Here is a 143851-nt window from a genome sequence, read left to right as displayed (position 1 = left end):
ATGTTTGAGTGATTTTTGTTGGAATTTATGAACTGATTGATCGATTGATTGAAGGTTATGTTTGATTAATTGATTTTGTGAATAAATAATTAGGCTGAAATTGATTAAAATCGAGTAATTTTGATATTGTGTGTGTTATAGTGGGCATTATACATTGAACTTTCATGTCGTAGGAAATGTGGAGAATCTAGTGGTTGATTTTTACTTTTCTGTACTATTGATATGGTGGAGATCTTTCTAGGACTTACCTAATCAATTGTATTTTTGTTTATGCATTGTTTATTGATTGACATTTGCAAAATAGTTTGCTTCTCAAATTTTACAGGTTACTTTCTTTCTTTGGTGATGATTCAAGAACTCTTTTGTGTATCATCGCCGGGCAAAATAAGTTCGGATAAGTTCAAATAAGTTTCGATTAAGTCGCTTAAGTTTAAAATGGGTCAATTTTAGAGAAGGTCACACACAAATGAGACAAGTTCGAACAAAATAAGTTTTACCAAATAGAGTCTTACCTAATGAAACTACTCCCAATTTTATTTTATTTTTCATTTTTTTAAGGATTTATTTCCTCTCTTTCCCTCCCCTCCTTTTCCCTCCATGTTCGCTAACCAAACTCTGTGTAGATATCATTTGGATTCATGTGTGATCTAGTTGCGGGATATTGTTTAATTTAAGGTTTGCAACACGAAAAGAATGCTTAAAAAGGCATTTTTATTAAATTCTTTCACCAAGGGTGTTGTGACTCTATTCAAATAAGTTAATGTCACATTTGCAACTTTAATTTTTAAAAAAATCAAATGTAAGGGAGTGTTTAACTGTTCATTGACTTCATTCCCTAATGATGTAAAACTTTATGCATTGGTGTTATGCAAGTGTGGTTTCTATATCAGATGTGAATCTGTTATGGATTGTGTCAGTTAATTTCCTTAGTACTTAGCTATCTGAGCCTGATTCCTGCACGTGTCAGTGGCTAATATGACTCATATGTATTTGATCTGGGTTGATGAAAGACTGATACCATATCTATTAACCGATGTGGAACTCATGGTATGTCAAATGCACAATAAGTACAATTATGTATTTCTTATAATCTTAAACACAAATCATGATTTAAAACCATGTATAATAATTTGACCAGTCTGTTCAGTCAGATTATGCAATTTATTTATTTCTGATTTGATTTAAACAATTGTATTTTTACATCTAGCAATTGCTAGGGAATTTTTTACTTTTTTTTAATTGTCAATTTTATCTGGGTTTTAGAATTGATAAACTCATAATTAGGATATTAAGGGAAGAGAGAGAGAGAGAGAAGGGATTCAATCCTAGGTCACGGGTATCACCACCTAAGCTAGTTAGCATCCATGCGTATTCTCATGTAGCAAAAAAGCAATCTATTGTTTGCCTTATCCATCCCATATGCAATATATTTTAAATATTTAAGGAGTTTCACTCAAAATCTTCAAGAGTCTCACAAAGAATAATGGTTCTTATAAATTTGAGTTGTGATCATCATTTCTTTTAAGAAATATGTAATATTTTAAAAGGATACAATTACTTGTTTATGTGTGGATCTAATGTTGCTTTTTAAATAAAGGTTAATAAAATTACAAATTTATAAATATGACCGCCTTACCATCATAAACCCAAATTGTAGGTGGGTTGGGCCAAGGGGAGAGAGAACTGGGATAGGGTCACATCCTTGCAATGATTCACAAAAGTGGTCTTATGATGGTAAGACGGTCTTACTCAAATGTTTCTTTATTAATATTCAGCAACTAATTCTTCTATTTTTTGAGTCAAATTTTCCCTTGTTGCATGGATATTCCACTTACATTACCTATTTATTTTTTGTGTATGTCAGTTCTCAACCTAAAAAGCGACAAGTAAAGAAAACCTCTCCTAAGAAACTCCGTATAGATGCAAATCTGGAACCAGATAGCGAAGCAGATGTTGAATTTGGGAATGCTTTAATCAACGGTGTCTCAAGCTCTAAACAAGAGAGCATACATCAGGATGACTTAAACAATGAAGTCAACAAGGAGGTCAATGGGGATAATTTGGACAACTTTCCCATGTTAGATAACAAAACTCTGATGTTGCCATCACCACGTCACAACAGTGCTATTGTAACTCAACTAGGCAGCTCCAGGATGTCTCACACCGATGATATCGGTGTCAATCCTAATTCTTTGGTAAGCTTAATAGCTTGCTAAAAAATTATCATTTTAATATGTCTTTGCTGAACCTTTTTACTTCATATGTTGAAAATTGAGAGAGGTTTAATAAATTCTTCATTGTTGAACTCCAGTGGGGTGTAAATGTAATTGTATGAATATATGTTAGTAAACCTAGTGTCATTGAGTTTAGTAAGGGTTTGTTTGGACTTGACAACTGATAAGGAGAGGCAGTCTTGTTATTAGGGATTTATCATTTTATATTCCAGCAACACACACCCTCCCCTATTTTTTTACCTCTCTTTACAACCTCTACCTCAATTATCCATGTCATTTAATTGGGATAGTTTTTGCCAATCTGCCAGACTATCTACCACAATAAATTATTTTGATAAATGTGATAGCCCTGTGCAGTCAAAAAACATCACTTGTGCTCTTTTATAGGATACTCTTACAAATTAGGTAGGCATGCCTGTAACAATGTTTCAAAGAAAATATCTGATGCATCTTGCGTTGTATAATGGTCAGATTTACTGGTTTTTGTAATACATTATGATTCTAGTATCATGCTCCAATCTCCAAGCTCAGGGTTACAAGCCTAGCTTACCATTTTGTATGCCCAATCTTGATAAGGCTCTGAATTACGGATGTTACTAGAAAGTTGCCTTTTCTAGGGATATAGACACTTGTCAAGGAGATGGAGATTTGACATTGAATTAGCAGGTATCTGTTGAAATCTATCTCTGTTCTTAGTTTTAGACTTTTATCCATCTTTAAAATAGTTTGTCTCAATCAGAAGAGAAAAATGTTGGTAGAGAAAGGTGCACAAGCATTTTATCATGCGGTTACTTTTGTTGACAGTCCAACATGTCGGAAGAAATGTCAAGTCTCCGTGATGGCTTAGCTACTAGCTAGAGTAAGTAGTGTTTAGAAAAGCTCAAGCTTGGAAAGAGTAGTGAAATATAGAGTGGAATGCTTTACAGAGTGCTTGTATTACTTGTAAAATGCTTATAATGACTGTAAAATGTACAATTGTCAGGTGACAGCCGTGACACTCATATGTAAAATACCCGTTAGACTTTTACACAAGTTCAAATACAAGATATTTGCAAAAGTTATCTAGAAAGTTATACTAAGAAGGTTATCTCCTTGGTGTCTTTAACTCTGTATGACTGTGTGATGCTGCGTGAAGCCTCTATGTTTTACTTATGCTATGGGCCCATTCGGACAACCCAATTTATTTCTGTAACCTATTATTCCTTCTGTAGTCCAGGTTTTCCTATTATTATTTTTATTATCCAAGTGTTAACTGGAAATTATGAAAAGTGGAAATATGCCTATATAGGGGAGTTGTAGGGGCTGTGTGAAGACAGCACATGTGCATGCTTATGAGCATCATGTCCACACACCAATGATGCTTGGTGGGATAGGAGAGGAGTCTTGGCAAATTGACAATAAATTTCATAGCTACAATGCGACTCATTGTAGTTGCATATGTATTCCATTTAGGGCACCATTTGTAGTGCTGTTCTACTGTCATGCAGGAGAGACCGAGAGATCTTGCATCCCTTTTGTCTTTGTCAAGTTGACCACGAATTGTAGATGATTGGAATTGGGATCATTCTCGCTTCCAATTTACTTTTTTTTATTTTTTATTTAGTAGAGGAAAGGTTGTGTAGCAATAATATCTGGTATTTGGGTAGTTGATTTTGTTTTATCCATATTTCAGTATTGTGGAATGTTTGCACTTGATATTTTTAGCCTTCTCTGCTAAGTGCAAATGTGCTTTTCCCGCTGTTAAAGGGCCTTGTGGGCTGTGCTCTCTTGTTCACAAACAGCTGGCCCCATGCTTAAAAAAGTGTGTGCACAATCTTTAGTTTAGTCTAGAGAAATTTTGCACTCTCAAGATATTCTAATAAATAATGAGTGCAATGTTGATGAACATATGGTCAGAAGTGGTTTCAGTGGAGAGGTAGACTTAGAGTGGATTTTAACAGAATAGGGTCAAAAATGAAGTTTGGAAAGAAACCAAATATTTAGCATTGTGACCCTTTTTGTTGCTTAATTTTGCTGGATATCAATAGGACTAGTTATGTTTGCAAGTTTATTTCTGGATACATACCTTTGCTATTGTTTGGTACAAAAGTTGCTTGTGATGCTCAGTTTTTAGTACTTTTGCTGTGTTTTTTTATCCCTTGATTAGAAATGTTCTGAAAGTTACAGTTATACTTAATTGTTCCTTCCTGCGTCATCTGTGAATTATTAAATGTGATTATTCTTTTCTAATTTCAGTCCTTGAACTTAATTGGTGGTGAGCAGCTTTCATCTCTACAATTTGAGGATTTGATCAAAATGATAAGGAGTGCTGAGAAAAGTACTCTCTCTCTCTTTCAAATTATTTATTTAATTTTAAATTTAAAATTGGAAGTAGGCAAACTCTCTGTGTATCTTTTAACAACACTCAAATCACGCTACATATGAAAATACTCTCACTAATGCTGGTTTTTGGTCATATATTAGATGTCCTCCTCCTCAATCAAGCTAGGATTCGAGCACTTGAAGATTTGGAGAAGATTCTACAAGAGAAGGAAGCAATGCAAAGAGAAATAAATGCCTTGGAGTTGAAAGTAGCAGAAACTGATGCTAAAATCAAAGTTGCTGCCGAGGAGAAGATACAGGTTGAGCTTCTTCAAGATCAGTTGGAGAAGTTGAGGAAGGAATCTTCGAAGAATGATGCCAAAGAAGTACATGAAACTTCTGGCGATGAAGAACCTCAGTTATTAAATAGTGATTTATATAGTCTAAGCAAGGATCTTGACTCTCTTAAGGCAGAGAATGTTTCTTTGAAAGATAATATAATTGCCCTCAGAGCTGAACTTAGTAATGTCAGCATAACAGATGAACGAGTGACTTCACTGGAAAAGGAGCGTTCGTATTTGCTTTCCACTGTGAAAGATTTGGAGTGTAAACTTGCAACGTCTCAGGAAAATGTAACTAAACTTTCTACCCTGCAATATGAATATGATAATTTGAGTGAGAAAGTACAGAAATTGCAAGCATTGCTTGATAATGCAACAAAGCAAGCTGAACATGCCATATTAGTACTGCAGCAAAATCAGGAGCTTCGTAAGAAGGTGGAGAAGCTAGAAGAATCTCTTTCTGAGGCAAATAATTATAGGATGTCAACTGAGAAGATGCAGCAATACAATGAATTAATGCAGCAAAAAGTAAAGCTGTTGGAGGAGCGCCTTGAAAGGTCAGATGAGGAGATAAACTCATATATTCACATATATCAAGAATCGATGAAGGAATTTCAAGATACACTTAATCATTTGAAGCAAGAGAATGAGGAGAGAGCTATTGAGGGACCTGTTAATGATATGCCCTGGGAGTTTTGGAGTCAAATGCTTTTAATGATTGATGGATGGTTGCTTGAGAAAAAACTGTCTTCAAATGATGCAGATATGTTGAGGGAAATGGTGTGGAAGAGAGATCGTAGTGTTTGTGATGCATACTTGGAATGTAAGGAAATGACTGAACATGAAATGTTGGCTAAATTTTTGAGTCTGACATCTGCTTCTTCACGGTACGTTTCTCAGTGTAATGGCCAAGCTCTTTAAATCAATAATATCTCCTTTTCCGTTTATTACTTATGCTCAGGAGCACCTATCCTCAGGTCTGCATTACATGTCATTCACATTGCAGCAGAGATGGCACCAGTTGCAAAGGTACATCCAAATGCCATAATTGGTAAAGCAAAATGCTCTTATAATGTATATAACAGTGTGTATGTGTCCACGGCCCCACGCATGTGTGACTCTAAGTGGTGTATGTAGATGTGTAGAACCATCTGGTGCAAGTCCATCAGAAAACAACATGAAGAGTATAGTCCCTCTGTCTTTTTTTTTTTTTTTTTTTTTTTTAAAAATTGCTACACTCAATTTTAACATGATAATCTAGGAAATAAAAGTGAATTGATAAGTGTGGGGTCAAATATACGAGAAAATATAGAAGGAAGAATTGCCATAAGAGGAGAAACTAAAGGAATATTCAGCAAATAAAAAGACATAGGGACTATTATAGTAGTACTTTGAAAATCGTGGTCATTTCTAAATTCAAGTTATAGGTACCCAAGAATAACAAGTGTTCCAGAAGTTTATTATGTTGCCACTTACTCCATAGACTACACATTTGACTAGACAATACAAAAAAGTTACATATTAATCTGCTGTCCAACTCTACATGTCAGTCGACGTTTAGACAGTACCCTGTGACGCAAGTAGTATGATTTGGTGTCTAAATGTATAATCTTTTTTGGTCACCTGATTTGTGTTACGACAATCATGCATGAAAATCTCTTTTAGGAAGCCACTTTTGAAATGACCATTCCCGAGGGATTAATGGGAGAGTGTGTTGTCAACAAAAGATTTTCAAAGCAAGAAGAGTTATCAATGTAAATAAGTTTTGTAAGCAGTTTTTATTCTAGAAAAAGTGAAAATTTGATTTTATAAAATAAAAACATTGAATTAATGCACATTTTGGAGTTATTTTTGAGAAAAGTCTAACCATTGGAGTATTGGACTATAGAGTCTCACCATTGAACTATAGAGTTTCTGAAAAAATAAAAGAATGACTTTGAGCTTCATCATTGGAGCTTAATAAGTGGACATGAAATGTTTTGAGACCCAACTTGAGTCTCTCGCTCTCACCACTTAACATGGTCTAAGGTATTCAGCTTTAATAGTATATCATCATTCTATCCAAAAGCTCACTTGTTTTGTATTTTATATAATTTGTTATTTTTAATGTGAATGTTCAATAAAAAGTATTGTCGAGTGCTACAATTTGGAGATAATAAGGTTTTGTATTGTTTGGCGATTTTCATGTTTCAATTATGCTAATTTGAACATTGTTCTATTATTTTCCCAACTTAGGATCTACTTCTTTCACCCGAATTGAAGATAAGTTGTTTGGAAACTTGAACTTCATCTAGATTGATTTCACATATAAAAATGCATATGGTTTCTTCTGTAGATTTTGCTTTGCTGACTGTTATACACGTGTTTCAAAATTCTTATGATTCCTCCAGAGCTATGGTGTAATAGTCCTCATATTACTTTAAAATACCTCAATATTGATCGTACAAATATATTATGCTACAGTGGACTTATATATGAAAAACAAAAGTATCTTAAAGGCATTATTTTTCTTATTTCTTTATTTTTTCTGTCACAAACTCAAATGATCCACCATTTTTTAAGAAACTTCATCAAATTAATCTAAACTGTACATTCATATTTAGGTTTAATTGATTAAGGAAAATTATCAGAAAAATTACTACGTATGAATAGAAGGGATAAGAGAGGGTTATGGCAAGAAATTGAGAAACTATGATGATCGATGTAATCTCTTTAGTCCATAGCACGTTCTTATTTCCCAATTGTACTCGTTGGAACAGAGGTATTGAAATTGCAGACTCTTGCACTTTATTTCTTATCATTATCAAGATCCTAGGCAAATGAAGATCAAATGATCCTAAATTGATTGTGGACCTTGAGAGTCAAGTCATGGTTGAGGACATGGAAAGCTCTCCAGTTTCTGCAGGTGGAGGAGAGTTCTAGGAGGGTAATAAGGAGGCTGAAATAACTCAATCGTTTGCAACACACCCACTCCCACCTCCCGTGACTATCACCTACAGCAGACGCCAGAGCAGGACAGCAGCAGCAGGAGAAGAGCACCACCAACAACAACAACCCTTGGCAGCAACAAGAGGAGCAGGGGACCGTTGAGCAACAGAGCAGACCAGCTACTTTTTGATATTTGTTTGTAATGCACTAAACTAGAAAGAAGACAAGGAGAGTACTTGTAACAATTAAGGCATTATTGCCACTTTTAGTTTACTAGTAGTAGTATAAATAGTTTCTGTCTAGAAAGAGAGAGGGCATCCAGAAATTATTTGTATTAGACCCTTGGAGAGTCATGGCCTAAAGCCATGTTTATCTTTTGAAGCTTTCAAGCTAATCAAATTACAATCCGTCCTTCTAAATTATTGTTGAGCACACGCATTCCGTTGCAGTTGGTATCAGAGCAAGCATGCCGCCGACACCGCTGACTGTAACTCCGGAGAGGGTGGCGGCACTAGAGGAAAGGGTGGAGGAGATCTGCGAGAAGCTCGGGACAGGGGAAAATTCACTCCAACACGCGTTACTCCAAAAACAAGACGAAGGCATAGACAAAGTGAGGCAATCCATGGAGGGAAAAATGGATAGATTCCGGCATGACATTACCCAGCAGATGGGTATGACGACCAGCCGTCAAGAGAAGGCGTTGGACGAGATTCGCAATGCACTGAAGGCGTTGGGAAAACAACCTGACGGAGGGAACGAAGAGGTGGAGCAACCACTTAACATGAGTGGTTTTGAGGGAACACCTCCTCTGAACGGTGGCAACAACGAACAACAGTTCGGCGCGGGAATGTTCAATGGAATTCGAATCGGAAGTTGGGAAGCAGGAGGCGGAGGAGAGTACCGGGTTCGCCACCACGACCAGCAGGAGAACCGTGGGAATTGGAAGTTTCGAAAGTTGGATATGCCGGTGTTCGGCGGGTCTGACCCGGATGGATGGATACTCCGAGGCGAGCAATATTTCCAATTTTATCATTTGACGGAGGTGGAGAGGATTCAAGCCGCGGTTGTCTCCATGGACGGCGACGCGCTGAGGTGGTACCAGTGGGAGCACCGCCGGCGACCGGTCATCAATTGGGAAGACTTAAAACTACGCATCCTGACCCAGTTCCGGCCGATCAACACGGGTACCCTACACGAGCAATGGTTGGCTGTTACCCAGGTGACGACGGTGGTGGAGTACCGGCGAACCTTCATAGAGAGAGCGGCGCCGCTGGCTGATGTGCCTGAGAGTATAATGAAGGCTCAATTTGTGTATGGGCTCAGAGAAGACATAAAAGCCGAGATCCGAATGCTCAACCCATTAACCCTCGAAGACGCCATGGATCTTGCGATCCGGGTCGAGGAAAGAAACCGGGTTAATGGATTAAGGAAAACGGGTGGAGCCTACCCGGAGCCCAGTCAATACTCCTATTTTAATCGAAGTCCTGCAGCTACTCTAGGAGTTGGACCGACCCACAACTTAACCCAAAACTTCCAGCCCAGCCCATACTCCCTTAACCAAACCACAAATTCCAACCCACAGCCCACAAACTCATACCGATCCAACCCAACCCCACAAAGTTCAGCAGCTTCTGTTTCAAACCCAAACTCCAATTACACCAACCGTAGCAACACCAACTCGTATCAGAACCGAAACAACTCCGGCACGACCCAGTTCAGTGGTCAGGTACGAAGGTTAACTGATCGGGAAATTCAAGATAAGAAAGCTAGGGGCCTTTGTTTTAGGTGTGACGGAAGGTGGACGGGTCCCACTCATGTATGTGCGGCGAAAGGGCTTAGTGTCTTATTGGTGGAGGATGACGAGGAGAGTGAAGAGGGGGAGTTAGCGGCGTTGGAAAATTCAGGCGAGGAGGAGGAACCGTTGACGACCACTGCTGTGTCGATGAATTCGATCATGGGATTGACAAATCCTAAGACAATGAGACTCAAAGGGGAGATAAAAGGGGAAAGTGTGATAGTCATGATCGATCCCGGTGCGACGCATAATTTTATTTCGTTGCAGGCGGTGCGAATGTTGGGGTTGGAGGTGACCGGAAGTGCGTCGTTCGGGGTTTTTTCTGGGGAACGGAGAAAATATTAAGGGGAAGGGACAATGTTTGGGAGTGAGACTAAAGCTCAGTGGAGATTGAGGAAGAATTTTTGCCTCTTCAATTCGGCAACTCTGATGTTATATTGGGCATCCAATGGTTGGAAAAGTTGGGCCCAATATTGACTAATTGGAAAATACAGGAGATGAGTTTCTCCATGGGGGGTAAAATGGTGACCGTAAAGGGCGACCCGAGTTTGGCTAAAACGGGCATTACCCTCAAGGCCATGTTCAAGACAATTAAGAAGGAAAAAGGAGGGATGTTAGTGGAGTTAAATAGAGTGGAAGGGGAGCAGCCATTAAGGCAGGAAGTGTGCCAGAATTTTTGAAAGGGGTGATTGCCGAATTCGAAGGGGTTTTTAGTGAACCGAGAGGGTTGCCTCCGAGCCGGGGACATGAACATGCAATCATCCTCAAGGAGGGGAGCAATCCCGTGAGCGTACGACCCTATAGATACCCCCAATTTCAAAAGGATGAGATTGAGAAGTTGATCCGTGAGATGTTAATGGCCGGCATCATACGGCCTTCAACAAGCCCATTCTCGAGCCCGGTGTTGTTAGTGAAGAAAAAGGATGGCTCTTGGAGGTTTTGTGTGGATTACCGAGCACTCAACAAGGAGACCGTTCCCGACAAATACCCCATTCCGATGATAGATGAGTTGCTAGATGAGTTGCACGGGGCACATGTGTTCACCAAGTTAGACCTTAAGGCGGGGTATCATCAAATTCTTGTGAAGCCGGAAGACACTCCTAAGACGGCATTCCGAACACACGAGGGACATTACGAATTTCTAGTAATGCCATTCGGGTTAACGAATGCTCCAGCGACATTTCAATCATTGATGAACGAGGTATTTCGGCCGTATTTACGCAAGTTTGTACTCGTGTTTTTTGATGATATACTCGTATATAGTCCAAGTGTGAGTGCTCATGTGGATCATGTTAAGCTAGTGCTGGAGGTTCTTAAGGCCCATTCGTTGTTTGCTAATATCAACAAATGTGAGTTTGGAAAAAATGTGGTGGCATACTTGGGCCACGTAATTTCAAGTGAGGGAGTTTCAGTGGACCAAGATAAAATTCAAGCCATGTTAAAATGGCCCACTCCCAAATCCTTGAGAGATCTAAGAGGATTTCTTGGGCTCACTGGGTATTATAGGAAATTCATTTTCCACTATGCCCAAATTGCACAGCCCTTAACTTCCCAACTCAAACGTGATAGCTTTGGGTGGAGCGACGCTGCTCAACAAGCATTCATGAAATTGAAGCTCGCCATGACCACCGCCCCTGTTTTGGTGATGCCGGACTTCGAGAAGGCTTTTGTGGTGGAATCCGATGCATCAGGATTCGGATTAGGGGCCGTGCTCGTGCAAGACGGAAGACCCGTGGCATTCTATAGCAAGATGTTAGGGCCGAGTGGCCGGAGCAAATCGATCTACGAGAAAGAACTCATGGCGGTGTGTTTGGCGGTTCAAAAATGGAAACACTATCTTCTGGGAAGGAGGTTCATAATTAGGAGTGATCAACAAAGTTTAAGATTTATTACTCAACAAAGAGAAGTGGGCATGGAGTATCAACGGTGGATTCGCAAATTAATCGGGTTTGAATTTGAAATTCAATATAAGCCGGGGGTAGCAAATCGAGTCGCCGATGCATTGTCTAGGAGGGGAGACGATGAGCAGGAGGTTGAATTTGGAGCTCTCGTGACAGTTCAAGGGGTGGATTGGAGCACCCTTGAGCGGGAAATTGCTGGTGACCCTTGGATACAGAAGGTGCGGGGCGAAATTGAGAGGGGAGAAGGGCAGCCCGGATTTACGGTAGAAGGCCGACACTTATTGTACAAGGGGCGGCTGATTATACCCCAAAGGTCAGCAGTGAAGACGGAATTATTTCGAGTTTACCACGATTCCCCAGAAGGAGGCCACGAGGGTGAGACTAAGACTTACCTCAGGCTGGCCCACGAGTGGTATTGGGTGGGAATGAGACGTGAAGTGGCGGCATGGGTCCGAGAGTGTGTAATCTGTCAACGGAATAAGCATTCACAAAAGTCTCCGGCGGGCCTCTTACAACCATTACCCATTCCGGAGCGGGTGTGGGAAGATATAACGATGGATTTCGTTGAGGGATTGCCAAAATCAAAGGGTGTTGATACGATTTTGGTGGTGGTGGATCGTTTGTCCAAATATGCTCATTTTTTGGGACTCAAACACCCCTTCACGGCGGTAAGTGTGGCGGATTTATTTGCTAGGGAGATAGTGAGACTACATGGGATACCGAGTAGTATTGTTTCGGATCGAGATAGGGTGTTTGTGAGCTCGTTTTGGAGGGAGTTGTTCCGCTTGCAAGGCACGGACCTTAAGCGTAGCACCTCATACCACCCCCAAACGGATGGGCAATCGGAGGTGGTCAACAAAAGGTTGGAAACCTACTTGCGGTGCTTCGCGGGTGAGCAACCAATATCATGGGCTAAATGGCTTCATTGGGCTGAGTATTCGTATAATACGGCCGTGCACTCGTCCACTCACACCTCCCCTTTTAAGGTCCTCTATGGGAGAGATCCACCTCGTCTCTTAAGGGTAGGCTTAGGCCAAACTGTGGTGGGTACGGTTGAGGAGCATTTACAGGAGAGAGATGCTATGTTGGATGAACTTAAAATTAATTTGATAAAAGCCCAACAAGTCATGAAGGATAATGCTGACAAGAAGAGAAGGGAGGTGGAATTTCAGATCGGGGACCGTGTTTTTCTCAAGCTTCAACCATATCGGCAGCGCTCATTGGCTAAAAGACCCTTTGAAAAATTAGCCGCTCGGTTCTATGGACCATTCGAAGTGATTCAACGAATTGGCAAGGTGGCGTACAAGTTACTTTTACCGGCTGACTGTAAAATACACCCGGTGTTTCACGTCTCTCGGCTAAAACTTGCAGTAGGGGCTGTTCCGAGCTCCCCAAGCATTCCTACCCAACTCACACCCGAGTTGGAACTCGTGGTGGAACCGGAGCATGTGCTAAGCGTGAGACCGAAGCTTGGGAGGGCAGATGGGATGGAGGTATTGATACAATGGCAAGGGCTGCCTGTTTTCGAGGCGACATGGGAGGATGCGGAGTCCATCAAAGCACAATTTCCTACATTCCACCTTGAGGACAAGGTGGCTGTCTTGGGGGGGAGTATTGCAACACACCCACTCCCACCTCCTGTGACTATCACCTACAGCAGACGCCAGAGCAGGACAGCAGCAGCAGGAGAAGAGCACCACCAACAACAACAACCCTTGGCAGCAACAAGAGGAGCAGGGGACCGTTGAGCAACAGAGCAGACCAGCTACTTTTTGATATTTGTTTGTAATGCACTAAACTAGAAAGAAGACAAGGAGAGTACTTGTAACAATTAAGGCATTATTGCCACTTTTAGTTTACTAGTAGTAGTATAAATAGTTGCTGTCTAGAAAGAGAGAGGGCATCCAGAAATTATTTGTATTAGACCCTTGGAGAGTCATGGCCTAAAGCCATGTTTATCTTTTGAAGCTTTCAAGCTAATCAAATTACAATCCGTCCTTCTAAATTATTGTTGAGCACACGCATTCCGTTGCATCGTTTAGTACCTTGCATTTGATTTCAACTTTTCAAGGGACTAGTGAGTGAATGGCTATTTTCTTGTGATTTTGTATCTGAAAGGGGACATCGTAATGTTTTGTACTTAAATGGGGATTTTGGAGTAAATTTGAGGCATGGTGTAAGTTTGAGTTCCGGTTATGGTGCTCAAGTCTCCTAGTTTAATATTATATTGCATACTGTTTTTAAAAATAATTTCTTGAAATTGCAATGTTTTCTTTCCTACTCTTTGAAGGTTGGAGGTCTTGGAGATGTGGTGACTGGTCTTGGTAAAGCACTTCAGAAGAAAGGACATCTCGTGGAAATTATTCTTCCCAAATATGATTGTATGCAGTATGATCTCATTCATAACTTGCGGGTACACTAACCATTGTTGCATTATGTTGAATACCACCATCCTTAAGTATGTGACCTCATATATTATTGTTTATTAATTCAGGCTTTGGACGTGGAAGTAGAGTCATATTTTGATGGACAGTTACACAAAAACAAGATTTGGATTGGCACAGTTGAAGGTGAAGTATCTTATGCACTTGTAGCCCGTATACATGTCTTGTACTGATTAATTCTAGGAATTCGCTTGTCAGCCTGTTTATATTAAATTAATACGGGATGAAAGTTAAATTTGAAAGCTTATCTTGTAACCTTTTCTATTCTTTCCTTCAATTATGCAACATATTTACTTTGTGATAAAATCAGGGCACTGCCCCTGTTTTTGTGATATGGATTCACCTGCAATTGCTCCTGATTTCTTGAAATTATTTGCAGGTCTTCCTGTCTACTTCATTGAGCCATATCATCCAGATAAATTTTTCTGGAGGGGAGAATTTTATGGGGAGAACGATGACTTCAAGCGGTTCTCATTTTTCAGTCGTGCCGCACTTGAATTACTTCTTCAAGCTGGGAAGAAGCCAGACATAATACATTGCCATGATTGGCAGACAGCTTTTGTTGTACGTGCAAGACAACTTCAAGCTCCTCACTCTTTTGTACATGGTTTAAATTCTAATTTAGTTAATGATATTGTATAGGCACCACTGTACTGGGATCTCTATGCATCAAAGGGACTAAATTCAGCTAGGATTTGTTTCACATGCCACAACTTCGAGTATCAAGGCACTGCTCCAGCTGCAGAACTGGCTTCCTGTGGTCTTGATGTTTATCAGCTCAACAGGCCAGATAGGATGCAGGACAATTCTGCTCATGATAGGATTAATGCTGTCAAGGTAGAAGAATTTCTCATCTATTATCAGTCAGGATTTACCTACTTATGATTTTTTTGACATATTATAATATTGCAGGGTGCAGTGGTGTTCTCAAACATTGTAACAACTGTGTCACCCACCTACGCGCAGGAGGTTCGGAGCCCTGAGGTATGAATGAGATGATCTAGGAAGATAAAACCAAATCACATCATATTTTCAGCTCCACTTATCGGGAATATCTTATTGTTTATGTGTTCCTTTAATCTACAACTAAGCAAGAGTGCAAGGAACCCTTTGTTAGATTCATGATTCACTATTTTTTTTTTAATCAAAGATCAACTATCCAATTACAAGTAATAAGTGCACAGCTGCAGTGAATTGTGATCTCTTACAAGTTATATGATTAACCTTATAGACAAAAAAAAGGAAATATCAAATGTTAGATGCAAGCACTTTATCATTTCTGTAATAGATTGGACCTGTGATGATCTGAGCTACCAATGACTGATGAAAACCAAGTAATGATACTTGTGAACTTGGACTTCTGTATTCTCCTCTTCTATAAAGTAATGGTCTTTGTTCAAAATTCATTGTTCTACATGTCATACCGATTCTACCAATTGAACTGGAATTGGTCAGCTTTAATTTACAATCAACACATGAAAGATAGAACTTCCAGATCTAGTATGTCCCATATAAAAAGAATATAAAATGTTAAGATTACTATGAATTCAATCTCCAGTCCAGTGTGTATCTATTTATTTATTTATTTTCAATCCTCAAGTCCTGGAGCACATATTCATATTGAATTGTTTAGTCCTAGATTGTGATTTAGACTTCAGATTGTGAAGCTTTGTTCACGGCATTTTTAATTTTACAGGGTGGAAGAGGCCTTCACTCAACACTTAATTCTCACTCTAAAAAGTTCATAGGAATCCTTAATGGCATTGATACTGATACATGGAATCCTGCTACTGACTCACGGATTGAAGTGCAATACAATTCAAGTGATCTTCAGGGAAAAGCAGCGAATAAGCAAGCTCTAAGAAGGCGTCTTGGACTTCTTCTTTCAGATTCTACACGACCTTTGGTTGGTACTTTTACTGAAGTACTCTGTGGCCATTAGATGCTAACCTCTTTTTTTTTTTTTTCTCTTATAATAATGTGCATCCACTATGCTTCAAGAATTTGGCATTTTGTTCCTTTTAATTTCCCCCATATATACATAGTTCTCATGTGATTTATTTTTCAATATTGTGTCGTATGATGGTATTTTTACACTCTTATTGGGTGAAGCTGTCATGTTGAACTTTATAGTGTTTATTGTGTTTGCTTTAATTTTGCAGTTTAAACTATAATGTTATAACATTTAATTTGTTCATTGAATGAAGTACTGACCTTTATGACTTCTACCTTAATCATCATTATTGTGCAGCACTTAATTGCACCACTAAGCTTGGAATTACGTAGTTCTTTCATGAATTTATTGGTTAATATAAATGTCAACTGGGGAGTATTATAGGAATTGGATCAAACTGTAATTTGTTATTTGGTTACTCTCTTAGGCTACCTTCTCCTCTTACTGTAAACTTTTTCTTGGTTGATTTATATACTACGTTATAAATTTCTTTATTATCAAACTAAGTATTTCTTTCTTGAATTTCTGAAACTTTTAACCATAAATAAATTAAAAATTAATGTATAATCTTGTTAGCCTTCTCATACAAATCTATTTACGAACATTGTGAATAGGGTCAAAATTCAATAGGGAACAAATACAAAATCCGAAGAAGTGGCTAATAGGTACAATAAAGTTTAAAATAGTTGTTTTTCATTATGCTGACATAATTTATTGGCTGTAAAAATAGGGTGAACTAAGTGGTTTAAGAATAGATTCTTGAACAATTATGCTGACATAATACTTTCCACGTCGATCATTGTAATTTTGTTGGATGTCGTCCAGCCTGTCAACAGTTCTTGATTGCAGCAATTTCTTCATTTTTGGTTGAGCAGGTTGGTTGCATTACGAGGTTGGTTCCGCAAAAGGGGGTGCACCTGATAAGACATGCTATATATCGGACAAAAGAGCTTGGAGGGCAATTTGTTCTTCTTGGCTCCAGTCCTGTGCATCATATTCAGGTAGGTTTCAGCGACAGTGATTTGCTAATAGTTACATGTTCTTTACTCTTTTCTATGTGAAATGCTATTCTTGCTGATGCAAATGATTTTAAGGTTATCAAAGCAGCATGGTCTATATGTGGCAAAAGTGTAATATGTGGCCAACTGGTCAATGAGTCATTGACTGGCAAAGAAGCCTTCCTTATATTTCAAGTCTTTCATTTCAGTCTGAATCTTAATGCCTGATTACTCAAGGGGTAATTTTTAATGTACAATATCACTCTTATGCAGTTATGCATTTAGCAGGCTGCTGCCATACTCTTTCGATGCCTCAAAAAGACACTTGCATAGGGTGTGATGATGCTGGGCATATCTATGCAGCCTTACTCTTATTATTACGGATAGGGTGTTACCCTTAAACCTTTGATCTTAAAATGTAATAATTGTCTGCTACTTCTGAATATATAGTGACGTAGATGGTTGATTAGTGATTGGGAATTTGGGACTTTATGACCAAAGAAAATTCATTTTTTCGGCTCCGTCAGGGTTGGAGAGTAGGGTTTTGATAGTATACACAATTCGTGAAAAGCTATGGTCAAAACTAGAAGTAGACTGTTAAAAGGGAATAAATAGAATGTTCGAGTTATGAAAAGGATAAGTAGGAACAAAAACTTGTGTAGATCGGGTGTAAAGTAATATTAGTGTATATCGAACAATTTTAGGGTAACTTCTAACCATTTTGGGGGAACTTTTAACCTGCTTTGAGGCAAATTTACTCATGAGATGATTTTAATGTAAATAGACCTTGGGATAAGATTTATAAGGATATTATATTCATACACTGGTATTTGATAGTTACTCCTTTAAAGAGAGCAAATTTTTTCAATAAATTATAGGTCGCTTTTACATATATCGGGGTAACTTTAGAACCGATGTACAATGTTGACTGTACACCCGATTTATTTCAAAGATTGTCGAGTAGCAAAGACTGTATAAGATACTGCCAATTGCTTGAAATCATGATGTCCAAAGACTCAGAACAATATTGCATGCAAGTATATATATACTTGCTCAACTGCAGTTGTTAATTATTTCATGCAATAACCTGCTTAATAATGCTCAATTATGTTGCCTTAGTAAATGTACCCTTAGATCATGCTTGGATTGGGGGTGATTCATTTAAAAGGTAATTAATCAACCTAAACAAATTAGTGTAAGTACAGATAATTGTAATTGTAATTGTAAGGGGGGTGAAGTAGTGGTTGTGTGATGAGGTGGGAAGGTGGGACTATTATCCTTATTTGGTAACCCAAGGGGGTGGGGGTGTTGAGTATGATAATGAGAATAATCCCCCCCCCCCCCCAACCATCACTTCTTCCTTAAACTGGCACAACTTTATTTCGTGTACCACCACCTCCTATGTTACTTGGACTCGGGTACCCATGTCCAACATGGGTACGTGTCCAAGCATCCGACTCGGCTATTTTGTTAAAAATTCCATGATTTTGAACTAAAAGTGAAGTGTCCGGGTGTCATACCCATGTCCGAGTGTCGAGAGTCCGACACCGGTACATGAGGTGAAATGAAGAGTCCTAGTAATATAGACCACCTCATCCCCTTCATCACCACCTCTACTTGCCTTTACTTTCCGTAGTTTGACTTTTATCACCCCTTAATGCATTGACTTACCCTAATTTTATCATGCCCTATATGTGCCTCAGTCAGAAAAACTTTCAGAGTGGTCTTTTCATGGATACCCTACAGAAATTTCTGGAGCCACATTAGGAATTTCTAAACTATTTAACAGTTTTTTTTTTGTTTTTTTTATGTTTTGTGTAAAAAAGCTCCATCCTTAAACCTAACACTTGATCTAAATTTCTTTTGAATATTGTACATATTACAGGCCATTTAGAAGAGTCATAGCTGGCTAATTTGTGAGATTTAATAAGAAATTTCTTTATATGGTGTGTGTTGTGTAAGTTGATTAATTGATATTGCATTTTGATAAAGAATGAAGAGAGGATCAGACCAAAATTTCAGTCGACACTTTCAGCAGAACCAAGGGAGGAACTGATTACTAATTCATTTGAAGTATTTTCTGAGGATCTCATGTAGAGAGCTAGTAACATAGTTTGTAGACCCCTGTACTTCCAATTTGATGTTTACTTTAATATCTTTTCTGTGGGGATCTGCATTGATCGAGAAAAGAATGGAGGCTCCCAGTTGCTTTATGGAATAATTTATCTTTACATTCAGTGAGCTGCAGCATCACTTTGTCTATCTAGCAAATACTTTTGGCAGATCAGTGGGATTAAATGATAAATACTTTGCCTTGTATGACAACTTCAAGACTATCTAGAGGACCTACTATAGTAACATTGCTTGACTGTTTGCAGACCTTCATGTTTCCACCTTGAAGTGTATATTCTTGTTGTCGCATTAAATTCCAGGAATGCGAAGCACCCAGTTATTGACAGATTTAAATCTTGCAAATATTTTTGAGCTGTAGCATCACAATGTCTTTCTGATATCACCCAGATATTTGGCTTTCTATGCATATCAAATTTGCACTAACATAAAATATTTAATTGCCTTCTATGCAGAGAGAATTTGAGGGCATTGCGAGCCAGTTTCAGAATGATGATAATGTGCGGCTGATACTGAAATATGACGAATTACTTTCTCGTTCAATATATGCTGCATCTGATATATTCATCATCCCATCTATCTTTGAGCCATGTGGGCTGACACAGGTAAGCTTTAATTTTTGTGTTGCATCCAATTCAGTAACTGCTATCCAGAGTTGCTTTCTGTATTTGTCTAATATCTCCCTGTTAAATTCTAAAATATGCGGTCACTAGGGAGAGTGCATAGGAAAAAAATTAGTAACTCATGTTATGAATCGTATGATATTGACCAAAATTAAGGTTGCCTAGTTTTGGAATTAATTTTAATGTACCAAAACACTAGACACAGTTGATATATGTGATTTGTTGTTTTAGTGATATGAGAGCATTTGGGTCATGGATAGGAAATTTTTACAAAATAATATCTGAATGTTTATTTTCTAAGTTCTCAAAAGTTCAAATTTTATTGCTACATCTTTTTTTCTCCATACAATGTTACAAGAACTAAGTGCTAGTAGTTTTTTTTCTTTTTCTTTTCTTGAATACATTTATGCTTTCAATTCTTATATCTCTTTACAACTAAATGCTTGCAATGTTTTCAATACAGTACCAAATTGGGGGTTTATCTTAAAATAATATTGAGTACACAATTGAACGTTTTTGATTTAATTACTCCCTCCGTTTCATAATTGGGATTTTTTTTTTTTTTTTTTTTAAAAAAAAAAAAAAAAAAAAAAAATTTGCATAATTCTCCTTAACCACCATTTTATTTTTTTTCATATAAAATATCTAACAATTCCCTAATTTTTTGTGTCCTTTGTTTAATTGTTTATAGTTTCCACCTGCTTGTCTGTTCATTTATGCAATTTGGATTTATCATCTCAATGGGAGGATTTCAAACTGATAGTAAATACTTATATTGTAGATGATAGCAATGAGATATGGTGCGATACCTATTGCAAGAAAGACTGGTGGCTTAAATGACAGGTACATATTCTTGTTTACACTTGGAATTGATGAGCTGGTCACTTGGTCGTACGATGATAAAAAAATCTGAAGTTTTGGATAATTGTCTGTGAATCTTGCCAATGGCTTTAACTCTTTAGCCCATCAACCAAAACATGCTCTTGATACGTGTAAGATTATCAAAAGTACTAGAATTTTAGTATTATTATATATGAGGGGAGAGGTGATAAGTCCGCCTAAAAACCTAATTCTCCTTTTTTTTTTTTTTTTTTTTTTTTGACACACCCTTATTGTTATTTAAACAGCACTATCAAATCAAATTAATTGTTTTTCCCATAATAACTAAGGTGTTTCATGCATTTGTAACAAATTCTAAGTAAACAAAATACATTTTAAAGCAAGAAAACAATAATTGAGCAGCACTAAAATCTACGCAGGATAAATTATCTATTCTATGTTTTATATGACTTGAAAGATAATAAACAAATGTTATGTGAAGATCATCAAATAGTTAATTTTTTTGCAAATTATAATGGCTTACGTGATTTGTTATTAATTTTGTTCCACTTCTAAAAAAAAATTCGGTAATGATAATTGATAACCATGTTACACATTTACTTTAGAGTAATGAATATTGAAATTAAGTGAAATGCACGGTATTTTGTTTACATACTCTTTTCAGTACTTCAGTAGGTTCTTACTCGATTACGCTACCCTTTCTAATGTTAATCTGCAGTGTTTTCGACGTTGATGATGAAACAATACCACCTGAGTTCCGGAATGGATTTACGTTCTTGTCACCTGATGAACAGGTAAGCAGAACTGCAACATTAGTTTTATCCTCTCATGGATGCTGGTCTCTTCTAATTTTTTGGATGACAGTGACTCAATAGTATTTATATGGAACCCTAAAGGATTTGTTAGGTCTGAAGACAAGAGATGCTCTTTTGAGTTTTTGCAGGGTTTTAATGGGGCTTTGGACCGTGCCATACAATACTACAAAAATGATAGAGAGAGTTGGGAACACCTTGTCCAGAAGGTTATGAATATGGATTTTAGCTGGGAATCTTCAGCTGAGCAGTATGAGGAGCTTTACATGAAGTCAGTGACTAGAGCAAGGGCTGCAAAACGTGCTTAATTTCTGTAATTACAGTTGTAGAACAGAAGCAAAGGGAGCAATGTTACCCTGCAAGTCCGCAATGATAACTACGTCACTTGCGACTATACAAGGTTCAGATATGCTGACTTCTTGTGTGTGGTCTCATCATTTTCGGTTATATTTGAGAGCGGTCTATTACTTAACAATTCAACAATACCTGGAGAACTCCATATCATTATTTCAAGAAGCTTATCTTCTTGTTGCACACTACTTTTTGCCTAACAGAGGAGGAATGTTTGGTATTGTATCTGTACAGAATACTATCACCTACATGTGTAGATTGAAAGTTCCCTTTTCTTGGGGGGGAAGAAGTTGAGTTTACCACACTGTATATAATAAGCAGATGTAAGAAGAACAAACAAAAAGTTTTTATTCGATATATTTAATGTTGAGATTTGGTGTTCACCTATGATTGTTGTTTAGATTGATTGATCACCTATGAAAATCAAAACAGTAATTACTACCTGTTTCATATTATTTGCAACGATTAAACATTTTTCCTCTATACTTTATAACAAATCGTTGCAAATAATATGAAACGGAGGTAGTAAATTATATTGTTGTTGGAGTTGATACAGAGGTACCGTCAGCTATAATTCTTTTTCTTTACATATCACAAGATTTTTTGGTTTGATTTCCACAGGAACTAACGATTGCACCCAAGGTTGTATAACAGGTGACAAGAACAGGTAGATCTTTTCATTGTCTTTGTGTGACGTTAGCTGAGTAACCAAAACAAAGGATTAGAGAAACAGTTCAGTAAGCAGTAGAGGTTGCTGCTACGAGCCTCCTCCACTTGTGCGTAATCAACCTTGAGAACTACTCTGTATGCACCACTGGAAACATTTTATAAGCAGTTTATTCTCCTCGATGGTCCATTTAAGAAGATAATCTTTTCATCTCCATCCTACAAAAGTCTAGTCAGATAGTACGATGCAGAGGAAATGCTACTCGAGTAATACTCATCAGCAAAGCCCTATCCCAGTTCTAAGCAAGCCTGCCTGTATAGCCGAGTTAGTTAGGCCAAAAGCTCAGCCTCCATATAACCCTATCTGAATTTCACCAACATAATTGCCCAGTTATCAACATCTTTCAGAACGCAGGAAACCTGCATGTAACTTCAATTTCATCCTTTTTATCAATACCAAATACCCCAGGTACATCCTCCGGTACATTAGTTTTTTAGCTGATTTTCTATTTACTTTGGCTGAGCTACACAAGCTTTTCCAGGGCCAGACTTCTCGTCTCATGGTCACATTTCTATCTGTAACGTTTGAGAGTGGCATTAGTAATGTCATTTCTTAGCAATTCTGGGAATTACTCAGCCGAGTAGAGCTCCATTTATGTCATTACTTTGTTTTTTATATATAGCATGTCTTCTTCTTATTGATGTCTGCTATTATCTGATAAATGGCTTATATGTCTAATAGAGGAAGAATGCCACAATATTAAGAGACTATGCAGTTAGTTTCAAGCAATGTCACAATATTTCAAAAATGTGTCACATTATAGCACACAAAATTCGCAATTTTGAACATTCATTCAACAATCAAACACATGTACATTGAAGCATACAAAGTTCAAATTGTTACACCTTTGATTCATGTTGCACTAAATTCATACTAAAATACTTCACTTGCCGGGAACAAAGTTGGTGGCATAGGACCAAGCATTGTTGTTAACCGGGTCAGCAAGGTGGTCAGCAAGGTTCTCCAATGGGCCCTTTCCGGTAACAATAGCTTGAACAAAGAATCCGAACATAGAGAACATAGCCAACCTACCATTCTTAATCTCCTTAACCTTCAACTCGGCGAAGGCCTCTGGGTCATCAGCCAAGCCCAATGGGTCAAAGCTACCCCCAGGGTAAAGTGGATCGACTACTTCACCAAGTGGACCACCGGCTACACGGTACCCCTCAACGGCACCCATCAAGATAACTTGACAAGCCCAAATAGCCAAAATACTTTGAGCATGGATCAAACTTGGGTTACCCAAGTAGTCAAGCCCACCCTCACTAAAGATTTGTGACCCAGCCTTGAACCAAACGGCCTCGCCGAACTTAACACCGTTACGGGCCAATAGCTCGGGGAAAACACAGCCCAATGCACCCAACATGGCCCATCTGCAGTGGATCACCTCAAGCTCACGGTTCTTAGCAAAGGTCTCTGGGTCAGCCGATAGGCCCGCGGTGTCCCAACCATAGTCTCCTGGAAATTCACCAGTGAGGTATGATGGGGCCTCACCAGAGAATGGGCCCAAATACTTAACACGGTCTGGGCCGTACCATGGGCTTCCTGATGAGACATTCTTGGGCTTTGCAGCTGCTTTCCTCATGGTGATCCTTCCCCCACCTAGGATGTTTAAGTCAGAGGCGGAGCTAAGTTTAACGGCCTGTCCGGCCAACGAAGGGGAAGAAAGAGCCATTGTTGAGGAGGCCATTGTTAAGAGGGCGAGCTGAGCTAAGAACTTTTACAAAAAAAAAATAATGTAACAAGAATATTTTTTTTTATGTTTGTTGAAGTGATGAAGGAAAATGTAATAATATGGATTGTTTTATATAGGGAAAATTGTTGTATCTTCTTATCTAAGGGGATATCATTATCTGATTTCTTATTAGCTTGAGAGGATTTTTGGTAGTGTCTTAGGTGGCAAGGTATTAGCCATGCAGTTGAAGATTTTTGACCGTTTAGTTGCTGGCCAATGAGGGGAGGACATGTGGAGATATTGGGATTGCATTAATCTAGTTCATGTTGGATTTTCATGAGTGTTACAACAAAATAGTCACAATCTTGCCAACGCTACTATCATAACCCATGACTCTATGAGAAGTGTTTTGAGTACTTACAAGATTTGACAGATAATCAATGTATGAAAAATAAATAAATAAATTAAGATTTTATACTAGGAAAATTATTAATGCAAGATGTTAATTATTACACCGTTTTATATCGGCAAGGGTACATAGAAAGTTAAAATTGAAAAATGAAAGTTGAGAATAAATAAATCTTAATCACACCGATTTATACCAGTTTAGATTTTAATTAGAAGATGTATTTAATGTGCATTACCCTATTGTCCTTGATTTTCTTCGTATCATAAAATCATTTTCGTAAATTATTACGTGTTCACCTAAAGTACATTCATATTACAACATTACATATATACTAATGTTCTGTTGTACACTTGTACCATAATGGATTTTGTTATAGTTAATAGACGAATGTGTCCATACAAACAAACTTTGAACATATATTACGGAGTACCGAGTACAGTAGAACTTATTCATACTCTCTCCGTGTTTTTTTTAAGTGATACATTTTTCATTTCCGGTCGTGTTTTTTTAAGTGATACATTTCCTTTCTTGGCAAAACAATTCATTAAAATATTATATCACTCTCCTCTCATGGTCCCCACCCAAATCTACTACTACTTTTCTATTATATCTTTTTTCTCACATTCATTACTTTTCAATAAACTATTAACCCCACTATCTTTCTTTAACAATTTTTTAATACTCCACTACCCTACTTACCTCTTATTTTATTTAAGTCAATTAAATTGCCTAAAACTATGTGCCGGTCAATATGTATCACTTAAAAAAACACGGAGGGAGTATTTCATTTTATTGCTACATTTTACTAATGATAAACAAACTTTGAACATCATCATAATAGAGAGTGTGGGTGTCAAAGTGAATGAAATTGATTAAATCATTTTTTAGAACCCCTAGAGAAAGATAAACTCGAGTTTGGTGTCTTTGAACCACTAGATACTCACATGATTTTTTTAATAATGAAGAATGGCTATGTACTTATGTAGGGAGTTAAATGAAGTCATGAATGTACTTAACATTAATTTCTTAAATAACTTTTCATCTGCATTATTTTACGTGACTTGTATTGGTTAATTAATAACATTAATTAATAACAATTAATCCGTATAAGGGAGCTCGGCTGATGCGACTATGTTGGCTAACTGTGACAGGCTATCGACTGAAATTGATGAACTACGAAGGCTAGAGGAATCATACTGGTATGCTCGAGCTCGGGCAAATGAGATGCGGGATGGTGATAAGAACACATCATATTTTCATAGAAAAGCAAGTTAACGTCGCAAAAAGAACAGTATTGAAGGTTTGACTGATTTACAGGGCAATTGGGTTGCAGATGAGAAGCGTGTAAATAGTATGGTGGGCTGGTGGCTGAATATTTTTCACAGCTTTTCTGTTCGAATAATCCTTCGGGTTTGGACAAGGCTTTAGAGGGAGTGGATTATGCGGTTACGTAGGATATGAATGCAGCTCTGAGTCGTTATGAACCGAGTGCTGAAGAAATTAAGGACGCTCTCTTTCAAATGCACCCAAACAAAGCACCTGGCACCGATGGTATGCATGCTCTTTTTTCAGAAATTCTTGCATATTGTTGGTTCTGAAACTATTAATCTTGTTAAAAATTGGTGGCGTGGTTCGGTTGATATTGTTGAGATTAATCGGACTTGTATTGTTCTTATCCCAAAATGCAATGACCGAAATTTTCGACAGACTACAAGCCTATTAGTTGTTGCAGTGTGATTTACAAAATAATATCAAACTATTATAAACTCTGGCAAATAAGTAACCTATCTTGAATGATAGGGTTGGTTGATTACAGATAATGCTCTAATTGCTTTTGAAATCTTCCACTACATGAAAAGAAAAGGGAAAGGTAGACATTGCTCGATTGCTTTGAAGCTCGACATGAGTAAGGCATATGACAAGGTTGAATGGAGTTTCTTAGAAAGAGTTATGGGAAAGATGGGGTTTTGTGAAGATTTGATTGATAGGGTTAGTTATGAAATGCATTTCTAGTGTTTCGTTCTCTTTCAAGGTGTATGGTGATATTTCGAGGAAGGTGATTCCTACACGAGGTTTACGACAGGGTGACCCTATTTCCCCGTTTCTTTTTTTGTTATGTGCCGATGTTTTTTCAGGGTTAATTACGAAGGCCGTTAGGGAGAAGAGGATAAGTGGGGTCAAAGTCTGCCGGTCTGCTCCGAGTGTCTCTTACTTATTTTTCGCTGATGATAGTATTTTGTTTGCTAAAGCTACTCTGTAGAAATGCTCAAAAATTACTGAAATAATCAGTACATATGAAAGAGCGCCTGGTTAGAAAGTCAATCTAGATAAGACGGAGGTTGCTTTTAGCAAATGTGTGTCAGAGAGACAGTTGATCATTGAGACTCTTGGTGTTAGAGAGGTTGAGAAACATGAGAAATATTTAGGTTTTCCGACAATTATTGGTAAATCTAAAAAAGTGATTTTTGCCTGATGGAGAGGATTTGGAAGAAGGTGAATGGGTGGAAGGGGAGGTTGATGTCGAGACCGGGGAAGGAAGTTCTTATAAAAGCTGTGGCACAAGCTATTCCCACATATATGATGAGTATTTTCAGGGTGCCGGATAGTCTTATTGATGAAATCCACTCTCTATTATGTAAGTTTTGGTGGGGATCAAGGGAAAATGAGAGAAAATTACATTGGCAAAATTGGCAAAAATTGTGTTTACTAAAGGCTAGGGGGTTATGATTTTTTCGAGATATATTACACACGAATCTTTGCTCCACAAAATTTTGAAGGCAAAATACTTCAAAAATTCATCAGTGATCGAGGCTAATAGGGGTTTTGATCCGAGTTTTCCATGGAGAAGTATGTGGGGTGTGAAGGGCATTTTGCGGGATGGTTTGGTGTGGAGAGTTGGCAATGGGACGGAGATTGATATTTGGGCGGATACATGGCTGCTAGTTGGTGGTAAACCTAGCAAAATTCCCATGATTTTTGATGGTAGGGGAAGTATGAAGCTAAGGTTTGTGAGCTGTTATGTGAAGATAGGAGTGGCTAGGATGCTTCAAAAATCACCAATATTGTTGGAGCTGACTGGTGTGCCCCGATTCTTCCTTCTTCTTTTCCTTCTCTATCTCAAGCTGACTCAAGGTACTGGGGGTGGACGAAAAATGGACTTTAAACAGTAAAGTCTGGCTCTTGGCTTGCAAATTTGGGTGGTTTGGAGGGTCTCAACGAAAGCATAAATGAAGAGGTGTGGAAGTCGGTGTAGAAGCTGCGTGGTCCTCCAAAATTGCAGCACTTTAACTTGGCTGTGAAGGATAGGTTGCGATATCGCCACATTGCGAGTGAAAGCTCTTGCCAAATTTGTGGTGCCTTGAATAAAACCGTCAATCATGCTCTATTTGAGAGCGAAGCGGTTAAGGAAATATGGGATAAGAGTAAGCTACAACTGAATTTGATAGGTGCCCCTGATGACTCCTTTCACTACTAGAAAAAGACCGTTTTTCGACGGAAATTTTTCCTTGGAAACAACCTGTTTTCCGTCGGAAAAGGTGTTTCCGACGGAATTTCGTCGGAAACTGTCGTCGGAAAAGGCCTGGTAGGAACAATGACATTTTCCGTCGGAAACAATTTTCCGACGGAATTTTTCGTCTGAAGACAATTTTAGGCACTTGGAAAATCCGTCAGAAATTTCCGACGAATTTAAAATTCGTCGAAAATTTCCGACGGGAATTCCGTCGGAAACTGTTTTTGGGAAATTAAAAAAATACGCCGTGCCACTACTAACCACATCACCACCACCACCACTAAACCTTAACCCACTGCCACTACTAACCACCACTAAACCTAAACATCAGACCACTACCGCCGCCGCCCACTGCCACCACCACTCAAACCCTAACCCAGACCTAACCAAACCTTGACCCAGATCCGACCAAACCTTACCCAAACCCGACCTAAAACAACCCATTTCCCTAACCTAGACCCGACCGAACCCACCCTTAAAATGACCCAGATCCCATACCGAACTCTAACCCTGACCGAACTCTAACCAAAACACCCATACCCCACCCTCACCCATACCCAGATCTACCCACCTAAACACCCAAACCCTAACCCGGACCCGACCGAACCCGACCCCACCTAAGCCCAGATCTCACAGCCACCACAAACCACTGCAAATGTTAAACGCACGCACATCAGCCACACCCACCACCACCACCGAAATCCATATTTAAAAAAAAAATAATCGGAAACAAAAATCGAAAAATTAAAACATAAAACATACCTGAAATTGAAATATGCTTCGAATTTCAACACGGAAACGGTTTAACAAGGCCAAATTCGGCCATGAAAAGTGTAGATCTAAACTTTTCATGGCCAAATTTGGCCTAAAAAACCTTTCAAGTAGCTGGTTGATGTCGTTTGTGTGTTGGTCGTTGATGACGGTGGTGTTTGATGACGGTGGTTGTGTTGTTGTTGATGTCGTGGTGTTTGATGACGGTGGTTGTGTTGTTGTTGATGCCGTGGTGTGGTGGTCGAAAGAGGGGAAAGAGAGGAGAGAGAAGAGGAAAGACCAAAAGGAGGAGAGGAGATCGAGAGAAGAAGATAAGAGGGAGAAGCAGAGAGGAGAACGAGAGGAGAGAGAAGCAGAGGAACGGAGAAGAGAGAGAGTGGAGAGGAGAAGAGAAAAGAGGCGCTTCTCAAGTTTGTTTAGGGTTTTGTAGCGGAAATGGTTTTTTTTTTTAAAAAAAAAATATGTTCCGACGGAATATTCCGTCAGAAACTTACGACGGACTATAAATCTGTCGGAAAAGGTAATTTCCGACGGAAAATTCCGTCGGAAAATACAAAAATTCCGACGGATATTTATTCTGTCGGAAATTTCCGACGGAATCGATGAATTCGTCGGAAATTTCCGACGAAATAAAAATCCGTCGTAAATTTCCCTTTTTCCGACGGAATATTGGGTCCGTCGGAATTAAGCTATTTTATAGTAGTGTTTGCTTCACGGTGGGAGTGGCTGACTAACAAGTATAGTGTTGAGGTGGTGTGTTCAATGGCCGTGCTTATGTGGGCAGCGTGGAGATGTAGAAACTTGGTGGTGTTTGACAATGAGAGGGCGAACTTTGTAATGCTTGCGGCATGTTTCTATAAATTGGTTCAAGATTATAATGCTTATGCCTTTAAGTGTAATTTGTGGTTGGTGCACCATGCGCATGGTGCACCCAAAAGAACATTTAGTATATTTAAAAGAACATGGGTAAAAAATGAACATGTTTTTATTTTCTTACAACTGCAAATCCATCACTCTATTCTCCTACAATTTCTCACTCCTTTTTCCCTTCCTATCACTCTCCTTCTTGCTGCCAATTTTTACTCTCCTTTACACCATAGTTTTCATTTAAGAATTTCAATGAATTTGGGTAAAAATCATTTCCAAAGTACTCATTTTCTCTCTCCATAACTTTTCTCTCTATCTTTTTCTATTTTTCAAAAAAATTTCAAAATAGCAAAATTGTTCATCTTCAAAGTGAAACCCAAGAAAAAAATTGAACTTATTTCAACAATTCAACCTTCAAACTTAAACAAATGGTGGATTCAAGTAAAATGTAAGTATAAATTTTGTACATGCAAATTGTTTTTCGTCAATAATTTAAAAGTCAAAGTGTTTAATTTTGTGAATTTGGGGTTTTTTTTTAAAAAAAAATAATAATTAAAGCTATAAAGTATAAGTTGTTCAAAAAAGAACAATTAGAGGAGAAAGAAGAATAGTAATGAATTGAAGCCAACTGGAAGATAACCAAGCAAGGTTAATTTTTCAAACACTAACTTGTTCTTTTTCAAACACTAACATGTTCTTTTCATTCCATGTTCTTTAAAATATGCCTAATGTTCTTTTCGGAAGTCATGTTCTTTGTCAAACACAAATATGTTCTTTTGTTGAACACTATTATATGCATGTTCTTTTTCAAATACTAGCATGTTTTTTTTCAAACACTGGCTTGTTCTTTATCAAACTCTAACATGTTATTTTTATTCCATGTTCTTTAAAATATGTCTAATGTTCTTTTCGGAGGCCATGTTCTTTGTCAAACACAAACATGTTATTGTGTTGAACACTATTATGCATGTTCTTTTTCAAATACTAGCATGTTCTTTTTCAAACACTGGCTTGTTCTTTTTCAAACGCTAACATGTTCTTTTTATTCCATATTCTTTAAAAAATGTCTAATGTTCTTTTCGGAGGCCATGTTCTTTGTCAAACACAAACATGTTCTTGTGTTGAACACTATTATGCATGTTCTTTTTCAAATACTAGCATGTTCTTTTTCAAATACTAGCATGTTCTTTTTCAAACGCTCGTATGTTCTTTTTTTTCTCATGTTCTTTAAAATAAGCCTAATGTTCTTTTCGGGTGCACCATGCGCATGGTGCACCCGGGTGCACTATATTATTTTCACTCTAAGTGTTGCTGGTCATACAGGTCTTACTAGCATGGATGTTTGGCACCCTCCCCCCTCTGGCTGCGTGAAGTTTAACTTCAGATGCCCATGTGCCTAATGCTGGAGCTGCTAGCGTTTGTGTGGTGGGGCGTGTTGCGAGTGGTACTCTGATTTGCGCGGCAACAAAGAAGGTTTAGGGATCTTAGCAGGAATATATTGAAGCCATGGCGGTTTTGTATGCTTTGAGACTTGCGCGAAGGTTGGGCAATAAGAATATTTGGGTGGAATGTGATGCAATGAATCTTAACAAGCAGGTGAATTCAAGCGTTGGAGGTCTTTCCTCTTTATTTGTTATTTATGATTAGATTAGTATCGATAGAGCTTGTTCGATAGTTGTATTATTACCCATGTTAAGCAATCTTGTAACACGGCTACCCATCTACTCCCTCCGTCCCAAAAAGAACGACTCATTTGGGTTAATTACGCGGGTATTAAGGAAGTTAAGTAAAAAGAAGTAAAAGTATATTGGAAAGATAAATTTACATGGGGTTTGTAAAAAAAATAGAGAGAGAAAGTAATAAAATAACATGGAAAATCAAATTTTTATATGGGGAAGCTACTTTTCCACAAATATTGTAGCAAATTGGTGGGTGTTTTAATACAAATGTGTCAATTTTTTTGGGACAAAGTTTTGGCCAAATGGGTCGTTCTTTTTGGGACGGAGGGAGTAGTAGCTAGGTGGGATACTAGTGATTTTCCGGAGTATGTACGACTTGACTCTCTCCCCCAAAGTGTCTTGACTTTAGTGGGATTAGATTATGCTTAATAAAATTGCTCTATCATTTTCCTCAAAAAATAAAAAATAAAATTTGATTAAATATTTTATTGCTAAAATCGTGCATAGCACGGGATTACTTAGTTACCTCTATAACGGTTTGAAGTCTCAAACCGGTCATCAATACTCAATAACCTATTTTATCAAATTACGTAACACGTGTCAAGCTGTCATTGGTTCAAAATTAAAAAAAAAAATCCAAAAAAACCAACACCAGCTCCCAACCATCCACCCCACCGAGAAACACCCAACCCCATACCATACCCCTGCCGGGAAATCGCAGCCAATCCTCATTTTCCTCCTTTCTAATTCAGGTTCTTATTTCTCTCTTTTCTTTGTAATTTCGTTCAACCTCATAATTGACTGGTTTTAAGTTCAATTGGTGATTGATAATCGACGAAAGGATTGATCATTTTGAGAATTCCGAATTGTATGCTTATTGAAGTGATTTGACTATTTTCAAGCTGAATTATTGTGTTTAATTTCTGACTTGTATTCTATTTGGATTGTTTTCGGTAATCGGGTATGAGGTGTGCTGGAGTTCTAATTACATGATCAGCAATGTTGCCTTTGTCTTTGCTGCACTATCTTCATACAGAATCTCTTCTTTTATACTTCGTATAAATGATGATAGTCTTAGCTTAATAAGTTATAATAGTCTTAGTCTAGTATTATGATGTAAATTGTAATGGAAATTGTAATTGGCATTGACCTTCTTCAAGAGCATTTTGGCTTATGATGGGGTTGGGTTTCCGGTGGGGGGAAGGGGAGGGTGGGAAGCTGCTTGGGTTTGACTGTTATTTTTATTTATTTATTTTAAATTAAAATTAAAATTTTTTAAACAAAAACAAAATTAATCTTCTCATCATGTAACTGGTCATCGGGACTGTTAGAAGAAAACATACCCAATTGGAATGTGATAATGCATGGTGTATATGTAACATGTATGTTTAGAAAGAAAAATAATAGGAGAAGTGAAAGTTATCACCAAAAAAAAAAAAAAAAAAAAACACCTAAATTCATGAGAATTGAGGATTGAGGTTTTGGAGAAATCTTATTAATTGACTCTGTAATTATATTATAGATTCCATAATAATCAAAAGTTGGGTGTATTTAAAGTAAGGGCCTATACTGATTCACTGAGCTGAGCTAAACTAAACTAAACTGAATTGAATATTTAATGGGATTAGGGAATTAGGAACAGAACTAAACTGAATTGAACTGAAAATAAGCTCAAGAGAACAGGCCCTAAATTGGTCTAATTTGAGATTATTTAAACCAATTTTTCCAAAAATAAATTTGAGTTTGGTTTATGTATAATCCCATTAGGATCTATGCTTCCTGTGCTATATTAATTGAAGAGCCAAAGGGCCTGTTCTGATTGACTGAAGTGAACTGAATATTTTATGAGAGAAGGAAATTAAGATAAGATAAGAACTGAACTGAAAATAATCTAAAGGCTCAAAGTCTTTGAACTACTATTATTAGATGTCTTTGAACTACTAGATTTTTTGATGAATTTTCACTAGGCATGATCTTTAAAAAAACGGTTATGTAGGGATTTAAATGAAAGAAAATTTCCGCTTTGGATGCCCTGAGGTTTAGCGTAGTTATGTTTTCGTGCCCTTTTTTCTGTAATTCTGTTTTTGTGCCCTTGAGTATGAAGGGAGACTGGTAATTTTGTTAAGTTATACTTTCTTTTTGATTGTCAATTTATAATTTTCTAAGAAAACTCGAATATGCTTGAACATAAGATGCACACTCTCTTTAATCAAGCAAAAGCATACATTATAATTAATTTGAATAACATTAATAGAAAGAAGATACAATAATCTGTACATATTTTATCATATGACATAAACTGTTGGTAAAGGAAAAGCATGGTTGAGCTTTATTTTTCATCTATGTAGTAACTTGTGGCATGTTCTTTAATCCAAGAAAACAAAGAAATAACGGCATAATTTCATACCCCAATCTAGTTGGGCAATATTGTCATTCTTGAAGATTTTGCTGTACCTTAAGCTTTTTCAGTGAAGTTAGCAGAGATTTTATATCTGGTCGTTGTTCAGGAGCAGACGAGGTGCAGAAAAGGGCTAGTTTCAGAAGCTCTTCTGCTACCTTTTCTTGATTTTCAGTAATGTTTGATACTAGAGCTGGGTCAATAACCTGAAGTAGTTTGTTTTCAGCAATGGCCCTTTCTACAATCTGGTTCAAGGTGACTGGTAATCCGTCCTCTTCTGCAAGACCTGTTGGGCTTTCTGCTGTAAGGTACTCCATGATTATTACTCCGAAGCTGAATATATCAACTTTGGTGGTAACACTCCTCATATATGCAAATTCTGTAGATGAGGTAACATGTATGGCAGAATAAGACTCATTTCAAAATAAATTGACAATGCAACATGTATGGACTGAAATTACTCGATGTAATAACAGTACAACGAAAGATAAAACTCAGAAATTTGATTAAACAAATTAATGGTTTTACAACGATAGTAGTAGGTTTAGCCTACAAAGCTCCAATAGTGACTTTAGGTCACAACTCTCCAAAATTTTCCTGCCTTCCTTCTACCCTCTCTACCTATTTATACTACGGATTATTAACCTAGCAAACTAATATTACTAAAATACCCATACTACCCCCCATAGGTTAGTCTTTTACACAACATGTTTTCAGTAGGAAGCGAAGGACTCTATCACATCAGATATCGCTTGAGCAATGCAAATTGGCTTTGACCATAACTTCATCAAAGTTTATGCTGCTTGGATGTGTTGCACTGGGTGATGGAAACTCAAGTATGTGTAGCTTAAGTGCTATGCTGAACATATTTATGCAACGAATAACTTTTGAAAATTATAAAACTATAGTAGGTTGTTCTGATTCTGTATTTTATTTGCAATATGTTCCCTCAGACTTGATGAATAAATTATTATTACATTTTGTAGTTGTTAGATGTAGTGATTGATGATTTCTGAGAAATGGAACGACAACCCATCATTGAACCACACAAGCTTTTGTGCTTTCTGACATTAATATCAGTGACATTCTTCCTAGTTAGTTATGAGATGATATTGTTATCATGTTTTTGTTCTGTTCGTAAATTTTATTTCAATGGGCGGAGTGCCTAGACTGAATTATGAATAAATTTATTGACTAATTTGTATATGAAAATAGGAAAAACACAAATATTTGTTGCTAGCTTACTAATGAATATTTAATGTTGGCAAAGACCATATAGTGTAAAGACAACTACAGAAAAGACGATGTAGAGGCAGAATTACCTGGTGCCATGTAGCCTATCGTGCCTTCAAATGCTGATGCAATGGAAGCACTGTCACCATTGTTGAGGTGAACACCTAGCATTCGTGCCATTCCAAAGTCACCAACATGAGCTTGCCAGTCTCCGTCCAAGAGAATATTTGAAGGCTTCAAGTCACAGTGAATAATGGGGAAGCCATAATCTAAATGCAAATAAGCCATGGCCTCAGCAATTGAGATACAAACATCAATTCTCTTTGATAGGGTCCACGTTGAGCGATCTACTGAAGGATCATGGATGATCTTTTCTAAATTTCCTTGCTCCATGTATTCAAGAACTAATGCCTTTAATTTTCTGCTTTCCCATGCATAACCAATAACTTTTACCAAGTTTCTGTGCCTCAGCTGACTTAAAATCTTCGCTTCTCTATTAAAATACTTGTCAGATTTTGCTGCAAATTGCTGCAAGTTCAACTTCTTTACAGCTACGATCTGTCCATCTTCCAATCTGCCCTTGTACACAGTGCTTATATTGCTGCTGCCGATGATGTTGTGTTCGCTAAAGAATTCAGTTGCTGTTTCTATATCTTTTGTTTCAAACCTTTGAAGGACTAAAGCTGCAGTGTAATCTACATTACAAGGCTCACGTTCTTTTGATTTCCTTTTCTTCTGGTAATGTTTATAAGACATGATTGCTATCAGAAAAAGCACCAATGCTGAAATACAAACTAGAGGTATCATAATCAGCCGTGTTTTTCTTGACAGAATGTGCTGAGATTGGCCATGGCTTCTTTTAGTACACAGACCAAGAGATTTGGTTCCACATAGACCTTTGTTTCCTGCTAAACTGGACTCTGGCATGTTCTTAAATACACCGGATTGTGGAACAGGGCCTTCAAGTTGATTGTAAGATAAGTTCAGATGTTTTAAGCTGGAGAGAGCACTGAGTTTCTCAGGGATTTCACCTTCCAAGTGGTTCCATGAAAGTTTAATTGTGCTTAGATTTTTTAGATTTGCCAAACTATCGGGAATCTTACCATTGATTTGGTTCTGTGACAGGTTCAAGTTTCTGAGGTACTCCATACCAGAAAATATTTCACCAAGGGGGCCAGATAGCTTATTATTTGACATATCAATGAAGAGCAAGTTCCTGCAATTCTTAATTGTTTCAGGAATAGTTCCTGACAAATCATTATTTGAGATGTCGATGACTTCTGCCATCTCCAGTTTGCCAATATCTTCAGGAATTGTTTCTGACAGGGAATTGTGTGATAGGTTCAGGTACATTAGTGAGCTTTTCATGCCTGCTATTATTGGCCCGGTTAAATTGTTGTGGGAGATATCAAGTACTAACAGAGGGCTTAGTTCAAATATGTGTCTTGGAATGGACCCTTGGAAATTGTTTCCGTTTAGCATTAAAGATGAAAGAAACTTCAATTCAGAGTAAGACTCTGAGATTGGACCTCTAAACTGATTATTTTGCAACTCGAGAATGTTGAGTTGTTTTAGTCGAAAAAACTCTTGTGGAATTTGACCTTCCAGTTCATTATCACTCAATGAAAGGGCTTGAAGGAGCGAGAGTCTGGAGAGTTCGGGAGGAATTTGGCCTGTGAACCTATTTGTGTGGAGTATTAGGCTGATCAGCATGGTTAAGTTACCTATCTCTGGTGGAATATTCCCAGTAAATGAATTCTGAAGAAGGTGCAACTTTCTTAACTTGCTTAGTTCCCCCACCCTTCCATTCAGGGGCCCACTTAGATTATTTTTGCCTAAATCTAAGGTTTCAAGATTGGAGCAATCAAAGAGGTCATCTGGAATGTCTCCAGACAAGAAATTCTTTCCAACAGAAAAAAATGTGATGTTGGACAACCGCCCTAAACCTTGTGGTATCTTCCCAGTTAACATGTTATAAGATAAGCTGACAGAGAGTAGGTTCGAACAATTGGTAATGCTACTAGGGACTGAGCCACTTAAAAGATTGTCATTCAAACTAATGTTCTTTAAGTTAGACAGTTTTCCAATGACAGATGGTATTGTTCCTGTGAGGAAATTCACACTTGCTGAAAATAGTTGTAAGTTTGTTAGGTTGGTCAAAGAAGACGGAATTGAGCCTGTCAGATTGTTCACCTGCAGATTCAACACTTCCAAGGATGGTAGAGATCCAACCTCAGGAGGTATACTTCCGCTTAGTTGATTTTCTGAAATATCTAAGGTTGTCAATAGTTTGCAGTTTGCTAAGGACTTGGGGATCACAGAAGTTAATTTGTTTTTGTACAAACTCAGTATAGTTAGGTTTCTGCAGCGGCCTATTTCAGGTGGTATATTTCCAGTGAGTTTATTCTCCATGAGCTGTAGGGTTTCTATGTTTTTCAAGTTCCCTATGCTGTGAGGAATTATTCCAGATAACTGATTCCCAGTAAGGTCTAATATAGTCAATGCTGTTAACTTCCCTATAGATTCAGGTATCGAACCTTCTAGTATGTTGACATAAGCAACAAAAATTTGGAGGGAAGCTAAATTTCCTATCTTAAATGGAATTTTTCCTGTAAGATTATTATAACTGAATGAAAGTTGTTCCAAGGATGTGCAGTTGCAGACATTTTCAGGGATACTTCCAGTTAAGAAATTGCTTCCTAACTCTAGGTATGTCAAATTACGCAGGTTGCCTAATGTTGCTGGTATTACCCCAGATAGTTTGTTTAGAAAGAGATCTAAAGTCCTTAATGATGTCAACTTCCCTATTGATTCAGGTATGGAACCTTCTAAATTATTTGCATGAGCACCAAGGACTTGAAGACTAGCTAAATTTCCAATGCTGTGTGGAATTTTACCTGTAAGATTGTTAGAACTCAACCCGATTTGCTCCAAGGATGTGCAGTTTGCAATACTGTCTGGGATGCTTCCGGTGAAGAAATTGTTTCCCAAGTCGAGGTATGTCAATAGTTGGAGCTTTCCCAATACTGACGGTATTGGTCCAGAGAAGGCATTCTCATAAAGGGTCAACTCCTTGAGCTGGGAACAGTTTCCCAGCTCTGAAGGAATCGGACCATAGAATGAATTAGAGGATAGATTAAGTACCTGAAGGTGGGATAGAATTCCCAAGGAACCAGATAGTCTTCCTCTGAGCTTCTTCTCTACAAGAGATATTGCAATAACATTGTTTGTATGTGTATCACAAGAAATGCCGGTCCAATTACAATGGTGTTTTGTTGTAGTCCAGTTGGACAGTGAATCGAGAGGATCTTTAGTGATGGATTTCTTGAAGGTCTGTAAGGCTTCTAGTTCAACCTGAAAGCTAGTTTTTACTGATATAACAGTTGTTGGTATGCTATATAGAATAATAATTAAAGTGAGGATGTAAACAGAACTTTGGAATGCCATTTTTAAACTTTCTTGAGGTGAATGCTTTAATGTGATGATGTGATTCTTATTATACTGCTGTTTTGCTGCTTGATGCATGAGTTTATACTGATATTAGCAGCAAGGTATCTCAGCAAATTGCTATATAAGAAAAAAAAATACTAGAAGCCTGTTTGCTAGCCGACGTTTATGACTTTTTAAGTCAATATAAAGTAGAATTTCTACACTGTCATGGTTCTTTAATGCATGAGGCAAGAATCAATCCCATATCTTAAGTACTTTTAAGACTTTAACCAATTAAGCTAGTTGAATGCATGACATCAGAAGAAAGTGGAATATTATGCAAGTATTACTAAACACAGAAGCAATAAAGTGTTAGAATGAGGCATGTTGATGTACTAATTTGACTTCGTATTGTACAAAAATGCAAGCTAAAGTAACGAACATGACAGTGAATAATAAGATTTGGAGTCATAGCTCTTAGAAATGAGAAATTGTACCTGTAATATAATAACTTTGGAGAGCTTTTGTATTAATTAGTCATAATTGGTTCTGACTTATATTTGAGTGAACAATGTCAAGTATTAGTTTACCTTGAACACATTCTAGATTAATCTGATCTCTACATAACATTTATTACAAAGTGTGATCATCATAAGCTCAAACGAGTATGATGGCTTGAACAATGCCCTTCTACAGTATACATACAGGGTTCATCCTCGGATCCTACACCAGCACCCCATTTTCTAATTAACAATATCGTCTCTTGCAGGTTTGATATAATGAACAAGCTAAGGATTAATATGCGTCTTTTCAACTTGTTCCCGTACATATGTGAGTGGTAAGTTGTACAACCAATTTCGAGTTTAAATTTCCTTGAATGTACTTTTCTTGACAAGTTGCATTTTTTTTTTTTTTTTTTCCCGAAGTATGCTTCACTGGTATAAACAATGAACATGTGAAATTCCTGAAGTCGAGGTTAGTCCAATACTGCATGTTGCTTGATTTTCTTTGTGTAAGTTCCTGGAATGAATTCACAATGAATACTTCTAGAATAATTTAAGTATTATTTTCTGAAGCCGGAACAGCTTTCCAGGTGCAAGGAATTGACCAAAGAACTTCTAGAATAATTCGAGTACGTAGAGACATGAAATATCTATGAGATAATCATCCTCGTGCCACAATCTACTTTGATGAATGAATGTCATGGTTTTGACAGCAAAATGGGTGTTAGAATGTGGCAAGTTGATAAACTTATTTAACATCATAATTTACAAAATGTAAAATATATCAGGAGTAACGAATATGGGCTAGCTAATAATTCTTAGAAATGAGAAATTCTTGTAATAAAATAACTAACCTTGAGGTTGGGGATCTTTTGTATGATAAGTCATTATTTATTGTATTTTGGAGTCAAAATTGGTTTTGACTTTTATTTTAGTGAAAAGTGTTAGCTTATTACAAACACATTTAAGATTAATCTCTATATAAGATTTATTTTACAAAGGTGATCATTATACAATAATTCTCCCGGCTAAAGGTGTATACTAAGGATATCTTCATCTACCCAGCGGGTAATCTATCCACATGAGGTTGATTGGCATGATTGCCATTAAGCTAAGGGCTACAGGATAACAGGAACTCAACTCAGGAACATACATTTATCGTCTATTTCATGATGCTAGAGATCCAATCTCAGGATGTATATAACTCTTGCAGGTTTGATATATTAGCAAGCTCAGGATTAATGCGCCTTTTTAACTTGTTCCCGTACAAAAAGAATTTGCTTGTTGCTACAACCAGTTTCAAGTTTAATATTCGTGGAAAGTTCTGCATTAAAGTATATTCTACAAGTAGTATATATAAACAATGCACATGTTAAAATTCCTGAAGTATAGGTAAGTCAAATACTGCAGATTGCTTAATTTTCTTGTTTATGTTCCTGGAGTATATTTATAATCAATATAACTTTCTGACACTGGAACGAAATTGACCAAAGAACTTCTAGAAAGTTTAAGTACATACAGACATTGGAGTGTGTTTTTACAATATGCATCTTGGGGTTATGCTATAAATATCGCATACTCATGAATTAAATTAGGATGTTTGGAAATAGGGGAAGGACTTATATATATCCTTAATCATGAGAAATTAGGGCTATATGCACAACTAATCATTTATGACAATTTGATACTTAAGCCTTAAAAACTATGTAGTAATGTACGGACGTACAGTTAAAAATGACTCTGATCTACGTAGTATGTAGTAAAATCATTGTATGTATTACACCAGAGGCCCAGAGGTATCTGTTATAGAAGAAACTAAGATTTTTGCTTTTAACTTATGGTTGCTGTAGCTTCTAGGTAGGATTGCCTCTTTATGTTCCTCCTTTGATGACTAGATTTTTCTGTTTGAAATTAGTCAGTAACTGTTTGAGTTTGAAACTGAAAGAGGTGATTTAAGCCTGATTTTTTTTAATCTGCATTTTCTAGCTTTGGCTTCTGTTCTAAGACTTATAACTGATTGACAGTTGTACCTGTAGTAACTACATGAACTATTTCTTTGTTATTGAATCACAAATTTATATATTGACTACTAATTATTTATTAGACTTTTTTTGTTCAATGATTTGGAGTTAAATGGATCAATGTGGTTTTGTGCTATGCATAGAAGTTGTAACATGAACACCTCTCGTTGAAAAATAGAAATGATAAAAGTTTGAAAATTACAAGAAAATCACCATACACAAAAATGTCATTATGTCAGTACTCAGTAAACCGAAACATTTTAAAATGGAAAATTACCATTCATAACAGGACTTCTTATTAAAGAGAAGTTTCTTACTCATACCACAATCTACTTTGAAGAATGGATGTCATGATTTTGACAGGTTATGGGACTATCTAGCTTAAAAAGACACGACAACACAAAGTTTATGTCAGGTCGATTTTCAGGATTAAGGGAGGTACAGGACAATGCTAGTTTAAGTATTTCTCTGACAATCACATCTTTTCTTGTGATACTTGAGGATAGATCAGGGTCAATAACACTAAGTGGCCTGTCTTCGGCCATTGCCTTTTCCACCAGATGGCGCAAGGTGAGTGGTGATCCTCCTTCTGTAAGACCTGTTGGCCTTTGTTTCATGAGGAACTCCATGATTACAACTCCAAAGCTGAATATATCTACTTTGGTCGTAAGTGTCCTCATATATGCAAACTCTGCAGTAAGAAACATAGCATAGTTTCAACATCTGAGTCAATCTAGAGACATTGGCAAAACAGTACTTCAAGAAATGAATAACTACAATGTTTATGTTTATGTAAATGATGAGTTTCTTAATAGACAGAGAACTGGTGCAGAAGAACTACCTGGTGCCATGTAGCCAATAGTGCCTTTGAATGCTGACACTGTGGTACTGCTAAGACCACTGGGAAGATGAACACCCAGCATTCGAGCAGTTCCAAAATCACTGACATGAGCTTCCCAATCTTTGTCCAGGAGAATATTTGAAGGCTTCAAGTCATAGTGAATTATAGGGATATCGTAACCTGAATGCAAGTAAGCCAATCCTTCAGCTATAGAGATACACACATCAATTCTCTTTGATAAAGTCCAATTTTAGCAGTCTGCTGAAGGATAATGAATGATCTGCTCTAAATTTCCGTTTTCCATGTACTCTAAAACTAATGCCTTCAATTTTCTGCTCTCCCATGCATAGCCAATCACCTTGACTAAGTTTTGGTGTTTTAGCTGACTCAAGATTTTGGCTTCTCTGTAGAAACACTTGTTAGATTCTGCTGTGAATTGTTCCAAATTCAGCTTCTTTATAGCTACTACTTTTCCATCTTGCAATGTTCCCTTGTAGACAGTGCTTAGATTACTGCTACCAAGAACACGGCTTTCACTGAAGTTATCAGTAGCAACTTCTATATCCCTCGAGCTGAATCTCTTCAATGTTAAAGCTCCTGCATTATCTATCTCAGGTGTCTCAAGTCCCTCAACTTCCCTGATACTTCTCTTTTGATTATGTTGTCGCTGCTTATAAATCAGGATGACAATTATAAGAAGTAAAATTACTGATACACACAAAAGGGGTATCAAGATCAATATTTTTTTCTTGCGCATAGAATTGGAGATGCTCTTGGTGCAAGAATGAAGAAGTTTGGTCCCACACAACCCTTTGTTTCCGGAAAAACTTGATACAGGGAAGTTTCGGAGGACACCATTTTGTGGAATAGCACCTTCAAGATGATTGTAGGAGAGACTAAGAAATTTTAAACTTGAAAGGTCATTGAGTTTGTCAGGGATCGGCCCATCTAATTGGTTTTGTGAAAGGTCTAGTGAATTCAGTTGCCTCAGCTTTGCCAAACTTGCAGGAATCTGACTATTGAGCTGGTTTCTTGACAGATTCATGCTTGTAAGAGGATTTGTCTCATCAAACATACCTTCATGAAGAGGACCAGATAAATCATTCGCTGACAAATCAAGGTTCAGCAGGTTTCTGCAGCCTTTGAGCGTTGCTGGAACAGGTCCTGAGAAATTATTGTGTGACATGTCGATGGACTGTACCATCTCCAACATGCCAATTTCTTCAGGAATTTTTTCTGACAGAATATTGTGTGGTAAGTTGAGGTAAGTTTGCAATCCCTTCATGTTGGCGACAACTAGTCCGCAACTGAGCCATTGAAATTGTTTTGAGAAAGATCCCACATTGTAAGACGACTAAGTTTAGCCATGCCTGATGGAATGTGCCCATGGAAATTGTTTCCTCCCAGGTTCAAGGTTGAAAGAAGCTCGAGTTTTGAAAAAGAATTTGAAACTTGACCACTTAACTGACTGTTCTGCAACTCTAGTATAGTAATCTGTTTGAGTTGGAATAACTCCTCTGGAATTTCACCTTCTAGTCTGTTGTCATGCAAGGCAAGATCTTGGAGGAGAGTGAGCTTTGAGATTTCACTTGGAATTCGGCCTGACAATCTGTTTCTGTCTATCTGTAGTGTAAATAACCTGCTAAGATTACCAATTTCTGCTGGAATCTTCCCTGTAAAAGAATTTGAATGAAGTTGCAGCCTCCTCAGATTACTCATTTTCCCAATACTTGGTTTCAGCGGTCCACTAAAGTTGTTTACAGCTAAATCAAGAATTTCAAGACTAGCGCAGTCAAAGATATCATCTGGTATGCTACCTGACATAGAATATCTTCCTACCGAGAAGAATGTCATGTTAGCTAACAGCCCTAAACCATGTGGGAGCTCACCAGTTAACCTGTTATAGAGGCTTACGGCAAGGAGTTGTGTACAATTGGTTATACTAGAAGGAATTGGGCCACTTAGTAGGTTTTGGTTCAAGGTAAGGTTCTTTATGTTATAAAGCTTCCCAATAACGGATGGTATTTCTCCTGTTAGGAAATTGAAACTTGCTGAGAAATATGTCAGGTTTTTCAGGTTAGTTATAGAAGACGGAATTGAACCATTAAAATTGTTAGAGTGCAACATCAACATCTCTAACGATGGTAAAAACCCAATTTCAGAAGGTATTTTCCCACTTAACTCATTAAAACACCCACCAATTTGCTACAATATTTGTGGAAAAGTAGTTTCCCCATATAAAAATTTGATTTTCCATGTTATTTTATTACTTTCTCTCTCTATTTTTTTACAAACCCCATGTAAATTTATCTTTTTAATATACTTTTACTTCTTTTTACTTAACTTCCTTAATACCCGCGTAATCAACCCAAATGGGTCGTTCTTTTTGGGACTCAGGGAGTAATAAATAATTTAAATAATAGACAAAGTATATTGTACGGGGTATTAATAATAGTATAATTATATTTATTTATGTTAATTTAATTGTTATGGTTCAACTTCCTCTATATAAACCCTTCATTTAATCAATAGTATTACGGTAACATTTTGAAAATGTTAACCTAGAAATCAAAACGCTGGTATTAGGGTTCCGTCAACTTGGATGAAAAACTAGACGGGCAAGTAACGGCGCGTCTAAATAGACGGCCATGTGAGCGAAATCAAAAGATTCCATCCCAAAGACTTAGCGTCCGGACCTTCCTTCAAAAACCCAGGTGGAAAGTTTCGTCCGTCTAATTTTCGGATCTTATCAGTCCAGAAAGTGCCCATGCGGACAGGACATGACATTTGGTCCAGGGCGTTCGCCCCTTCAATGAGCGGACATGACCTGTCCGCCCCATATACAAGCTCAAAATCTCTGTATACTCGGACGCATTAAGACGAGTAGAAGATCAGAGGAGGCGGCCAGTAAGCGTACGAGCCACCCCCTCTGAGGGGCAAATGTTTAGGCTAAAAATTACCCCATATACGTGGTCCAATCCCATAGTGACACGTGACCCAGTCAGAGGGCGACATGTGTCCCTATGGGAAAATGACGCTTGTCATATGCCCTAAAGGGCACCTGAAATCAGCAAGAGAAAAGGCCCTTATTACATCAGGGCCCAAATCCCGAGAAACGCCAGTGAAAGCCGCAAAGCGGCACCCCTAGGAAACACGTGGCACTCTCTGATTGCGCAGCCAATCATGTCACGAAGTTTTAGGGTACAAACCCTAAAGGGACACACACTTCCACCCCTATAAATACCCCAATCATTTATGATGGGAGGGGTGGATTGTGACATAACCTTGAAAAGAGCACTAAAGAGCTCCAACTTCTCTCTACTTTCTCTCTCTAGATTTTCCGTTTTTCGATTTCTAACTTGATCGTTGGAGGCGAATATTCCGGCAAAGGAATATTCGTTCATTTTGCAGGTGTCCGTGTCTCATTGCCTGAAGAGCGCGACCAGTATTCGAGGAGATCACAAAATACCCCGAAACAATTACCTTTCAATAAATTACGATAAAAGTACGACGATCAACGTAACAATACGCAACCTTCCTTACACAAACATATGGTGGGCATCACTATAAAATGACTAGAAGATAATGGACATTGGAGATGAAATAGAAAAGTTTTACAAGAAATCAGTCTTTGGGTTTGGTTAATGAATAACACGACAAATTGAAAACGACAATGGCTGCTTTATATATATATATATATTATATTATATATATATATATATATATATATATATATATATATATATATATATATATATATATATATATATATATATATATATATATATATATATATATATATATATATAATATTAGAATAACTAAAAAAGATTATTAGGGTTTAACATAGTTTATATAAAACAAATAAGTAGAGTCCATATAAAATATGTTATCAAATACATACTACCTCCGTCCCCTTTTGATAGTCCCTTATGGGCAAATTTTAGTCCCAAAATGTTCACCCCATTTGCTTTTTTCAACAACCATTAATATTAAATTTTTACCAAAATTCCCTCCAATTTGCAACAATACTTGTGCAAATTTAGATTTCCTATGAAAATTTTGTTTTCCCATGCACTTTTATTACTTTCTCTCTCCACTTTTTTGGATACTCAATGTCAATTTACTTTTTCAATATCATTTTACTATTCTTATTTATGTTTATTAATTCCCGTGAAAAATGCCCATAAGGGACTATCAAAAGGGGACGGAGGGAGTATCTTATAATATAAAATAAAAGATATGATATAAAATCTGATTTTAATACAAGATACAAAATATACGGGTATTACAAGCGGTCACTTCAGAGTTGAAGTGGTTAAAGGCATCGCTTGGTAGCTTGGGGGTAGCACATCCATGTGCGATGAGCTTATTTTGTGATAGTCAATCGACAATATTGCTCAAAACCCGTTTTTTCACGAGCAAACTAAACACATTGAGATCGATTTTCATTATGTTTGTGATGCAATTCAAGATGGTATCATTAGTTCTTGTCATGTGAAAACAACGGAGCAATTGAAGGATATATTCACAATTAGGGCTGGCAAAAGCTGACTCAACCCGACACCCAACCCGAACCCAATCCGAAATAAATGGGTTTTAATTAAAATTTTCAACCCATTTATGTAATTGGGTCACCCGAGTCGGGTTCGGGTTGGAAATCCCAACTCGAAAATAACCCGCCTAACCCGTTTAACTAATTTTGGTCAGAATATCATAACCCGTTTAATCCATAAGAATTTTTTTTTTTTTGGTTCAAGCCCAATGCAATAGATAGTCATATAAATATAAACTAAACCCTAAATGAAATTGATTCTTCTTTTCTACCGCCTCTCCTCTCTCGTCACTCTCTCTCCTAATCTCCACTATGGTGGCGTACCACTTTCTTCTAACTTTCTTCCATTTCACTAACTCACTAATTGAGGTAGTAGATTAGCCGATTAGGTGAGGATTCATTCTTAACTTCTCTTCTTCAATATCTAGCTCTTGAATTTTGATATTTCATTACCATGAAATTACCCATTGAAAAGAAGAATCAATTCAACCAAGACAAGCTGGAGAATATTGATTATTGATTTCTGCAAAAGTTTTTTTTTTGTTGAAAAATGTAATATAAAATGTATACAAATTAAGTAGTACAAGTATTTGTGAATGTAAATATATATTAAATGATTCAATTTTTTTAAGAATATTATATTAACGGCTACTGTGTGTGTTAATTCGAGTGGGTAAATAACGATTTTGTTTGGTTTTAACTTTAAACACTCATAAACACACTTTTAAAAAATCAGGTTAAATGGGTCGGGTTCAGGTCAACCAGTCTATAAACAGGTTGGGTCGGGTCAGAATTTCTGACTTGTTTATGTAAACAGGTCGGGTTCAGGTTTGGGGGTGTTGACCCGTTTATCTAAACAGGTCGACCAGAACCTGACTCGACCCGCCCTGATTGCCAGCCCTATTCACAAAGGCCTTAGGCAAGTGCTAATTTTTATACTTACTTGACAAGTTAGGCATTTGTGATTTTCATGCTCCAACTTGAGGGGGATGTTAAGTCTAATATCTATTGTATTTAGTTGATTAATGAGCCAAGGTTTAGGCCCTTGTTTAGGTTGTATATAAACACCTTACACAGTAATACAAACTAGGGAGTCACATTCTTGACAGTGTTCATTTTTTTATTAGTGAATGTTCAGTTATTTTTACGTGTTCATATTTTTTACTTAAAGTTCATTATTTTTTACGTGGTCATATTTATTTAATAAATGTTCATTTTATAGTGTTGGTGCATCTATTTTAGCTGTATACACGGTCGTTTCAGAAATTTCGGTGGCCCGGGACGAAGACGTAAATTGGGCCCTAATTTACAAATATAAATTTGCACTCCAAACAAATGTCAATTCAAGTAATCAAATCTGAAAAAATACAAAACAATTGAAACAAAAAGTTTTAGTAAAATTAACCAAATAATAATAAAATTACATAATTACATTATGATTTAGGAATGAAAAAGTATAAAATTAAAAAGTTCGATAAGAATTTACCTTAGCATACTAGCATTTTGATGAAATGATGAACCCGTAGCTCTCGCCGAATGAGTCGAAGCAATCAGAACAATCAAATGAACCAATTCAACAACCAATCTATGAATTAGATATTTTTTTCCCCTAATTTTATATTTCTTGATTGAAGAAAATTGTACAGGATATAAAAACTTAAAAGAAAGAAATGCTTTAGACGAATAAAGTAGAATTTATAAAGAGAATTATATATAATTAGATAAATTTTTGTTGAAAATTGAAGGATAAAATTACCGTTTATCATAATCATGAAGGAGAACGGATTAATCTGACCGAAAATTGAATTGAGATACATTTTGAAAAATAAAATTACCGAAAAAAGGGGATATAATTGAACTTATGATTTTTTTTTTTTTTTTTTTGCTATGGCCCTGGCTGTATAAGAGTGCAGCTAAGACTTATTGGGTTTGAGAAGATGCGGTTTTATGTTTTTTAGTTGGTTTTTTTTTTGGCCCGGCCTAAAAAGCTTATACGACCCGAAGCTTGACCCAATTAGTCTAAGGTGCACCCTTAGATAGGTGCAACAACGTAAAAAAAATCAACACTACGCTCTACAAAATGAACATTTAATTAACAAATATGAACATTTAGTAAAAAAAATATTAACATGAAAAAAATGAACATTTAATAATAAAAAATGAACACGTAAAAAAAATGAACATTTAATACTTATAATGCATATGTTTCATAATCATATTATTTTTTATTTCTTTAAATTTTTATGTTCATAATTAAATGCATTATATTCATAATAATATTTTATATGTTCATATATAATTTCAAATATTCATAATGTAAATATGCAGTGTTGTTCATGAAATATTAATTTAATCTGTTTATGCATATGTTGTCTTTCTTAAATGTTTATGTTCATATTTTTTTTACGTATATGTTCACCTTTTGAATGCTTATATCCATTTTAAAAAAACCAATGCTTACGTTCATATTTTGAAATGTTATGTTCATTTTCTGAAATGCATAAGTTCATATTTTTTATGCCTATATTCACTTTCTGAAAAGCTAATGTTCACATTTAAGGGAACCTATGCATATGTTCATATTTTGCATGATTATGTTCATTGATAAAAAAAAATGCAAAAAACAAGATAGAATTCAGTTCGTTAGAATTAAGAAAATCATATACTACCTCCATTAACATTTAGTTGCAACTTTGGAATATTTTATGTCTCTCAAATGATACCCCAAAGTTGCAACTAATCGTTGACGAAGGTAGTATAATCTAATCAATCGAAGTTAATCACAAAGTCACCACATAAGAAATCGAAAATCACACATTTTTATGCCTATGTTCACTTTCTGAAAAGCTAATGTTCATATTTTTTATACCTATGTTCACTTTCTGAAAAGCTAATGTTATTGCGCTGTTAGTGTTACACCTATTTCTAGGTGCATGAGTGTGCACCTAAGAATATGCGAGCTTGACCCGACTCGGCCCAGTTCGAGAAGTAGGTTGAGTTTTTTGGTTTTAGCTTGGCCCGAACCCAGCTTGGCCCGCCCAATAATCTATGACTACAACTAAAGTAAAATCCGCTTACATCACCACGGCTTATGTGTTAGCTTTTTATTAGAAAATTTCCCGCCAAAACTATAAGTGACATCATCCTTTTTTTTTTCCCTTTCAAGATAAAGCTAATGTTTAGCAAAGTTAAATTAATTACACATTTTCTTAAAAACTTAATTGTTTTTACTACATTAACTTAACTCGAGACAAAAAAAATTACTACGTAATTGGTGGTAGACTCTTTTATGCTTCTTTTTTCCTCCTTTAGTCCTATACTAAATGAAAGCCCGTGCGATGCATGGATTTTTTTTTTTATCTATAAAGCTCATGTAAGGATTTATTTTTTTTGGTTGTAATTACACCATACAATAATATGTTGATTAAATTATTGTGCTGATTAGGAAAAGGATAATTTTTATTATTTTACATAATTTAAAAAGAGATCTTATTTGTTGGTGCTAATTATGTGAAAATTGAATCTATAATTAATAAAAAAAATTTATAAATGTAATATCTTATTTGTCGGATAATAGATGAAAAAAAAAAATTAAAATATAAGTTTTTTTTTTAAAAAAAGTAAAAAATAATCCTAAATCGCTAATTAAGCTGGACCCTCCCCTAAGCTAATCCTTACAAAATTCATTATCACTAATTAAGTGTTTACCAAATATGCCGGATAAAACTTTTAACATTAAAAGTTATATTTTTTTAAAAATAATTTTAATCCTAAATCAATATTGGTATTTTTCTTATACGTAAATGACACATCAAATTAAACACTCATATCTCATTTGTGAAGTTTTCTTATGGGGTATTATTTATTTTTAATAAATAAATTGTGAAATTTCTTTTCATTGGTTGACTCTCAAATCTCATTCGTTAATTTATCTCAGGTGGCTATTGATTTTTTAATTTTAAAATTAAAATAAATTGTAATATGTTTTTTTTCATCGTTTGTCATACCTTTTTATATGTTATATAACCTAACGAATATTAGAATAAGATATTAGTGTTAAATAAATATAATTTAAATTATACGATGTTCGTATCTCTCTAAAGATAATTAAATAAAAAGAAAATTTTTAGTTTTAAAAATAATTTAAATCCAAATTAGTTACTATTTGTTTGATTTAAAAATAAAATTTGAATTTAATTTTTAATTTGTCAAGATATTATTTGTTTTTTTAAATAATTTAAATCATAAATCCTCTTTTTTTTTAAACTATGATTCATTTGTTGTAATCCCCCGTATGTTTAAGTATTATATAAATGAAATTTTATTTCATTTATAATATTTATTTGTATTTTTTCGTAATTTAATTTTAAAAGTTTCAAATTATTAATTTGGGTTAAAAAAAATTATTTTAGCACAGATTATTTTATGAGCCTATATCCTACAATCCATGATCATAAAAAACAAAGTCTAACCCATTTGTTTATTTAATTGGCCCATTATTTTCATGAGGCCTAATTCTACCCTACAATTCTCTCCAATAAATACCCCATGAATCCCCAAAAATTTCCTACAAAAAAGGTTAGTCTTATTTTCTTTCTCCTTTGTTTTATTAATATGTGTAATTATATTTATTGATTTATGGGTTTTTATTTTATTGTTTGAAATTAATTTAATTAGTATCAAATTGTATTTTGATGATTAAACTTTATAATTTCAGATTTTATACATGTCATAATTTTCAGATTTTGTAAATTTAATAACCTAGGGTTTTTAATCATTAAAAATCATGATTTTAGGGTTTTTATGAACAATTGATATAGGGCTTTTATAGTAATGATGTTTTGAAATTTTGGTGATTATAATTACTGATTAGTTTAACTTAATTTTTGATTATTTTGAACACGTAAATTCGTATTTTCATTTTTAGATTTCCGTTTATTAATATTAATCCCGATCAGGTTCTGAACTCATCCGATTTTGATAAAAAAAAAGTAGTGTTTTCCATGTGGAAGCAACGTTTTAAACCACCCTCTCGTGGCCAAATTCAGCCTCTAAATATGATTTTCGGCAGTTTTTGATTTTTAACGAAATTTTTTTTATGCTTCAAATTTTATCCTTGAGTTTGACTGATAAAATTAATTATGTTTAAAGTTAATAAAGCATAAATATATGTTTTATTAAAGGTTTAAGAGGTTTTTCATCATATTATATTCTTGGAAATTACTTGGGTTAGTAATATTAATTGTTGGTTGTTTTTTAGGAAGTGATTATTTCCTAGGAGACTTTTAATTGAGTATAAAAGTGATGTGTTGATAAAGTTTTGAAGGGTTTTTAATTAATCTAAAGTGTTGGAAATAGTTTCTAAGTACTACTTTTGTTGTTTTATAAAGAGGGTTTAATCACCCATTTAAAATGGAGATTATTAGGGGTTTTAAAATAATTTCCAGATTTTTATTAAACTTTAAACTTGCTGTGATTTCATGTATAAGAGTGTTTTTTAAGGTTTTTATGAAGAAAATTTAAAGAACTATATATAATCCTTTAATTTTAACTAAATGGAAGGTTTAAAGTGTTGTTTAATTGGATTTTGAAGGTTTTAAAGTAAGTTAGTATTGCTGTAAATTTGATTGCTTGGGTATTGATTGAATTATTGTTGTTTGGTTTAGGAGAGGATTTTATCAAAGGTGATTTTTAGTTAGTAAAGTGGCATACCAATTCGTTTACTCGAGGTACGTATTAGTTACGAAACCTTGCCTTTAGAAGCATGTTTAGGGATGTATCGAGAACCTAGTATCATGTATAGAGAAGACTAGGCATAATTGTTTGGTTGCACATTGTGATTTCTGTGTGTTGTGCACTATGTTGCTTTGCAAGTATTATTTATGCATTAATTTTGCAAGATGCGCTTAAAGGCAAAGGTATGTGAATATGTGGAATGATTTATTTATTACTCATTCATGATTATTGAAAAAGAATGAGTGAAGGAAGAATTCAAGTCTTAAAAGACGAGGTTAAGGTTTTGGGGTGCCTTATACACTTAAGGTGTGTATACACCGAGGTAGTTAATGGAATAAATAATAAATGTTGCTTGTCACTAATAAATCAAGAAATGGAATTGGAAACTTGTTTTACTTGATTGAATTGATATTGGATTGATTGTATTGTTTGCATATGAGTCATCATCAAGTCTAAACTTGTAAATCACATAAAGTGCAAGATGGATGGGCAATAAAACTTTGGATTGCTGTACATCTAGAGTAATTACAATCAAGGGTTGGGGGTACACGGGGTCTTAGCCGTGCACTTTTCTCGAGGTCGTCTGATCTACGAGTGTCTTATTTCAAATACTTTTCAAAACTAGGAGTAGATGAGATCTCATACTAACTACGGTCACGGAGTCGCGCCTGAAGTCGTTGGATATTTATTGATGTTTCCGAAAGAAGGTATGGGATTTTTTTTTATTGATGTTCCAAATGGAGCATGGGTTGGACAACCTTGTCTATCTTAATCCAATGAATAAAATGAAATGATTTACCTATTATTAATTAGTGGAGTCTTAGTAATGTAAACTGTTGAGTCATGTGTTTGAGTTTATAATTAAATTGTATTCGATGATTGATTTTTAATAGCATGCTAGGAATTTCTTATTATTTTTCGTAGCTTGTATGTACTCAGCTTTGCTGATTGCGTGCTTTTGTGTCTTTCTTTGGTCATGGCCTTCGCCTTTCAATGACCCTGTAATGATCCAATCTTTACACTTGTAATATTGGGGAGCAGACTTATCACAGGTGTTTGCATAGTTTGGACTTGCATCAAGGTGGTGGGATTTTGAGGAGAGAGTTGGTTATTGTTCGCAGTTTATGTCTTTCGCAAGTATAAATTTATTTAACCCGGTTTTATTTTTTATACTACTTCTTCTAGTTTGGATTTTGAAAATGGGCCTTAATGGTTCTAACTTTTAACACTTAATTTTGGTTTTATTTGTTGGTTTTGAAATTTAATGTTAACTGATTTAGTTTTTCTGCTGCTAATTTCTGATTTAGCCTTAATGTTTGAACATGTGGCGGTAGCACGTCAGTATTTCTCTTGGATTTTGTTCAGGGTACTTACAGGTTTGAAGAGAGAATTATTGGGGTGTTACATTTGTATAACGAAAGTACGTTGTTCTTCTATACATATATAGTTATAAAATCACTATATTCTTTCAAAAACAATAACTTAGACCACCATTATTCAATTACTCCATATCAACTTTATATAATGGAAAATTAATAAAGTCAAAAATAAAGATGGTGAGAATAACAGTAAAAAAGATATGACTTTATAAATTTTTAAATAGTTAAATAAAAAATATATACCAAGAATGTTGCATAACTGAAATTAATCTAATTGAATAACATTAAATCTTTATAATGAAATTTCATAATCACACTACTATAATATTTTTAAAATAATAATACATATATCCTACTAGAAGCTATAATACACAAATTAAAATAATTAGAGACGTCTCTTACAATTTTTAATTTTTTTTCCCTTTTTGTAGACTTACTTTTCTAATCTACACATTCCTCTTTTGGATTTATTTATTTAATTTTTTTTTGACAAAGGGTACAAACAGATTACATAGAAATACTAAAGCAGATAAAATTATCCGCCGCTTCCCCCGCAACTTGATGAGCTCGATGAACGCGCTGACGATCCGCCTAATGAATATAACAATACTGAAAGGTTGAGCCAAGTTGTTGAATCTTGCGGATAAGCCAAAGGTAAGCCACGTTACCTCGCCCATCCCCCCGAAGAAGGGTGACAAGATTATATGAGTCAGTAAAACCGTGACAGAATGATACACTCGGTCGAAAGCCCACTGTAGCCCGTACAAGCAAGACAAAGCACCAACCCATCCCAGCATGTATTGTTGAGACTCTTGGAACAAAGCGCCATCAGTTTGTAGTGAAACTAACGATCCCCCATAGGTACTCCGACTGAGCTGAGCTGTGTAAAACCCAGGAGGAATAGAGGCTCCTGCGTCACCTCCCGCAACATTAGGGGAAGAAGCAGCGTCAGTGGAGGATACAAAGACTGAATGAGTATCCATGACCTCCGCAAACTGTGAAGCAAAGGGCCTGGAAGCAGAAGACTCCCTAAAGATCCTAGAATTCTGGCATAACCACAAACTCCAAAGCGTACCGAAAAAGGTACCTAAGCGAGCACTGGAAGACCCATCCTGACTAATAAAGAGTTGGATATAATTGATGAGTGACATTTATGGCACTCATTTGATCTTTTTTTGGATGAATTTCATTTCATTTTATTACTCTTTTCTTTAGTTTTCCTTAGTTTTATTCTTAATTTCTTCATTTTATGCTTTTCATAGTTAGTTTCTCTATTTTGTGCATTTTCTAGTTTACTTGTCGTTTTTCCCTTTTATTTGCTTTTTCTCTTTTGTTTGTAGGTTGTGATTGATTGTCCAAGAATTCCCGAGCTTCCTTTCCATGGTTTTTCATTGCTTTTCATGCCTTCTTTCCATGGTTTTTCATTGCTTTTCATGCCTTATGCTTTTGCAAAGAGTTTCAAGTCAAGGGGGATCCGAGGAGCAAGCTTCAAGACCTTGGTTGTGCACTTTTCATGGCTTATGTTCTTCAAGAATACTAAGGAAAGTTGCTTCCTACCTTGTCCTCCATCACCATCATCAAGGGTGTGTGCACCCCATGAGCTAGGACGAAGAGAAGAGAAGAAGTCTACCCAGTTTGGTGCGGGCGCACACGGGGGGTGTGCGGCCGCACATGTGTCGAGTGCGGCCGCACATCTGGTGCGTGCGGGCGCACCCAGCTGGGTGTGTTTCCCGTGCGCGCCACTCTCTCTCATACGTGCGACTGCACCGGCGTAGGTCTATTTTTGGGCGTCAAAACCGACCTCCTCTTTGTATATATAGTTATTTTCTTCTATTTTTGGCTAAGTTTTTCATTAAGAATTCATTAAGCAAATTAGATCTTAGTTTTTGATTAGAATTTTAGAGAGAGAAACTCATGGTTTTTGGTTGATTGTTCAAGAATTCTCCATTGTAATTGATCTTTTGATCAAAGTTTGTAAGGATCTTTCATCTTTGATTTCAATATAAGTTTGTTTTTAGTTGATTTCATTTGTTTTTCATATTATTGTTGATTGATTGAAGTTTGTTTGAGTTTGATTGAAGTTTGATTGATTGTTGATTTGATCTTTGATTTCTAATATGTTGATGATGAAATTGATGATTAGTGTATTTTGATCTTAATTTTTATGGCTAGTGAGTAGTTTAATAGCTAGGGTAATGGTGAAGCATGTATGAGTGATGGATTAGAGTAATTTGGGGATAATTAATGGAGTTGATGATATGATTAAACTTGGTTGATAATTCATGTGCATGTGTGTAATTGATTGAAGCTTGGCCATCTTTAATTGTTGCACTAGATTGCATTGTAAGCTTGCTACGATACGGACCATTGATTAGTGACTTACAATTTCTCGATTGAGGTATCTTGTGACATTTCCTAGTTAGTTTTTAGCGTAGTTGGCGCTAGTTAGACCTCTAGGAGAAATATCTTGGTATGCTCTTTTGGATACATGTTTGATCTTCCTTCATATCACTTGACTTAGTTGGGTTGACCTCCCAAATTACCATTCTCCATTGCAATTACATGTGGCCATTCCCCTAGTGTCTTTTATATTGATTTTATACAAGTTCATTGCATTGATTAGCTCTAGCTCTAGTTCTTACCATAAACCCCGCATTTGACTTCGGAATAGCTTGACATTAGGCAATATACATTCAATTTCCATTCCTTTGGGTTCGACCTCGACTTATCACTACACTTCCATAGGGGTTTGTTGAGTTATAAATATTGTTTGATTGGGTGGGGAGGTAGCCCAGCGACCTACCGTTTTCGCGCCCATCAAAATGGCGCCGTTGTCGGGGAATGGTGTCTTGAGTGCATATTGTTGTTGAGTCTATTCCACTTTATTTGCAAAATACAAAAATATTTTACTTTTTAGGCTACACTTGTAGCCGTGCTACTAATATTTTCTTTGAGTTTTGTATGCATAGGTCCCGAGATCGTTCAATTATTCCCTTTGATCCGGAGATTGAGAGAACTCTCTCAAGGAGGAGAGTAGCAAACAAGTCATTGGATTATAGTTCTTCAAGCGAAGAAGAGATTAAACAAGAGCAAGTCATGGGAGAAAATCCGAGAGTTGCCTTGAAGGAATTAGGAGTGCCCGGTGCATATAGGTTTGAGAGCGGCATAGCTCCACCTACAACACCGGCAAACGACTTTGAAATTCGGCCGGCAATGATCACCCTAATTGAGAGGAGACAATATAGTGGGGCTAAGAATGAGAGCCCATTGAACCATCTTAAGGAGTTTGAAAAATATTGCAACACAATCAAGGTCAATGGAGTGTCTCAAGAGTTTATCCGTCTTAAGTTGTTCCCTTTCTCTCTCGTAGGAAGATCTTTGGAATGGCTAGACAAAGAAGTGAAGCCCAATTCATTGAGAACATGGGATGATGTCACAAAATCTTTCTTGTCCCGTTTCTACCCTCAAAAGAAGACGGCGGAGGCAAGGGATTTAATTCAAGGGTTCAAGCAAAAGCCAAATGAAAGTCTCTATGAAGCATGGGAAAGATTCAAGGAGTATCAAAGAGAATTTCCTCACCACGGAATTCCAATATACCAAGTGATCCAAATCTTCTATGGTGGTTTGAGTCCTCAAGGCAAGTTATGCCTTGATGGAGGGGCCGGTGGTCCTATCATGAACAAGACCGAAGAAGAAGTTGTGGACATTATCGAGGATGTGGTGACCTATTATAGAGATTGGCAAGATAGGGAAAGAGATTCTTCAAGCAAGCAATCTTCATTGTATTCGGTGGACCATCTAAATGTGATCAACAATCTTTCCTCTCAAATGACAAACTTGGGAAAGGAGGTGACTGCAATCAAAGCCAAGTTGAAGAGTGTTTCTTCCTCTTCTCAAGCTTCGAATCTTCCCTCCTAATTTAAGGGGAGAGGTACTTCTTCTAACTCTCAAACTCCTCCCACTTCACATAATATGCCTATGGGTTGTTTGTTTTGTGATGCATGTGGATCATATGATCATGACTCTAGCAATTGCAATAATGAATGTGTTGATGAGTTTGATAACAATGAGTGTGAGCATGTGAATTTTGTGTCAAATGACAATGTTCAAAGGTTTGATAATCAAAGAGGTTAATGGAATAGAAATTACCAAAACCAAGGCAATTTTGAAAACTATAATCATGGTGGTAGTTATAGGAACCAAGGGAATCAAGGTTCTCGTGGTAACCATAATAACCAAGGTTATAGTGGCCAAAATCAAAGCCAAAATTATGGTAATCAAAACCAAGGCTATGAAAATCAAAACCAAGGTTATGGAAATCATAACCAAGGCAATGGTAACCATAATCAAGGTGGTGGTAACCATAATCAAGGTTATGGTTAAAATCAAAATAGGGGTACTTGGAACAATCAAGGAAGGGGCAATTTTCAAAACAATGCTCAAAGAGGTCCCCCACCCGGATTTGTTCCAAAGACTCAAGGTGAAAATTCCTATTCACAACCTTCTTCTCTTAGGACTAATTTGGAAGAATTGGTTGATAATCAAACCAAGATCATTAACACCTACATGGCGGTTAGTGATAAGAAGTTCAATGAAATGATGACTCACAATAAGATGTTTGAGACTCAAATAACCCAAATAGCAAACACTCTCAAGGATTATGCTAGTCCTTCTTCTTTACCTTCCCAAGGTGTTGAACCGAAGAAACCCGTGTATTCTATTACCACTAGTTGTGGGAGTGACCTTAGTGAGGGAGTTTCTTGTTCAATGGAGGGAGAAGATGAGAGGAGTGCTTTGAAGAATGAAGTTGAGAGGGTTGAGTCTAAGGAAGTCTATTGTGAGGATGAGGAAAAAGAAGAGAATGTTGTTGAAAAGATTTGTGAGGAAGAGAGATTTCCCGATCTACCATACCCCAAAAAATTCTTAAGGTTCAAAATGGATGAGCAATTTAGGAAGTTCTTTGAAGTTCTTAAGGAAGTTCATGTTTCCACACTCTCTACCGAGCCAATTCCTGAAATGCCTAAGTATTCTAAGTTTCTTAGGGAGATACTAGAGAAGAAGGAAGATTGTAATGAGGGCAATTCGGTGGAAGGAGGGAAATGTTTTAGTGCTCTTGTCCATGGTGAGCTTCCGGAGAAAATGGAGGATCCGAGAAACTTTTCAATTCCTTGCAAGATCAAAAAAATGATGTTTGAGAATGCTCTATGTGATCTAGGGGCTAGTGTGAGTATCATGCCTTATTCGGTTTTCAAAAGACTTGATCTAGGTGAGCTTCAACCATCAAATATAACCTTTCAATTGGCCGATCGCTCTATCAAGTTTCCTAAGGGGAGAGTTGATGATGTTCCTCTTAAGATTGGAGAGTTTGTTTTTCCCGTAGATTTTGTGGTTTTGGAGATTAAGGAAGATGAACATATTCCGGTCATCTTAGGGAGACCTTTCTTAGATACCTCGGGAGCTTTGATAGATGTGAAAGGAGGCCGCATTACTTTGAGATGTGGTAAGCAAGAGGAGAGTTTTAAGCTGAAACCAATGCATGAGTCTCTATCTTTTGTGCAAGATATAGCATGTGCTAGTCTTTCTCGTTCTATTGATAATGTATGCATGGTTGATTCTTCTACTAACAATGCTCTTGAGAATTTGATGACGTTTTTGCAAGTTTTGATAGCATGAAGGTTAGTGAAGAAGAAATTGTGAATCCCAAGCCAAAAGATGAGGAGGAAGTTAAGATTCCAAGTTGGTTTGAGCTTTTTTCTCAAGAAGAAGAGAAAGTTTCTATGGTTGTGGATGTTGAAGTTCCATCTACATTGAACAAAAAGCCGAAGAAGAAGGCTCGTGATTCAAAGAAGTTGAGAAAAAGAAAGAAGTTGAGAAAAGAGAAAAGTGAATTTGAGAAGAATTTTATGGAGGTTTCATCAAGCAACAATGAGAAGTTGCTTAAGATTGAAGAGGATTTTGCTCTTTCAACTACCTTGAAGAAGGTGGTGTTCTTTGACCCTCCATGATTTGGAGGAAGGGTCGAGCTTAGGAACTTAAGCAAGCGCTTCCCGGGAGGCAACTCGGAGATTCTAACTTTTCCTTTTGATTTTTGAGTTTTCTTGTTTTTGTTTCTTTTATTACTTTTTCTTTTCTTTCACTTTTCTACTTGTTTGGATTTTTAGGATGAATTTTGCGGGATTGGATTTCTTCAAGGATGCATGGTGAATGGAAGGTGTTTGCGGCACGTATCATGAATGTGTTCGATTCCGATCGAAATTTGAGGTAAAAGGGGTAAGAATTTTAGAGAGGTAAGATAGGAAATTCATGTTTTAAAGGTTGGAGGAAATTGATACTTAGTGAGTTTTGTGGTGAGCACATGAATCTTTAACTTTGAGCTCTTTAAAAATGTTTTTAGCTACTGCCTATGGTGTTCCTCATCACCATCATGATTCATGTGCGCACCCAATTAGGCAGTAAGTATCAAAGAAAAGAAAAAAAAGAAGGAAGAATAGAAAGCTGCAGTGTGCGGCCGCACACCCAGCAGGTGCGGGCGCACACCTGCTAGGTGCGGCCGCACCTGCTGGCCGTGCCTCCTTTATTTTTCTCCCTCCTCCTTCTTCCCTTCATTTCCTCATTTCACCTCTTGTTCTTCACGACATTACCTACCTCAAACCCTCACTTGTGCGCACCTCCTCACTCATCATTCACCATCAAAAATCCTTCAATTCTTCACTAAAATCACTCCATTTTCATCTAAATTCACTCACAAACCTTCCTACACATCAAATTCCTCACATTTTGACCCAAATTTCACTCATTCTCTCTCCTACATTGGTGAACGAAAATTTGGGGCTTTTGTTTGGGATTGAAATTGGTGGCTCAAACTTGGTTAATCTTGCATCTTGTATGGTATAATCACTTATCCTTGCTTTAATTTTGTCAATTATATCATAATTTTGCTAAGATTGAAATTTTGTATGAGCATGAATAGTGTAGTATGGGTTTTGTGATTTTTGATGATTGATCTTGATATTGGATGTGATTTTGTGATGTTTGTTGATTGATTTTGCATAACATTGTGTTGTTTGTTGGTTTTGTAGCAATTTTCATCATCCTTGGTTAATAATTTGTGAGTTTGAATTTTGGAAATTGGGTAGTAAGTGTTGATTGTTGGTATTGGTTTTTGGTTGTTCTTGGATTGATTGAAAGAAGTTATTCTTGGATAATTGGTGTATTTGATTGGATTGGAATTGATTTTGGTGGAAGAAAGTGTGAAGTTGTGAATTGGAGAATTTGGTAGTAAGTTGTGATTTTGGTGTGGTGTTCTTGGTTCATTGGTATTACTTCTTGATTGTTGTTGGTGATTTTCCCTAAACCTCAAACATGTCTAAAATCCTCAAGAAACTCACCAAAAAGAGAAAGACCGATGTTACCATTGAGGAACCTCGCCCAAGTACTTCTTCTAGGCCTAGCACTTCTTCTAGGCCAAGTACATCAAACCACTCCTCCTCTCAAACACGACCATCCACCTCTCTTCCCAAAAAGAAAAACTTCACAAACGAACAAAAAACCTTCTACCAACAATTGAAGGAAGAAAGAACCCTTAAACAGACCCGCCACTATCTCCAACATGATATGGTTAAATTGGGGATAGATGATGATATGAGGTCCTTGCTCTTGAATCTGCGAATGGGGTCTTTCATCAACAATGCCTATCGCACCTACAAGGAGCCAACGTTGGAGTTTTTGGCTACCTTGGAGCTTGTGCCCTTGGGAGGGCAATATAGGGTGCGTTTCCAAATATTCAACCACTACTTTTATCATTCTTTGGAAGAGTTCAACGCGGCTTTGGACTTTGACCCCCATGGGGATATCTTGAACGTTGAACATTACATCTTCCCGGAGTACGACGATAACTCTTGGTGGGAAGATATTTCGGGTGGGAATGAATTCATCACCAACAAAGCCAAGATCTCTTCGGTGTACCAACCTTGCCTTAGGGTTGTGCACCGCCTTTTGGGATATGTGGTGTTCCCCAAGCAAGAGTTGGGGAAGATGAGCAAGCATGAGCTCAAGATGCTATGGTTGTCTACTCGCCCGGAGTATGTGGGCCGATTGAACTTGGGGTACATTTTCGCCCAATACTGTGTTGATCTAAGGGGCCGGAGCACGAGAGAGATTCCATGCGGGGGCATGGTGACTAGGCTTTTGACTCGCTTCCGCCTTGACCAATATCTTCCCTTTTGCAAGGAGATTGGAGACAACACCACCCTATACCTCGACTTGAGGAAATTGGGTCAAATTCAATTCATCTCCAAGAACTACAGGGATGGGAGATATGAGTGGTTAAGGAACAATGAGCATTGGTGCTTTTTGCCTAACCCCGGATTGACTGCATTGGGCCGGATCAACACCGACAATGTTTGGCATGTCCCTAGGTCTTTTCGGCGTCCCAACTTCGACTCCGATGAGGATGATGAGGATGATGATGAAGAGCTCCAAGGAGCCCAACAACAACAACAACAACAACAACAAATTCCACAACAACAAGTTCCTCAAGAACAACAACAAGAAGGGCAACATGCTTATGAAAATGTCGACATGAGGGCTCTTAGTGAGCAAATGAGTGGATTGAAAATCCATTTGGACGACATGTATGATCAAGATTTTGGGGCTATCTACGAACAATTGAGAGGTATCCAAGAAATGCAACAAGGTATGTTTGCACAACAACAACAAATCTATGATGCGGAAGTTGACCGCGGGAACATTGTTCCTCCGGTTAACTATCCGTACTTCCCGCCCCAACAAGGTCATCTACCTTCATACGGGCATCCTTATTGGTCGGGTCCTTCCGACCCCGAGACCGAGCGTCGCTTCTACCCGGATGAGCACGGTAACTATGATTACAAGGCTCCGGGTGGATGTGACTATAGGGGTGATCCTAACTACCCCCATGTCCATGAAAACCACCCTTACGAACTAACCTTGCCCGATAACTTCACCCCTCTTGCTCCTTGGCAACAAGATCTTTTCAAGGGGCATTATGGTGGCCCGAGGGTTACACCGGAGGATGGGAGCCTTACCCTCATCCCTTCGAGGACCCCGCGGGCAACATTGACCCCAATGGGGCCGGGCCTAGCGGTAGTGGTAGTGGTGGTGGTGATGGTAGTAGTCATTAGTTCCCTTGTGCTTTTTGTGCTTTTTGCCTCCATCCCTTATATTTTTTATGCTTGTTTTGTATTGATGGGGATGTTGAGATGAATTTTTATCTAGCTTGGGGGAACTAATGCTATGCTCAGTGACCAATATTTGTTGTTGTGTACATACCTTGGTTGTTTGCATGTTTATTTTTGTTCCTCTTGTTTGATTTCCTCTTTTTCTTGATCTCTAGGCTACTTTCCTTGTAGCTAGTATGCTTGCCCGATTTGTTTGGATACTTGTTGTTTGTGATGATGCTTTGCTTGTGATGTTGTTGTTGTGGTTGATCCCTAATATCCAAATCCCTTTCATCCAAAACCCTTTGATCCTAATTCCCAAAATCCAAATCTTTTAGTTTAGTTTAATTCTTTAGTTAGTTTAGTTACTTTCTTGCTTTCTTAGTTTCCTTTCTTTTATTCCTTTTATTCCTTGATTAGTTTAGCTTTTATTTTCCCTTAGTTTTATATACTTTTTGCTTAGTTTAGTCTCCTTTTATTTGTTGTTTCCTTTTCTTTGTTTTGAAGTTACTAACTATTTTCTTTGTTTATAGTTTCTTTTATATTTCTTTTTCTCACTTGGTTTCTTGAAGAAGCTTTTGGATATGGAATGCAACGAGGTGGTTTCTACTTGCTTCGTTTATTTTTGCTAAGCTTGGAGCCCGGTGAGATCTTTCTTATTTTTCTCTTTATTTTCCTTGGTTGCATAAAAAGGATTAGTTTAGGGGAAATTGAATGGTTCGAGGATGGATGCTTGTTAACACGTAATGTGTTTGGGATCGATGACGATGATGTCGATCGATCACTTGTTTGTCGATTGGGATTCTTATGTGTTTAACTTGCTTTCTAGTCCATTTCTTATTATTTCTCCTATTTTCCTTTTCTATGTCTCCATTTCTTTTCTTTTATTTTCTATTATTTTCCTTTTCTTTTATTTCCTTTTATTTTTCTTTTCTTATTTGTGGTATTATTTTGAGGCCTTATTTTTCATTTTTCTTTTGAAATGAACTTTGTACATTGGACTTGTCTTTTGCATGATTTTCTTCCTAGGTTGTAAAGGTATGCACGGTTTGAGACTATGTTTGGTTGACTCTAGGATAGGTGTATGCTAGGGTAGTTGGTTTAAACTAGGAGGATCATGAAGCCGGATTCTACTTGTTTGTGGCATGTTTGGTAGTTGCTCCCTATAGTCAATTTGACACCATTAGTGAGTTTTTGCTACATCCTTGTGAGGTTACTTGTTTTTCAAGCCTTCAACATTCTTTGTATGAGCGGCGTGGATCCTTGACTATGCAAACCTAATCTAATAAAGCTTGATGTATGATTCTTAAACTCGAGACCGAACTATCTAGGAAGGACAAATACACATTTTTCGGGGTGGTATTTTTCATTTTTGTTATATTTCGTTATTTTCTTTATTTTTGGGTTTATATTTGCCTTCTTGCAACCATTTGAGCCTTTTACCTCCTTTTCAAGCCACATATTTAGATCTTTGACCTTTTGTTTCATTTTCTTTCTATTCTTGGTTTTTGTGAAGCAAAATGATCATTTGTGATGGAGTTTGTGGTAGATGAGTTGGAGTTTTGGTTTTTATGAATGCAAGATTGTGATATCATTTTCTTTGTAAATAATGGCAAATATTTGAGAAAAAGCCGTCCTACTTTATAAAAGGCATGGATTAATAAGTTGCATAGTAGAAAAAGCCGTCCGAATTAAGTAAAAGGCAAGGACATTGCAAATTCAAATAAAAAAACAAAAAAAAAAATTGAAAAAGTGAAAAATTCAAAATATTTTGCTGTATTCTTTTCTCCTTCTAAGCATTGAGGACAATGCTTCATTTTAGCTTGGGGGAGAAGCGTGTACGCTTTTTGTATATATTTCTTTATGAGTATAGCTTCAAGTAAGCTTGGGGGTGTTGTTTTTGTTTGGTAATTTCTTGATTGTGGTGTTAAGGATTGATCACCCTTTTACTTCACTTTTTAGGAAAATCACCAAATTTTAAATTTTAGTCTACCTTCACCCTTTATGCCTTACGTTACAACCTTGGGGAAAGACCTTTCGACCTAAATAGTTGAGTCACTATTTGGGGGAGGGCATCATGGGTCATTGCCTAAGGAAAGGGGATGCATAGTCGAGATTGTCGAGTAGCCTAAATAGAATTCTTTTTCCGGTTCCTTCGAGGAATCATTGGGATACTCACTAAGGGGAGATTTGAGACTAGTGGGGAGAACGCGGTAAGATTGTTTGGGATGAACGTGGATTGTGATGTCTAGTTCCTATGCCTAGCATACCCTATGTTTCAATCAACCTTAGATATCTTGAAAAGTGCATACCTTAACCACTTGAGAAAGATTTTCATTCATTTGCATTATAGTCTTTATGTGAGTTCATTTCGCAAAGATTTTGTTTTCGTTTTCATTTTCTTTTCTTTTATTTTCATGGTTTTGCCTCATTGATGTTTGGTGGAGAGTTATGGGTCAAACTCTTAGGACACCCTTACGAGACCTCACTCGTCCTCATAGGCGACTTTGGGGTTTAAAGGGCTTGTTGTAGCTAAAAGCAACCGTGATTCCTACGACAGTGACTCTTAGTGTATATTCTTATCTTGAGTCTTTCTTTTTTCTTTCTCAATAAATTTTTCATCCTTAATCTTTCTTGCTTTGTTTTGCTCGAGGACGAGCAAAAATTTAGCTTGGGGGAATTTGATGAGTGTCATTTATGGCACTCATTTGATCTCTTTTTGGATGAATTTCATTTCATTTTATTACTCTTTTCTTTAGTTTTCCTTAGTTTTTATTCTTAATTTCTTCATTTTATGCTTTTCATAGTTAGTTTCTCTATTTTGTGCAATTTCTAGTTTACTTGTTGTTTTTCCCTTTTATTTGCTTTTTCTCCTTTGTTTGTAGGTTGTGATTGGGTCTAATCTGAAAGAGAAAGGTCTCCATTAAATTCTGAGCGGATACCGAGGCATCTGCCCCTCCAAACTAAGCATGCATTAAAGCACATTCGAAATATATGTTGTAAATCCTCTGGTTCAGAATGACAGAGGTCACAAGACACATCTTGAATTGGAACTCCTCTGTGATGGAGTTCTACCTTAACTGCTAGAGCCCGATGCTGCAGTTTCCATAGGATCGGAACAACTTCCATTTAGGATGTAACTGGAGAGACCAAAGAACTTTCCAGAAAGACTTTGATGAAGACAGCGTGGAGGCTAGAGAAAGCTGTTGTTGAAGCATTGCATAGCCAGTTTTCACCTAGTACATGCCCGACGGGGTAGATGCCCAATAACGAAAGTCTTCCTGAGTCGTATCAGCGGCCTCCGATTCAAGGATTGTAGAGGCATCCGCAGGCTCATACCAGCCGTTCACTTTTGCATAATCCCACCTTATTGACAAAGGGTGGGTGAAAAAACTGATGGTATGAGCTGTAGCGTCGGTCACTGTAATTCCAGGTTTAAACTCAAGAATGCGACCGTTGACCCATTTAGCCGACCCAGCTATGGTAGACCGGCCGTTACAAATTTTGCAGTTGCAGCCCTGTTTTAACAGGATGTCCGCCTTAAGTAACCCCCGTAAACCGTACGAATGACGCCTAGTAAAAGTAGACCCACTGTGTGGGTTGTTGGAAAGAAAGGTCGTACGAGCACCGAAAGCTTTGGATACTAGAAGCTGCGGGTTGGAGAAGAGTCTCCAAACCTATTTCATGAGCAACGCCTTATTTAAGGATGACAAGCAGCGAATGCCCAACCCACCCAGGCCACAAGGAAGATGCATGGTATCCTTATTAACCCTATGCATACCTTTAGTATCATAATGCGCCCAGAAGAAGCGCATAATTAAGGAATAAATTTTCCCAGTAACAGAGACCGATAACTCATAGCAAGCAAGAACATGGGACACCATAACAATAAGGATAGAGTTAATGAAAATCAACTTTTGTGATTGTGAAAGCCGTGCGGCATTCAAACTATTAATTCTTCCACTAATTTTGTCGATGATGAATTGGAAGTGGTCCTTTTTCTTACCGACGAAATTGATCGGGGCCCCTAGGTGATGATCGAAAACCTGAACATGCTTCATTTGAAATATTGATTTGAAATATTCTTTAGAAGAGGCCCAAATATTGGGGCTAAACTTTATCAAGGACTTTGACAAGTTTAGTTCTTCTCCCGAAATCTTAGTAAACCGTTGAATGATCTGCATGATATTAGAAAAAGAAGCAGACGTTGCTCGGAAGAAGATAAGAGCGTTATCCGCAAAGAACAAATGCGAGATAGAGGGGCTGACTCTAGACAACTTGATTCCTTGAAAAAGCTTTAAATCCTATCCCAAATGCAACATACGAGAGAAGATATCCATACAGAATAGGAAAAATACGGAGAGATAAGATCACCTTGACGAAGACCACATTGAGGTCTAAATGTGTCCGAGGTAGTACCATTGATCAGAGATTTGTAAGTAACCGTAGCGAGGCATTGTTGGATCATCTGCAACCAACGATCCAGGAAACCATAGGCTTTAAGGACCTGCAGAAGAAAACTCATGTGAACTCTGTCATAAGCTTTACTCATATCAATTTTGATCGAAGCAAGCCAATTAGTGCCAGTTTTGGAGCAGTTGATTTTCTCCATTAACTCATGACTCAGTAAAATATTATCCATCAAAACGCGGCCTTGAACAAAGGCGTGCTGAGAATATGAGATTAGAAGAGGGAGAAATTGGCACAATCAGGCCACCAAGCATTTAGATGCGCACTTGTACATTGTGTTACACAGGCTAATAGGACGTAAATGCCCCATCTCTGTTGGGTTACTAATCTTAGGAATCATAACAAGGAGCGGCTGATTCCATTCTTTCAAAAGAAACCCCGTTTGGAAGAAACTTTGAATGCCCGAAACCACTGAAGCTCCCACGACGTCCTAATGTGTTTTGAAAAATTCAACTGTAATTCCGTCTGAACCCGAAGACTTACAGTTCTCTAAATAAAACATGGCAATTCTAATTTCAGATGCAGTGAAAGGACGTTCCAAATTAGCGATTTGAGAGGAATTAAACCGAGGAAGATCTAACAGCCGCAGAATGGTATCAATTTCCGCATCATAAGGAGGAATGTAATCAGTTTTTAAGGTATTCATAAGAGATTACACAACAACATGTTGAACATCCGTCTGCCCATGTTATAGAACATCCAAGTCATCAAGTAACGAGCTAATCACATTTTTCTTCTATCGACACTTGACCTTGGAGAAAAGAAGTTTAGACGGGCAATCACCTTTCAGTATCCAATTTTTCTTACAACGTTGTTTCTAGAATTGTAGTTGCAATAAGATACTGTCCTTTGAAGTAACAATTTTGGACATGTAGAGAGAGGCATCATTGATCGAGTGAAGTAACTCACCCTCCTTGGAAAGATCCTTCGAAAAAAATTTCCAATCGACACCCCAGAACTTCTTATTGTTGAGACACTGTTGAGAAACCAATTCCTAACTAGATACTTGACGTGTTGTAGATTCTTTGAGAGAATGAACATTAGTGAGCCAAAGATGTGTCTTTGCCAAGTAGAAAGGACAAAGTCGTGTATATCCATCTGCCCATGTTATAGAACATCTAAGTCATCAAGTAACGAGCTAATCACATTTTTCTTCTATCGACACTTGACCTTGGAGAAAAGAAGTTTAGACGGGCAATCACCTTTCAGTATCCAGTTTTTCTTACAACGTTGTTTCTAGAATTGTAGTTGCAATAAGATATTGACCTTTGAAGTAACAATTTTGGACATGTAGAGAGAGGCATCATTGATCGAGTGAAGTAACTCACCCTCCTTGGAAAGATCCTTCGAAAAAAAATTCCAATCGACACCCCAGAACTTCTTATTGTTGAGACACTGTTGAGACACCAATTCCTAACTAGATACTTGACGCGTTACAGATTCTTTGAGAGAATGAACATTGGTGAGCCAGAGATGTGTCTTTTCCAAGTAGAAAGGACAAAGTCATGTATATCCTGGTATTCCAGGTACCAATTGTCCAATTGATAAGGACGATTGACCTTTGTATAAATGGGGAGTCATCGAAGAAAATAGCAGCATGATTAGAGATGAGAATCGGTTGGTTGAGTAACTGACTATCTAGATAGTTTTGTAACCAATTACAGGCCATGTAAGCCCTATCCAGCCGCTGCAAAATAAGTTGATCAGCATCCCTAGTATTCGTCCAAGTATAGGTCGTACCTTTAAATTGACAAAATTTCCTTTAATTAGCGCATGGACATAATCCCCTCAAATACAAAATAAATAATATTAAATTATAATTAAGTTGTTTAACAAAATTTAATACGATAAGTGACACAATTAGATTAGGAATAATAAACAAAGCAGACATCTTAGAATATAATGAATAATGATCAATTTATTTTGTTTACCATTAGAAAGCATTGATGTACTTACATTTTTTTGCCAATATTATTTTTTAATCAACGAATTAGACCTAAAAAAAAATTCATACCATGAAAAAGAGTAGATAAATAATATTCACATGTTTGCTTTTTTGTATTATATAGTTTTAATGATTTAAATCTCGTGGTGGATTAGTTGTGTGGGTGTAGTATATATATAGTGTCTATTTATAATAGAAAAAAATTATATATTTGAGAGGATGTATACAAATCATTAACGTCATCATATCTTATACCACAGATATATGTGTAGCAAATAAATCTCTTATAAATTTTTTTATTATCTAATCATGATATGGGTTGCTAGATAAGATAAAAATTGAAGATTATTGTTTTTTTGGTAAGTAAAGTTATTAATTCTAAAATAAAACACAAATCTAATTTTATTTGGGGTTATTATTAAAATAAATTAAAACTACTAATCAATAATAATAATGAAAAACCATAGTTATGTTTATCTAATCCTAATATTGAATTAATAAGATAGATATTCATATGTAATTTGCGTGGTCAGATGGTTGGGTTTTGGACTTTTGGGGATTGAATAATGGGTTTTTGTTTTATTTATTTATCTTTTTGGTGTACATGTAATTTATCTATATAATTGGATTTTTACTTTTGTTCCATGAAAATAATTTAATTTTGTTGATTTTTAATCCACATGGCATTAAAATAATCGGAGATATATCAAATCTAATTCGTCATTTCTATCTAGGTGGCGAGTGAATGTTTTAATTCTAAAATAAAATAGAAATCTTAATTGGTTAAAATAATACCTTTGTTTACGTGGCACTCCGAATACTCTTCAAAAATGCATACTTTATTTATATATACTAGGTTAGATCCCGTGCCATGCACGGTGATCTATAGTTTTAAACTAAATTAGCCTGTGCGATGCACAACATAAAAAAATTTCAAACCATTAATTGCAATAGTATTTAGCTCTAAATAATTTTGAATATAGTAAAAATTTAACCAAATTATGCAATACATAGTACTCTTAAATCGGGAGTAATTATATTTGGAAGTCAGATAATTTTTTTTATAAATCCATAGTAATGTACAAAAATATGTAGAAAATAACATCCTTCGTAATATAATATTTGTCTTCAAAAAACTATACTTCGTGTATATTGTAATAATTTAAGGTAAAAAATAAGATTGTTTAAAAAAAAGTAAAAATTAAAATTAAAATATGATGTCAGCAATTGATTTAGGCGGGAAATTTTTTTACCACAACTTGACATCTGTACAATTTAATTAGGGGATAATGTCAGCGGTTGTTACTTTAGTTATATTTATAGATTAGATTAACCACTAAACACTAATACTAGCATTTTTTAAAAAAAATTTATTTTAATTATTATGAATTTAGATATTTAACATCATGTCTTCTAATATATACATTAAATATTTTATTGTTAAAATCGTCGTGGGACTAACCTAGTTACCTCTATAACAGTCTCAAACCGGTTCTTATTTCTCTCTTTTCTTTGTAATTTCATTCAACCTCATAATTGACTGGTTTTAAGTTCAATTGGTAATTGATGATTGTTAATCGACAAAAAGATTGATCAATTTGAGAATTCAGAATTGTATGCTTAATTGAAGTGATTCACTATTTTAAAGCTGAATTATTGTGTTTAATTTCTGACGTGAATTCTATTTGGGCTTACAAGATAGTTTTCCGGCCATTTTTTCCAAGATAAAATGCTGGGATTCTGGTTACATGATCAGCAATGTTGTCTTTGTCTTTGCTGCACTATGTTTATACAGAATCTCTTCTTTTGTATAAATGATGATAGTCTTAGCTTAATAAGTTATAATAGTCTAAGTTTAGTATTCTGATGTAAACTAGATTAGGTCTCGTGCCATACACGGTTATTTCACTAAATTTAATCAATAAAAGAAGGAAAATGCTATACATATATATAAGCATTTAAAATACTCTAGAAAATTGTTTAAATTTCAGAATTCATGACAAAAATACACTAATTACAGTGATTTGCGCGTGTTTTTGTCATGAATTCCTAATTTTATACAATTTTCAAGAGTATATTTAATGGTTATATGTAGCCCTAAGGGCTATATATAGCATTACCCATAAGAGAAAAGAAAAAAAAAAACTGTATTAAAAAATAGCATAGATAAAATACATCTATAACATATTTATTATCTTATTTTGCGTGTATAATGAAGTGAAACATGAAATACAACGAAAGAGTCCGTGAGACAAATGAGTATATTAAAACTACATCTACATGAGCATTTAAAATTGTGTATTACACTTAATGGACGGGAATAATAACCCCGTTTTGATATTCAGCCAATTTTTTCCCTAAATTATAATACTATATGAAAGTATTGGTGATACAAATACAAAAATTTAATCAAATTAACTTACATGGTTACATGTATAGATAAAGTGTTTATAATGTTATGCTATGTTCCTAAAATCAAAATTCTCATTTAATAATAATTTGTGTAATATCAATCTATTGTAATTTGTGTAGTTTAAATCTATTTAATAGATTCATTATTTTAAATTATACTTCATATTAATCAATTGAATGAAAAAAATTATGTTGTACGGAGTATTAAAGATTTGTCGTATAGAGTATTATTTATGGAAAACGGAGTAATAAAAGATACGTATAAACAAATAATATTATGATAGTTATATTACATTATACCAAACTTCTCAAAGAAGATTTTAGCAAAAAAGGGAAGAGTTTGTTTTTGGAAGGAAAAAACTACATCAGGAATGACACGGCTGGTGTCTATTTTAGTATTATGTTATTGATTGATTGTAATGGAAATTGTAATTGACCTTCTTCATGAGCATTTTGGCTTATGATGGGTTGGGCTTTCCAGTAGGGGGAAGGGAGGGTATGAAGCTGCTGGCTGTTATTTTTATTTATTTTAGTTTATTTTTATTTAAATTTTTAAACCAAAAACAAAATTAACCTTATCATATTCTCAAAAAAAAAAAAAAAACCTTCTCATCAGATGACTGGTAATTGGGACTGTTAGAACAAAAAAACACACCCAATTGGGATTACTAGATTGTATCTGTGCTAAATGCTAATGCACAGTATATATTTAACATGTATATTAAGAAAGAAAAATAATAGGAGAAGTGGAAGTTATTACAAAAAATTCATGAGAGTTGAGGATTGAGGTTTTTAGGCTCATTTAAAGTAAATCGGTGGTTTTCAAAAAAAAAAAAAAAAAAAAAAAAAAAAAAAAAAAGAAAAAAAAGAAAGAAAGAAAAAAGAAAATCGGTCAAAGTTGAGATTATTCAAACCAATTTTTCCGAAAATAAACTTGAGTTTGCATTTATGTATAAAGTATAAACCCATTAGGATCTATGCTTCCTGTGCTATATAAATTGTAGAGCCAAAGTTCACCTGCAAATATTTTTAGATGTGTTTGTACTACTAGTTAGTTATTTGCATGATCTAGTTATTTGCATGATCTTTTGATGAATTTTCGTTAGGCATGATCTTTCAGAAAATGGTTATGTAGGGAATTAAATGAAAAAAAATTTCCGCTTTGATGCCCTGAGGTTTAGCGTGGTTATGTTTCATGCCCTTTTTTTTTCTGTAATTCTGTTTTTGTGCCCTGGAGTATGAAGGGAGACTGGTAATTTTGTCAATTTATACTTTCTTTTTGATTGTCAATTTATAATTTTCTAAGAAAACTCGAATGTGCTTGAACATACGATGCACTCTCTCTTTAATCAAGCAAAAAGAAAATACAATAATCTGTGTACATAATTTTATCATATGACATAAACACTGTTGGTAAAGGAAAAGCATGTTTGAGCTTTATTTTTCATCTATGTAGTAACTTGTGGTATGTTCTTTAATCCAAGAAAACAAAGAAATGCCGGCATAATTTCATACCCCAAACTAGTTGGGAAATATTGTCAATCTTGACGATTTTGCTGTACCTTAAGCTTTTTCAGCGAAGTTAGCAGAGATTTTATATCAGGTCGTTGTTCAGGAGCAGACGAGGTGCAGAAAAGGGCTAGTTTTAGAAGCTCTTCTGCTACCTTTTCTTGATTTTCAGTAATGTTTGATACTAGAGCTGGGTCTATAACCTGAAGTAGTTTATTTTCAGCAATGGCCTTTTCTACAATCTGGTTCAAGGTGACTGGTAATCCGTTTTCTTCTGCAAGACCTGTTGGCCTTTCTGCTGTAAGGTACTCCAAGATTATTACTCCGAAGCTGAATATATCAACTTTGGTGGTAACACTCCGCATATATGCAAATTCTGTAGATAAGGTAACATGTATGGAAGAATAAGGCTCATTTCATAATAAATTGACAATGCAACATGTTTTCAGTAGGAAGCGATGGACTCTATCACATCAGATATCACTAGAGCTATGCAAATTGGCTTTGATCATAACTTCATCAAAGTTTATGCTGCTTGGATGTCTTGAACTGGGTGATGGAAACTCAAGTATGTGCAGCTTAAATTAAGTGCTATGCTGAACATATTTATGCAACGAATAACTTTTGAAAATTATAAAACTATAGTAGGTTGTTCTGATTCTGTATTCTATTTGCAATATGTTCCCTCAGAATCGATGAATAAATTATTGTTACATTTTGTAGTTGTTAGATGTAGCGATTGATGTTTTCTGAGGAATGGAACGACAACCCATCATAGAACCACAAGCTTTTGTGCTTTCTGACATAATATCAGTGACATTCTTCCTAGCTAGTTATGAGATGATATTGTTATCATGTTTATGTTCTGTACGTAAATTTTATTTCAATGGGCGGAGTGCCTAAACTGAATTATGAATAAATTTATTGACTAATTTGTATATGAAAATAGGAAAAACACAATTATTTGTTGCTAGCTTACTAATGAATTTATAATGTTGGCAAAGACTATATAATGTAAAGACAACTACAGAAAAGACGATGTAGAGGCAGAATTACCTGGTGCCATGTAGCCTATTGTGCCTTCAAATGCTGATGCAGTGGAAGCACTGTCACCATTGTTGAGGTGAACACCTAGCATTCGAGCCATTCCAAAGTCACCAACATGAGCTTGCCAGTCTCCGTCCAAGAGAATATTTGAAGGCTTCAAGTCACAGTGAATAATGGGGAAGCCATAATCTAGATGCAAATAAGCTATGGCCTCAGCAATTGAGATACAAACATCAATTCTCTTTGATAGGGTCCACGTTGAGCGATCTACTGAAGGATCATGGATGATTTTTTCTAAATTTCCTTGCTCCATGTATTCAAGAACTAAAGCCTTCAACTTCCTGCTTTCCCATGCATAACCAATAACTTTTACCAAGTTTCTGTGCCTCAGCTGACTTAAAATCTTCGCTTCTCTGTTGAAGTACTTGTCAGATTCTGCTGCAAATTGCTGCAAGTTCAACTTCTTTATAGCTACGATCTGTCCATCTTCCAATCTGCCCTTGTACACGGTGCTTAAATTGCTGCTGCCGATGATGTTGTGTTCACTAAAGAATTCAGTTGCTGTTTCTATATCTTTTGTTTCAAACCTTTGAAGGACTAAAGCTGCAGTGTAATCTACGTTACAAGGCTCACGTTCTTTTGATTTCCTTTTCTTCTGGTAATGTTTAGAAGTCATGATTGCTATCAGAAAAAGCAGCAATGCTGAAATACAAACTAGAGGTATCATAATCAGTTGTGTTTTCCTTGACAGACTGTGCCGGGATTGGCCATGGTTTCTTTTGGTACACAAACCAAGAGATTTGGTTCCACATAGACCTTTGTTTCCTGCTAAGCTGGACTTTGGCATGTTCTTAAATACACCGGATTGTGGTACAGGGCCTTCAAGTTGATTGTAAGATAAGTTCAGATGTTTTAAGCTGGGGAGAGCACTGAAATTCTGAGGGATTTCACCTTCCAAGTGGTTCCATGAAAGGTTAACTGCACTTAGATGTTTAAGATTTGCCAAACTAGCTGGAATCTTACCATTGATTTGGTTTTGTGACAGGTTCAAGTTTGTGAGGTACTCCATATCAGAGAATATTTCACCAAGGGGGCCTGATAGCTTGTTATTTGACATATCAAGGACGAGTAAGTTCCTGCAATTCTTAATTGTTTCAGGAATTGTTCCTGACAAATCATTATTTGAGATGTCGATGACTTCTGCCATCTCCAGTTTGCCAATATCTTCAGGAATTGTTTCTGTGAAAGAATTGTGTGATAGGTTCAGGTACATTAGTGAGCTTTTCATGCCTGCTATTATTGGCCCGGTTAAATTGTTGTTGGAGATATCAAGTGATAACAGCGGGCTTATTTCAAATATGTGTCTTGGAATGGACCCTTGGAAATTGTTTCCACTTAGGATTAAAGTTGAAAGAAGCTTCAATTCAGAGTAAGACTCTGAGATTGGACCTCTAAACTGATTATTTTCTAGCTTAAGAATGTTGAGTTGTTTTAGTCGAAAAAACTCCTGTGGGATTTCGCCTTCCATTGCATTATCACTCAATGAAAGGGCTTGAAGGAGCGAGAGCCTGGAGAGTTCGGGAGGAATTTGGCCTGTGAACCTATTTGTGTGGAGTCTTAGGCTGATCAGCATGGTTAAATTACCTATCTCTGGTGGAATTTTCCCAGTAAATGAATTCTGAAAAAGTTGCAACTTTCTTAACTTGCTTAGTTCCCCCACCCTCTGATTCAGAGGCCCACTTAGATTATTGGTGCCTAAATCTAAGGTTTCAAGATTAGAGCAATCAAAGAGGTCATCTGGAATATCTCCAGACAAGAAATTGTTTCCAACTGAAAAAAATGTGATGTTGGACAACCGCCCTAAACCTTGTGGTATCTTCCCAGTTAACATGTTATAAGATAAGCTGATAGTGAGTAAATTTGAACAATTGGTAATGCTACTAGGGACTGAGCCACTTAATAGATTGTCATTCAGACTAATGTCCTTCAAGTTAGAAAGTTTTCCAATATCAGATGGTATTTTCCCTGTGAGAGAATTCATACTTGCTGAAAATAGTTGTAAGTTTGTTAGATTGGTCAAAGAAGATGGAATTGGGCCTGTCAAATTGTTCACCTGCAGAAACAACACCTCCAAGGATGGTAGAGATCCAATCTCAGGAGGTATAATTCCGCTTAGTTGATTAGCTGAAATTTGTAAGGTTGTCAAAAGTTTGCAGTTCCCTAAGGACTTGGGGATTATAGAAGTTATTTTGTTATTATATAGTGCTAGGGCTTGCAGGTTACGTAAATTACCCAATTCTGGAGGGATGCTTCCTTCTATTTTGTTGCTGTACAAACTCAGATTAGTTAAATTTCTGCAGCGGCCTATTTCAGGTGGTATTTTTCCGGTAAGTTTATTCCCCATGAGATGTAGGGTTTGTATGTTTATCAAGTTTCCTATGCTGGGAGGAATTATTCCAGATAACTGATTTCCACTAAGGTCTAATGCAGTCAATGCTGTTAACTTCCCAATAGTTTCAGGTATCAAACCTTCTAATCTGTTGGAATAAGCAATGAAAAATTGGAGGGAAGCTAAATTTCCTATCTTAGATGAAATTTTTCCTGTAAGATTATTATAACTGAGTGAAAGTTGTTCCAAAGATATGCAGTTGAAGAAATTTTCAGGGATACTTCCTGTTAAGGAATTGTTTCCTAAGTTTAGAAATGTCAAATTAGGCAGGTTGCCTAATGTTGCTGGTATTACCCCAGATAGTTTGTTTAGGGAGAGATCTAAAGACCTTAATGCTGTCAACTTTCCTATGGATTCAGGTATAGAACCTTCTAAATTATTTGTATGAGCAACGACGACTTGGATACTAGCTAAATTTCCAATGTTGAGTGGAATTTTACCTGTAAGATTGTTGGAACTCAACCCAATTTGCTCCAAGGATGTGCAGTTTGCAATACTGTCTGGGATACTTCCGGTGAAGGAATTGTTTCCCAAGTCCAGGTATGTCAAGTTTGGGAGGTTTCCCAACACTAACGGTATTGGTCCAGAGAGGACATTATCATAAAGGCTCAACTGCAGGAGCTGGGAACAGTTTCCCAGCTCTGAAGGAATCAGACCATAGAATAAATTAGAGGATAGATCAAGTACCTGAAGGTGAGATAGGGATCCCAAGGAACCGGACAGTCTTCCTTTGAGCTTCTTCTCTCCAAGAGATATTGTAATAACATTGTTTGTGCGTGTATCACAAGAAATGCCGGTCCAATTACAATGGTGTTTTGTGGTAGTCCAGTTGGACAATGAATCGAGAGGATCTTTAGTGATGGATTTCTTGAAGGTCTGTAAGGCTTCTAGCTCAACCTGAAAGCTAGTTTTTACTGATATAACAGTTGTTGCTATGCTATATAGAATAATAATAAAAGTGGGGATGTAAACAGAACTTTGGAATGCCATTTTTTAAACTTTCTTGAGGTGAATGCTTTAATATGATGTTGTGATTCTTATTTATACTACTGTTTTGCTGCCTGATGCATGAGTTTATACTGAAATCAGCAGCAAGGTATCTCAGCAAATTGCTACATAAAATAAAAAAAATACTAGAAGCCTGTTAGACGACGTTTATGACTTTTTTTAGTCAACATAAATTAGAATTTCTACACTAGTAAGTTAAAAGCATGAGGCAAGAATCAATCTCATATCTAAAGTACCTTCAAGAGTTCAACCAGTTAAGCTAGTTGACATCCACCGAATGCATGACATCATAATGATTATCTTCATTGAATTCGGAACTGATAATTGTCAGAAGAAAGTGGAATATTATGCAAGTATTACTAAACACAGAAGCCAAATTAGTGTTACAATGAGGCAAGTTGATGTACTAATTTGACTTCGTATGGTACAAAATACAAGATAAAGTAATGATCATTATTGTGAAAAATAAGGTTTGGAGTCACAGCTCTTAAAAATGACTTTTATTTTAGTGAACAACGTCAAGTGTTAGTTTACCATGAACACATTCTAGATTAATCTGATATCTACATAAATTTTATTACAAAATGTGATTATCATAAGCTCAACCGAGTATGACGGCTTGAACAATGCCCTTTTACAGTATATATACAAGGTTCATGTTTGCCCTTGCTATACAAACTGACAAAACTGTAGGTTATTTACAGAGGAAATCATCCTCGGATCCTACACCAGCACACCATATATTTAGTCACAGTATTACATTGTCTAGTTCTTCTTAACTGCTGATTATGATTGTGATCATCATCTTGACTTTGACCTTGTTGCTTTCCTACATCTATCCACATGAAGTAGATTGACATTAAGAGTTAGTAAAACTCAACTCAGGAACGTACATTTATCGTCTCTTGCAGGTTTGATGTAATTAGCGTGCTAAGGATTGATATGCGTCTTCTCAACTTGTTCCCATACAAATGTGAGTGGTAAGTTGCTACAACCAGTTTCAAATTTGAATTTCCTGGAATGTACTTTCCTTGACAAGTTGCATTTTTTTTTTTTTCCGAAGTATACATCACTGGTATAAACAATGAACATGTGAAATTCCTGAAGTCTAGGATAGTCCAATACTGCATGTTGCTTAATATTCTGTGTGTAAGTTCCTGGAATGAATTCATAATCAATACTTCTAGAATAATTTAAGTATTATTTTCTGAAGCCGGGACAGCTTTCCAGGTGCAAAAAATTGACCAAAGAACTTCTAGAATAATTTGAGTATCTAGAGATGTGAAATGTCTATGAGATTATTGAATTTTTTTTCTCTATATTATCCTTCATCTGTACGGAATTAATAGTCACATACATATATTGAATCAATTGTAGCCGACCCCACTTTTGGGATTAAGGCTTTGATTGATTGATTGATTGATTGATACATATATTGAATCGACTTTTATATACTTTATTGTTTGAAAATCATGCTATATTTTAATCATGCGGGACTGAGACAATGTTAACTACTGTACTAATAATTGACGACATTATAATATCTAAACCTTTGTAACTGTACTTTGTTGTAATGTTTACTTAAAAAAGACTCTCATATACGTCGTATGTAGTAAATCATTGTAAATGGTACCCCAGAGGTGAATAGAATGAAGAAGCCAGGCTTATTGCTTTCAACATATATGTGATGACCATTACTTCTAACTAGCACTAAAATTACCTCTTTAACTTCATCCTTTAATTTGATAGTTTGATGATTAGTTCTATTCTGTTAGGAAATTTTCTGTAGGAAGCTTGAGTTATAGTGCAGGTAATTGAATAAGCTTGAGTTATATCCTTTACCCAGGTTATTTAGTTTTTTCAGAGTTAAATGGATCAACGTTGTTTTGTGCTATGCAGAGAAGTCGAAATTCATGAACACCTCTCAATCCTCTGACTAAAAAGAAGTGTTAAGATGGAAAATCATCATCAAAAGAATTGTCATTATGTCAATAAGAAGAAAGTGTTAGGATGGAAAATCACAATCCACAGCACCTTCTTGTTAGATTAAATTAAAATCAAAATAAAAGAATGTCATGGTTTTGACAGCAAAATGGGTGTTAAAATGAGGCAAGTTGATGTACTTATTTAACTTCGTATTTTAAGATATGTAAAATAGAGTAACGAATATTACAGCCTAGCTCATAGCTCTTAGAAATGAGAAATTCTACTTGTAATAAATAGCAACTCAGATAAACAATGAACATGTGAAATTCCTGAAGTATAGGTAAGTCAAATACTGCAGATTGCTTAATTTTCTTGTTTAAGTTCCTAAAGTGTATTCATAATAATACAAGTATAATTTTCTGAAGCTGGAACGAAATTGACCAAAGAACTTCTAGAATAGTTTAAGTACAAAGAAACATGAAATGTTTATGAGGTAATTGGAGTGTTATTGTACAAGTTGCATCCTGGTGGAATTAACAATCACATGCTCATATATAAAATTAGGATGTTTGGAAATATTGGAAAGGACTATATGAATAACTAATCATTGACGACAATATGATACCTAAGCCTTAAGAACTACGAAGTATGCTGTAATGTACAAACCTTAAGTTAAAAATGACTCTGATCTACGTAGTATGTAGTAAAATCATTGAAAATGTTACGCCAGAGGCCCAGAGGTATCTATTATAGAAGAAGCTGAGATTTTTGCTTCCAACTTATGATTGCTGTGGCTTCTAGTTAGGATTGCCTCTTCATATTCCTCCTTTTATGACTAGATCTTTTCTGTTTGGAATTAGTCAGTAGTGAGTTTGAGTTTGAAACTAGAGGTAATTTAAGCCTGATTTTTCTTGAATCTGCAGTTTCTAGCTTTGGCTTCTGTTCTAACTGATTGACAGTTGTACCTGTAGTAACTACAAGGGTCGTTGAATCATAAAATTATGTTATTGACTACTAATTATTTACTAGACTTTTTTGTTTCAATGATTTGGAGTTAAATGGATAAATGTATTTTTGTGCTATGCATAGAAGTCGTAATCATGAACACCTCTCGTTAAAAAATAGAAATGAGAAAAGTTTGAAATTACTAGATGAAAAATCACCATACACAAAAATGCCATTATGCCAATACTCAGTAAAGCAAAACATGTTAAGATGGAAAATTACCATTCATGACAGGACTTCTTACAAGAGAGAAGTTTCTTACTCATGCCACAATCTACTTTGAAGAATGGATATCATGGCTTTGACAGCTTATGGGACTATCTAGCTTTAAAAGACACGACAGCACTGAGTTAATGTCAGGTCGATTTTCAGGATTAAGGGAGGTACAGGAAAATGCTAGTTTAAGAATTTCTCTGACAATCACTTCATCTTTTCTTGTGATACTTGAGGATAGATCAGGGTCAATAACACTAAGTGGCCTGTCTTCGGCCATTGCCTTTTCTACCAGATGGCGCAAGGTGAGTGGTGATCCGCCTTCTTCTGTTAGACCTGTTGGCCTTTGTCCCATGAGGAACTCCATGATTACAACTCCAAAGCTGAATATATCTACTTTGGTTGTAAGAGTCCTCATGTACGCAAACTCTGCAGAAAGAACATAGTTAAGTTTCAACAACTGAGTCAATATAAAAACATTGGCAAAATATCAATTCAGGAAATGAATAGGTATAAAGTTTATCTAATGATGAATTTCTTAATGGACAGAGAACTGGTGCAGAAGAACTACCTGGTGCCATGTAGCCAATAGTGCCTTTGAATGCTGACACTGTGGTACTGCTAAGACCACTGGGAAGATGAACACCCAGCATCCGAGCAGTTCCAAAATCGCTGACATGAGCTTCCCATTCTTTGTCCAAGAGAATATTTGAAGGTTTCAAGTCACAGTGAATTATAGGAATGTCGTAACCTGTATGCAAGTAAGCCAATCCCTTAGCTATCGAGATACACACATCAATTCTCTTTGATAAAGTCCAATTTGAGCGGTCTGCTGAAGGATCATGAATGATCTGCTCTAAATTTCCGTTTTCCATGTACTCTAAAACTAATGCCTTCAATTTTCTGCTCTCCCATGCATAGCCAATCACCTTGACTAAGTTTCGGTGTTTTAGCTGACTCAAGATTTTGGCTTCTCTGTAGAAACACTTGTTAGATTCTGTTGCGAATTGTACCAAATTCAGCTTCTTTATAGCTACTACTTTCCCATCTTGCAATGTTCCCTTGTAGACAGTGCTTAGATTACTGCTACCAAGAACACGGCTTTCACTGAAGTTATCAGTAGCAACTTCTATATCCCTTGAACTGAATCTCTTCAATGTTAAAGCTCCTGCATTATCTATCTCAGGTGTCTCAAGTCCCTCAACTTCCCTGATACTTCTCTTTTGATTATGTTGTCGCTGCTTATAAAGCAGGATGACAATTATAAGAAGTAAAAATACTGATGCACACAAAAGGGGTATCAAGATCAATATTGTTTTCCTGCGCATAGAATTGGAGATGCTCTTCTTGGTGCAAGAACGAAGAAGTTTGGTCCCACACAACCCTTTGTTTCCGGAAAAACTTGATGCAGGGAAGTTTCGGAGAACACCATTTTGTGGAATAGCACCTTCAAGATGATTGTAGGAGAGATTAAGAAATTTTAAACTTGAAAGGTCATTGAGCTTGTCAGGGATCGGCCCATCTAATTGGTTTTGTGAAAGGTCTAGTGAATTCAGTTGCCTCAGCTTTGCCAAACTTGCAGGAATCTGACTATTGAGCTGGTTTCTTGACAGATTCATGCTTGTAAGAGGATTTGTCTCATCAAACATACCTTCATGAAGAGGACCATATAGCTCATTCGCTGACAAATCAAGGTTCAGCAGGTTTCTGCAGCCTTTGAGTGTTGCTGGAACAGGTCCTGAGAAATTATTGTGTGACATGTCGATGGACTGTACCATCTCCAACATGCCAATTTCTTCAGGAATATTTTCTGACAGAGAATTGTGTGATAAGTTGAGGTAAGTTTGCAATCCCTTCATGTTTGCAATTACTGGTCCTGCAACTGAGCCACTGAAATTGTTATGAGAAAGATCCAACATTGTAAGACGGCTAAGTTTAGCCATGCCTGATGGAATATGCCCATGGAAACTATTTCCTGCCAGGTTCAAGGTTGAAAGAAGCTCGAGTTTTGAGAGAGAATTTGAAACTCGGCCACTAAACTGATTGTTCTGCAACTCTAGTATAGTAAGCTGTTTGAGTTGGAATAACTCCTCTGGAATTTCACCTTCTAGTCTGTTGTCATGCAAGGCGAGATCTTGGAGGAGAGCGAGCTTTGATATTTCACGTGGAATCCGGCCTGACAACCTGTTTCTGTCTATCTGTAGTGTAAATAACCTGCTAAGATTACCAATTTCTGCTGGAATCTTCCCTGTAAAAGAATTTGAATGAAGTTGCAGCCTCCTCAGATTGCTCATTTTCTCAATACTTGGTTTCAGCGGTCCACTGAAGTTGTTTACAGCTAAATCAAGAGTTTCAAGACTAAGGCAGTCAAAGATATCATCTGGTATGGTACCAAACATGGAATTTCTTCCTACCGAGAAGAATGTCATGTTAGCTAACAGCCCTAAACCATGTGGGAGCTCACCAGTTAACCTGTTGTAACTGAGGCTTACGGCAAGAAGTTGTGTACAATTGGTTATACTAGAAGGAATTGGGCCACTTAGTAGGTTCTGATTCAAGGTAAGGTTCTTTAAGTTATAAAGCTTCCCAATATCGGATGGTATTTCTCCTGTTAGGAAATTGAAACTTGCTGAGAAATATGTCAGGTTTTTCAGGTTGGTTAAAGAAGATGGAATTGAACCAGTGAAATTGTTAGAGTGCAGCATCAACATCTCTAATGACGGTAAAAACCCAATTTCAGAAGGTATTTTCCCACTTAACTCATTCATCGAAATCTCCAAATGTGTCAATGACTTACAGTTGATTAAGGACTTTGGAATTACTGAAGTCAGCTTATTTTTGTACAGCCTTAATTCTCGCAGGTTAACTAAGTTCCCAATTTCAGGAGGGATTTTTCCTACAAAGTTATTGCTATAAATGTTCAGAAGGGTAAGGTTCTTGCACTGCCCAACTTCAGGCGGAATTTCTCCAAACAACGAGTTCTCAAAAAGCTGAAGTGTTTCTAAACTTGTCAAGTTCCCTATCCAAGAAGGAATTCTACCTGATAATTTGTTTTGACTGAAGTCTAAAACTCGCAATTTTGTAAGCCTTCCTACAGAATCAGGTATAGGACCTTCAATGCTGTTGTTATAACCAATAAAAACTTGAAGAGATTCAAGATTTCCAATGTTGGACGGAATCTTACCACTAAATTTATTGGAGTTCAGTCCAAGTGCACCTAAGTTTATGCAGTTTGTGATACTATCAGGAATAATTCCATCAAGAAAGTTGTTTCCTAAGTCTAGTGATTGCAAGTTCCGAAGATTTCCTAGTTGTGGTGGAATGTTGCCAGAAAAAGAATTATCAAAGAGAGTAAGTTCTATAAGCTGTGAACATTTCCCAAGTTCAGCAGGAATTTGACTAAAAAAAGCATTAGAGGTTAGATCAAGAACCTGAAGTTTCGACAAGTTACCAACAAAACTCGAGATCTTTCCTTGGAGCTGCTTCTCAATCAGGGATATCACAGTCACTTTGCTCGTAGATGGGTCACAAGATATGCCAGTCCAGTTGCAGTGATGACTGCTGCTATTCCAGCCTGAGAGTTGACTCAGAGGGTCGTTGGTGATCGAGTTTTTGAATGCCTTCAGAGCTTCTAGTTCAACCTGCAGGGCACTGTCTATTGATAAAACAGAAGTTGCTGTAAGGGAGACTATCAGTGAAACATAAAAGAAAATCGTATATTGGGACGACATTATTGTTCGTTAAGACAAGTATGTTGAGCTCACTCAATGTGCAACTATATACAGGTTTTTCTGATCAAATTCATCTGAATCTAAGAGGGTGAATACATGATTTGTATTAGAGTGGAACCGTGTTTCAATTGTATAACTTTATAGAAGTTCTATCTTAATTATAGTTGACTCACTTGACTGATAGCCAAAATTGGAATAGAGTTGTTATAATAGAGTAAAGCCTAAGCATAAAGCCAATTGAAGCAAATAATATAGTATGGGCGCCAATTGACCTCTCCACCCACAGTTTTTTGTCAAACTTCTGTCAAATAATATACTTCGTACAAAATGGATGATCAACTAGTTCAATTTGTTAAAGTTTTAAAGGTCGATACATACTCAAGATGTGTTATCAAATCATGTCTAACTCTTATACCCTCTTTCTAGAAGAAAACAAGACTCCATACGTATTTTAACTTTTGATTATATTCTCATTTTTTATATAAATTTTTAGTAATCGAATTATCCTGAATTTACGGAGTTATAACCTTACAATTAAGATGTGCTAATTATTTTTGAACAATTATATGAATCTATCATAAAAGAGATTTAATTCTAGAGAACTCATTTCACTACAAATTACTTCCAGTGACCAGTATTATGTTTGTTTCAAAGTCAAAATTTTCCACTATCTTGTTTTTCATCGTATTATAATGTGAATGCAAAGAGTATATAGCACAGTGTCAAGCTTAAATTGATTTCTAACGCGGTTGGTGGTTGTTCCTTGTTTGGTTTTTTTATGCAACTTGCAAATAGCAATATTCATAGTGGAAGTTTTTTACGCATAGTACAACTGTACATAACATTATAGAGTTATAGTTGAACGTGAATCTCCCACAAGAATTAAGATTCTACTAACGTGGTCTTCATCCTGATTTGGCTTCTTACCTAGTCACGGGTGTCAAACAAATGAATTATGAATCTCATTGCATAAAACTTTATAGTCCGCTACCTGGTACGGACTATACACGTTAGAATTTTTTTTTTTTTAGAATGTCCATGCGGTTCACCAGAGCTTAACTCCGACTACATCCGGAGCCAACTTAGATTTGTTAGAAATCTTTGTGAGTTGTGACAATGCATTTGCTAGAAATATATTTTTTTTACAAATACTTAATTATTTTTTTTTTAATATCTTTTACAATCAATTTTAACTATAGTTTTCAAAGAATTGCTTTTCTCAAGCAATTTCAGTCATGCATTACAATTTTTTTGTTTTAAGGGATTGTCATGCATTATACATTTTAAATACTACGAGTACTAATTATAACAAGGCAACCGTAATAACAATAATAATCAACTGTGGTAGTGCAATTCCATTCCTTTTACATAAATAAAATTAACTTCATGTCTTTGTCATTTCATTTATTTTACTTGGCTTGTTCAACTGTTAACACTAAAACTTACCAAATGCTTAGAAAAGAATATGAAACGATAAAATATTTTACATAAAAAGAAATTTTGATTTCTAAATTATGTATTTATTGCCAAAAACAAACTAAATTCCTGCTACAATTAATTCCTTAAAGTGTTTACTTCAAGGATTTTTACCCATTCAAATGATATTAACCTGTCCAAATGTCAGTTTCACCGTACTGTATTATGTAGTATATGCCTCTTTGCATTCTATTAGAAATTGAATTACAATTATTAGTAATAAATAATTTAAATAATACACAAAGTATATTGTATTAATGTATTAATAATAGTATAATTATATTGATTTATGTCAATTAAATTTATTTTAATTAAATTGTTGTAATCAACTTCCTCTATATAAATCCTCTATATAAACCCTTCATTTTATCAATAGTATTACAAGTTAAAAAAATTGCAAGCATTTTTATTTTTGTGTTTTACTTTACAGCAATGGCAAATTTTACTCTCTCCTTTTCATTTCTCTGCTTCACGGTCCTGCTTTTCTCTTTCAACCGCGGTAAATATCTCTATTCTAAGTTTATATCATCAACTTGTCCTTATTTTTTACTTTCTCGGTTCAGAACTAATAATCACGTTGATTATGAAACTCAACCTTGTAACGTGACAACTAATTGTTGAACAATGAACAATGTATAAGGGAGTTTTAATGTTACATCTAGCTGATTTGTGTTTAGTTTACGTATTACATTATATAATCGAATTTTACGTGTATTGTAGGTGGAATTTTAGCTCAGGATGTGCCTTTTGCAGAGGTACTAATCAAAACATGCACTTTCATTTTTCTGAAAATCATTTTATTCAATGTGTGTTACAATTTTGTTGTTGTGTATGTATGTAGGTCGCTAAGACATGGTGTGTGGCGAAGCCGTCGGTTTTTGACACAGACCTGGAGAACACCATTGAGTTTGTCTGCAGTCAAGTTGGTATTGATTGCAGCATAATTCAAGAGGGTGGTCAGTGTTACAAGCCTGTTAATCTCATCAACCATGCTTCTGTTGTCATGAACCTTTACTTTCAGAAAGCCGGTCGTTCTGCCTTTAACTGTGATTTCTCTAAGACTGGCCTCCTTGCTGTTACTGATCCAAGTATGATTACTAAACGCTTATTTTTGTTGAATGGATTGATATTTTTATCGCGGTTTTCCACTAGTAACTAGACAGTATCTGTTCTGTTATTATAATTATTGTTACTTAATTTGTCGCGAGAATAGTGGTCTAGTGTCACTCTTTAGCGTGTGCTTATTTTGATTTTGTTTTGCAGGCTATGGAGGATGCGTCTATTCCTTTGTGTAGTGGTCCGGCGTCACATTACAACAATGTAATCGATTAACGAATAAATTTGTGTTTTATCTAGCTATAGTGGAAATCAATTGGTGTGTTACAGAGGATATGATAGTTTTAATTTGACTGATTTAACTATATATTGTACGAAAACAGTGTAACTATTGATACATTATTGTAGTTCAATGGAAATCATTATTCTAAGTGTTTTACATATTCTTACAATTTTGTCTTCTTTCATTGATTCCATCTTTGCTTTAGTTAATTATATGTTGATCATGATCATTCAAAAACCAAAATAGACTGTTAGATAACCATCTTCCTTTGTGATAATGAAGGTAATTCAGCATTGTAATCTGTGGCAATATAGACAATCATTCTTTCTGATGTTTTTGCTTCTTTTCGGATCGCAACGTACATGTAAGTTAATTGGCATAAAGCTTGTCTTATTTAGGACAACAGATGGTGGCACAGGGGATGGAAGGTTAAAAGTTAAGCATTTGTTTTAGAAAGTGACTTTTAACATTCCAAATTTAGTTATGAACAATAGTAATAAAAACGATTTTGCAACATTAGGAATAATAAAGTCTGTAGTTCTGCACTATTATTTAGACAAATTCTTACAATTCTTGTTTTTCTGAAGTACATAATGCTGTAACACTTTTCGAACCTGCATCAAAATATGACCCTTATATGGTTTTTCTGAAGTCCATAATGTTTGAACCAAATCCTACTAATATGGTTTAATTTTCTGGCCACAAATAAATAAGAGGCCTTATAACTTAAGCAACAGTGCAATACTCTCTCAGAAGACCACCAAATTACTTAAGGAGCTAGTCACGTGTGTATGGGTGCACCACAAGGGGCTTCAGTCGCGCTTCTCTGCCTGTTAAACCATCATAACCCCCTGCTATAGATCTCCAAAAACACCTTTTTTTTGTGACACAATAGAAAAGACTACTACAATCCAGTAATATACTTTATTCCTTCTCACAATCCCACATATCACATAGGCTTCATAATAGCAACAACTTTGGAAAAGAAAAGATAAAAATGGTTTCCTATTACATATCCAAAGAAAAAAAAAAAAACTACCACTTGTATAATATACAGTTTCATTTTGTCAAGAATGCTCGAAAACTTTTCCCATACAAAAGCTCATAGAACAAAATCTCGGAAATAATAAGTACATGATGCGTTATTTAGCCTTATAAATGTTCGTGTATAGAACCTTAGAGCTTTGAAGTGGGCTTAATAATAGAAAAGAAAGATGATACAGGAGAAGCATAGGCTTTGCTTTTGAGCTCGTCATTGTTTTCACCCTCGAATTCTTTGCCTTCGTCTGCTCTGCTTTGTTCTGTTGTTGTTTCTTCCTCGGCGTCATCTACCATCTATTAACTCAGTAAAATTGCTTTATCAGTTCATGTGTTAAATATTCTCCAACATCATGGTTGTGGAAATAGAGAACAACAATGGCTCAATATCACATCAAACTAAAGCAAAACTTGTATATATAGTTAACCATTAAACCCATTAATGGATTACGTTACTATGTTAATCTTGGAAATGGATCTTGACAACACTTTTATTTTTATTTTTTTTGTTTTTTTGGAATTGTACTGCCAACTTTAATTCAATGAGAAAACTCTAGATGATTCTATTGCCTAAACCGTTTCTTAGGAAATATCTAACTATCTAAGCCACTTTTAACTATGCAAACATTTCTTGAGCATTCGTTCCACTAAATTCTAGCTATACTATTTTAACACTATATATAAGTTGTGCAACTTAGTTGTAATTGTCATTTGAGAAATCAAATGCAGTAAACATTTTCTCTCTTTAATAGACAAGTAACTAGGTTTAAAGTTCGCTCTCTCTCACATTTAATCCAAGCTTGAAATGAATTCTATAAAAATATTGAATTTCATGAAATATCCATTGTTGTATACAATTGGTGTCTAACAAGTCTATAATAATAATACCATGTATTACAATATATATACTGTCTATATATATTTATTTTTAAAATAAATAATTTGAAATATTTTAATGATGGTAACGAAGAAGGTAGTTAGTTAGTGATACTAATAGGGTTGAAATACTTTTATAAGGATGTTAATGGGACGGGACGAAGCCTTCTCATTCCTATCCCCATCTAATATTTTCATCTCATCCTCGTGACAAGTCCAAAATTTATCCTATCGATCCCCATAGCGAGTCCAGAATTTATACCCAATCCCGTAGCCCAAGCAGGTACAATTACAAAACCATCCCCACCCCACCCCCACTTGGATAGTTGGATATCCAGGCTTGCACCACATAGATTTGAAGGCTATTTATTTCAGAATTAACAAGCTAACAAGTGGTTCATTATTCAAGTACTCCCTCCGTCCTAGAACAATTTCATAATAATCGAAAATTTGAGTTTCGTAAGGAAGTTTCTCTTATAATAAAGAATAAAACATATTCATCGGTCTCAACCATTAACTTAAACTTTTGATTGAGATAGTCCCCTAACATAATAACATGTTATCAGAGCCAGCGTGACACAAAGGTTACGGGTTCAAATCTCATCCAACTCTCACGGCATGAGGGATGGCTCATATTGCATCCACACTTCAAGCCCAACGGACTTACATGTGAGAGGGCATAATTTTAAATTATAAAACATATTTCTAGGCCTCAACCATCAGCTTAAGTTTTTGGTTGAGTTTATTCATAAAATTATATGACGAGGTAAGAGCATCACCAACAGTTAAGCGAGACCAAAAGTAGCTAGATTAGTCAAATCAACATATTTAACTATTCCACTATTTTGGTTTTATATAATATTATCATTCCCCGACACATAATTGTGTTTTAAGCTTGAAGTATAGACTCATGTTCAGCGCGACATTGGGAGAGAGGGGTGGATAGCATTTGAGCTCGTGACTTTAATTTTTTTGTTAAGCTTTGCTACGTACTAGAATCACTCAACTAAAAGCTTAAGTTGGTAATAGAATTCCTGAGATTGATTTTATTTTATTTTTTTATTTTTTTTTTTTTTTATTTTTTTTTTTTTGTTGAACACAAGATTGATTTGTAAGCTAAGTAAATGATTTATTAAAACTTAAGAATATAATTTTGTGGGTACTTGTTGGAATCATTTCAATTTCAATTTCAATGAATAGATTATTAAAATTCGACTGTAATAATTTTAATTTATCAATAATTAAACTTATTATTCGTCAAAGTTTTGCATTAGCAATTTAGCATACGTATACGTGAGAAACAAACGTTTCACTCACTGTGGAGTGTCGATGGACTACAAAGATACACCATTGTTGAATTAATAAATTCACGAGATTAAACATATCAATTCATGAAAACTTAGTTCCCATATATAACATATATATGAAGTACTCAAAATTACCTTAGAAGTGAGAGAAGGGGATAGAGAAGGCATAATATCAGCAAGATGAGATTTGATCCTTTGAAGCGCCTCCTTAGTTAGACCTTGCGCCGCCGTAGTAACATCCTTGATCATAGACTCAAAGTAAAGCCTAGCATTCTCCAACGCCTCGGACGGTACCGAAGCAGCAGCTAGCTTCTCCATCAACCGTTCCTTTACCATACTCATTCTATTCTTTATATCATTTGCTACACTTCTTCCCACCATACTATTTCACTTTACTTCTTTTATTTCTTGTTGATGATATTATGGAGTATAACTTTTTTTGATAGAAAATTAAGTGTATTATTTTGTGTTAATTTTTGATACCATAGTTAGGAGAGTATAATTCTCCTAGCTTCTTTAATTTCATCCACAATTTTTTTTATTGATTTGATGTCTTTTTTGTTCTTTTATTATGTTGAACCACTCATAGTTCTTAAAGGTGGTTATATGGTTGATTTCTTGCTATTTTTGCTGGCTAAGGTTTGATTTTATGTTTTGTTTTTATATTGTTGTTATATACTTTGAACTCCTTTTTTTTTTTTTTTTTTTTTTTTTTTTAACAAAACTTGAATTGAGTGATTTTCCTCAATATTATTAAACAACTTAAAATTTTCAACAATATGCTAGTTTTTGTAAATATTCCCTACATATTGTTCATGTCACTGTAAAAATCGAATTTAAAACGTTTACTTACTTAAAAAGTCATGTACACAAAACAAAATAATATAACTGCTTAGTGGTTTTACCTTTGATAACGGTTTTGTCGTATAAATAATAAAAAAAAAATTTAGTTGATGATGTGGATAGTATGTAGAGAATATTAGCAAAAAGTAACATAATGTTGGAATTTATAAGTTTTCCTACTAATTCTATTGAAATCACTCACAAAACTTACAAACTTTTAAATGGACCATAAATCACTCACAAACCAAGTAATTCATAAGCATCCAATTCGTAGCCCATTTTCCTAAATCATAACTTATTTTCCTCATTTCGTGCCTTTAAACCCAAAATAATACGTTTCGTGTCCATTAAAATCATTCATTTCGTGTCCTTTTTATAAAAACGTTTAGACCAGTTTATTTTGGTCCATAATCTGGGTCCAATGATTAAATATTTGGATGTGGCTTTAAAAGAGCTTTCGAACTATATATTATAAGCCAAATCCGAGTTATAACGAATAAGTTATGGCCAAAATATTAAACTGAGTCCAAACCGAACCTAAGCCCACCTTACCTACGACCCAATGATCATGTGCAAGGTCCAAATGATTTAATCCCACTCCTAATCCAATTAGGATTAATTGGAAGCTTCTATAAGCTTCTAAAAGATCTTAATTACCCTTTTTGAAAAGATAAGATTAAAGAGTTTGAAATTGAATAAAACAGAACCTTTTGAAAGTCCTAATTCTATTCGAATTAAAAGACGTTCAAAGATTGTCAGATATTATTTTCGTAATTCATAGTTTTTATCTAATTCTTATATGGTTGGATAGCTCTTGAAATTATCTTTCCAATGATATATTATAATATTAATTCCGAGCTATAACAAAAAAGATATGAGCGAAATACGAAACTCTATCCAAAACTGACACTGTCCCACTATTTTGGCCATATCTTTTATTCAACAAAATATTTCAATCTGATTCAAATTGGGTTAGAAAGTAGACTTCAAGAGCTTCCCAACGATATCCTAGTCATATTATTCCGATTTCTGTATCAAAAGATATGATAAAAACAACAACCGCAAAAACTGATGTCTATCGCAAGAGTTTTATCCGATTCGAATTCTTATCTTTTCTTGATTTGACCCCCTCTTTTTTCCTTATAAATAGAGGTCATATCTCCCCTTTTTTAATCATCGACAAGCTTGATCACCTAATCATTCTCTCTTCCTCTCTTTTACACCAAAAATCATTTCTCTCCCTCTCTCTCTCATATTCTAAGCCTTAACCCTATATTCTTCCTTTAAGCACTCCAAGGAGTCCATATTTAACTTGAGATTCCGTCCTTAAACCAAGGCGTGAAAGGTATAATTAACTAAAGGTTTGGACCAAATCAACCCTACTTTTATTTAATTTAATTTCAATTTGATTATATTCTTATTGAAGTTACTAACAATTTATTCATGATGTAGCAATTCAAGGAAATGCGGAATGTGAGTAATGAATTAATTTAATTATTTATTTTATTTTATATTGTCAATATCATGATTAGGGTTATTTTTATTTGATTTGGACTAACGCTATTATTGTTGAATTGCTTCCAATATTAATGTTCATTATATTATTGTTTATGATCATCATATTACATGTTTAAAGCGAATATGTAATTGAATATCACGCCTAATAAGATAATTTGGACAACGGTTTAGGTTCCTTTTTAATCTTGTTATTTAATCAAGTGATCACCAATATTATAGATTATATATTGCATTAATATTCAATCAATGTAGCTTAATATTAGTTTGGAGCAAATTGAATATGTTGTTTGCATGCCTTTGAGATCACAAGAATACTTTTCACAATAAGAATCGAGTAGAGGCCAATACGGGCGAATGTGACTCCATGACTCACTTCGTACCATCATCCCCGATCCTCCTTTCGTGGTTCCGAACCATATGGAGTTAGTAATCTCATGGATTATGAATGGGGTGTAACCTTCACGGGTCAATCGTTGTTGCCTTCGTTGTCCCTTAATCGTGGTAGCCTTAAATGATCCGTGAACGGTTTACAAGTTCCTTAAAAACTTGTTGGCGGCTCCCTACTTTCCTTGTCCCTAATCGTAATGTCAATTCCCACTTCCTATGAATGCCAAGCATATTCACCACTATGCTTAACGTAGGCGCACTTCAAACGACGCCTACACTAATCGTATATGTCAATTCCCACCTCATATGAGTGTCAAGCATATTCACACATGTTTAACGTAAGCGCGCTTCGAACAACGCCTACACATATATTGAGTGAAATTTGATAACATGAATTGACAATCATTCACAAATTTGTTGTCAACTTGTTAAAAGAAACTCTATCATTGCAATAGTGTGGCATGCTCATAGAGATAGAGAGAGGAGAGTTAATAATAAAACAGTAAAAGTGGCCCACTCTATGTTTTACTACTACGTAAGCTTATGTGGTAGTTGGGGGTGATTTTCTTGTTTTGGGCTCCTTTGTCAAACGGTCCAATATTTTTTTTTTCCAAAAAGCTTTCAGGGGCCAAGCCCTTGCGAGCCTCAATGAAGGTATGCCTCTGGTATTATATATCTTCCAGTAGTACAAAAGACATTATTAGTAGTATTTTAGAAAGAAATCTTAGTGGTACTATAAGTAGGGATGGCAATCCAGTCCGGATCCGACCCCACTCCGCCCCGATCCGAGGCAAAAAATCCGCTCCGAGTTCGAGAAAAAAGTAATCCGAGTTCGACTCCGTTAAAATAATCCGACTCCGAGTCGGAGGAGAGTCGGAGTCGGATCCTACAAAAAATCCGACTTCGACAAATGTCCGACTTTGACGGATTATCCGACTCCGACTCCAATAGATAGTGGATTTTTGTGTGGGTCATGGTGGCATTGGGTGTGGGTTGTAAAGGCCCAAATAGCCCAACATCTCAAAGTATATTGAATAATGAAAAAAAACTCGGAGTCGGGTTAGATCGGAGTCGGAGTCGGAGGTCGGATATCGGAGTCGAAGTCGGATGTCGGAGTCGGATGTCGGATTTAACCTCCTACTTCCTGTCGGGTCGGGTCGAATTTAACATAATCCGCTTTGAGTCCGACCCGTTGCCATCCCTAACTATAAGGACTTTCAAGTAGTATAAGGTCCCGTTCACTTCACTTTTTTTTGCTGAACTGAAATTAATTTTACTGAACTGAAATTATTTTTGCTGAACCGAAATTAATTTTGCTGAACCGAACTTATTTTTACTAAATACTCCCTCCGTTTTTTTTATTTGCATCACTTTTCTTTTATGAATGTTTTTTTTATTTGCATCAATTCTATATATAGTAACTTTATACTATATTTTATTAATTCTCTCTCTCACATACTTTCTCTTTCATGGTCCCCAAATTACATTTACCATCATAAATTATTCATCCACTCATAGTATTATATATTATACCTCATTCATCTCCTAAAACTCCGTGTAAACACAAGTGATGCAAATAAATAAAAAAAACGGAAGGAGTATTATTTTTTAAGGCGAACTGAACAACGCCTGAATGGATGTTATGCAATTTTGATTGTGGCCGTGCTTTACGGGTCAAAATGGGTTGGGTTGGGTTGGAGTAACCGGACCCACAACATAAGTGATGCCTTAACCAAGCTAGACCCGGCGGGTCAGGGTGTTGCAGTTTTTCCTTCGGAGTTTTTCACTTAATCACTTTCATGCGCTACACCCCCTTCCTCTCTCTCTCTCTCCATTTAACCACGTACTCTGAATTCTCCATTGAAGCTGAGCTTTTTCTCCTCCATTGTAGCAGCTTCTGAGGTACTATGTTTGTTTTTAATTATCGAATATCAATTTCGCATTCTAGGGTTTATAGTTTATATAATTGTCAGTAAACTCAAATTAGGGTTCTTAGAAGGTGGATTATTGAACTTCTGGTTATATGAACGATTATGACGATAGATTTTGCTACTATGAATTATTCTATATGCAATTTCTGCTGCTGCGAAAAGAAATTAATTTGATCTGTGGAGCCTAATTTGATAATTAAGTCAAATTCGGTTGTTAATGTGTTGCAGGCTGTTGTTTATAACCCTTTATTGTAGGACGGAACTATGACAATAAACCTATTTTCCCGGGGCTCGGGGCGGTTGTGCTTCTTGGACGGACCTGCTTGTATTATTGTATGCTGTGTGATGGTCCTTTATCCATGTCTATTCGGAATAAGGGTCTAAAATGAGCTACCTTTGCTCAATTATAGTTGTAGTGGTATATGTAGCTGTCTTTATAACCCACGTTGATGGATTGGCCGTTAACTGAGAATATTTTGTAAAACATTTAAGTGGTTGTTAATTAGTTATGGCAATTTGCATATGTTAATTTTTAGCTACAATATTGTTTTATGATGTTGAAGATATTTGTACTTTAATCATTACATATTTACATTAGCAATTTAGCATAAGTAAATATATAAAGAAATTATGCATATTATTGTATCATGTGGATTATATGCTGATGCTTGACAACCTAATTTTCTGTGTGGATTATATGGAGATCGTTGAAAGCTTAATCTATTTTGAATATACTCCCGACGTCAGAAAAAGTGACCTATACTAATTTGAATGTTTAGGAAAAAGCTTATGCCTTTTGTGAATTACTTTAGTATGGGTTTATAATTGTAGTTCATGTGTTACCTGATTTGCTATGCCCTTAGCTTGTGTATTCGAGAGAAGGTGGGAGTGCTTCAACTGATATAAAAGAGTTGCTTTGCAAAAACATGTTTTTATTATATTCATAAGAATCATAACTATGAGATTTTTAAGGCATTTTGACAATGTTATCGACGAAGGGGTGTACAACAAGATTTCTTCTTTTCTCAGTCCACCCACTGTTGTCTCAGTGTTTGATCTTTGAATCTGATTTTTATTTATTAGTATATTTATTTTATTATTTAGTGCAACTATGTGTGGAGGGCACTCATAGATTTATTTTGTGTGTTAATATTATGTATTGCATTATTTATCCAGATCGTTGAAGGACGTTGTTGAACTAACTGCATTATGAGTAATGAAGGCAATGTCTCTACTAGTGGCAAGAAGAAACATAAGAAACGGAAGAATAGTGAGATTAGTGATTTAGGAGCAGAGGAGGGTAATGTAGAATTAGCTGATGAAAGCCGTCCCAGCAAGAAGCTGAAACGGAAGGTTTTGAGTGATTCTTCTGAGGGAGTTCCAGGTGTAGATGTAGACTTTGGTGCAGATATGGATAAAAGTCGTAGGAAGAAGAAAAAGAAGGATGTGAATGGGATAGATTTGGACATGCTATGGGATGATAATAAAAGTAAGGGAAAAATGAAGAAGGGTAAATCTGGAGACAGGGGAGTGGCTTCTAAGGTATTAGAATCATCAGGTGAGGCTTTCAATCAGGAGAATTTAGAAGTTAGTAGATCAAAAAGGAGTAGAAAGAAGAAAAATGATAGAGATAATATGGATCATAAAGAGAATAGTGACATTGAGCTGGTGAAGGGAGGTGCGACACACTCTAAAGAAGAAGGGCATGCTAAGAAGAAGAAGAAGAATAAGACAGAATTCAAAGTGAAAAAGAAGTCAAATGATAATGTTGGTGATGCTAGTTTTGTAGAAAAACGGACTCATCATGAGGTTATTGCAAACAAGAAGCAGAAAAATGTGAAGGACAATTTGGGAGATGGATATTTGAGTGAAGAGCATTTGGGAAATAGCGATGTGAATGCACACAAGAGTGGTGAGGACAGTCAACTTGGAGGCTATAGTGACAGTGAGCAGGTAATTAGGAAGAAAAAGAAGAAGAAATCAGAAAAATGCAAAGATGCTGATTCTGCTGGTGCTTCAGAGGTAATGGATACAGAAGGAAGTATTGGTCATACCAATTTGAATGTAAATCAGTTTGACAATGAGGTTATTGAAATCATCCAACCTGTAAAAGATAAAAAAAGAAAAAAGAAAAAGAAGGATACTTCAGGAGCAGTTAATTTGGATAATGAACTTGAGAAGAGTACCCATTGTGCGCCAATCAACAGAAGTCAGAAAAGTAAGGATAGAGGCAATAAAAAGAGGAAGGAGAAATCTCGTGGGTGTTATACTGAGGTAGATGCAGCTGATTGTATGCCGGAGATGAATAAAGCTGCTGAGCCTTCTAAATTTTCCAACAATCATAAGAAATCAAAAAAAGTCAAATTTTCTGAAACTGTGGAAGTTTTCCCTCTTGCTGATGAATCGATCAAGGAGAAAAAGAAAATGGTTGAAGATAGAAATGAGGAGAACAGTGTTGAAAATGGGCTGGTACAAGGTAAACGATTCTCCAAAGAGGAGGATGAGATGGTCCGAAATGCTGTATATAAATACATAGAGGATCACCAGCTGGGTGGCGAAGGTGTTGAAATGGTCATGAACTGTAGATTGCACCGAGAACTGAAAGGCTGTTGGAAAGAAATTGGAGCATCTTTGCCTTGGAGACCTTATATAGCTGTCTATAGCAGGGCTCACATACTTTTTGAACGAAGTGAGGATCGCAAGTGGACCCCAGAAGAGGTGGAACTAGTCAAGAAATTCTATGAAAAGCACGGACCAGATTGGAAAACTTTGGGTGACGAACTCGGTAAACATCGTTTTCATGTTAAAGATGTATGGAGGAGGACCAGGTATCCCAATTTAAAAAAGGGGGCCTGGTCCCAAGAAGAGTACCAGAACTTATTTAATCTTGTCAACATGGATTTGAGCATGAAAGTATTTACAGAAAAGAGATCAAAGCATGGTATGCTACGAGATAACATAGCTTGGGAGGCAGTTAGTGATCAGCTCACAACTCGAAGCAATTCTTTATGTTGCATGAAATGGTATGACTCGTTAACATCTCCCATGGTAGCTGAAGGGAAGTGGGCTAATTCTGATGACTATAGAATGTTGATTGCACTCGTAGACCGTGATGATGCTTGTGAAGATGATGTGGATTGGGACAACCTTCTGGAGCATAGATCTGGTGATATTTGCCGTAAGCGTTGGAATCAAATGGTACACCATATTGGTGAGCATGGTAGGAAATCATTTATTGAGCAAGTTGAAATTCTTTCCCAGAGATACTGCCCAAATATTTTAGAAGCAAGAGAATCTTATGACAACAGACCTGCTGTTGATGCTTAATGCTGTTTTTGTGTTGTAACTGGTTATAAATTGTAGAGACGATGTGATTTTCTACTTTATCTACTTGTATTCTAGAGATTATACTCTTACATGATAGTAATTTATCTTTGTGGCCTGTTTTTTTTTTTTTTTTTTTTTTTTTTTTTTTTTTTTTGGGTGAATTTCAGTGGAATTTTGTGAAGTTAGGAAAATGTTGCTGTAATTTATAGACCACATAATTTCCGTCTATAGCCTCTATAGTTTCTGAATTGAATGTTTTGCCCTGCTTTAAAGCAGATTCTTATATTTACTTGGTGTCCTCATCTATTGTTATTGTATGTATTTGTTATATCTTATATGAGTATGATTTTTCTGTTTGTGTGTAGTGAAATAGTGATTGTGCAAGTTATTGAATGCTCCTAACATATCATGGTTTTAGTAAATTCACGGTAAGAAGGGAACAACTAGCATTTGACTGAAATCAGAAAAGAAAGATGGAGCAAGAAAGGAAGAGTATATGGTTTCTTAAGATGTCATTTGCAGTTCATTATTCACATCTATAACTCCTTGATGCTGAAAGCCTACATGATTCTTGACAAAAATGTCAGAATTCGGCACCTTCATTCATTTAAGAATTTCCTTAAATTAAAGTTAGGAAAATGTTACTGTAGTTTCTGTCTTATAGTTTTAATCTGTCAACTTAGTGACAAGTTTGTTTTATAAGAGCCATTTGTTTATAGATGTGATTTCTTCCTATTTTGTGTATGTGGAATTGGGTAGTGCTTTTGTTGATTTAGCTGTAGCCAAATATGAAGTAGTTTATCCATTGTCCTGTTTAAATTCAACACACTCAAATAGCTTGCAAACAAATCTTCTAAGAAACTACCGAATAGCATAATTATTAACCAAAACAGGAAAAGACAGGAATTTGCCCTACTTTGAATTACAGTTGTTTGGGGTTTTTTTGTCTGTTTGCATTAACTTTCTATGACATGTATGCATTATGCCTTGAGCATGTGAATCTTTTTAGGTCGAATCTTATTTTCTGTTTTCTGTATCTTTTAACCGGGTAGAAGTTCCCGTCAGTCATGTTTTATTCCGTTAACTTTTTTTTTTTTTTTTTTGTGGGTTTCAATTATGTTTTTGAGTTTTGCATGCCCGTCTTCTTTCTTTCAATAGAAATTTGCGGTTCCCTCTACCATATTTGTATGTTGTATACTTAGCTTTTCATTTAGGCTATTAACAACTTATTCCTTGTTAGGTAATGCTGATTCTGTTATGTATCTCCTATCAAGTTAATGTGTAGATGATGTTTCTGACTTTTAATTCCTGAGACGAGGAAAAAAAACACTTAGTGCTTGTGTAGGATCCTTGCTGGCCTGGTGTTGATGTAGTCCTGAGACTCTGTGCAGCTGGTGATGTGAAGGTACAACATTCTATGCAATATTTGTTTGTAGTAAAGTATTTTCTGTGAGCTTAAATTGTGAGAGATCAGCAAATTCAATTCACTCGACTATTTTATAAGCAAGAGATGAGGAGGAACATCCCTCTCCAATGTCCCCAACTGGGGAGCTAAAACAAGCAGCAAAATGGGTAACTGTTTTTGAGCCAGCTAAAAGGATTCCTTATTCTATGAGAAATTTTGATGTTAAAATAATGGTTTCAGTTTTGTTGATTAAAAAAAAAATTCCCTAGAATTTTGCCTTTCTCATCCTAAGGGTTTTAGATCATCAATTCACTATTTTATTTTATTTTTTATTTTTTTATAGTTTGCTTGTTTTCAGTTAATTTTTGATGAAAAATAATTCATGGGTATGATCGAACAATTTTTCGTATAATTATTTTAAGCATAATATTGTTCATGTATCTTACTTTCTTAGGATATTGCTCTTATTTAAGGTTTTGCTGATTTGGATTAGGATATATGCTGCCAACTACTTCCTGGTGATGAAAATTATGTTTTTAATTGTGCTATCTTGATAATTACCATCAATCAATCACGTTGATTGGCCCTAGTATCACATAAATTTTCAATCTTTTTCTTTGATAATTTGAATGATCATTTTTGTGATTTGTTTTGGATTTTTGTGTTTACAATTTGTTATGTGTTTGCTTTAATCAACTCTTTTGTGCAACAGACTTTATAGAATAAGCCTTGGGTGTTGATTGATTATTGACGTGATTCAGTCTGGGTGGTGTTGATAGTAGGCATTGATTTGAAGACTCCTCTGGTATTTTTTCCTTGATATGTTGCAGAAGAGGTAGATTATAGACTTGGTGGATATCGGGTGCCTTTCATCCCTAGAACTGTGAGGTCTGCTAGGGTAAATTCACTTCCTTTTGATTATCTGGTGTGTTGAGATTTTGTAATTTATATGAACTTGCATTATAGAAGAGATGCTTGATTTGAGTAAAATCTGTGGACAATCAATTGTGTGCATTTGATTTATTGGCTACTGTTGCTGGGAAATTACTTGAGGGAGAGAGTTCTCAGAATCTGCCAATCGAGAATGATCAGCTAGGCGTTGATCAAGATGTCGTTATGCAGGACAAGATGAAGGCAATCAGTGTCTGAAAGATAAGCATTGTGATAAAGGGAGCAATGAAGTTGCATCCCTTAATTTGAATCTTAGATTAAAGGTACAGGACCAAGATTGCAATGTAAAGGAAAATTCTGGTCCACAGAATGAGTTAATGATGCGTCTCCAGCCCCGAATTCTGTCATCACTTCGTCTCACTAGCCGGAGAAGGATGCTTTTCTTGTTAAGATGGATATGAATGATGACATGAGTGATTTCTGTAGCTATTCCAGGAACACAGTAGGATTTTCTCCTGCTCACACCGATTCTTGTGTTTCGAAAGTGAATGAATCTATGGAAGAACATGATGGCAAAGGAGAGAGATTGTCTGGCCACGGGCTATTTTTCAATGGCAACACTACCTAGCAAAATGAAACCTGCTAGGTTGCCTGCCCGCATAGGTGATCATAGAATAAGCAAGTTGTTGGCATCCAAGCATTCGAGATTAGCATCAAAAGTAAAAGGACAGTGATCATTCTGTTACTGTTAAACTATTGCTCCTTGGTTGTTTTTTTGTGTTTTTATCTATTTTCTCTTTCATCGTTTAACTGCTTGAAGGCTGATGATGATTTATTAATTTTGCAGGATTACGCAGCATTTACCACAAGAAGACGACTGGTTATAAGCGCCAGAGATCTCAAAGGATCTATCCTGTATTCCTGTTGATGAGGAAGTTCTATCACTAATTCACTATAGCTCTTTATTGAATTCTGATGGAGATTATGGATGTAATGGTGTGTTATTTTCTTGATAGGCCTATTGATCAAATCATCTGTGCATTCGGTGCAGTCAGGCATAGAGTCATTGGCTCATGGCTTCTGGTTTATGTGTTGTTTCCTATCCATTAATGTGTCAAATTGCTGCTAATTGTACATCCTCTTGTATTTGACTATCATATACTTCGTCTAATGAATGCCTTATAAATTATATAAGGTTTGTTATGTATTATTTATGTTAATTAAAGAACCTTGTATATAATTGTTCAGTGAATACAACATATAATTATCATACAATTATTGATTAACTCGCAACAAACATGCATCAAAAGTGTTTTTATTAAAAAAATATTTGCTAAATTGGTGGGAAAAATCGTACAATGTTAAAGGTATGATATGTAAATCTGTAATACAACTACAAAAATAGAAAAAATTATTTAATTAACTGCACTCGCATGACCACTCGGCTTATGTTGAGGAGCAGAAGGTATATAGTTATATACGTAGTAACATGAATTGCAGCACCAAAATAGCTCCAGTACTACATTCAGCATTATTTGACAGCATAAATATACATCAGTTATCTACCTGTATGACTTTCACTTGTTTTCTAACTGTTCGTACCGTGAAGAATTCAGACTGATTTTATCATTGGCGAACAAATTATTTGAATATCAATGGAGTATTATGACTTGAAATCTTAATGGAATCCAAGACCATCAAACATCACCAAGGAATTTCTTGACCATCCCAAGCAAAAAACTTCCCGTTATCATGAATCTTAGCACCATCGATGATGCTTAAGAGCTTATTCACAGAAAACTCTTTGGTGAATAGCTTATCCTTTGGAACATTTCTCTGAAAAGGCTGAGATAGATCAGTATCAACTGTGCCAGGATGCAGCAAGAGGCAAATAATTGGATCTTTCTTACGAGCAAATTCCACTGAAGCTGTTTTCGTCACTGCAGATGCAAGAAGCAAATGTATAAATACCATGAACAGAATAATTAATTGTTTGAATAGGATTAAAAGACAAGACTGCACCGTGGCAGGTCAAGTGCTAGTGTTCCTTCATATTACAAATTCTAATTCCTTCCATCACAATGATATGTACCTACGTATACTGCTACAGAATGTCCAAAAAAGTGATCATATTTCTTAGAATATACGGGAATAAATAGAATATAAAAATTGTTAGCCTAGTAAAGGAGATTCCAATGCATACGTTAGTGAAGAACCCTTTGAATAATGAAATAATACTAGCATACTAACAATTGCACCATTTACAATAAGTATGGGCAGTTTTCACTGTCAAGAAAAAACAAAAAGGCAAGTTAAGCTTAATTTTGCACCTATATAAAGTATATTTTCCTAACTATTTTTTTGTTTAAATTAACACATGTACCAAATGAGCAAGTTAACGGAATCCTGTACAGACTTGCAAGGTCATAATGGAAATGAAAGATAACATGTACTGTGAAGAAACTTAAGATGATAAGAACTAGGTTTGGTTTTAACGAGGATAAAGAGATAATGATCTGAAAAAATTTCGATTATCCAAAGAAAAAAAAAAAGCAATTTGCAAGAAATCAAGTCTTCCATAAAGGAACTAAGCTTATCAAAGAATGGTTTTTCTAGCTAAGAAAAGCTATAAATGAAGAAGTCAAGCTAGTCCATTAAGGAGAAGATCAGCTTAGCAAAAATATTCAATAAAGCCCTACCATAGGGTTGGGATGAGATAAGAATTCCAGGAGGAATGTTGACATATGGTCGTCTTCTCACCTCTATAAAATTTGTGAATCTTTGACGAGCAAAATACACGCCATATTTAATTGATCTATAGCATGACACAGAATACCATGATCATGTATTTTGGAAGTTATTACAGTCAAAAATTTTGCAGCAGAGTTAAGCTTTGGCTGGGAATCAGATGTGAATTTATCACTGTTATAGCAATGGTGAGATGGATCAACAATCTGATAAATTACCAGATTCAGAAGACAAGCTTATGGTGTTTACTATGCCGGATGTTATGTATTACATCTTATTCGCAAACTGGTTTGGCAAGGAATTATGGTTTGTTAATTGAGTGGTTTATTTGTTGTACATAATTTGTCTCAAGCGATTGTACAATTTTGTTGGTAGAACTTTTTACCACTAAAGGGTCCTGTGATCCTGCCTAGGAAGTTTGTCCATACTTTAAAGTTCTTAAGTTGTAATTGTTACAATTTGGAAAGCAATATTAACAAGGACAAATGAGAAAAAATTAAACCCGAGTTACTTGAATGCATTTTTCCTCTATATGAGATTTCTGATCCAATTATTTCTCCCTAGTATTCTAGCAGGCAACTTTGGCTTACAATAATATTCATATATACATTTATAAAAATTATGTATATAAACACCTTCATAATTTTAACTGTATGTGTAGATGTTTCTAAAAATCAAAAGAATGCAGTCATAAAGCTTTTATAAAGTACTCGTATAATAATCTTACACTGATTCAATGCTGTCTTTGAAGCTCGATATGAATGCCATCCACCTAGATTGTTGTCACCGATAGATCCAACTCTGGCGCTCAAATTTGCCACAACAGCAGCATCCCTCGTAGTCCCTGTTTTCCCTCCAAACTTAAGCAGGGGCCACATATGCTGAACAAAAAATGGAATTGATACAAATGACTAAATAAGTTCAGCCACAAAAATTATTTAACAAACATTGAAGATACTTTTTATAAAAATAAAAATTAAAAAAAAATTAAAAAAAAATAAAATAAAACAACAACAACAACAATTGCTCGTTTTATACTACTAAATGAATTACTTTTGTCAAAAGAAAACCAAAAAATAGAGGGTGACATCAATTCAACAGATATTACAAGCAAAACATGTGTGTAGTATTGAAATTAAACATATGCTACTTTAACATTATTTAAAATTGAAAATTTCTTGCATTATTTGAAATAACTAAGCTAGATTATAGGCAGTATTGAATACATTATACATGTAAAAGTATAAATATAATAATTTTTTTTAATAAACAGTACGAATCCTGCTAGAGGCAGGGGAAAATGAAGTACAAATCATTACTCCTAACCAAGGAGACCAGTTACAACTATACAAAAATTACAATTAGGTGTATCTTTGATATCAGTGTTAATGTTTACCTTCATCATTAGCAGAGGGCCCACTGCATTAACTTCATATGCAAGCAGTAAGGCATGTTTCTGTACTTTAGTCAATGTCGTTTCTACGTTGGAAATTAAACCAGTGAAGGCATCAGCATTTTGTTAATGCGTGTTTAAAACTTTCTACATCAACATTCCAAATTTGAAATTCATCAAAAAGAATACCTGGTTGTAACAAATTGGGTATAGACAGAATTCCAGATGTGTTGAGAAGAAGATTCAAATAACCATATGTTTCGCTCACAGAAGTTGCTGCAGCCTGAAAAATATATCCAAAAAGTATATTTTCTTTTCAGTCTTCATCAGCCATGCTGCCCATGCATGTCATTTTCACCAATTCCAAAGAATAAATAGCCAAATAAACCTTCTGAAGGGGAAGAAGGCTAATTATATCACATAGGTTTTACACATTGAAACTACAAGGCAGACTGTCCATCCAACATAAGTAGGAGAATAGATGGCTGAAATGGAGTTCTTTAAGTCTATCTATTATTGTCAAAATAAACCATATCTGATGCAATGGTTTTCAAATTTAGTGCATTTAGTAGAAGGAAGCAAATGACCGACACCTAAGAGGCTAAGAATACAAAAACAAACAAAATACTGGGAATAATCTCCAATTACAGGCAGCTTGGGCCATTTACAATCATTGACAAAAACTTGGAAACATGATAAAATATAGCACAAAGTTGACCAGTTTCAACACAGCTATCAAGAATTCAGATAGCTGTTGTTGAAAGTAAAGTAGGGACCCTTTTGTGAAGTGCAGAAAGCGGGCAAGTTTGTGTTGTATTTGTCATAGAGCCAAGTTTGTATGAATGGTTGTCAACGTCCCAAAGTGTTTAGATCATTGGAGGATTTTTTTATACTTTTTTTGTATATATAAAAATTCCCAAAACTTTATACTCCATAATGAACCAAGTAATTTTTCCTTGTGGAAAAAAGAGCTCAAAAGTAGATAGGTAAACTGATGCTGACACCCATTGGGACATCAGGAAATACTAATAAATAAGCAGGTATCCCAAACCTCAATGGTGTCTTCATCTGTCACGTCGACTTTCAGAAGTTTAAGTCGATCAGAGTATTGATTTTTCAGCTCCTGCAGCCCACATTATCTTCTCACATCAAGATATTGTTATGTATGTGCTATACAGAAAACAGCGAAGAAATTCTCATATTCTTCAGGATTTAGGGAGACAAGAGAAGTCTTGATAAATATGAATGTACATCTGCTGTTTATAAAGGAACGCAAAGACATGTAGTTATGCGGACTTCATAGACTCTCATTACCTGGAATTGCATAGAAAATTAGCTAGGATAGCTCATGCACAGTTGGCCAATAGTGAGAGCATGATGGGGTCATGCTCATCATATTAGCACTGCTACTCAACAATTCTAAATTCCCTCCATTACCCCCCCCCCCCCAACATACACACACACTGACATTGATAATTGAAACTACTGTATATAGTAATGTGTAAGCAAGTAACACATTGAAATTGATAGCTGAACCTCATCAGCTTTGACACTTTTGCATCACTAATTTAAAAGGCTAAATATATGGCACTAACACAATTTACATAACTACTTATGTAAGCAACTATCCAAAGTATGATTTAACAATTTGTTATCAAATTACCCTGCTTTGACCGTCAAAGTCAAATAAAAAAATAATTAAAATCACTAGTAGTATCTATTTTCTTTTTATTAAAAAAAAAAGTAAAAGAAAAGAAAACCCTGCTCAAGGTCTTCAGCAATCATACAAATAATGGATTAAAATATGTTGTTACCCCGAAAGGATCCTGTCAAAGGTAGAGAAAGGGATGCGTAGAATTGTGACTATATGATGGCATTGTGGCCAGACGAACTCGGACAGGGATTTACAATTTAACTATCACAGTATAACCTTCAATATCCCTTCAACTCAGCTATTTTCCCATGATCCACTGATTACACATGGGTATAGTGGTTGCAACAATGGGCAACTTCACACAGGATTTGATCTTTTGACAATTTATGTTCTAAAATTGTATGTCTCTCTCAACATCTTTAGATTGTGCATCAAACATGTTTTCTTCCATAAACAAATTATATTTACCATTGCAATAACAAGAATTGGTCATTACTGAATCAACTACGACATAATATTCTGTTTGAAAAATAACACCTTCATTCACTTTTGCTAGATACTCAACTTCCATATTTGTAAATGTATGACCTCTTATGTACAAGCAATGAATATATAACATTTATCTATACTAATATATTAAAAGGCGTTTCTAAAAACGTCTCTACGCCATGTAGAACCCCTCATTATGCCACGTCACTAACTCAACTCCTTATTATGCCACGTCAGCTACCCCAATCCTCAATATGCCACATCACCGCACTACCAAAAATACTCCATATTGTCTCAACTATATTTTTAAAAAAAAATGGATGACAAGGTTCGAACACTAGACCTCTTGGAAGAGATATTATTGTCTAACCATCTAGGCATATAGCTAATTATGTTTTAATGTTGCACACTAAATAATACTACATAATACTATAGAAGTATTGAAGCTGCACAACTATAAAAGTAGTATCCCGGAGCAACGCCCGGGCTACTCACTAGTTTTGGACTTAAAAACAGTTATAGCTTTCATACTTTCTTCTTATTTTCTTCATTTGCATAGCTTGGCACCTCCAACTCACATATATGCAAAATAATGGAAAAGAATAACAAATTGTTGCATAGAGCTTAAATATTTCATGTACAATGATCACTACAGACACATCAACTTGCTCTTGATGTTGAACAAGATCAAGAGTCATCTTGGAAGATTAAAGAACATTTTAAAATCCAACACCATCAAACAACTTAATTATATGTATTAGAGCAGAAGAAACCAATCCTGATTTATAAGCTTTACTGTCCTAAATACATCAGAGTTTATAACATTAGAAATAGTTTTATTTACCTAATTAAACCATTCTAGATTTCTAGGGACATAACTTACACCAGCTTCACTCACTATGTTGGGTTCTTTGGAAACTTCTTCGGCCATAACCAAGGTAATGCAAGGATAACATGAATTAACTTCAATAAAAATCAAGTAAAATATACAAGGAGGTTTGTTGGCTGTGAAATAGTTCTATAACATTTCTGAATTATCAAAGATTTAGTATGGTAATAATACATCAAATATTCCGTAAGGCAAAAAGAGTATCTTTCCTAACACATGCAAGAATAAGATGGCACAGCTGCAGCATCAACATGTGAAAACATGGAATTTAGATAAGTTTCCAAAGTCACCAAGTCTTAACACCTCCCCCCTCCTCTCTCCCTCGCTAACATAACTGCCCTAAGCTAAGGTAGATTTGGATGTGTGTCCTCCGCTGTTAACTGAAGACACATAGATCGCTCCACATGAAGCTTGTCAAATTGTCAGGACTCTCAAGTAAAATTAAATCTAATACAAGTAAGCTCAATCCACCATCAAAGTAAATGAGTGCCAAGTTTCCAAACTCACCAAATCCACCATCATATCCCAATACACAAATGTGACTAATTCACCAATCAAAGTAAATGAGTGTTAAGTAAATGCAAAAGGCAAACAAAAACCCAAGGAACAGTCCAAGAAAACAAAATTGAACCAAACCAACTCAAAGACAAGCCATGAAACAAAAACTCGTCAAATCAAGAATGTGTCACTTGCATACATATCCCTCTTTTGTGATTCTAAACATGCTGAAAAGAAGGAATGATTCAGATAGAAGGTTGAACCCCTTACACTACAAATCGCACCACCAAGGCTATTAAGAGGTTGTATTAAACACTCATAATATACTTGTATGTAACACTTGTGGGGAGAATTGATTCATTCTTTAAATCTAACACACAAGTAATTATAATAATTAAGACCAATAACCACAAGAATACCCTTAACACTGATTTGAACAACAATGTATAATGGTTTTATATTCATTTATTATAAATATAAAAAAAAAATCAAAAATTGGCACTAACCCACATTTACTTAAAACATTCACATAGTATTCAACATAAAATATAGTACTACACACTTTCTTTTCCAATGCATACGGAGCCACAAGAGCAATGATGTAGATAGAATTTGATCACGATCACTTGGCAGTTCATGACTACCCGACATCAACTAATCTAGTTGACATCCACATAACTTAATAAATTAAACAAGTTGAAGGCCTCTAAAAGCTCCTAAATTTCACCCAAAAATTCAAGAAAATTCCAAAACTTGCATTTATATATATGAAAATAGATAAGAAGGAAGCATTAAAGAGATTACAAATAAAATGAGAAAAAATGGGAACATTACAAATTCAAGGCCAATGCCTCTTGAAGCTCCTTGAACCAATGATACCGATGCTTCCCGATTGAACGAAGAGGAGCAAAATGGCCTCTGTATAAATCGGCCCCTTCTTGTTAACATAAGATTAAATTGCATCATTTTCATCATATTACAAGCCCTTTTTATTTTATTCACAATTCAAGCTTCCAACACTATTTTTCTTCCAATTTCTGCCTTCAATGTATTAATTTTTTTTTCCAAGTTTAGAATTTTTTGCATGAATGTGGGTGAAATCAGAAATACCCAGATAAAAATTCAGAGTTTAGATAAGGTGGGTGAGATATTATTGTTATTATGATGATGAAACAATGCAAATGAAATCATGGAGTATTATTTCCCCAAAAAAAAATTAAAAATAAAAAAAAATAAATAAATAAATCATGGAGTATTAAAAACTAAAAACAGTGGAAATTTATTCAAAAAAAAAAAAAAAAAAAAAAAAAAAAAAAAAAAAAAAAAAAAAACCAGTGGAAATGGAGTGATAATGTGAGATGTTATAAATGTGAAGGAAGGAATAGTGGTTATGTCACTTAGGGTGTTTGGCAAATGGCAATTGAGGGTGGGAATGGGAATGGGAATTTTAATCCAAATAAAACAAAATATCTTGTTTGTTAATTGGAAAGGGGAATTTTAATCCCAAATAAAACAAAATCTCTTGTTTGTTAAATGGGAATGGGATTAAAGTAGGGAATGGGAGTGGGAATAAATAGGGTGAATTCCCACCATTTTATTACCTAGGGAGGGTAGGTAATAAATGGGTGGGAATGTGAATAAGTAGAAAATGACATTTTTGCCATTAATGAAAAAAATGGAGGAGAAAAATTAGTAAGGGTAATATTGTATTTTTGTTATTTATTCCATCTATTCCCATCCACTACCCAAACAAAGTAATGTCATATTTTTTTCTATATTCCCAACAATCAATTCCCAATCTCATTCCCACATTTTAATCCCCAAACTCTCATTCCCACATTCCAAACGCCCATATGTGTCCCGTAGCGCTGTAGCAGTGTCCCGTAGGCCGTAGCAGAGCAGAGCAGAGCAACTCTGAAGAACAGGGAAGGCTTCCCAATCGAAAAATTCAAGTTGGAATGGAGGAAGTATAGATGTAAGTTAGTTATGTATGAACAAATACATAGCAATATTAAAATATACTTTCTATGTCCTTTATTGATAATCCTGGCCAATTTTAAGTCTTCAAAATAATAGTCTCATTTGCTTTTTTCAAATACCATTAATTTTAAATTTTTACCAAAATTTCCTTGATTTTGCAACAATATTTGTTCTAATTTAACTTTTTCATGTACTTTTATTACTTTCTCTCTCTACTTTTTTGCACCCAATGAAAATTTACCTTTTCAATGTAGTTTTACTGCTCATTTCGTTCCATAATATAGTTTATATTTGTGTTTACGGTAATTAAAGTAAAAGGTACAATGCATGTGCAAAATAGGAGGAAAAAATGGATGAAGTGCATTAATAAAAGTAAAAGGTACAACCATAGATAAAAGTTAGATAGATAAAATGGAAAAAAGTACAATGCATGTGCAAATTCAAGAGTAATTTAGGAAGTACAATGAATAAAGTTTAAAAAGTGAGGGTGTAATGGTCTTTACATACATACGATCCAAAAATAGAAACGGGAACAACATTTTGGATCTCCAAAATAAGAAAACAAGAACTATATTATGGGGCGGAGGGATTACTTCTTACTTATGTTTATTAATTTCCTGGAAAATTGTACATTGAAGAGAGATGAAATAAAAAGTAATATAGACCCCATTACAAGTGAAAAAATAGAAAATAGTGATGGGGCCACAATTTGACTGTACAACTGGAAGCTTATAGAATACCATTTGAAGTTTTTTATTTAAGTATAACTAAAAGCATGTATAGTATCACTGAATATACAATAGTATTATTTGACTACTCAATGAGAAACACACTGTAATACCACTAGAAACTTATATAACACTGTTGATAGTGTATTTGGTACCACTACAAGCATATATAATATCACTCGATATATACAATGGTATTATTTGATAACCTTATGATACCACGTGAAATCTTGCGCAATTTAAAGCGAAATGACTGCACTGCCCCTCATTATGTATTTGTAAATGTCTCCTAAACCTCCATTTGGAATCCCTCAGTTGGAAATTTGGAATGCAAATGAAGTGATTATTTTCGCAATTAATCGCTCAATGTATGTAACACCATAGAAATTTCTTTCCTTTAAAATACCTATTTTGCTCTTTTAAAAACGTAAAATAGGAAAATCTAAGACATTACCGCCACCGTGAAAACGGCTAAGGCTATTATCAAAGACACACATCGGAAGGCTATCTTTAAAAACATTCAAAACAAGTCAACTAACTTAAAAAGTCAACCAAACGAAAGTAAAGTCAAACCAAAGTTAAACGAAGTCAACCTACAACTTTGAACCATTGTAGGCCCTTATAAAAACCGAACAATACTTAAAAACCTTTGAGTTAGTCTCACAAGCATAATAATAAAATAATCAAAGCAATTAATAAACCAAATCATAATCTTATGGAAAGTAAGCATGATTCGCTCTTCACTCATGTGCATCATTAATATGCTTCATCACCTGAAAAGCTCCTCTCTACTTGTCCCCATTACTGTCCATTAAAAATTGGTCAACGTAGGGCCAAAGTAAAGACAATTCCAAACAAACATACAAACACACAATCAGCAATGTTGAGTACATACGCGTAAATAAAATACACTAACGTGCTTTAACCCTATCATCACACAACTTACCTTGTTGCACCTAGAGGTGTCAAAACCGAACCGACTCGAAAAAAAAATATCCGTTTCAAACTGTAACCGATCCAATTTGATTCGAGAAATTCAAGACCCAAACCCGATCTGTAACCGAACTGAAATCAACCCGAATCCGAACTTGACCCGATCTGAACTTAACCCGGCATTGATTTGATCCAACCTAAACTTAACTCGAATCCGATTTGCCCCGACCTGAAATCAACCCGAACCGATTTGAACCACCTGAGCTCAACCCGATACGAAATTGACCCGACAAATAATCAATCTAATCCGATTTGTTTTGACCCAAACTAATATTAACCTGACCCGATTTTAACTCGATTTGAATTTTACCCAATCTGAATTTAACCCGACCATAATTAATTTTTGAACTTTTTATTCAAGTTCTTATACTACAATATTTACTAGTTATTAATAAGTTAACTTTTTTCTTTATGTACATACCAATCAGGCCCGTAGAAGAGGATATGCAAGGTGGGCCTTTGCACAGGGCCCCAAGATTTAAAGGGCCTCCACCCTCCAGTCTTATTGTATATATATAATATGCTGCAAAATATATGTATTGTATGTTGAATGTTGTAGTGGTTGAACCCATAAATTTAAAGAATCTTAAAGGTTGTGTTAGTCGCGGGTCGATTCCTGTAAGAGTTTATATATATATATATATATATATATATATATATATATATATATATATATATATATATATATATATATATATATATATATATATATATATATATATATATATATATATATATATATATAAATATATTTTAAACAACGCTGCGAATTAGTATTAAAGAAGATCAATTTCCGACAAAGTTGTCAAGCTTTGGGGAAAAGGACCAATCGAAACACGTTCAATACAATCCCTAGTATCCCATAGTGCAACACTATAGGCTAGGGTGTTACCCGCACGCTTAATATGAGAAAAACAAAACGAACTAAAACAAGAAGCCAAACTAGAAATATCCTCATACAAAAGAAAGATTGGAGAGAAGCCTTTAGCCTTCGAGTTCACTGCCTTCACAACTCCAGGTGCGTCTGACTCAAGGTGAACATTATCATAGCCCAATCTCAATGCCAATTGCAACCCATACCTACACGCTGCTGCCTCCGCTGCATCCACTTCCCAGCCAGCTCCCACCACACGCACAGCAGCTACAAGAATTGTTCCCTGCTCACTTCTTATGACCACGCCTAACCCAGTCTTTGTTCCCAAGTGAGCGTCGCAATTTACCTTCACCATAACAGCAGCAGGACACGTCCAGCCACGCACTACATTGTGCATTGCAGGGGCAGATTTGTTCCCAGTCTACACCGAATACTCAGAGCACTCTTTCACATATTTTACCCTTCCACGAGCAACATCAACAACATTGAACTCATCTTGCTTGAAGATGCTTCTATTTCTACAATGCCACGAGGCCCAAGCAAGAGAGGCAATAGACACTAGCTCATCCTTTGACACATTCCTAGAGCACCAAAGAAATCTCTTGACAAAGCTACCTGTAGGAGCAGCACTAACCTGGGAATGCAATGGACTAGCTGCCCATATTGCTGCTGCAGCTTTACATTCGAAGGTTGCGTGGATAATGGACTCCTCTGGGGCATTTCCTATATTGCAACTCTTCTCGGGTGTAATGTGACGGTGATATAGTCTTTCCTTGACAGCAAGGAAACCCTTGCAGGCTCTCCACAAGAAGTGTTGCAACTTCGGTGGGAATTTCATGGACCATATTAATTTCCACACTGTATTCATATCCACCCCTTGCATTACTACCGGAACCTTCTTGCACAGCCAATACCCCGACTTCACAGAGTAAACACCATCTCTCGAAGGCCACCAGAACATCTTATCCACATGGCTACTTGAGGACAAAGGAATTTTCAGAATTCTACCAGTATCCTCTCTATTAAAATTGCTCTCTATAATGATCATATCCCATTCACCACAATTGTGATCAATTAAATCACATACACGCAAGCCCATATCACTATCTACCCTCGGAGTTGGTACAATTGCTGAGGAATTTCCGGGTAACCAAGCTTCATCCCACACATTTATCGCACTCCCATTACCCACTCTCCACTTAAGACCCTCGAGCAACACCCCTCTAGCTCCCCACATACTCCTCCAAGCATAACTTGGATCATATCCACAAGAAGATTTGAGAACCTCACAATTTTTAAAATACCTCGCCTTCAAAATTGTGTGAATCAATGTGCCCGGATTATGGTGTAGTCTCCATAATTGTTTTGCCAACTGTAGACACCTAAAAATGTCTCCCCAAAACCAAACCCGATGATGAACAACCTTTCACCGCCATTATTGGTCGGGTTGAGTATGTAATCTTAAGAGTGCTTAAATCCATGTTCCATTCAATACATTTCATAAAACAATCCAATTCATAGCCTATTTTCCCAAATCATAACTTATTTTCCTCTTTTCGTGCCTTTAAGCCCAAATAATTCATTTCGTGTCCTTTAAAATCATTCATTTCGTATCCTTTTTATAAAAACGTTTAGACCAGTTTATTTTGGTCCATAATCTGGGTCCAATTGTTACATGGTTGGATGGGGCTTGAAAAGAGCTTTCCAACGATATATTATAAGCCCAAATCCGAGTTATAACGAATAAGTTATGGACAAAATACTAAACTGAGTTTAAATCGAGCCTAAGCCCACCTTACCTACGACCCAATGATCATGTGGAGGGTCCAAAGGATTTAATCCCACTCCTAATCTAATTAGGATTAATTGGAAGTTTCTATAAGCTTCTAAAAGATCTTAATTATCCTTTTTGAAAAGATAAGATTAAAGCATTTAAAATTGAATAAAACTAATCCTTTTGAAAGTCCTAAATCTATTCGAATTGAAAGACGTTCAAAGATTGTCAGATATTATTTTCGTGCTTCATATTTTTTATCTAACTATTATATGGTTGGATAGCTCTTGAAATTATCTTTCTAATGATATATTATAATATTAATTCCGAGCTATAACGAAAAAGATATGAGCGAAATACGAAACTCTATCCAAAACTGACACCGTCCCACTATTTCGGTTATATCTTTTATTATACAAAATATTTTAATCTGATTCCAACTGGGTTAGAAAGTATACTTCAAGAGCTTTCCAACGATATCTGATTCATCTTATTCCAATTTCTGGATCAAAAGATATGATATAAACAAAAACCGCAAAAACTGTTGTCTATCGCAGGAGTTTTATCCGATTGGAATTCTTATCTTCTCTTGATTCGACCCCTCTTTTTTCCCTATAAATAGAGGTCATATCTCCCCTTTTTCAATCATCAACAAGCTTGATCATCAAATCATTCTCTCTTCTTCTCTTCTACACCAAAAATCATCCTCTCTCCCTACACCAAAATATTCTTTCCTCTCTCTCTTGCCTAAATTCTAGCCACCCTATTCTCTCATAACCAAGGCGTGAAAGGTATAATTAACTGAGGATTTGGAACAAATCAACTCTACTTTTTATTTATTTTAATTTACATTTGATTTATTATTTTTATTGAAGTTACTAAGAGTTTATTCATGATGTAGCAATTTCAGCGAAACGCGGAAAGTGAGTAATTAATCACTTAATTACTCTTATTATTATTCTTATTATTATTCTTATTGCTAGTATCATGATTAGGGTTATTATTTGATTTGACTAACGCTATTATTGTTGAATTTCTTCCAATATTAATGTTGATTCTATTATTATTATGATCACCATATTGCATGTTTAAAGGGAATATATAATTGAAAATCACGACTAATGATATAATTTGGACGACCGGTTTAGGTTCCTTTAATCTTATTATTAAATCGAAGTGATCACCAATGTTTTAGAATAACATGTTGCATTAATATTAAACCAATTTAGCATAATAATCGTTTGGAGCGAATTGAATTTTGTTTGTATGCCTTTGAGATCGCAGGAATTACTTTTCACAATAAGAATCGAGTAGAGGCCAATACGGGCGAATGTGACTCCATGACTCACTTCGTACCATCATCCCCGATCCTCCTTTCGTGGTTCCGAACCATATGGAGTTAGTAATCTCATGGATTATGAATGGGGTGTAACCTTCACGGGTCAATCGTTGTTGCCTATCGTTGTCCCTTTCGTGGTTGCCTTATAATGATCCGTGAACGGTTTACAAGTTCCTTTAAAACTTGTTGGCGGCTCCCTACTTTATTTGTCCCTATCATATATGTCAATTCCCACTTCCTATGAGTGCCAAGCATATTCACTACTATGCTTTTAACGTAGGCGCACTTCAAACGACGCCTACACCAACAAAGCTTGATTAAAGCATTTCAAGTCCCGAAAACCCAATCCCCCTAGGGCCTTGTGTTTACACAAGTTATCCCATCGTTGCCAATGAATCTTTCTTGTGGTCTCCGTGGAACCCCACCAAAATTTTGCAAGCATAGAGTGAATTTCATCAATAAGACCATTAGGGAGTTTAAATATACTCATCATATAAATCGGAATCGCCTGAGCCACCGCTTTGATTAGTACCTCTTTACCCGGTCTAGACAACAGCTTCTCCTTCCAACTAACCCTGCAGCTTTTTCCACAATCTCTCCTTCAACCCCGCAAAAATCGCCTTTTTCGATCTTCCGATGATAGTAGGCAAGCCAAGATACTTTTCATGTCGTTCGACCTCCCTAACACCCAATATCTGAATAATTTCTTGCCTTCGACTCTGGTCTACATTTTTGCTAAAAACAACTTCTGTCTTGCTTAGATTGACGTTTTGACCCGAAGCTCTCTCATATTTACTGATAATGTCAGCTATAATCGAGCATTCTTGCACACTTGCCTTAGCAAAAAGTATACTGTCATCTGCAAAAAAATAAATGTGACACCCTGGGAGCACTTCTGCAAATTCTGGCACCATGAATCAAGTTACCATTGGCCGCTTTAGAGATAAGCGTCGAAAAGGCATCCGCACACAACATAAATAAGTACGGAGAAATAGGATCACCTTGGCGTAATCCTCTAGATGGAGTCACAGACCCCGATATCAGCCCGTTTATCTTAAAAGCAAAAGAAACGCTTTTAAGACAACACATCACCCGATGAATCCACAAATTCGAAAACCCCAGCTTTGTCATAACCTGTTCGAGAAAATCCCATTCCACCCTATCATATGCTTTGCTCATATCCAATTTCAACGCAACATTACCCTCCTTCCCTTCACCACCTCTCTTCATAGCATGAAAAATTTCAAATGCTACAATAGCATTATCAGTAATAAGCCTCTGTGGGACAAAAGCACTCTAATTCGGAGATATAATATCACCAAGAAATTTTTTCAATTTATTTGCCAAAACCTTAGAGATGATTTTATAAATAACATTGCAACAGCTAATAGGTCTAAACTCCGAAATCAAAGTTGGTTTATCACATTTCGGAATAAGAACAATGCAAGTGTTATTTATATCAGCCAAATCCACATTCCCATTCCACCAATGTTGAACATAAGCAATAATATCAGACCCAATAACAAAATTTTGAAAAAATAGAGCATGCATACCATCCGGGCCCGGGGCCTTATTAGGGTGCACCTGAAAAAGCGCCTATTTTACCTCATTCGCCGTTGGTTCTCTATCTAGGAAAGCATTCATCTCATCAGTCACCAATGTATCAAGTCCTCCCATTGCATCTTGAAAACCGGTAGGGGAACTAGTTGCAAAGAGCTTAGAAAAATATGAAGCGATCAATTTCTCAATGTCAACTTTTTTATTTCTCCACACCCCATTATCATCAAAGAGCCCAATAATTCGGTTTTTTGCCTTTCATTGACTCGCCTTGTGATGAAAATATTTTGTATTTTTATCCCCATCACGTAATTCATTTGCCCGAGCACGAGAAAACCAATAAGACTCCTCCAACAAATAAAGAGAATCGAGCTCTGTAGATATAGTGTGGCATTGTTCCAATTTAGCACCGTCCATTGCCCCTTCTTTCAACGCCTTCAAATTAGCCTCTGCCTTTTTTATTTTTTTCTTGATGTCCCCAAAGGTCAGAGCCGCTCAACTAGCTAGCCTTTCACCACAAAATGCAATCTTCTGCCTAATACCAAGCCCCGCCGCTGCAACCCAAGCATCACTCACAACCCCACCGCAACCTTCGTTTGATAGCCAGAAATGTTCGAATTTGAAAGCCGAGCCACCCCAATCATCATGTGTTCTAGCTTCAATGGACAAGATTATCGGAGCATGATCAGGTTTCAAAATTGGTAGGTGTCGAACCTCACGATTCGGGAACAAAGAGCACCACCCTTCATCTGCTAAAAACCGATCCAACCTCTCTATAACAAAAGTTGCCATAGAGTTGCCCCTCTCCCACGTGAATGTACTCCCCTTATATCCAAGGTCCCTCAGCGCACAACTATCAATTGCACCCCGAAAAGCATCCATAAGTCTCTCACTCTTCGGAACTCCACCCTCCTTTTCCGACAAACTCAGAATTTCATTGAAATCACCAAACATCAAACAAGGGAGCTTATCGATGTAACACCCTAGAAATTCCTTTCCTTTAAATACACACTTTACCCTTTTAAAAATACGATTTAGGAATATCTAAGACATTACCGCCACCGTGAAAACGGCTAAGGCAATTATCAAAGACACACAGCGGAAGACTTAACTCAAAACCACTCAAAACGAGTCAACTTAAAAGTCAATCAAACGAAAGTAAAGATTAAAACCAAAGTCAAACGAAGTCAAATAAAATCAACCTACAACTTGGAACCATTGAAGGCCCTTATCAAAACCAATTAAATTACGAAAACCTTTGCGTTAGTCTCATAAGCATAACATAATATAATATAATATTTGAATGAAATAAACCACATCTCAACTAATAGAAACTAGCATGATTTGCTCTTCACTCATGCCCCGTCATGAATATGTTCAACACCTGAAAAGATTATCTCCACTTGCCCCCACTACTCTCCATTAAAATGGATCATCGTAGGGCCAAGATAAAGACATAGCCAGACACAAACAACACACACAATCAGCAAAGCTGAGTACATAAGCGTATTTAAACACAGTAACATGCAACTCCTAGCATCACACATACTTACCTCATTGCACCTGTTTACAAGCACACACAACAAACAACAAGACTATTTAACTGGACACTAAATAATTCATTTAGCGTTGATTACGCATCGAACGGGTTCCAACTAAACCTACCTCAATAAATTGAGGCCCACTGACACGGGAGCTAACCGTGCCAGCATCACCTATGCCACACATTGGTGGCGGAATTCCAGCGCATAATAATAATAAAAAGGAATATACAACGTCCTGTACTCCATTAGAAGTTATGATCAAATATAAAGTCACATAACTCCCCCCATATGTTCATACTCAAGGTATATACGTTCCAAGAGTTTTGGTGCGTAATCTCTTTCACTTTACGTTATTTACAGATTATTAAACTTGGTGATGACTCCCAAAGCATAATAACTCAATCAACAACAATTATTCAATCAAACAAACATACCAATTTAATTCTTGAATAATTAGTAACCACATATAATTTAATGTTGAACCCTTTTTAAAACTACCTCAGTGTCAAAGACACCTTAAACGCATAAAGCGCCAACAATCCTATCCCTCGGTGTAAAAACACCTTAAGTGCACAAAGGCACCAACATACCATTTATTCCTTGTGTACATAGACACTTATATAGCTCCTTCCTCATGCTTAATGCATCAATAAAAATTATATGGACTATAATAAAATTCCTTTTCAATATTCTAAACATAATTAAACAATTAGTTTAATTAAACATGCTCTCTAACATGCCATAAATAAATATGTAGTCCATATACTCATGCCAAAAATATAATTTCCAATCCATAAATCATCACAAATAATTCATGCTTCATAATTCAATCACCAATACCAATAATTCACAATTTAATACATAAACCTTAGCATGATACTACTTGTAATTGATTGAAACCAAACCTAACATGATTCTACATCATCAAATATGCTAAGTACGCGAACATACCTCAATTAAGCCCCTAAAGTGGCCGAAAATACTACAACAATTCCAGAATCAAGTCTCCTACAATAAGGGACAATAATACTAAATTAATTACTCTTGTATACACAATTTCCAGCAACTTAAACTCACTTTAAACTATTTAGAATAATCTGAAAATTATTTAAAAACCCCTAATTAAACTCCTTTTTAATAGGTTATCACACCCTTTTATTAAAATCACAATTATAGTACTTTAAATAAAATTCCAGCATTTTAAACTAATCAAAAACCACTTCAAAACCTCATCAAAATACATCTTCATACTTAAATTATCCATAGAAAAATTAAATTATCTCTTACCCTTTAAACTCAAGGATAAAAATTAAAAATAACTTCGTTAAAAATCAAAAACTGCCCGAAAATCATACTTAGAGGCAGAATTTGGCCACGAGAGGGTGGTGCTCACTACCAATGTAGTGAGTCTTTCTTAAAACGTTGTTTCCACATGGAAAACACTACTTTTTTGTCAAAATCGGATGAGTTTAGAACCTGATCGGGATTAAAACGGGATTAATATTAACGAACGGGAATCTATAAATTAAAACACGAATTTATGTGTTCAAAATAATCTAGAATTAAATTAAACTAATTAGTAGCTATAATCACCAAAATTTCAAAACATCATTACTATAAAAGCCCTAAATCAATTGTTCATAAAAACCCTAAAAATCAAGTTTTTTATTATTTTAAAACCCTAACTTATAATTTTATGAAATCTGAAAATAAAACACTTTATTATTTAAAATTTACAATCTTTAATCATCAAAACATAATTATGATACTAATCAAACATACTTTGAATAATTAAAACCAAAACCCATAAATAAAATCATCAAAATAGCTAGAATGAAAAGAGGAGAGAAAAAGGAAGAAAATAAGACTAACCTTTTTGTGTGGGAAATTTTGGGGATCTAGTAGATATATATAGTGTAGGGTAATTAGTGTAGGTTTGGGCTTCATATAGTCATGGACTTTAAATGTTGAAGTAGGTGGCCCAAAAGTAAAAATAGGGTGATTGGGTTCATAAGAAAGATGGGCTACATTTGGATTAAATATTTGTTGACCCAAATATAAATACTTGATTAATCTATAATCCAATAATTAAAATATTTTATTTCTTCAATCGTATTGAAGCAATCAGAATATTGTATTGTGCTAAAATATGTCGAGTGAAAGCGAGAGAGAAAAAAGTCTTTCGAGCGAAGAAAACGACCTTCTCCAAAGGTCTAATAAAAAATACAAGCGTAATCAACCCGATTCAAGGGAACAATTGGATGAAATTGCAATGGAGGATGTCTCCGTTGTTGCTGAAACTGGTCAAGGAACAATTAATGTTCAGCCTCAATTGTCCTACAGTCAAATGGCAAGGGGGTTTGATAGAAGCATTAATCCTCTATATGAGGGGGCAATGAATGAGGATGATATTGCATCTGATGACGATGTCCCATTAGATTGCGATTCAGATGAAGAGGGATGCCCGACAATCTATCTGACCAAGGAAGAGAAGAGGCGTCTTCGAAGCCCATGGAGAAATGCTTTGATTATCAAACTTTTCGACCGAAGGTTGAGTTATGAAGTCCTGATGAAGCGTCTGAAGTTGAAATGGAATCTGAAAGGTGAGATTTCACTAACGGATGTGGGACATGCTTACTATGTAGTGAGATTCACTAATCTGGAGGACTACGATTATGTCTTGTTGGAGGGCCCTTGGATGATAGGAGATAGCTATCTCACAATCCAAAAATGGGTACCTAACTTTGTGTCAGATGAGGAACCAATTAAGAAATTAACGACATGGGTACGAATTCCTTATTTATCTATCGAATATTTTGATAAGGAATTTCTTGTCAAGATTGGTTCAAACATTGGAAAAGTGATAAAAATCGATACGAACACAGAATCAAAGGAAAGAGGACAATATGTCAGGTTTTGTATTGAAGTAGATCTAACTAAGCCTTTGCTCTCGAAGTTCAAGATGAATGGAAAAGTTTGGTGCGTTCAATATGAAGGGCTAAGGATGATATGCTTTAAATGTGGTAGACTAGGCCACAAGGATACTGATTGCAAAGTTTTTGAATCTCAAGTGGATACGTAAGAAACTATGGTGAGAAAATCTCAACTAGCTTCCAATGGTGTGTTTGATAAAAGTCAAGTGACAAGTATGGTACGTGGATGATTGTGCAAAAACCAGCAAGAAGAATACCTCAGAAAAATAAACAAGAGGTACCTAAGCAGGCTGGAGGAGAAAGGAACAAGCAGTTCAATGCAAATTATGGTCAGAAGACTAACCATCGAGACAGAACAGGTGACCAAGTCTGGAAGCTCAAACAGGGTTCGAACCTAGCTAATTTGGCTAAGAAAAACAGTGGGTCTCGTTTTGGGTTCTAGACAATGAGGAAGGAAACTCGGATGAGTTGGAAGGACAAAATCGTAATGATTCAAGCGAGAGTAATTCAGGAAAGAAAGCTCAAATTGAGCAATTGAAGGAGACTGAAGTGAATTTGGAAGAAAATAATTTTATTTTGGCAAGAAACAATGTCGAGGCTACTAATTTGAGTATGGAAATTGATGTTGGGGCAGGAATTGATTCATTAGAAATCTCAGAGGAACCAATTTTGGAAAATAATCATATGATTATGGAAAAATCAAGTGTAGGTGAAGAGGTAATTGTGCCAAAGGAGAATCATATTGATTTGGAACAGGGTATGGAAGGAAATTCGAATCGTATTGATTTGATTAAGGATAGTATTTTGAATAATGGAAGAATTTTAGGTAATCCCTTGAAATTGCCAGCTCCGACTATAATCCAAGATGTAATTAGAAAATCAGGGAAGGAAGGCAGGGGATCTTTGATTTCCAAAAATAAGGCTTTTCCGGTTTCGAAAAGCAATTTTAAGAAATCAGAATCCAATATTTCCACTTATTCGAAATTAGTTGGAAAAAGTGGAAAAGAAAATTTAATAGAGGAAGTTTTTGGGAAGCAGACTGAGTGCTTGAAACAAGGGAACTTGAGTGAAGTTGATACGAATATCCAGCATGTCTCTCTTGCGAATTCCAACGACTCTCGAGTTAAGGATACCATCGAGTTACGAGACCTTTGTGGATTATCCAATGGAGGGGCCGAGCTTGATCAAAGTTCACCCTGTAGCAAACAAGGCATCGATGGAATTCAACTCCTACATACAGCCGGAGCACAACCCTCCCTGCATGCTAGCAAATTTCTCACTCCCATTGGAGACGGAAGGCCCGATGAAAGCCCTCAGAGAGGCTTATCTGAGCTTGATGCATAACGTTCCTTTGAACGTGTATGATAGGTTCCCCAACTTTCCATCGTTTAATATGTCCATAAAAATTTTAATATGGAACGTTCAAGGAGTGGGTAACAAGGTAACTATCATTAAGGAGTTGGTTCGTATTAATGACCCAACGATTTTGGTTTTAGTGGAAACTCATATGAGTGGTAATCAAGCCCAAGTAATTTGTAATAAAATTGGCTTCTCTGGTCAACGAAGAGTAGAAGCGCAAGGCTTTAGTGGAGGGATTTGGATGTTTTGGCGGACGGAAAAAGTTTCGATCTCAGTTTATGATGAGCATACTCAACACCTGACAGTTATGATTGAAAAGGAGGAGGAGGATCCATGGCTATTTTCAGCTATTTATGCAAGCCCCAACTCCACCCGTCGTAAGGAATTATGGGATGAGCTTGACAAAATAAAGGACTCGTATAGTGGTCCATGGCTACTGGCTGGCGACTTCAATGATACGCTTAGAATTGATGAGCGTAATGGTGTAGGTGGTTCTGAGATGCAACGTCACTGCTTGGAGTTTTCTAGCTGGATCGATAATATGGGGCTGATGGATTTGGGGAGTAGTGGGCCGGCCCATACTTGGTTCAGAGGCCTTTCTTCAGCCACATTCAAGTCTGCGCATCTCGATAGGGGATTAGCAAATGAAAGTTGGAGACTTTGTTTCGAGGAAGGAGCAGTTCGCACTCTTCCGAAATCTCAATCAGATCACTGCCCGATTTTGCTGAGTACAAATGGTTTCGCTCTTGTATCAATTGCATTAAGGCCCTTCAGGTTCCAAGCCGCGTGGCTTACTCATAATAATTTTGAAGAATTCGTCCAGAAAAATTGGAATTGCAATACTCCCTTGATTCCATTTCTTAGTGAGTTTGCAAGTATTCTCAACTCTTGGAGTAAGGAGATTTTCTATAATATTTTTAGGAAAAAGTCGGAACTTTGGGCGAGATTGGAAGGGATCCAGAAAGAACTCTCGAAAGGTCGAAACCCCCATCTTATCAAGCTGGAAACTGAGCTGAGAAGCCAGATGGATGAAGTTTTGAACGCGGAGGAACTTTTGTGGTTCCAAAAATCTCGAATGGAGGCAATTTGTGACGGGGATAGGAATACTCGTTATTTCCACCTTTCGACTGTGATTCGAAGGCGCCGCAATCGCATTGAGACTCTTAAAGATGGTCAAGGAGAGTGGATTTCTGATCAGGTTCGTGTGCAAGAGATGGTGCTTGATTATTGGAAGTCCTTGTTCCAAGAGGATGCTAATGTGCAGCAAGATTACATGCTACTTCATGACTATTTTCCAGAGATCTCGAGATCTGACTTAACCTCCCTTTCGAAGCCGATTAGCTCGTGTGAGGTATGGAAAGCCTTGAAGAGTATGCAGCCATACAAGGCCCCAGGCCCAGATGGATTTCAACCCTTATTTTACCAAAAATTTTGGGATATTTTGAATCCTAGTGTGGTGAGAATGGTGAAAGATGTACTGGAAGGCAGGGATTTTCCAGAAGGGCTGAATGATGCATTTTTGGTCCTTATCCCGAAGGTTGACATCCCTGAGAAAGCTAATCAATTCCGAGCAATTGGGTTATGCAATATTACATATAAATTGGTGACGAAGGTGATTGTGAATCGTTTGAAGCTGATCCTTCCTACTCTTATTGCCCCTACTCAATGTAGTTTTGTCCCTAAGAGGCAAATTACGGATAATGTGGTGATTATGCAAGAGATGCTTCACACAATGCGTGGAAAGCAAGGCAAGTCGGGAATCACGACGATTAAGATCGATTTCGAAAAAGCCTACGATCGGCTTCGTTGGGATTTCATTAGAGACTCTTTGATGGAACTTAGACTCCCACAACATATGGTGGAAATCACTATGCAATGTGTTAAATCTGCTAGACTCCGAATCCTTTGGAACGGCGAACCAATGGAGGCTTTTTCTCCTTCAAGAGGGATTAGGCAAGGCGACCCGTTATCTCCTTATATTTATGTCATTTGTATGGAGAGGTTGGCTCACTTGATTGATAGAGAGGTTAAGCTTGGATGTTGGATTCCTATGAGGGCAAGCCGAAATGGGCCAGCTATTTCTAATTTGGCATTTGCTGACGATTTAGTGCTTTTTAGTGAAGCATCTATCGAACAAGCCGAATTAATTCAATCGTGTCTTAATGCTTTCTGTAGTGCCTCGGGAAGTAAGGTTAATGCTGCGAAGTCGAAGGTATTTTTCTCTGGAAATACCAATCTTGAATTGAGGGAAAGTATTTGCAGTTCTTTAGATATGGAGCACACAAAAGATTTTGGCTCGTATTTGGGTGTTCCAATGTCGAATGGTCGCTCTTCTAAGAAAGAGTATCAGTATTTGGTCGATAGGGTGAATGGAAAGCTGGTGGGATGGAAAATTAAGACCCTGTCGATGGCAGGGAGAGCAACTCTTATTCAGTCGTCTCTAAGCACAATTCCAAGCTATGCGATGCAATCGGTCAAGCTACCTAGATCCACCTGTGATGAGATCGACAGAAGGAATAGAAAATTCCTTTGGGGTGAGCGAGATGGGCAGAGAAGATGTCATATGGTCTCTTGGGATAACATTACTCGGCCTGAAGAGAAAGGGGGTTTGGGTTTTAACAATATGAGAGATGCTAATAAAGCCTTCTTAGCAAAGCTTGGGTGGAGACTTTTGGCTGAACCTAATGCCTTATGGTCACGAATTGTGAGAGCAAAATATTGTGACAACAGATGCGATATCGATATGTTTCGAGACAAAGCAAATTCTTCTCCTGTGTGGAAAGGAATTATGAAGAGTATCGATGTGGTAAGGAAAGGTATCAACATGGCTGTAGGGAATGGTAATCGAGTGTTTTTCTGGCATCATCGATGGGCGACTGATCAGCCCTTGATTGAATTAGCGAGTTCTGAACCTCCCATCCAAGTTCAAGATATGACTGTACGCGAGATGTGGGATATTAACTCAGGGTGGAAGATTGAACTATTTGCTGATTACTTCTCGGATCAAATTCTGGGAAAGATTGCCTCGAATTATGTTATTGAAGATGAGGATTCGATTGATGAAGTATATTGGAATGGGGAGCCATCTGGGGGCTTTTCGATCAAGTCAGCAATTGCGATTATGAAAGATGAAAAAGACACTCCAATTGAGGAGGTGCGTGGATGGAAGCTAATCTGGAGAGCTCCAGTCCCCCAAAGAATCAAGTTCTTTTTGTGGTTGGCTGTGCAAGGAAGACTGATGACCAATAAAAACAGGTTTATTAGGTCACTAACTGATGACCCGAGTTGCAAATTCTGCGGAGCAAACGAAGAATCAGAGTCTCATATACTCAAAGAATGTCCTGCTGCTCGTAAAATCTGGGTAAGATTGGGAGGTAGCTCTGTTTTCAATTCGACAAGTTCCTCTGTCTTGGATTGGGTAATTGAAAATATTGAGGGAGGTGATCCGTTGAAGGGTGAAGAATGGCCGAGAGTGTTCTCGGTGGTCTGTTGGTGGTTGTGGAGATGGCGCAACGAAAGGAGTTTTAATGTTGATCCTAAGATCCCCTTAGATCAAGTGAGTTTTATTTTTGCTCGAGTAGGCATAATTAAACAAGCAATGGAGCGCAATATTTGGCTGAGAAATCAGAATGGGAAAAGAAAGAGGGAGGAAATTTTGATTAGATGGATGCATCCGGAGTTAGGGTAGGTTAAACTCAATACAGATGGCGCGGCTAAAGGGAATCCCGGAGTTGCAGGTGGAGGTGGCTTGATCAGAGGAAGCTCGGGAGAATTATTTAAGTGCTTTGCGTTCAACTGTGGTAGTTGTACATGTACAAAGGCTGAGCTGATGGCAGTCATGAAAGGTTTGCAAATTGCGTGGGAGGGAGGACATAGAAAAGTTCATGTGTCTCTTGATTCGGAGGTGGTTGCTGGTATGTTGGTGGATGATGTTCCCACCAGCTCTCCTTACATTCATATGATTCGTAAGTGCAAGGCACTTATGGATGAAAGGGATTGGGAAGTAGTTGTGTCGCATTGCTATAGAGAGGCCAATCAAGCAGCTGATTGGCTAGCAAATTATGGGGCTGCGACAGAGCAAAAACTAATCTTGTTTGAGGCGATCCCGAAGGATCTTCATGTAGTTTTATTGGAGGACTTGGGGGGACTGGCGCTGCCGAGGATGGTACCAGAGAATAGGGCAAGGAAGAGTTGATCCTGCTTTGCTGCTAGTAGAATAAATGTCTTCTTGACATAGTAGTTCTCTTGTGTTTTCCTTTTCGTTGTTTTTGTTTCTGTTCTTTCTTTTTCTGTTCTGTTTCTTTTGTTTTGGTTGTGTTTCTTTGTTAGGGGCTTGCCCCTCTCCTTCACCAAAAAAAAAAAATAATTAAAATAGTTTGACCCAAAATATACTTCATAAATAAATGAATAAAATATAAAATACGTTAAAAATACGGGGTATTACAATCGATCCCTTTAAGATGTGTCATTAGGGACCAAATTTGGTATTTATTAGCTTGTTCCGGCCACCCATAAATCCCAATAGCTTTCCATATAGGCACATTATTCTCATCCAATACATGGGCACAATTATGATGAATAGAGTACGACACAATTCGCATATTAACATCCTTCCACCACATCCCCAAACCCCCCGATCTACCAACACTACTAAAACAAACACCATTCATGTAACCACAACGATTTTTTATTTTATTCAATATTTTTTCATCAATCATAATCTCCATAATAAAGACAATATTTGGCTTTTCCCTCCAACACATATCTTGAAGGCCCCTAACTGCACGCGGGTTGCCAAGCCCGTGGCAGTTCCAACTTAACATTTTCATTGTTTTTCGAGGGCTTGGACATCCCCAAGACCCTCTACTTTAGATACAGAAGAAATAGAAGACATTTTACTCACACCAATTTTCTGCTTTTTTTCCACACGGTTGACAGGTAACATTTTGAGCAGGCTCACATATAGCAGCAGCATTCCTCTTTCTCGAAACCACCTGCCCATCTCCGCTCTCTATTGTATCCATGTCCACGACCTCCACCACCTGCTTCTTCTTGCTGGAAATTGTGCCCATAGACGGCTCACTTCCCTTCTTGTCACCACACATTGTCGCCTTCTCACATACGGCATTCACTGATGGAGCACTAGAATCCACCTTCGACCCATCAACAGCAGCAAACGGCCTTAGAACCATAGCACTACTTCCCTCGACAGGAACAGCAACCAGAGAAATTTCCCTTGGTTTTGGAGTGACATCGCAGGGGACTTTTGGTGAGGAAAATAACAACTTCCTCGCTGCACCAGGTGGCCCGAGTCTAATAGCAGCGGGGTCGTTGTAATCACTACGTTGCACACGCCCTTTCTTCGCTATGCTTTCCATCCACTTCCTCTCCAATTCCCTCTCAGCAGCAGGAACTTTCGAACGGTGTGGAGAGGCTGTCAAAAAAGGCCCATACTGAAACACTATCGGCACATCACCACTTCCCGCATCCTTCTCATCACAATCTTTATCATTGTGACCAATACGGCCACAATAATAGCAGAAATCACCAAGATTATTTATTTATTTTTTTTCTAATTGTTGGAAAAAAGCATTTTCCCCTTAATTATTAAGATTTCTACCTGTCTTCAAAGAAAAAATAAAAAAAATTAAGATTTCTACCTTTCATTTTTATATTTCTTTTCAATAATTACCAATTACATGTAATTATCTCAATAATCTTCACCTCTTTTACAATTTGTACCCTCCTGTCGAAATTCAATTAGTGCTTTCATGCATTTCCCATCTTCAACAAATTTATTTTCATTTTTGATTTTTGTTAAAAAAAGAAAAAAAAAAAAGAAAGTCTGAAGAAAGTGTATTGTGTTGTAGTTGTTTTCGTATGAATTTTCATTTTTCAATACTAAGCAAACTTTATCCATGGCTTTTATTTTGGAGGTTTATATAATCATCTATTCTATGCAAGGTTGCTATTTTGCATTAAACTCAGAATAATAAGTAATGCATCTTTATTGTAAGGTTCAAATTTGGTAAAAGTAGTATGTGCTAGATATTTTTTTAAAATTAGAACTCTATTGCTTTAGATATCTGTCACTAAGTTTTTGGTCCAATTTTTGTTTCTAATATATTGTTTTTAATGATTGAAGTATTGTATCATGATTTTAACTATTTTAATTAAAAAAAAGAGTAAAAATATATAATTAAGCAAATAAACCTTGAGATTTATTATTTAAAAAAAGACTTGAAAACAAGAGAAAGAAAAATTGCTAAGTTAAAATGTTGAAATTCAAAGGGTCCATATTTAAATTGGCACAGGGCCCCTAAAATAGTTAAGACGGCCCTGACACCATCATAACTTGGGTATGGATTCAAGCAGAATACGTAATATGTAAGTAGCATTATAATTATAAATTCAAGTATTGCAATGGATACATGTGATTGATTCCACTGTTAACGGAGCGAATTTCGTTGCTACCCTAGGATCTTTTTAATCCCAATATCAAACTATCAATTAAGTAATAATAAGATTCCAAATTTATTTCTTCACGAACCCTCTCACCTATAAAATACCAAATAATCCAATCATAAAGTACATTATGATTCCCCCCAAAAAAAAGTACATTATAATTCAATCTTACAGTTTATTTTGTAATAAGTTTATTAACCAACCTTATTTTGGCATTATGCACCTGTTGTCACTTGTCAGTACCCATCAATTACACTACAACAATAATTAAACCTTAGTCATTCTGATTTCTGAACCTATAATCAACCACACTCAAAGTAATTCTGAGCAAGTTTAGCCCCAAGTCTTAAAACTTGAATGTGACATCACTTTTGGTGGTCCCATTGAAAATGATGTCATCAAATCCTTGTTAACACTCACACAAATTTATCACTTTAGCCCTAACACTTAAATATTTGACATATTATATGTAGAAAAGTTTTTTTTTTTTTTTTTTAAAAAAAAGGGATAATAAAAATAAAAGTGAGGTGGGTGAAGTAGGTCCCAATCTCAAATCTTAAGTTGAGTCTTGGAATTTCAAGACTCAAGTTGAGATTTCCTTGAGATTTTTGAAGAAAAATGGAAAAAGTCTTAAGACTCAAAATGATGATATCACCTCAAGTCTTAAGACTTTGGGCTAAACTTGCTACAAAAAAGACACCTTCCTCTTCCTATTACTCGTATAGTTGTATAGAATTCTGAACATAATAGCGTTTTTAAAAAAAAATTTGGTACAATAGAGTACTTATTTTTTGAGGAAATTTATTAAATTTTTATTATAAAAGAAATTTACTAATTGTGTTTCACTATCACCACATGGCCTCCTTTCCACATAGGTTGACGATATGCAATATTATGCAATCTTCAGACTTTTAATTTGTTGATACATTTATAGTTCATCTCAACAAAGAAATAATTATAATAACAAGGACATATATATTATTGCACTTATATTATAAGCTTCACAAAACAAAGCAAACACCTTCAATTCTCTGTAAAATTAATTACAGAGATTACAACAAACAGGACTGAAATTAAGAACAATAATCAAAACCTGGACTACAAGAACTTAACCCTTAATTATATAATTTAGGAGATGAGACTGCAGCCATGAATTCGTCGTCTGTTTCGAGTGCTTTCATCGAATCAGGTGGCAAACATATCTCAAGATCCACACTTCCACCTCCTTCATATCCAGGGTAAGCAATCACAACCCCAATTGCTTTATTTGCTGGTCCACCTCGGACTGCAACCGGTTTTCCTAGTCCGAATTCATTGCCATACATGTTGAATCTTGGCGAATGTTCTATAGCTATAGTGTTATAGTCATGGAGGTCTTCAAGATGGTAGCAGTACGGTGCTTTTAACCATTCTTTGACAAAATCGCGTACAAATTTATCAGTCAGATTTACTACAGACTGGTGCAACAGAGATGCTGCCCATCCTAAGCTGTTTTCGAGTAATTCACCTGCTGTAGTTTTTGTAGTGATTCCTGTAATACAGGCACCGAAGTAATTCTGAGGTAAAGGCGGGTTTAGCCTGTGCCTGTTACTCGCATACAAGTAGTTGTAGAGGATTTGATCACGCGGTAGGCTGTTTGCTCGAACCATTGACCTCCAGACAAGAGCAGACAGGGCTTGGAAGGAAGAGATGACATCAGTTTTACTTTCGTCGTTAGCTTTGGCTCTTACATTGGCTATGGACTCAGCCGAGAAATGGAAGACCTTTTCTCGGAGTTCAGGAGCTTCAAATCTTTTTATAAACTCGTCTTGGTGTGTAAATGGCAGGGGAATAGGCAGAGCACATCCATCAGGAAACCAACGGTTGTGCACTGGCAAACGCGACACAGAAATTTGTTGTCCTTTGGCTCTATGTATTTCAGACCATACATTCCAGAAATGCCAGTATGCAGTTCCATCTGCAATAACATGGTTAATTGAACACGCGACAAAGACCCCATCTAGGAGCTCAGTTACCTGAACTGATAACAAAGGTTTTGTGTGACCGTCATAGTTAACAGTCGCCTCATTGTAGTCAAAAAATGACCTGACTACCAATGGAACATCACTTGATGACAAAATATCAGAAACAGTTATGTCTAAAGCCGAGGCATGGCTAAACCGTGCCCCAGGGCCTTTGTTACAATCAACATAGACGCGACTTTCATGTTGGTCATCATCAGTCTGTATGACAAGCTGACCGGCTAATGGATAGAAATGAACAAGGGTATGAGAAAGAGATTCTCTAAGACTTTCAAGGAACGAGTAGATCGAAAATTCTTGGCCATTTACATGTGAAGGTTTGATGAAGAGAAGACCATTTTGGATATACTGAAATGAAAGCATACTTAGGTCTAGTGGAGTTAAGTGATAAGGTTTTTTTGATTCTTCAACCTCGTATTTTGGCTTAACATAGTTGTTAGAAATTTGCTTAACTTTGGAAAAATCCATCTTAAGAATTTTTTTTTTTTTCTTTGGGTTTTCTGTTCTAGGTTGATGAGAAGTGGATAATTTTGTACACAGGTTTGAAGGGAGGTCATATGAGATATCACCATCTTATATAGAGTGGCAGTCTGTTTATTTTATTTTATATAAAGAAAATATTAAACTTGTTTTATTTTTTTATTTATTTTTTAATTTTTTTTTAGGGGAAGCAGAGCTAATGCATTAATCAGAGGATAAATTGTCTGAGAGTACATACTAAGAGATCATTACTGGACAATGATTCACCCAAACCTGTCAGTACCAAATGACATTAGCTTAGCAAGGTGATGGGCAACTATATGAGACCAAGTGAAAGACAAAAAAGCACTACTAATCGACAGGATATCTTCTAAAACTACATCAAAATCAGATAAAAAAACTGAAGCTTTCGAGAGGCGATTGATAAGAACTTGGCTATCTGATTCTAAAATGACATTCTCATAGCCATTTTATGTGAGAATTAATATTTATCTGACTTAGCAATAATAATTAATTAGTTTGGAGCCAATTGAACAATTGTATGCATGTTTCATATTCTCATTGGTTTGCAAGATTTGCAACTATTATAGTACATTATAATAAAAATCTATCGAGTATAGGCTAATATGGGTGGAATAATTGACCCTTTGATTCGATTTGTACCTTCATCCCCAAATCTAAATGTTTCAATTAAGATCATATGAAGTCATTAATTTCTTGGATTATTGAAGGAGTGTAACCTTAATGGATTAATTTAGTGTTGCCTTTCAATTCGAAATTCCATTTGTTTTTATCCCTTCGTCTAATGATCCATTTACAGTTTAAAAGTTTTTTACTTTGTCTCTTGTCTTTAATTGTACATCAAATTTGCAAATAATTACGCATTGCCAAGCATATTCATAAATACTAAGGTAAAGCTTACTCGTTGACGCCAACAACTATGAAAATATATATTTTCATAATATCAATTTTTCTTAGAATTTTAACTAATATACTACATACACATATATTTGTATTATTAATTTAACAATCAAACTTGTGCATTATTAGGAAGTGTGCCCGAACAAATTGTACTAGTTATTCTACGCAAGGGAAGCGTTATAGGTATCATCAACGGTTTAATGCTTGAGCCATGCTCATTAAGATTTTTACATGGTTCAATATATTGTAATTTAGCCCATGTAAAATTGTCATAAACTGCTATTTTGTAAATATTCAAACCTTTTCTATAAAAAAAAAACACACACACACACAAAAGTATGGAGTACAATAAGTATTAATATAATGTGAATAATTAAAACAATTTTGTTTATTCAATTAATGAAATGTAGTGGACGGAAAGGAAAAAAAAAAAAGATAGAAACTTTTTAATTCATAGGTTGTAGTTTTGTTATGAATGAATTTGGAATAATAAAGAATGGTTTTATTATTTCTAATAAAGACAAAAGATCAATAAAAAACAAGAGTGGATTTAGAAAGGAATATTTCATCCAAAAAATTACTTTCGATTTAATATACATTGAGTACCAAAAAAATCACAATAATATAATATCCCACACATACTAATGGATTTTTTTGGGAAAGAAATTTTCCCTTCTAAATGCTCTTTTAAAAAAAAAAAAAAATCTTACACAAAAAATCAAATTCGATTTAATATAGAAAGGAATATATCATCCTAAAAATCACTTTCGATTTAATATAGATTGAGTCATTGAGGTTTTATATCCCAAAAAAATCTGTTAGTATGTGTGGGATATTATATTATATTATATCCAAAAATAGGACAATAATATAATATCCCACAAAATCACTTTCGATTTAATATAGATTGGTGTGTTTGGATAAAAGAATTTAGATGGATAGGGTCATTGTTTGTGTAAGATTATTGAGTTCCTAGGACTTAAGTAACGTACTAACGTGGGAAGAGAAAGCAAAATTTGGCAAGTTACTTCAATTCTTTTCTTCTTCTTTTTCTTCTTCGCCTTAATCCCATTAGTGAGGTCGGCTATATGAACCAATATGAGGACTTTCCAGGAGGTCACCCATCCTAGTACTACTCTCAATGATTGTGGCTCATGCTAAGCGATGTGACAAAGTTTTACACTGGCTGTCACTGGTCTACCATAACCCTCCTCCTTTATCCAGGCTTAGGATTGACAGCGGAAAACCCATTGCCGAAGTTTGGCAAGTTACTTCAATGACCCTTAAATCCTTCCTTGGTAGATACTTAGGTGTCTTGTTTGATTCCATGCCTTTTACCAAATAGAACTTCAAACATCTTATACTGCTTAAAAGAAGAACAAGAAATGAACAATTGATTCTTGAACTTGGTTTCAAAAGCAAGTAAAATTTTCAACTCAAAGTCATTTAGATTAGAGGCAGATTGATTGGATTAGGTCAACTAAAATCTATTTTGGAAATAAACTCTAGATAAGAACGGTTTCTTTATTAAAAAAAATAAAAAACGATAATAAGAACGATTTTTCCATGATTTATTGGATAAATGTTTGTCAATTTAAAAGCCAAGGATGGTCACAAAATGTGAAAGCACTAACTGTGCTTGATCTCTTTGCTAGCTAAATTAAGTCAAAAATAATATTGGAACATATTATGAGTCCAAATTAAACTATTCGTGCTAAATTCTTCAAATTTGCCCTTTCCTTCTTATTTAAGGGCTTCAATATGATGAAATGTTGGGTCATCAGGATCAATTATTCTTTCTATGACTAGACTATTGGTGCTCTACTATTTGGTTACTTTTTTAAATATAGGAAAAATGCACTTAATAATCCCAACTATTGTTGATTTACTTTTAATAATCCGAACTAAGGTTTATTTTTTAATAATCCTAACTACGGGTTAGTTTGCCTCTAATGGTCCCAGCCGGTCAACAATGAGTCAATGACCTGTTATGACAGGTGACCATGACACGTGTCAGCACGTAATTGGTCCAAAATTAAAAAACCCAAAACCCATCCAGTCAGCCACCCTAACCCCCACCACGTCCACGCCAAACCCTAAGCCGGCCATCCCCCTTAACCACCAAAACCGGCCGGCCGTCCCTCTACCACCCATCTAACCCACCCAGCCCTCCAAAACCACCAACCCTGCCCACCCTGAACCTAAAAACCACCAATCTAACCCATAACAATCCTCGAAACGAAACCCCTTACTTGAATCCATCGCCGTAACCACCCCTCCTCCCTTTTCCCACTGCCAATTCGGCCGATTTCGAGTGTGGGGAAAGGGAGGAGGGGCGATTTTGGTGGCGGAGGAAGGGGCACTGCATTTTTGTTTTATTTGAATTGGTTTCTGGCGAAGGGAAAGGAAGGGAGGAGAGTGGATTTAGGCAGCGGTATCGATCGTACGATTTGTGGGCAGACAACAGGTTCAGGGGAGGTATCGGGGGCTACGTCTAGGGAGGGGGTGGTTTTGGTTGGTAGCAGCGGCCATCGCCAGTGGCTGGTGGTTGCTGGGTTGGCTGGGAACGGTGGGGGTTAGCTGGGTTGGTTGGGAACGGTGGGGCCGGGGTTGTTTATTTTTTTTATTTTTTTGAAAATTTTTTGTTTGTTTTATTTCTTGTTTATTTAATTTATTTTAATTTAGGCCAATCATGTCCTGACATGTTGTATTTAAAAGAAAAAACAAAAAAAATCTTAGTTGAGATTATTAGAAGTAAATCGGCAACAGTTGGAATTATTAAAGTGTATTTTTCCTTAAATTTATATATACACTAGATAAAGCACGTGCGATGCACGGTTTGTTAGTATTTTTTTAAAAAATATTTTCATATTTATGTGATAAAAATTGTTATTATATTAGTTTTAAAATATTAGATAAAATTCCTAATCTCATAAGATAATATTTGTATTTAATTAATTTAAACATTAAATTCTCAATCGTCAATTTTACTTACGTCGTGGCATTTGAATTATTTAATTGTAAAAGAAATTAATAATCTCTTATTTAATTGGCTACATCTAAAATTTATAATCCTACATGGCGCGCTAAGAAAATTAAATACTACGTGGCACTCTAAAACTCGGGGAAAAACTCCTCTTTAAATATATATATTGGATTCGCTGTTTAAATTTTAGACCGTATAGCTGATCGTATTATATATAGCTGAAGATCAATCTTTAAGGGGATGTAGCTGGCTTTTCTTTAGTGGTATATAATATATATATAACCTCATATACTTTAATTTAGGGCCTGTTCTGATTGAATGAACTGAGATGAGCTGAACTAAATTGAATTGGACTGAACTATACTTATTAGAGCTGAACTGAATATTTTATGAGAGAAGGAAATTAAGATAAGAACTGAATTAAAGTGAACTGAAAATAATCTGAAGAGAACAGACCCTTAGACTTTTAGAAGCATCCCTTTTACGATAATGATTTATCAAATGAACCATGTTGTGGTTTGCTATTAAACAATTATTTGAAAAAAAAAATAGTGAAAGTATAAGGGAGATAGAGAATAGTGGAAAAATGGTTTGGGTCCCATTTTTTTCAAAAACATGCATTCACGTGCAGAAGGGGCAAAAAAGAGTGGGGATTACTACTATTGAAAATGTATTTTGTACCGTTGAAAGTTTAATGAAATATTTTTAACTACTCCATGTCTCCATATAACTGAGAATGTATTACACATTTACACCACTAAAAATCATGCGATATTATTTAACAGTCTAATGAGACGTTTCTAAAAGTGCAACGAAACGGCCTTATTACTCTTATGAGCCATACCAAAAGCGGCTCACCGTGAGCCGTTTGAAACGCCTCGGGTGGTTTACCAGTAAACTTGAGGGTTGAAATAACATTTTCATGAAATAAAATATATTATGTATGATTGTGTGGGATATTATATTATTGTGTTTTTTAAAGGTAAAGAGAAGGACTCTGACCGTATCTCAACCCTCATGGGTTTTTTTTGTTCCAGCATTTGCGGGTCAGACACTTGGAGAGTGAGAGAGAAGGGTAAGTGATCCCCACCCTTAAAGTGTCTCTAATGAGGATTGAATTCCTAACCTCAAGGTTAGAAGGTGCAATCCTTAGCACTAGACCAATCTTGGTTTGGTATATTATACGAAGTACTCCGTATTATTATACTCCCTTCGTCCCCGAAACTTCGACCATTTTGGGTTCATTTGGTATTAAGAAAGTTAAATTAAAAAAAAAATAAAAATATATTGGAAAGATAAATTGACATGAGATTTGTAAAAAAAACTAGAGAGAGATAGTAATAAAAGTATATGAAAAAACAAAATTTTATATGAGAAGGTAATTTTGCACAAATATTGTTGCAAATTGGTGGGAATTTTAATGCTAATGGGTCGATCATTTTGGGACTAAAATTAGACCATAAGAGTCGAAGTTTTGGGAACGAAGGGAGTATTATATTATTGTCCTTGACACATAGTTTTTGCTATATTTATGTTTTTTTAAATACATATAATATTAATGTACCATAAAAAATCGTGCAATCATACAACGACAAATTTAAAAATATTATACTCCAACGTACCATGCCTTTCAAAAAAAAAATTAGTGTAGCATAAAAAATCGTGCAATTATACAATAACAAACTTACAAATATTAATGTACCATAAAAATCGTGCAATAATACAATAACAAACTTACAAATATTAATGTACCATAAAAATTGTGAGATTGTACAATAGTGAGATTGTACAATGTTGTGCTGTTGTCAAAAAAAAAAAAAAAAAGATTGTACAATATTAACGCGCATTAGTTATACACTTAGGCCTTGTACACTTTACGTTAAAAAATAATATTAAGTAAAAATAATTTTAGTTCAGTAAAAATAAAATACAGTAAAAATAATTTTAATTTAGTAAAAATAAGTTCAATTCTGTAAAAATTATTTCACTTCAGTGAAAATAAGTTCAGTTACATAAAATTCACTAACTATAAAGAAAAAATATAATACAAAATAAGTAAAAATAATTTCAATTCAACAAAAATAATTTCAGTTCAGTAAAATTAATTTCAGTTCAACAAAAATAATTTCAGTTCGGCAAAAATAAGGTGAAGTGAACGGGGCCTTGTACTACTTTTATTCAATTAATGAAATTTATTTGACGGAAAAAATAAAAATAAACAATTTTTACTATACATGATGTAGTATTGTCATGGGTTTATTATTTTCAAAATATACTAAAGATCAATTTTATTTTATTATTTAAAATTAAGTGCACTTAGAAGGGAGAATTCCCAAAAAATAAAAATTCATTAGTATGTAATATAAATTGGTGTGCTAACAAAAATAAATACAATTGGTGTGTTTGGATAAAAGATTTTAGATGGATGGGGTCCATTTCCACATAAAGTCTTGCGTGGACCAGAGGTTTATATACACACAACTGACATTATATTGAACACAGTGACCCTTATTTTTAACACATTAACCTTATTTTTAACATATTAATCTTTATTAAATCTTGTATAATGGACAATATTATTGTGAACTTGAAATACGACGTTATGACCCTAATTTTAACATAGTGACCTTTATTATTCATAAGTATATAAAATATTTCATTAAAAAAAAAATTAACCTCTAGCTTATATACCAAAATGACTTTTATTTCAACATAGTGACTTGTTTTTTTAGTGACCTTTTCTTTTATTAATAAAACAAGCATAGTTTCTCTAATGTTAGTGGTCCACAATAAATTAGTGTAAACCAGGTCCTTTTAAGAATTTATACCATTTTCATTGTTTGTGTAAGATTATTAAACCGACCTGACTCGTACTTGACCTGAATGTTAGCTTAAAATGACCCAACCCAAAATTAATCCGACGTGAATGACATGTTTCCCGAGTCTAAAGGCCCTCTCCAAATAATGTTTTCTTATAAATAGTAGAATGATAGGAACATAGGGCTATGTATAAGGATATATTAAGGATAAAAAAAACATTTTTTTTTGAGGATAAAAAAAAATAAAAAAATAAAATAAAAAATGTACTACCTCAATTTGTTTTTGATTTTGTCATTAATTTTCAAACTTATTCCATTTAAGAAAGTTTATTTAATATTTATAGGTAGCCCTACATATATTATTAATTTATTACCCTATCATCAAGTGTATAGATTTTGATGTACATAAAAAGTGTAGCTACGAGTATTCATGTGGGGATTTTGTATTATTGTCTTTGGTGCATAGTTTTGATATATTTGTGCTTTTAAAATAAAAAATTTAAATGTTTATGTTACCATTGAATTTTGTGTAAACTTGAAACAAAACAGTACTGTAGTTAGGAATTGAGGGAATACATTTTTAACACAGATCAAATTACCTTTGTTTCTTTTTAATTGACACAATGCAAATCTATTTTGGTAATTTTAATTTGCCCATTACATTATTGTTGATCAGTTATATTATATTTCTCTCCTTTATTAAAATTGGGTAAAATTAGATTGAACTTGTAAAAAAACTTTGGATAGGAATTGGACTTATATATTTGAATAATACAAAATTTTACGAGTAGTGTTAATTGATTTCATGACAAATTTAATTCATCCAATTTACTCCTGTGAATCAAAGCTAACATCATCCATATACTGATATACATAGTGGACAATTTGGATTATGAGAGTAGAGCCCACATCAAAATACCATAGAAAGAAAAGCATTAAAGCAACAAAGACCGAAAACTACGTTCCCTAGCTTCTTGTTCAATATTGAACAAAACTTCTACTAGTAGCATTTAAAACGTGACTACAATTATTTGAGTAGTCAACAACTTTGTGCAATTTTGTTGACCATTACCTACCTATATATCAAATTCAACATGCTATTATCTATGTTACTCAGACTCGGAAACCATTTTAATATAAGTACGTGTTAAGTGTCCAATTCAGCTAATTTGTGAAAAAAAAAAACTATAGGATTTTGTGCTAAAATGAATTGTGCAAGTGCCATACTTATGTCCGAGAGTTGAGAGTCCGACAAGAGTACATGACGTAAAATAAATTATATAGACTATTAGTAGCAAGTGGTTGATAATTATTGATCCATTAATAATTAGCCTTCAAAATAGACTCTTTTGTAAGATCAACCTTTTGAGTTTTGTCCATTCTCTTTTAGTATAAGTACATTGTCCCATCCCCTTACTTTAAAGGGAACGACTTTCCACCCCTTCCCTATCTTTTAGCCTTCAAAAATTAATGACTTCCTTTGTTTTTTGTTGGATATTTGGTTGAACGTAAGAGTTAAGCTAGTATTATGAGTATATACTAGACTTCCAATAGAATTGATTTTCCCATTCAATAATGTATCTTATGAAGTGAAAAAATAATATTGTATGGTATATTATCCACATAATTATAAAAACTTAATTTACTGAGCGAAATAAGTAGTAGTATCTACTTTCATTTATTAATTAAAATCATAAGTATTAGTATCTATTTTCAATTTTTTTTTTTATAAAAAAACCCTTCTCAATTAGTATCAATCAACAATCATTTAACCTTCGTTAAGTATTAGTTGCAATTTTGGAGTATTATTTATGAGATATAAAATATTTTAAAATTACAACTAATATTTAACAGATATTATGATGTAATAATCTCAAAAGGATCCTGTCATAGGTAGAGAAAGGGATGCGTACAATTGTAAGATTTGTAACTATATGATGACATTGTGGCCAGACGAACTAGGACAAGGATTTACAACTTCCCTTTAACATTGTAACTTTCAATATCTCTTCTTAATTTGTTATTACTTTGCATTCCTTCAACTCCAGTGTACAACCAATATAGTAGAGATATGAGTTATCGAAAAATATAATAGCATTTATTTTGGAGTGGAAAACAATAATAACTTTCACATTGTCTTCTTTTTTTTCTTCATTTGCATAGCTTGGAACCTCTAACTAACATATATGCAGTCATGCAGATAATGCAAAAGAATAACAAATTGTTGGATAGAGCTTAGATCTTTCCTGTACCCCCACAATGATCATTTGAATACACAACACTTCTCTTAACAAGCCATTTCTATTAGGAACAATTAGTGTAGGTACAAAAAAAATACTCATACTTTCACGGACATATATAACCTCTTACCATGAGTTCTTCTATTTACCTTGGCATCTCCTTTGTTTCCTCAGGATTACGTCTATAACTAAGGGCTGTGGCCGATCCATGAATGAAGAAATGGGGGTACAGAATTTGACTCGTTAATACAAATACGAAACTTGATAAACTAAAATTTCAGTTATTTATTAATACAAATTAATAAAATTAAAGGCCATACAATTATATTACACTTTTATAAAACTCTTAAATGAATTTTTATTTTAACAAGTCAATGATTGTATGAATAAACTAAAAAAAATACTCGTAATAAATTATAATTCCTTGTCACAATCTAATATACGAGTACTCAAATTGAGGCATACTATAAAAAAAATTAAAATTATATTGATTAACATACTACTTTTAGAACTTATAATTCGCAAACTCTTAATTTGTACACTGAGAAATCATTAGACAATCATATAATATTAACAATATATCTTAAGTAAGACAAAATTTAAAATAATTGATATTTGATATTAAAGTTAAAGCATGTTCAATTTAGCTTAATTTCAGTTCAGTTCAGTTAAGCTCCAATTAGTTCAGTTCAGTTCAATTCAGTTCAGCTCCTAATTTCGTTCTCTCATAAAATTTTCATTTCAGTTCAATTTAGCTCCAATCAGTTCAGTTCAGTTCAATTCAACTCCTAATTTCGTTCTCTCATAAAATATTCATTTCAATTCAGTTCAGCTCCTATCAACAGTTCAGTTCAGCTTCAATCAGTACAGTTCAATTTAGCTCCAATCAGTTCAGTTCAGTTCAGTTAAGTTCAATTCAGTTCAACTCAGTTCAGTAATTATGAACATGCCCTTAATATAAACTATATAAGTGAAGAAGGCGTGAAAAATTTGCTATGATATATAGCGAGTACAAGCAACTTTTTGACATCCCATAACAATAAATGAGTCCTGGTTCAACTTTTGAGTTGTACATGACTTTTTTTTCTCTGGAACTCTCCATGTGGTCCCTATATAGATCCCCCACAAACCCCCGCTGTAATACCCCGTATTTTTATATGTATTTAAATCCAAATAAGTATTTTTTTAAAGCATTTAAATAAGTTGAAATGAATTATTTATGATGGTTTACTTATTTAAAGAGTTTTATTTTTAAGTAAAGATCTAATTTATTTATTTAATAATTTAGGAAATACTTTATTCATAATTTATAAACTTTGGGGCATATTATTTTTATAAAAGGAAATTTAAAGTCAATGGTATATAAGGAAAGTCTAAATACTACTTTAAATAGAAAAGAGATCATTTAGGGTAGGAAGAGAATTTAAGCTTAATCACATGGACAAATTGAACCAATGAAACTTGCCCAAGCTGGAGAATAAAGGTAATTCTCTATCTCTCCTCTTATTTTTCCTTTCCCTTTTTTTTTTCCCATTTCCCTTTTTTTTCTCACATCACCACCATCACTGGTGGCTAGCTGCCACCACCACAACAGCCGGCCACCACCATCACACACCAGTAGCAGCAGCAGTCGTAGGGAGGTGGCGCTAACCACTCTCCCTGGCCTCTTCTTTCCCTTTTGTGTGCAACCCAACGAAAAAACTTCTTTCTTGTTTTAAGTTAATCTAGCCTTGATTTAATTATTGTTTTTGGGTTGTGTGATGATTTTTATGATGTTTGGTTATAATTATTATGTATATAATTTTCAGATTTAGTTTTTGAATTATAAAGCCCGAAATTGAAAACCCTAGGTTTCTAAATTTATGTATATTGATGAGATTTGATTTAAGATTATTGAAACTATTAAAATAGGTGTTTTAAAACACAATTACAGCAATTTAACATATTTTCTAAAGCTGGAATGTTTATATAAAGGTTGGATTTGCGTTTCTTAAAAGGATTTTTAAGTACCCATTAATTGAAAATATAAGTAAGGGTTTTAAATTAATTTTCACCTTACGTTAAGAGGTTTATATGTGATTCTAAGTGTATATATATTGCTGGAAATTTATATTAAATAGGTATTAATGTCTCTTTGTAAATTTGGGTTGTAGGAGAATTTCAAGTGAGTGATTTCGTGTAGTCGTGGCGATCTTGAGATCATATTCAAGGTACGTTTGCGTACTTGGTATTATTTAAGTGTATAGAAGCATGCTAGGCTTTGATCAATTAATTCAAAGGTAGTATCATAATAGGTATTGATTGGAATTATTATTTTGATTGATGTTGGTGATTGATAGGTAAAGTGTGAATTATTTGTAGTGGATTTATGATTGGAATGAATCATGTTGGCATGTTGTTTATGAACCATACTTTAATTATTGGCATGATTGAGAGCATGTTTAATTAAACTAAATATTTAATTTGGTTTGGAATATAATAGGGGAATTTATTATGGTTCATATAAGTTTTATTTATTGATGCTTTGAAGC

The 143851-nt window shown here is 35.6% G+C and overlaps 14 protein-coding genes, 1 non-coding gene and 1 pseudogene across 16 annotated transcripts in view; 4 read left to right on the top strand and 12 right to left on the bottom strand.

Annotated features, from left to right (window-relative positions):
- LOC145612469 (putative starch synthase 4, chloroplastic/amyloplastic) overlaps positions 1-22035 on the top strand; it is a 22448-nt gene extending 413 nt beyond the window's left edge. The window contains exons 2-16 of the mRNA XM_081667837.1: positions 1865-2195; positions 4470-4551; positions 4698-5763; positions 5854-5905; positions 13791-13913; positions 13995-14070; positions 14324-14508; positions 14587-14781; positions 14857-14928; positions 15641-15850; positions 16774-16899; positions 19482-19631; positions 20431-20492; positions 21208-21283; positions 21433-22035. Of these exons, the coding sequence (XP_081523963.1) occupies positions 1865-2195; positions 4470-4551; positions 4698-5763; positions 5854-5905; positions 13791-13913; positions 13995-14070; positions 14324-14508; positions 14587-14781; positions 14857-14928; positions 15641-15850; positions 16774-16899; positions 19482-19631; positions 20431-20492; positions 21208-21283; positions 21433-21609 (2983 nt within the window). The 3' untranslated portion in view covers positions 21610-22035. The remainder of the gene's footprint in view (positions 1-1864; positions 2196-4469; positions 4552-4697; positions 5764-5853; positions 5906-13790; positions 13914-13994; positions 14071-14323; positions 14509-14586; positions 14782-14856; positions 14929-15640; positions 15851-16773; positions 16900-19481; positions 19632-20430; positions 20493-21207; positions 21284-21432) is intronic.
- Positions 22036-23151: 1116 nt separating this feature from the next.
- Positions 23152-24163, bottom strand: LOC145612470 (chlorophyll a-b binding protein 40, chloroplastic-like). Its single transcript, XM_081667838.1, has one exon. The coding sequence runs from the start codon at positions 24067-24069 to the stop codon at positions 23263-23265; it is 807 nt and encodes a 268-aa protein (XP_081523964.1). The 5' UTR covers positions 24070-24163; the 3' UTR covers positions 23152-23262.
- An 8854-nt stretch (positions 24164-33017) lies between these two features.
- Positions 33018-38462, bottom strand: LOC145610329 (uncharacterized). The gene is made up of 2 exons (XM_081665656.1): positions 35012-38462; positions 33018-34068 (listed from the first exon to the last, which is right to left on the bottom strand). Exons 1-2 carry the CDS (start codon positions 38445-38447, stop codon positions 33722-33724), a joined length of 3783 nt encoding a protein of 1260 aa, XP_081521782.1. The 5' UTR covers positions 38448-38462; the 3' UTR covers positions 33018-33721.
- Positions 38463-40444: 1982 nt separating this feature from the next.
- Positions 40445-54537, bottom strand: LOC145610746 (LRR receptor-like serine/threonine-protein kinase FLS2; annotated as a pseudogene).
- A 2330-nt stretch (positions 54538-56867) lies between these two features.
- On the bottom strand, positions 56868-56973 carry LOC145612915 (small nucleolar RNA R71). The gene has a single exon (XR_014106819.1). It is a non-coding gene; the product is annotated as a small nucleolar RNA R71 (small nucleolar RNA).
- A 15975-nt stretch (positions 56974-72948) lies between these two features.
- On the bottom strand, positions 72949-77405 carry LOC145610744 (uncharacterized). The gene is made up of 3 exons (XM_081666045.1): positions 77045-77405; positions 73976-76984; positions 72949-73295 (listed from the first exon to the last, which is right to left on the bottom strand). The coding sequence occupies exons 1-3, from the start codon at positions 77403-77405 to the stop codon at positions 72949-72951; spliced, it is 3717 nt and encodes a 1238-aa protein (XP_081522171.1).
- A 3140-nt stretch (positions 77406-80545) lies between these two features.
- On the bottom strand, positions 80546-84417 carry LOC145611570 (uncharacterized). Its single transcript, XM_081666910.1, has 2 exons — positions 81139-84417; positions 80546-80996 (listed from the first exon to the last, which is right to left on the bottom strand). Exons 1-2 carry the CDS (start codon positions 84296-84298, stop codon positions 80629-80631), a joined length of 3528 nt encoding a protein of 1175 aa, XP_081523036.1. The 5' UTR covers positions 84299-84417; the 3' UTR covers positions 80546-80628.
- Positions 84418-86206: 1789 nt separating this feature from the next.
- On the top strand, positions 86207-87069 carry LOC145610743 (major pollen allergen Ole e 10-like). Its single transcript, XM_081666044.1, has 4 exons — positions 86207-86273; positions 86495-86529; positions 86616-86862; positions 87038-87069. The coding sequence occupies exons 1-4, from the start codon at positions 86207-86209 to the stop codon at positions 87067-87069; spliced, it is 381 nt and encodes a 126-aa protein (XP_081522170.1).
- Positions 87070-88289: 1220 nt separating this feature from the next.
- On the bottom strand, positions 88290-90715 carry LOC145610742 (uncharacterized). The gene is made up of 2 exons (XM_081666043.1): positions 90470-90715; positions 88290-88448 (listed from the first exon to the last, which is right to left on the bottom strand). Exons 1-2 carry the CDS (start codon positions 90713-90715, stop codon positions 88290-88292), a joined length of 405 nt encoding a protein of 134 aa, XP_081522169.1.
- Positions 90716-94801: 4086 nt separating this feature from the next.
- On the top strand, positions 94802-98476 carry LOC145612439 (uncharacterized). The gene is made up of 2 exons (XM_081667808.1): positions 94802-94984; positions 96190-98476. The coding sequence occupies exon 2, from the start codon at positions 96223-96225 to the stop codon at positions 98338-98340; it is 2118 nt and encodes a 705-aa protein (XP_081523934.1). The 5' UTR covers positions 94802-94984; positions 96190-96222; the 3' UTR covers positions 98341-98476.
- Positions 98477-102024: 3548 nt separating this feature from the next.
- Positions 102025-109578, bottom strand: LOC145611301 (uncharacterized). Of its 2 annotated transcripts, XM_081666615.1 has the most exons (6): positions 109142-109578; positions 105829-105900; positions 104967-105060; positions 104781-104863; positions 104112-104265; positions 102025-102576 (listed from the first exon to the last, which is right to left on the bottom strand). In XM_081666615.1, exons 1-6 carry the CDS (start codon positions 109280-109282, stop codon positions 102341-102343), a joined length of 780 nt encoding a protein of 259 aa, XP_081522741.1. In that variant the 5' UTR covers positions 109283-109578; the 3' UTR covers positions 102025-102340. The 2 variants fall into 2 exon arrangements, with proteins under 2 accessions (XP_081522741.1, XP_081522742.1); XM_081666616.1 differs by lacking the exon at positions 105829-105900.
- Positions 109579-112784: 3206 nt separating this feature from the next.
- Positions 112785-113279, bottom strand: LOC145610741 (uncharacterized). The gene has a single exon (XM_081666042.1). It carries the CDS (start codon positions 113277-113279, stop codon positions 112785-112787), a length of 495 nt encoding a protein of 164 aa, XP_081522168.1.
- Positions 113280-116564: 3285 nt separating this feature from the next.
- Positions 116565-117969, bottom strand: LOC145610740 (uncharacterized). The gene is made up of 5 exons (XM_081666041.1): positions 117823-117969; positions 117601-117711; positions 117130-117273; positions 116997-117048; positions 116565-116854 (listed from the first exon to the last, which is right to left on the bottom strand). Exons 1-5 carry the CDS (start codon positions 117967-117969, stop codon positions 116565-116567), a joined length of 744 nt encoding a protein of 247 aa, XP_081522167.1.
- Positions 117970-118047: 78 nt separating this feature from the next.
- LOC145610739 (uncharacterized) lies at positions 118048-118506 on the bottom strand. Its single transcript, XM_081666040.1, has one exon. It carries the CDS (start codon positions 118504-118506, stop codon positions 118048-118050), a length of 459 nt encoding a protein of 152 aa, XP_081522166.1.
- Positions 118507-121245: 2739 nt separating this feature from the next.
- Positions 121246-122178, top strand: LOC145610738 (uncharacterized). The gene has a single exon (XM_081666038.1). The coding sequence runs from the start codon at positions 121246-121248 to the stop codon at positions 122176-122178; it is 933 nt and encodes a 310-aa protein (XP_081522164.1).
- Positions 122179-130904: 8726 nt separating this feature from the next.
- LOC145612219 (putative acetyltransferase At3g50280) lies at positions 130905-132470 on the bottom strand. The gene has a single exon (XM_081667598.1). The coding sequence runs from the start codon at positions 132340-132342 to the stop codon at positions 130969-130971; it is 1374 nt and encodes a 457-aa protein (XP_081523724.1). The 5' UTR covers positions 132343-132470; the 3' UTR covers positions 130905-130968.
- Positions 132471-143851: the final 11381 nt, after the last annotated feature.

The sequence above is a fragment of the Chenopodium album genome, chromosome 24 (assembly GCF_948465745.1).
Source record: "Chenopodium album chromosome 24, dcCheAlbu1.1, whole genome shotgun sequence".
NCBI lineage: Eukaryota > Viridiplantae > Streptophyta > Magnoliopsida > Caryophyllales > Amaranthaceae > Chenopodium > Chenopodium album.
Note: the sequence above shows the minus strand (reverse complement) of the source record. Positions and strands in the feature narration are given on the sequence as shown.

Coding starts and splice junctions, on each gene's coding strand:
- LOC145612470 (XM_081667838.1), bottom strand. CDS start 24,069: ATGGCCTCCTCAACAATGGCTCTTTCTTCCCCTTCGTTGGCCGGACAG.
- LOC145610329 (XM_081665656.1), bottom strand. CDS start 38,447: ATGCATCAAGCAGCAAAACAGCAGTATAATAAGAATCACATCATCACA. Junction 34,069..35,011: donor GATAGGCTACATGGCACCAG/GTAATTCTGCCT, acceptor CCTCATCTACAG/AATTTGCATATATGAGGAGT.
- LOC145610744 (XM_081666045.1), bottom strand. CDS start 77,405: ATGGCATTCCAAAGTTCTGTTTACATCCCCACTTTTATTATTATTCTA. Junction 76,985..77,044: donor TCCTTCAGAGCTGGGAAACT/GTTCCCAGCTCC, acceptor CAATACCGTTAG/TGTTGGGAAACCTCCCAAAC. Junction 73,296..73,975: donor AATAGGCTACATGGCACCAG/GTAATTCTGCCT, acceptor CCTTATCTACAG/AATTTGCATATATGCGGAGT.
- LOC145611570 (XM_081666910.1), bottom strand. CDS start 84,298: ATGTCGTCCCAATATACGATTTTCTTTTATGTTTCACTGATAGTCTCC. Junction 80,997..81,138: donor TATTGGCTACATGGCACCAG/GTAGTTCTTCTG, acceptor TTCTTTCTGCAG/AGTTTGCGTACATGAGGACT.
- LOC145610743 (XM_081666044.1), top strand. CDS start 86,207: ATGGCAAATTTTACTCTCTCCTTTTCATTTCTCTGCTTCACGGTCCTG. Junction 86,274..86,494: donor GCTTTTCTCTTTCAACCGCG/GTAAATATCTCT, acceptor CGTGTATTGTAG/GTGGAATTTTAGCTCAGGAT. Junction 86,530..86,615: donor AGGATGTGCCTTTTGCAGAG/GTACTAATCAAA, acceptor GTATGTATGTAG/GTCGCTAAGACATGGTGTGT.
- LOC145610742 (XM_081666043.1), bottom strand. CDS start 90,715: ATGGTGGGAAGAAGTGTAGCAAATGATATAAAGAATAGAATGAGTATG. Junction 88,449..90,469: donor CCCCTTCTCTCACTTCTAAG/GTAATTTTGAGT, acceptor CTGAGTTAATAG/ATGGTAGATGACGCCGAGGA.
- LOC145612439 (XM_081667808.1), top strand. CDS start 96,223: ATGAGTAATGAAGGCAATGTCTCTACTAGTGGCAAGAAGAAACATAAG.
- LOC145611301 (XM_081666615.1), bottom strand. CDS start 109,282: ATGATGAAAATGATGCAATTTAATCTTATGTTAACAAGAAGGGGCCGA. Junction 105,061..105,828: donor CAGATGAAGACACCATTGAG/GTTTGGGATACC, acceptor TATATTTTTCAG/GCTGCAGCAACTTCTGTGAG. Junction 104,864..104,966: donor ACCCAATTTGTTACAACCAG/GTATTCTTTTTG, acceptor TTTCCAACGTAG/AAACGACATTGACTAAAGTA.
- LOC145610741 (XM_081666042.1), bottom strand. CDS start 113,279: ATGCACAATGTAGTGCGTGGCTGGACGTGTCCTGCTGCTGTTATGGTG.
- LOC145610740 (XM_081666041.1), bottom strand. CDS start 117,969: ATGGACGGTGCTAAATTGGAACAATGCCACACTATATCTACAGAGCTC. Junction 117,712..117,822: donor CAAAATATTTTCATCACAAG/GCGAGTCAATGA, acceptor TATTTTTCTAAG/CTCTTTGCAACTAGTTCCCC. Junction 117,049..117,129: donor AATGGGATTTTCTCGAACAG/GTTATGACAAAG, acceptor TTTGCTTTTAAG/ATAAACGGGCTGATATCGGG.
- LOC145610739 (XM_081666040.1), bottom strand. CDS start 118,506: ATGTTTGGTGATTTCAATGAAATTCTGAGTTTGTCGGAAAAGGAGGGT.
- LOC145610738 (XM_081666038.1), top strand. CDS start 121,246: ATGTCGAGTGAAAGCGAGAGAGAAAAAAGTCTTTCGAGCGAAGAAAAC.
- LOC145612219 (XM_081667598.1), bottom strand. CDS start 132,342: ATGGATTTTTCCAAAGTTAAGCAAATTTCTAACAACTATGTTAAGCCA.